Consider the following 143,190-nt stretch of genomic DNA (forward strand, 5'->3'; position numbering starts at 1 on the left):
GTGTCCCCATGATTGAATAAACTTTTCTTTGTGACATGGATTTTTTTAGGATTAAACGAGCTGGTGTGTGCATCACATGACTTCCTTTTACTCCAATTTAAAGATAATAGTGTTTCGGAATGAGCAAAGAAACACTAAATATTTTCACCCCAAGTTTGTTGCGAACCGAAGCAAAGAAAACGTTTTATACTGATAAATTTTCGCAATATTGGCAGTTTTAATGTGATTCAATGGTTAGCTCCCTAAGTATGGCCAAATTAAAACCAGATTCAAAAAAAAAAAAAAAAAATCGCCAAATTTGTCGCCAAGTGTTTGCAAATTATAGCCCCACTTGAGTTTACATTGAAATTAACAATGATTTTATCCCTAAAAAAGTGTAAAAGATCCCCTTTGAAACATCCGAATGCAACCAAACGAGAAGGTGCACAACTAGACCCCACTTGGAGTCTATGTACCAAATTTCAACTTTCTAGGACATACCGTTCTTGAGTTATGCGTACAGATGAAAACAATCGGAAAAAAACCGGAAAATTTCCGAAAAAAACGGAAAAAACCGTTTTTTTTCTGAAAGAGTAGATTTTCACTTCGGAAAAATTGAAAAAAAAAATGAATTTTTTCAACTTTTTAGGGTTTTAATTGAAATTTTCAGCAAGAAGTGATTAGAAATTTCTCACGCTTAAATTCTGATGCAATTTCCTCCCCCCCCCCGTTTTATGTTAAAATGCTGTCTAACATTAATGCAAGTTGTTGTATGACAATATAATTTGATATATAGATCAAAAAATGTTTACTAAGACTTAAACCAATAGCCTTAGTGAAAAATTTATTTTCCTTCTTCATAAAACAAACAAGCATAACTTTAATCACAAAACTATGTTTCTGTTGACTGTGCGAACCAAATGTACAGGGTGCGGCAAAAAAAAAATGGGAAAGCAATTTCCCAAAAAACTCTTTTTAAAAACAAATAAATTAACATAGCACAAAAAATAATAATATGAGAAGACATTTAGCAATCAATAAATTTAATTGGTTTCAAACTAGCAGCCTTTTACAATAACACAGAGATGCAACTACTAATTGAAATTTTCATTCAAAGGCAGCAAGTCCTTTAATCAATCCTATTCCCTGTAAAGCAATTGGTTTAGAGAGTTCAATTTTATGTGTGTTTAGAGTAGACCTTTGACTCCAAAATAGTCCATACAGTGTAATAAATGAGATTGAGCTCGAGCGAGTAGAGCGTCCACTCTAAAGATGATATCTTGTCAAAAACAATGCGCCTTGCACCACTCTCGTCTTTTTGGCCATATGAATCGGTGTGTAGTTAAAGGAAAATGTCCAGTCTACAATGCTGAAGTACTCTTAGGCCCACAGAAGTGCAATAACTTCTAAAATGTCCTTCTGGTTCACTTTTTGATTTATTTTACAGCCCTCATCCACAAAAAACTAGAGATTTTTTGTCGCTTGTGCTGATTCCATCTCAGACCAAGCCAGACTTCGGATTTTGGCGATATCTAACACTTTCTAAGGTGCTTGGAGTGTCTACAGACCAAATCCTATGGTTCTGGGGGATGTGAGTCGGTTGAACGGTAAGTCAGTGAAAGGTATCTCTTCCAGCGTGGACTTGCGGCCCGTTTCAAACGTTTCTAGCATCTTTAGAGTCATACGAATGCCTGAACTTTTTGGAACTCGTAAAACTTCTGTTAGAGCTGTTTTTGCACTTAGTCCCACTTATCGGTCACAAATTTCCATCTTACGAACGACTTCTCTCATGGAAACCCAAGGATTTCATTGAACTCACTTTTGGATGACCTGACGATTAACTGAAATGTTCATTGTTCGTTTTTGTACACATTCCCGACTATCATTTCCAAGCCACTTGAAACGGCATGCCGTTTCAAATACTGTTTGTCGAGGGACAACAAGCAAACGAACTGTCGTTCTACTTGATTAAACAACTTAAAATAGAAGGTATTTTGCTTAAAATTGTAAGAAAACCGAAAAACAATACATAAACTAGGTAATATATCGTAAATTATTTTCTAATAAAGTGGGAGACAAAAATAAATTAGGCACTAATTAAAATGAAATTACCTTTCTTCCATTCGATGCTACAATTTTTGTCCGTTTTTTTTTTTTTTTTTTTTTTTTTTGCTGCATCCGGTATACTGCCGTGCTAAGCAAAAAAGGGTAATTTTTTGCAGTTAGGCTCAAGCTGAGATATTGTATTTTAAAGCGTGGCTCTTCCATATATTTCATTCCGATGTCTTTTTTTTTTTTAAAAGAATTTTTCAAAACAATAGTTCTTGATCAAATGACCCTAAAACATTTCATTTATTAAATAAAATACGAAACAGAGAACACCTTAGTTTAATAACTCAAATTTGTTCAAAAGTGCTGGTATGACTACTTTTACTACTGTGCTTAGCACGGCCGTATAAAGAAACTGAAACTGTAGTTTAAGTTTTGGTTCAGCTTAAGAAACACCAATTTAGTTTTGATTTGATCTGAGACTGGATTGGAAAAAATCAAAACTCAATAGCTTTCATTTTCAGACAGTAAAGTTACATTGTATTATTTTTCTAAAAAAAAAAAAAAATCAATCATGTTTGAAAGTCGAAAATTTCAATTAATACTTCAAGTTTCAAAGGCAATCTAAAATAGAAAATGTAATTGTTGCGATTAGACACACATTACCCAATATTATTGGTTGAATGATGACTTGACTTATTTCTGGTGTTTGATCATGAAAGCTCTGAGTTATAAAACAAAAATTTTTTTTTTGTTCTAATTAATCTTACCTTTATGTGTATTTCTGTCAAGCAGATGTGTGGTTAGCATATATTTCTTAATGCTTAACCCTTTATATGTTGCAAGAAACACTGAGCTATGAAGAAACCCAAATTTTAATCATAAAAAAATTAAATTTTCCATTTTTTCCAGAAAAAGCCGGTTTTTTTCACCATTTCAAAATTTCCGAAAATTTAACATCTCTAGTTATGCGAGATACATACACACATACGCACATACATACGTACGTCACGAGAAAACTCGTTGTAATTAACTCGGGGATCGTCAAAATGGATTCTTCAGGTGTCTATACGTTCTTAGGCATGTATTCACGTGTGGTCGAGTTGAAAAAAAATCAATACTCATTCGGGGGAGAGCAAAACGGAAATTAAGGCCGATTTTTGAGTGAAAATTTTTTCGCGAATACATTACTTCCTTTTTTGTGAAAGGAAGTAAAAAAAAATCTTTACTTTATTGTACTTTCAAAAAACGTCAGCAGTTGTTCATACAGTGGCTTCCAAAAGTCTTCGTACACTTTGAAATTTTTTAGTAAAACCAAAATAACGCGAAACTGAATTCGAATATGAAGTCCAATATTTTTTCACATCATTCCTATGTCATTCTAAATAAAACCCTGTAGTTTTTTCGAAATATTGACGGATTTTCTTTTTGAAATGGGTCAAAAAACGAAGAGACGGAGAAATAATACGCCACAAAAGTCATCGTACACTCAAATATTTTCGAATAAATTTATAATTAAAATTATCATATGTCCTTTTTATATTATTTTTGCATTGTGTGGACCCTTAAAAGTCATTTCGCTTTAATTTTTTGTTAATTTATTCCCTAATTTTGTGCTTATTACTTTAAAATGGCTGGTATTCGTAAAAAACCACAAACACCATTCGAAATTTGAATTTTTTCCTCGCAGTAGCGGTAAATTAGTTTCAAATGTCTATAAATTAGTTAATTTATTCCATTCTATAGTAAAGTACTTGATGAAATGCTTCAAATATAAGAATTGGACCGAAAACAAGGTAAGAAAAGGTCAACCGGTAAAGTTGACAAAGCGTGATCGGAGATTTACAGTTAAAAAAACTATGAAAAATACACATTTGAGTGCTGTAAAGGTTTCTGCAGAGTTAAATGAAACTTTTTACATTTAATTTTCACCTAAAATTGTTCGCCAAGTTTTCTGATTAGCTAGATTAAATGGGACCTCTTCCCGCAGAAATTTTCTTGGTCGTGCGAAAAACAGAAAACTTACAGATGAAGAAAAATTTAACATTTTTGGTTACATTGTTGTATAATTGTGAATAGAAGAAAATATTAGGAATTTAATCTTAAGAACTGAGTTTGACCAGTTAATCAGGACTGTGGAGGTGTTCTAGTATCAGGGTGCATATCAGCAGCAGGACTTGGTAGTTTGGAATTTTTTGATGAAATAATGAATAATGCTGCTCATTTAAATATTTAAAAAACCAATTTTAAACTATTAGCCAAAAATTTGGGTTATCGGAAACAACTTTGTTTTTTATCAAGATAACGATAAGAAGCACACGGTTTTTAACGTTTATGTCTAGTGCTTCAAAAATTGTCCTAAAGTTTGGAAAATATCCCTTCAATCTCCAGATTTAAACTTAATGTAACATATTTAGAGATATATGGAGGCTAGATTACGAAAATACGGCTTTGAAACGAAAATAGAGCTAGAAACAGAAAGACTCGAAGTGTAGTTGAGCACTTACTCAGAAATTACGCAAAAAAAAGAAAGAAAAAAGAATGAAATATATTCCCAGACGTTTAAAAGGTGTTGTTGATACTGTATGATATTGTACTAAATAATAACTTAATAAAAAGTTAGATTATTCAATAATATGTAGACATTTTTTAAAGTGTACGAAGACTTTTGTGAGATAAAATTTCCGGCACATTTTGGTTTTTGATTTTTAAAAAATTAGGTTTTAATATTTTTTTTAAAAATTTCATCTAGTTTTGTTGAAAAATGATCATAGATCTTGTAATTAAATACCTATTCCAAAATATTAATTCTAACCAATGGATAGAGTCCTATTTCATTGAAAGTCGTAGGTGTACGAACACTTTTGGGAGCCACTGTATGTGCCCCTATAGAGGAGGGCACATGTGAACAGGCCTGAGGCACATATGAACACGGGTAAAAAATGCAGGAGAAGCATCATATTTAAAAGGAAAATTCTTCAATACAAAACATATACCTAAATAACAAATACGTTGAAGGGTTTGTAACCTAGCAGATTTTCCCAAACTGTGGTCCGCGGATCCCCGGGGGGTCCGCGAGTACATGCCAGGTTGTCCGCGGTGCTATCCAGCTAAAACGTGAAATATGATTGAGATTGGAGGAAGAGTAACAATATTCCGATTCGAAAAGAAAGCACATTTATGAGGAATAAAAAAGTTCTTGCTTAAGTACATGTAGGACGCAGTATCCCCCCCCCCGGAACTCTAGGAAGTAAACACAATAAATATAAAATAAATTTTGTGTAATGACGAAGTTGATATTGTCACAAAATTGTATTAAGTAAAATGCAAAAAGTGAGGCACATTTTACAACTGAGATATTATACTTTAAATAAAACTTTTGCTCCAAAATTTTCAAGACTGATCCATTACACAGCATTACGACGCTGCTATGGTAGGTTTGCCCGAACCATATAGTTAATGTTTAAAATTCCTAATACGCCATAAAGATATAACTCATATGAAAAATTAACACACTTAAACTTGGCTAACAGTAACGAATAAATACCTTTGTGATTGTAAATTAAATCAAGGAATAACCAGCGTTTTGACGCACACAAAAATTGTAATTTTTGTGCCTCAAAACTTTGGTTATTCATTAATAGGTTAACAATGTTTTGTTCACTAACTTCCAAAGTTAACTTTTATTAGTAAACTTGTTGTAGAAACTTGGTGATAACATTTTTAATCCTAATTGAATTTAAGATAGAGTTTTACTTCCATGACTCAAAATAATAATGTAAGAAGTGGAAACCGCTCCGAAAAATATACAGAACAATGAATAAATAAGTTGAAAGGGAAAAAACCGCAAAAATATATTAGGGAAAAAAATAGATTTAACTGTGTTAAATCTTTTTTTTTTTTTCTTTATTACGCGCGCCGGTGGGGGAGGGGAGAGTCTACGAAGTTTGAAAATTTTCCGGTGGGGGTCCGCGGAGGTCTGAAGTTTCGGAACCTCTGCTATACTGCATCAGTTTGAATTATATTGTTCCACTAAGAAAATATTTTTTCTCGAATATACCTGCTCACTGTCAAATTCTAAAATCTCGTGGGCTGTTCTGACCACTGAATAGACTAGAAAAAAACTTACATGACTACATGATACTAAGAACTTTTTTCTATGTATGGGTTATTCTATATGTATTTTGCTTTTCAGCTTCATTCACAAAACACCTCAATTAGAAATTGATGAAACAAAGCACTAACATTTTGAAAGAATAAACATTTCCACTCCAGGTAATATTTTTCATTTGATTAACTAACGAATTTTTAACTAATAAAAATATAAAAAACATCCACAACATCCAGCGTTCACTTGAATTTTGACGTCAGGAATTCAAATTATATATTTTGCAGTCACGAATTGCGATAGAACTCTACTCGTTGAGTAAATGTAACGGAATGGGAATGGCCAAGAAATTTGCAGCCGTCGTATTATGACTGGTGATTTTCTAGTAATACAATGAATATCCATAAAAGAAGAAATGGTGATTGGGATACGGTAATAAGAACAAAGATTTTATGGCTGATTTCCACCAGTAAGCTTATCATAAAGATTATTTACAGCGTATATCTTTATGTACTTTTATTTCTTATCAATCTTAAATGATGGGAATTAATTTGAAAATTTTGTATAGATAAAGTTTTGCTGTTTAAGTTCATCTATGTAGGTGTTTTTTTTTTTTTTTTCCAAAAAAACGTTTATTTTACACAAAGAAAAAACTGCTTGAGTTACACAAAAACAAAAAAAACTGAAAAAAATATGAAAAAAACATCAAACTACTGACAATTCGTGGCTATGACAACGCAAATTTCGCTCTCTAAATAAATATTAACTAGAAGTTCCGTCCAGAACTAAACAAGCCTACTTTCCCGTATAACAATACCGACTTTCTAGTATCTGATCAATATTCTTAAAAATAGCAAAAATCGGAAATTATTTCAAAGTAACTTATTAACATTAAAACCTGATTTCTAGAAGTAAAATACTCCTCCCTAATCTGCAAAAACAAATGTTTAAAAAATAAATAAACGAGTAATTAAAGTAGTATAGCACTTTTCCTTTTGAACAGCTAATATATTTTTTCCATTAAAAAAATATTTAATCGCTTTCAAAAAGGAAAAAAAAAAAGAAAAATTATCTCATTAAAAAATTTCATTATGTCAAAGAAAGAAAAATAGTTTACTTTTCCTATGTTGCCAAAAAAAATTAAAAAATGAATAAATGTTAATGAATAAAAAACAACAAAATATCTTCTTAAAGAAATAATTTTTCATTATCGAAAGAAAAGGAAATCGCGGGGGCATATCTTTATGTAGAAACATCAAGGACTCCGATTTTCTCCGTCAAACACTGAATACATAAATTAAAACTTAAGCGTGAAAATAAAAACAAATCACATCAATAATAATTATTTCAAAGTAAAAATCATGGCTGCGGTGTCGGAGTCAATCTCATTTTGGGGTAAAAGAGTTAGAATTAAAAACCTTCGACTACCGAATCTAAGACTCGGAGTCGGTCATTTTCCTTAAAGTCCATAACTTTGCCAATGTTTGCGGAGTCGAAGTCGCAGACTTGAAATTTCCAAGAGTCGGAGTCAGCCAATTCCCCTCAGTTTCTAAGTTTTTTCCAAAGCTAAGGAGTCAAAGTCGGAATCTTAATTAAACTAATTTTTGGTTACTGGAGTCGGATTCGGAGTCGACCGCCCTAAAATTCTAGGATTCGGAGTTGAGAGTTGGTCATCGAAAGCTATTTCCGACAAAATTTGTTTAAAGTAAATCCGCCTTTAAGTTCGGAATCTGTATTGACTTTTAGTTTCGCCGTGGGCGCTATGTTAAGGAACTTAAACTGTTCAAAACTGAACGGAAAATTGTTCATATTAAAAATATATTTTCTACAGAGGCTCTTCTTCAAAAACTTTTTCCTACAAAGTTTGTTTGAAGCGAATTCGAATCTCAGTTCGGGATTTATATTTGCCTTGAATTTCCCCGCAGGCGCTAATGTTAAGTTTTTTTGAACTGTTCAAAATTGAACAAAAAATTGTTCAAATCAAGAATTGAAATATGGGAATGAAGAGTCCTCGCCGTGATCTTTTGAACGAAAAGAATTTTGTTCGATTCGGTCTGTTCACTCAAAAGTTATTGAGGGGAAGGAGGGGAGACAGACAAACCTACATTTTTCCCCATCTCAATACCCTACTTTCCCATTTTTAATTTTCGATATTTATTTAATTATTTTATTTAACTTTGCCTTTCTTTTTCGCGTTATTTTTAAGATGCATTAAGCCTTCTTTTGTGCTTTCTTTCTCTGACTTTTACTTGGAAAGTAGGCTAATAACCGTTGTCATGGCAATCTGAAAAATCAGAGCAACATCATCTTTGGTCGAATGAGAATAATATTCGTGATTGCTCAATAGAAATTTAAAACTTCCCAATACATTCCAATACAAAGTTCATAAAACTATTTTTCTCTGCAAAGAAAGATGCATTTTCGTTAAAGCAACAGTAAACTTTCTGAGGACAGTTCCTAGAAATATGTAATAAATGATAAGTAAACTTGCTGAGGACTGTCCCTAGAAACAGTGCCGGCCTTAAGCTGATTAGAGAAAAGAGTCAAATCGGGCACCGCGTTAGCAAGGGCTCCGCGCTAAAAGTTTTTTTTTATTTTTATTTATTTTTTTTTAAGATAAACAAGAGAAAAATGTATGAAAAGGTGAAAAAAATGTCCAAATTTAATATTTAAATGACGTTTAATCTGGCAGTACGGAGCTTCTTAGCTAATTTTAAATTCACTAAACGCATCAGGAGTTAGCAAAATATCTTTCCAAAACTACTTGTACGAAATAAATTTCCGGAAAAAAGTTAAACTATTAGTCCAATTGGTCATCTGAAATCAATGGCCATACCGACTATAACTTATCCCTATACTAACCGGTCAGGAGAAAGGGAACTATGTAATAAGTCATGTGGCTGGCGCCTCAAAGAACAAATTTGCAATGATTATTGTCTATTAGTACGATGAGTAGTAAAATTAAGGCCTCATCTCAGGTCCTAAAACTATCGCATGAGGAAATCGAAAAACGTCCCGAAGCACCAAAATTTTGGGAGCCCCAAAGCTGTTTTTTAAATTCAGTGTGTATATTTGTTTTATTTGTTTTGGCGGAAAACGTGCAAAGATTCAATAACGATGAAATTTTATGTCATATACAATTTACAATGATGTACTGTATCAATGAATATAATCTTGAATACCACTTGCTCCAAATATCATATGTAATCTTATTATTGTGCAATTGTGAAAGAAAAGTCTCAACATTTAGCATGAAATTTGTTTTTAAAACCTCAATGTCAAAAAATTGTAAAGGGACGTCTCCAAACTCTACTCTTTCTTCTAACGTGATCGCTAGCAATTCTCCAAAGATTGCCTCAAACTATGCCTAAAGTTTTCAATTTCAAAACATTCTCAAGGGATTTTCCCAACGTGGGAGATTCCTCTCTCCAGAGGTAGCATCAAGTTGTGATTTTAAAACTCCAACTTCGATAAATTTCAGGGAAGCGGCCCCGCGAACCCCTTTTATCTTTTTACTTACGATCACCACTGATAGCTTTAAATTTAGCTTAAAGACAATTTCACGGAACAGTTCTCAACTTTCTTTAAAATAGACTTAAATTGACGTCAGTTTCGAAAAACATACTTGAAACTGCCATCTCCTTTTTCCACTGTCGTTATCAAAAGACTAAAATTGTGTTTTCACACTTTAATATTGAAAAAATTCCAGAGGATCATCCGATCCCCTAACGTTATCAAACTTAGCTTAAATTTGACTTCAGTTTTGAAATAATTCAGTCGAGAGTTTGTATTATCTTTCCCTTAATTTGCTCTTTGCATAAATTTGCTATTTTGGGGTCAGTTTTAAAGGTTTTTCCGGGTGAAGAATTTGAACCCCTCTCCCTTCTCGAACTTCTTCTGACTAAAACTGAGTTTTAGTCTTCAATTCAGTCTTCAATTCATAAACTTTTCCACGGGAGGTCGCCCGACTCCCCACCTTTGTCCTATTGCTGATGTCACCAAAGACAGTCTAGAATTTCATTTTTAAGTTTCAGCATTGGTACATAACTTGTCTGTCAAAGCACTAAATTGCGCATCAAGATTTTCTCTGTGTTTTTTTTTAAATACGCTCTCATTCTGTCTTTTTTTTTTTTTTTTGGCTTAAATTAAATGCAATCATTCATAAAGGGCACCTCCAAGATTCTCCGATCGGGCCCCGAGTTCGTTAAGGCCGGCTCTGCCTAGCAATATATAATAAAGGGTAAGAAAATCTAAAAATAGAATATTCATTCGTCACACTTATTTATAGCTTTGATTATAACTGACATTTATACGCAAACTGCTAAAGATACTATCTCATCAACCGCTAAACACACAGGGGTCAGGTCATGTAGACACCAGATCAGGCTATTAAATGTGGCACGACAAAATATTTTAAAAGGCTATAAAAATATCAGGTCATTCTATTTACTGATTGACTGATGGACCACGCTTTTAGAGAAAACATTCACGCTGAAAAACCGTGGTAAGAAAAACAAAATAAAGGCTTGTCCTTAAATATACCGATTTACTTCTGTGCGTGGAATAGCTTAATGAGCATCTTTCGTCATACCTTAAGCACCGCCTCCAATCTTTCAAGTGAACAGGAAATTTTTATCTTGAAATTCGAGTTCCCCTATCTGATTTTTCTCCTCATTATCCTCAAGAGGTTATGGTGATTTAGTTGAGCTAGTCAAAGTCATCTTGGTATTCAAGCAGCAAGCTTCTACCTTTTATTCCATTGCGAACTATTGATTCACAATATAGGAAGCACTGCATCGGAAGAGCTGTTCATCCTCAAAATATAATGCACGGCAACTCTTTCTGAAAATTTCAATGTATTTCAATGCAATACAATTACTTGTTTAACTGTTGTAAAAAGAATATATTCCGAGATTTTCTGGCTTGAAGCTAGATACAAGGCTCAATTCCTATTAAATTTATAAAGCAGTAGAGGAATCGTTTGTCTAGAACTCAACAGCTTAATCGATTTGTGTCAAAATATTTATCGTTAAGTTTTCTACTTCTAGAACTTCAGTTACCATCTGCATCTTACGTACTTGATATTTTATTTGAAGGAAAAAATATTGGTTACTTTTTAAAATTGCTGTTCTTCAAAAATCTCTCCAAAAATGAAGATGGACGATGAAATAAAACAGAATGGATTCGGGAACGATGTCAAGCACAAAAGAGACTACGTGTTCCATGCCACCCGGGAACAGAAAGCTCGTTCCAGACTTGGCAGCCTTGACGAGTTCTGGAGAATGCATCGGAAATCTCTGGAGGAACCCGATGTCTTCTGGACAGAAGCTGCGGCCCCCTTTCATTGGGAGACCCCACTTCCCGAGAAGAATATCGCCAATTACAACATCGATGTCAACAAAGGGAAAGTGTTCATCGAATGGATGAAGGGGGCCACGACCAACATTTGCTACAACGCTTTGGACAGAAATGTGAAGCTGGGTCATGGCGACAAAATTGCTTTTTACTGGTAAGGTTGCATGTTTGTTGATTTCCCTCAGCATTCAGTATTTTATGATAAACCTCTCATTTCATCAAATATAATTGTTATAAAAACACTATGTGTATCGTACGTGATTCGCTTAGGATTTGGAAGGTTACCAAGAGTGGTTCCCATAGTGAAATGGTTGAGAACCACTGTTTTAATATAAACTGTATGAAATGTTGTATAGTTTTCTTTTGGGATGTTTTTATGTGATCAGCTCTTTCATTCAGAGTTATGTATTTCAAATGCGTAAGCGTTCCCGAGAAAAGAGGCTTTATTTCTTTCTCCACGTTGGCAACTATCTGTATTTAATCTTTTGTTTTTTTAACAGCAGGAAAAATATCGAGGTAAGCTATGCAAATTTACATGGCACTCTTTATTTGCAAAACGTTTTGTCGCAATGATCTATTCAGTTTCAAACCAAAACCGCTAATTTGGTTTTGGGGGAAAATATTTGGCTATTTTTTTGATGACAATCAATTGGGATCCGAATGCTGCTCACAATAAATGTAGGAGCGAACAGCATGCAAATAATACTTGGAGACTCCATGATGGAGGGAAATGATTCTAAGTAAGGTCAGTTATGTAAAGGGAAACATAAATTCAATGTTTCAAATCCATTCCTTTCTTTAGGATAAATTGAGACATAAAATGTTGTGCAATGAAAATTACTCACTGAGAGAAACTGGATATCAAAATTTCGACTTTATTACTCTTTCTTACCGAATAAAATTATTTTTCCTTTTAGTCCAGAGACTACGGGGTAAATGGAATCTCTCATTTATCCTCCCCCATGAGGTCGATGTATAGAGATAATAGCACTATACACAATCCAGGGGTGCCCACCTAGGGGGAGGGTCACGGCGCAGATTGTAATTTTTAGGGAGGGTGTTGGAAGGGGTATTTTCCTCTTTTTCTGAGAGGAGCGCTCCTAATTGGAGGGAGAGTGGTATTGGGGTGCGGTCTTGCTCTTAGGGGAAGGGCACCCCTTGCGCACTCAGTTTAGAAGCTTGAGAAGTACTGCACCAGCAATACTCAATCTGTGGCCGGTAGGTCACATGCGATCCCTGAATCCTCCAAACATAATCTGTAGTTTTCCTCAAATATATAATAGCCAAAATCACTGATCGAATAACGCTCTGACGTCACCAACAATGGAACTCGCGCCACAGCATGCGTGACGGAATCATTACATTGTTGAAGCCCCCAAATTTCTGAAAGTTACTTATAATTTGATAATATATTTTGGTAATGTTTGACATGCAGGGAAATGCTTTATTTTGACAAGGTTGAACTGGATCCGGTAACTTAACTGCTTCACTGGTAAAACTGTCATTTTAGGAGAGAAGATGGTCAACAATTAACGCTATCTATTGGAGTTTAGGGTCAATCCACTGGAGTTAGGGTTAAAATTTCAATTAGTAAACTATCAACAACCAGGCAATTGCTCCATTCAAATTTGAAATAAATTTTCACCCGTCATACCTTGACGGGCGATATTCTAGTTTAAAAGGAAAAGTCATGCAAGAAAGTTAAATTATGATCTGAGTTTGTGTAAAACACAAAAGTGTAATTCAAAATCTTCCAAAAAAAATAGGAAGAATGAAAAAACTTGGTTGTTTCTATTTACCTCGGAGTACAATAATGATGGGGTGAATGGAAACTGCACATCAAAAATAGCTTGGAAGGTAAACTTCATACCCAAATGTTTTGAGTAACCTTCCACATTACAATTAAAACTAGTTGAAGTCAGTTACTTCGTAATGGGGTTGTTTCCATCAGTCAAAAATACTACTATTAGTCACTGAAGTAGTTAGCTGATAGAATGAACAACTAAAATGATACAATGAGCAAAATAAATAAATAAATAAATAATAATAATTTGGACCGAGGAAAAACTTTTATTTTCAGAACGTTTAACTTTTAATTTTCAAATTTCAAAAAGCTTTTTGCTCACCAAGCAACCACTTCACTTTGAAACGCTTCCCGCCAAACAAGATAAACAATTTAAAAGATCTATCCATATTTCTGAGGATTTGGAGGTGGGAAGAGGTTCTAATGGAAGTAGCTGTGATGAAAAAGGAGAAGAGGGAGGATGATAGTTTGGCAGATACTTGGCGGGCAAACTAGATATCATAACTTTTTATGGCTGAGGGTTTTTGAGTTTAGGATGCAGGTTTTCTTTTTTGTGCGGAAGAGTTGAAGGTTTTCTTGGCGGGGAATTTTTTACAACAAGGTTGTTTTTGATGAGATATCGCATCTTTTTGCATTGATATTATTACTTTGTCTGTATTTTTAGAATTGAGAACTTCATGTCAGAAAATTTTCAATTGAAACAACGCTCTTTTGTGTTTTTAAGAAACAATAATGGCTAGCCTAATTTTACGTCAAGTTATTTTCTGATTATTAAGATTCTATGTTCATTTTGCGAGAATTGGGCGGTTTAAATTTTATTGCAATCCTTGTATCCTCTCTGTTGCAAAGAAAACTTCTTGGATAATAAAATACTATATTTTAAATAATATAATTGTTTTCGAGCATTTTACAACTTCGCAATAAATTCTATTACAGTTTCTGTATTTGACAGATTATTCAACATTTTCATGAAGGATTCTTTAAATGTTTTACAGCTTGAGGGCTATTTTAATCTAGCTTTTCACTTTTTGTTTAATTACATTTTTCCTTAAATCGTGGATTATTTTAAGTTTTATATGATAATTTTAATTGTTTGGTGATTTATCTTTTTCTTGATAGAAGTCTTTGTCTTGTTTAATACCTAGTTTTGTTTAAAAGTTCATTTAAAAACGAAATAACGCATGTTATCACCAAGCAAAAAAAAAAAAACTAAGCCATTAAATAATTTAAATTTGAATGTGTCAGAAGAACTATACAACTTTACTCGATGTCAAATCGCGGATATCCCAAATTTCCTATAGCGAATGCGCATGTTGCGCGCGGACTAAGCTCATTAAAAGTCTTGCTTAAATTAATTGCAAAATTTTTTTCAGTTAACAAATTACTGCAAAGTACGGATATCTACACACGTATTTCATATATTTTCAATTCATTATGTTTGTGAAAAATCCATTAATTTAGAAAATAAGCAAACCAATAAAAAAGTGCTATTTTTCGCTGTCAATTAAAAATTTATATGTGCCGTATTCATATGCGTACAGTTTCATATAATTTGTGACGTAAAATATTGTAATAGTTTAACCCCAGTTTCGCGCCGACATTTAAAATTTCTTCCCTCCATAAATATATCAAAACTGAAAAACAGGTGGAAGGAAATTTCGTATCGGCAAAACTTTGGGGGGGGGGGGGGGGGGACAGCATTCTAATCTCATTCATTAATTTGTTTCTCTGCTTAAAGATAAACAAACAACATACAATCTGAAAACAGAAAGCCCAATGAGCTAAGTCTGCGCGCATGCGCAGCCGCTGTGGCAAATTTGTGATATCCGCGATTTAACGTCTAGTTGCAACTGTTGCATATGTTTTAGTCTTGATTGAATTTCATTTCCTAAGACACCTTTGGAATAACTGTTAGATCTGTTCTAACCTTGCAATTGCAGTCCGAGATAAACAAACCCTATGAGCCGAGAGTAAGTACATAAGAATTTAGGGAAAATTAGTGATTTTCAAACTTTAATTACTCCGGCCCATGATGTCCCTGGGGGTTGAATTTTTGTATATGTACTCAATGGCCCCCAAGAATATGTATACAAAAAATCATTACCGTAGCCCCCGGGGGTGGGGCTGTGATAGAACCCCGGGAAGGTACAATTTGGGGAGTAAAAACGAGGGGGAAGGGGAGGGGGTCAAATGGCACAAAAGGCACATCAGTAGGGCACAAGGAATGTGTGTGCGAAATTTCAGCTTGATTCCTTTTTTCGTCTGGGCTGTAGCCCTGTCAAAGAAAGCGAAAACTTTTTTGAACAGCGATTTTATAACTTAAATACCTCCTCCCCCTGATGGTCCAGCGGATTGTATTTTGGCTTACGGCGTCAGGGGCCACTAGAGATTGAGTGTACCAAAAATCAACTCCGGGGGCCTTCATGGGGCTGACATACAGAGCGATGAAAAACCCAAAAAACTCCAACTTGTTCTGTCGTGTAATCTTGTTCTTGGTCGCTTTTATTTTCTTTCGTCTTTGGCGGTGGATTTGCTTCTGTTGGCTGCTGACGTTCGGTTTCCTTGGCGGGGCGGGACGCGGGAGCGTCCCGTGATCCATCTTTAGTAAGGGCATCTGTAAACTCCTTACCCGCAACACCACACTGACTAGGAATCTACTGCATGGTAACTTTGTGTCCTCCATTTTTCAATGAATCTACAGCTGACATTCCAGAACAACTCTATTTTTAGAAGTTTAAACTGAAGAAATAAAACTAACCTGTGAGTCACTGAAAATCACAATGTTCTGTTTATTGCTTTTAGCAACTTCTATCATAATCATGTGCACAGCTGCCTCTTCCCCATCAAAATTTGTACATTTTGCACCAACAGTTCTATTAAGGCTAAAGTAAGATAAATGAATACCTTTGTGCTGAATTAGTCCAGTCAATAGGTAGAAAAAAACGGGTTTGCCTTACAAAAAATGGGGTCAAAGATTTTATTTTTTAAATTTGTGTATACTAGTACCAATATGAAAAAACCAAGTTATCCAACAAGAAAGACCTCGGGAGAAGTTTTGGGGGCCGAAAACCCCCCAAAATATGTGACTTTTTGTGGTATTTCCAAAATATCTCAAAAATGGTTAAAATTACAAAAAAACTTCCAGTACAAATGTTAAAGAGGATTAAATTTCCTTCAACTTTTGTCCTTACAACATTTTTGTAGCATGAAAAGCAAGCGAGTTACTACTTCTTGAAAGTCACACTTTTTTTGAACCCCTCAGCAAAGTGCGTGAAAGCGCATCGGATAACGGAGGAAAAAGGGAGAAACGCCGGCAGTCTGACCTTGGAAATGATTTGTGAGCTGAAGGTAAATGCCTCCGTTCCCTTTAACTTAGACAAAACACCCCATTCTATCCCCTCCCCCCCCCCTTTTTTTCTCTCCAAATGAGATGAATTGACTCAATAGCTACTCACGTTGGTCACTTCAGAGTTCGAACCGAGTATGTTTTATTAATCTGTGTGTTCTGTATTACAATTTTTTTTTCTAGAAATGATTACGCCTGACAAAGGTGCTTTTATTTTTTTTATTATTTACGAAATCAGTTTGAATGAATGCGAAATAAAGATTGTGAAGGAGAAGGGAATAGAAAATCTTCAAAGATGCAGCGCAAAACGTCAAAATGAAGAACATCAGCGTTTTTTGAAGGACTTAAAAGAAGTGACAATTCACACTGCCTGTCACAAATGCTATATCAATGAGCAATCAATCTCTTCCCTTGAAGTAATGGTTGAACCTAACATGTTGACTAAATTCCTCAAGAAAGATTTCTGGCAAATTTTAACAAGAATCGTCTAATTCAACTTTTTGAGACATATTTCGAAGAGTGTGACATTGAAGTTAGGCAGACTCAAGAAGATGCCAATTTACTTACTGCTCTTTCAAAGGCGAAGGAAATTGAAAAGGTTGTAATAGTGAGCGAGAGGATATAGATCTGTTGGTGCTGATGACAGCTTTAGAACAGCCTTTCAGCAACTTGTTCTTTTTAAAACCTGGAAGAGGGAATGCTTGTGATTTGTTTTTTTCTCCACTAAATCTTTTAAGTTTGATCCCAGCAATATTCTTTTCATCCATGCGTTTAGTGGGAGTGATACGACTTCGGCAATCTTTGGCCAAGGCAAAATTAAGTTGTACAAAATAGTCAAAAAAAAAAAAAAACCTCCTGAAATTAAGGAGTAAAATGAAGTATTTATGGACCCAATCAGTCATCATGATGCCGTAGCTGCAGCTGGAGAAAACATTTTGAAAATATTATGCACAGGTGACGTAAAATATTTGAACCTATCTTTGGATACTTTGCGATTTAATCTTTTTATAAAACTAGTATACAGGGCTAAAATAAATCTTCCAGGGCTACCTCCAACGTGCGGGGGGGGGGGGGGTGCTGGACGTTATCACTCATATCGGTGCTACCACCAAATTCAAAGTTGTGACGGCAACATAATTGATCTAGAGAAATGGGGTTGGGAACGCAGAACGCAAGGTCTAATGCCTGTTGACACAAAAAGAAATTCAGTTACTCAGAATATTTTGAAGATTGTTCCTTGTACCTGCAAGAAAAATTGTACTGGAACCTGTCGCAAGGCGGGTTTAAAATGCCCCAGCACGTGCAAACACTGCAGTGGCACAAATTGTGAAAATGTTGCAGAAATATCATCTTTGGATGAAACTGCTGAAGATGATTTGTTCCAGGAGCTTTTGGAATTACCGCAACAAGGAGATGAAGAACTAAAGGACCACAGCTTCTTTCTACCCCCTACAGATTCTGAACCGGGAGAACCTGGGCCTTCAAAACGGCTTCGAAGAAGATAAACAGCGTATTTTGTTGTCCTTTCTCTATTTGCTTTAAGGTCAAATGAATCTCCTTGTAATTTAGATGTATGTATTAAGCTTCTACAGTTGGATTTTCATTTTGAAAGGTAATTCTTTTGGAGGTTTTATGCCTCAAAAAGTCAGTTTCTGCAGAATTTTTTCTAAGTGTTCATTACGTATTACTATTGTACCTTCATTTATGCATTATTATGTCTATTGTTTGCTTATTATCACCCTAATATTTATTCATTCACATTTATATTCAAATATCGCATTTTCGCTAATAGATGGTACGAATAATGTGCTTTAAATGAATGAGAAGATTGTGTAATTCAATTACAAACTGCAATATAAATCATATGTTATTGGGGTCTGATGAAGACTACCTCTGTCAGACCAGAAATATTAGTTCGTGAGCGGTGGGAGAGGGTTTATTATTATTATTGTATCAGAGCAAAGGATGCATGATTGTGTTGGTTGTTTGCTTATTAGCTGCCTAATATTCATTCCTTTACATCAATATTTAAAAATCGCATCTTTGTTTGCAATAATTAGACTGGAATGTACGAATTATGTGCCTCAAATGAATGTATATATTGTGTAATCCAGTTACAAACTGCAATATATCATCTGTTATTGGAGTCTGATGAAGACTACCTCTGTCAGACCAAAAATGTCAGACCGTGAGCAGCGGGGGAAGGGTTTTCTTTTATTAATGCATCGTCGTATGTGCTTTAAATGAATGTGTATATATGTATTTCAGTTTCATAATACATCGTCTGTTTTTGGAGTCTTGTGGGAACTAATCTGTCAGCCAGAATTGCTACTCTGTGTCCAGCGGGGGGGGGGGGGAGAAACTCAAACTACTCTAACTGTCGATAAACTCTCTGAAACTAAAGTTTCTATTCAAGTTCTAATAATTATGACGCCTTGCGTTCGGTGTGAAAGCTTTTTTTTTCGGAGTGGAGGAAAACTGCCTATTTTCAAAGAGCTATAGCAAGCTTGCTATTTGTGCTACAAAAAAGTTGTAAATACAAAAATTGCAGGAAATTTTATGTTCTTTAAACTTTATATTTAATACTTTTTTCTAAGTTGAACCATTTCGGAGATATTTTGGAAAAAACAAAAAAAAGTCCTAAATTTTTGTGGTTTTTCGGCCCCCAAAAGTTCTCCCGGGGTCTTTCGTGTTGGATAACTTGGTTTTTCCATGTCGGCACCAATGTGTACAGATTTAAAAAAAAAATCTTTGACCCCATTTTTTGTAAGATAAAATGTATCTATTGACTGGACTAAATAGCAAGTAAGAAATAACAACTTCAGAATGCACAAATTACAGATTACTGCAGACACGTGTTTCGGTGCTACAAAGAACGCCTTTTTCAATGCAAAAAGTAATGAGTTTATGGATGAAAAGACATCCGACAAAAGCCAAGAGCTAGATAAACAAACAGCGTAAAAGATAAAAATAGCGGATTAACCAAACACCAATTAGAAAATTATAAACCAATAAAGAACCAATAGAAATGCAAACAAAGGATAGGAACTCTCTCAGAGGCACAGTTGGAAAGAAACTCTAAGGAACCCGAAAGAAAGAATTCAATTGAACAAAGATTAAGCCAAAGCTAAAACAAAAAGAAAATGCCAATAACTGTGAACCACAAGAACGGAAAACCTGAATGGAAGAGAAAACATCAAGAAATGAACTAAACAAAATAAAAAAATTTTGGAAAAGAAAAAAATAAAGATAAATAGAAGAAAAGGGGGGAATGTCAACCCATGACAAAAAAGTAAAAAATAAACAAAGCAAGGTAGATAAAAAAAGTATGCAAAATAAAAAAAAATGGCTGGGGAAAGGACAGTGTTAAAGATATGGGAACCAGACATTTTAAAAATCCGGAAAAAAATAAAGATAAATAGAAGAAAAGGGGGGAATGTCAACCCATGACAAAAAAGTAAAAAATAAACAAAGCAAGGTAGATAAAAAAAGTATGCAAAATAAAAAAAAATGGCTGGGGAAAGGACAGTGTTAAAGATATGGGAACCAGACATTTTAAAAATCCGGAAAAAAATAAAGATAAATAGAAGAAAAGGGGGGAATGTCAACCCATGACAAAAAAGTAAAAAATAAGCAAAGCAAGGTAGATAAACAAGAAGTTCTGTCTAGAACTAGACGAGCCTACTTTCCCGTATACCCATACTACTTTCTAGTACCTGATCAATATTCTCAAAAATAGCTAAAATCGCAAATTTTTTCAAACATATTTTTTTAATATTTTAAGCTGATTTCTAGGAATAAAATATCCCTTACTTTTCTTTTTAAAAAAATGAACAAATAAAATAGCAGCACCTTTTAAACAAAGCAGCTAATTCACTTCTTTCCATTAAATATATATATATATATATATATATATATATATATATTTAACAGCTTTCAAAACGAAAAAAAAATAATTAAAAAAAAATAATTTGAATTCTGAAATTTTTAATCCAAATTATGTTTTTCGCAATCACAAACTGAGACAGGACCCTACTCATTGTCGTTATTGTTTCTAGAAACGACCCCCCCCCCCAAGCCTGCCTCTCCTCCTGGGCGGTTACGTGTGCATAGTTGTGTGTGTGCGTAGACTTGTGTGTATGCACGTAGGCGTATGTGAGTGTATGTGTGTGAAGTCGTGTGTGTGTATGTGTGTGAACGTGCGTGTGTGTAGGACATGGACGCCTCCGATCAGGAGATCCGATAGCTAAAAACCGGAGCAACCGCGCCGCGCCACGCCGCCAGCAGAGGACGGTGGGCGGTGGTGCTGCAAAGGCTTCTGGTCCAAGTTGAAAAAGGCACGGACACCAAAAACGGTCAAATGAGAACAATGAGCAATCGTGATTGCTCAATAAGTTCATTAAAATAAATACATCATATTAAAAAAAATCGTTTCTTTTTCCCCTGTTGCCAAAAATAATTTTTTAAACGAATTAATGCACTTACCAAAATAAATAAAAACAATAAAATGTCAACTTAAGGAAATAATTTTCATTGTCAAAAAAAAAAAAAGATCGTCTGCGCATATCTTTAACATAAATGACTTCGAGTTTATTCGCCGAAAACTGTATACCTAAATTAAAACTTTAGCGTGAAAATAAAAACAAGTCATATCAACAATAATTATTTCACAGTTAAAACCACAGCAGCCGAGTCGGAGTCAATCTCATTTTGGGATAAAAGAGTCGGAGCCGAATATCCAAGAATTGGAGTCGGTCATTTGTCCTCCGTGTATAAATGTTTGCCAAAGACGAAGTCAGAGTCGAAGTCGGGGAGTCGGAGTCCGATTAATTGTTGGACACAGGAGTCAGAGTCAGGTGCCCCTAAATTCTCGGAGTCGGAGTCGGGAGTAGGTCGTCAAGAGCTATTTCCAACAAAGTTTGTTTGAAGTAAATCCGCCTTTAAGTTCGGAATCTATATTGACTTTCAGTTTCCCCTTAGGAGCGCAAATGTTAAGAGATTTAAACTGTTCAAAATTGAACGAAAACTTGTTCAAATTAAAAAGATATTTTCGATACATGTTTTTCATCAAAAGCTTTTCCCTACAAAGTTTGTTTGGAGCCACTTCGCTTCTAAGTTCAAGATTTATTTTTGATTTGAATTTCCCCGTAGGCGCTAATGTTAAGTTTTCTTGAACTGTTCAAAATTGAACGAAAAATTGTTCAAATCAAAAAATGAATTATGGGAATGAGATGTCCTCTTCGAGATCTTTCTAACAAAAAAAAATTTGTTCGAATCGGACTAGTCATTCAAAAGTTATTAGGGGGGGGGGGACAGACAGACAGACCGACAGACAGACCGACAGACATTTTTCCCCATATCAATACCTTACTTTCTAATTTTTAATTTTTCAATATTTATCTAACTATTTTATTTATTTTTGACTTTTTTTTGTTTTTCAGGATATTTTTGAGATGTATTAAGCCTTCTTTCATGCTTTTTTTTCTTCTTTCTCTTATTTTTACTGGGAAAGTAGGCTAAAAGTATGCAAAATAAAAAAAAAATGGCTGGGGAAAGGACAGTGTTAAAGATATGGGAACCAGACATTTTAAAAATTAAGATCATTAACTCAGTTAGAACCAGTGTTGCCAGATTGGGAGAAATTTCCCCATTTTGGGGAAATCTTGTGCTCTCTGGGGAAATTTTCGGGAAATGGGTTTTGAGGGGAATTCTTTGGGAAAAATTTTTTATCTTGGGGAAAACCTGGGAAAAAAATTTTTTTTTTCGTATTTAAATTCGTGTCTTGACATATGGTAGTTACATTGCTTGTATCAAACATTGTTGGTTTAGCTTTGCTCCATTTTATGGAATTCGCATTAATAGTTCTGCGTGAGTAACTAGTTGATACGTGAAACAGGCAAAAATAAGTGTGATGAAGGATGTTCTTGGATAAATATATACAAAAATCATGGTTTAAATGTACATACAAAAGCAGAGTAGTAAATGCGAGTAGAAAAAAAAATTTGGTTATTTCTTATCTTTCGGTCAGGCACTTGTATTTATGACTAATGGCACCCGCACGGCTTTGCCTATAGAAGAAAATTAAAAGGTATTTTGGTTCCCCTGTATATTTACAAATAATGCATGATGAATTTCTCGCCAATTCTTTTGCCTACGTTACGGTTCCACATTATGATAACTTGGTAATTTAGTCGTCCATCTTATAATAATTTTGCTCGGGAAAATGTTCTTAAAATTGGAATAGAAAAAGAACAAAATCGAATTTTTAAAAAAAAAACGCTTAAAGTTGCACACACCCATGCTACAAACTAATTTGTTGCCAAATTTCATGAAAATCGGTGGAACGGTCTAGGTGCTATGCGCGCCACAGAGATCCTGACAGAGAGAGATCCGGACAGAGAGACTTTCAGCTTTATTATTAGTAAAGACAAAAAAAGATAAAGAAGACAAAAAAAAGGGGAAAATGGGAAGAAAAAAAAAAGTTGATGAATTTTATAAGAAAATTTGGTTATTTGGGGGGGAAAAAAATTTCAAGAGACAGAAATATCAGAGAAAGTCGATTCATTTTATGAAAATATTAGTGGAAAAATAATTTTTGAATTTGAGGAAATTTGATAGAAAACATCGCATTTTGGGGGAAAGTTGGAAGGGAATCGGGGAAATCTGGATTTGACCATCTGGCAACACTGGTTAGAACTGTTCCTCAAAATATGGAAAGATTCCCAAAAGTCAAGATCTGATGAATTGGGCATTTTTGGATAATCTGATAAGAGTTAAAATCAAAAGAGTGATTTGAATCCGAACAATGTTGAGCATTGAGCAATACTAGACTTATTTAATTGTTGTTTCTTCACATAATTTTGATGCTCTTTCAAGCGAAATTTTAAAGCACGCCGAGTCTGTCCAATATAGGCAAGTTTACAACTACAATTAGTTTTATAAATTCCACAATAACTAAGAGGGTGAATAGGATCTTTAACAGAAGAGAATGAAAGTTTATTAATAGGAGAGAACACCACCTGGAATTGGAAACGTTTTAGAATCTTAGCAACCTGATAGCTTACAGATGGGAAGAATGGCAAAACAAGGAAATTCTTTCTGATGAAGGTTTGGTTAAGAACATTAGTTTAAGATTTATTTGAAAGTTTTTTTAAAATGTAATCAATCAAAGTTGGCAGATAGTCTATCAATTGCCACAGCTTTAAGATAATTAAGTTCCACATTAAGATGTTCCGATGAAGAACAAATATTAATAGCGTGACAAACAAAAGAATTTAAAGCAGAACTTTTTTGATTTTTAGGATGTGACGATAGTCAAAAAGGAGGTAAAGAAACAGCAAAAGGTTTGTGATAAACAGTAGTTTCTAAATCAATTTCAGTGCGAGAAACAAGTACATCAAGAAATGAAAAGCAATTATCCCATTCTTTCTCACGAAATATATATATATTTATTCTTTCTTTCACAAGCGTTTTTAAATACTAATTGTTTAAGCATGGTTATTCATTAATATTTCGTTTTAGTTCGTATTAGTAGGATAAAGAATTACGTCACACAATGCATTCTCATCTCCATTACCCAAACCCAAAATGTCATTTCTCGTTAACAGATGTCATAAATGAGATCATATTTTATTTCCTGTGATATAAGGGTCAGCCATAAAGAAGTACTAAGATTTTTGTTGGAAAACAAGATAGATTTGGTTTTAAAAACCAAATGTGGCTATTGGAAATTCTCACCTCTGTGCGAACCTGAATTTCAAGGATATAAATTAATGTAAAAAGAGAAGTGCACAAATTTGCATATGCTTTACTTGGGTAGATAGTAGCAACGAAGCAAAAATTTCTTTCCCTGAAAAATGTATCCATTAGGCCTGTATTAATGGAAAATTCCTCAACTCCGTGAACCTCACCGCCGTGAGAGAACATATCAATGTCGTTATTTCTTAGGTGAGAATAAATGATGGAAGGGAAATACATCAATTTTAAACAGTGTATCAGAATTATAAATTACCAGCATGTTTTCAAATTTAGTAATTTGGAAAGATATTAATACTATACAATTTTTAGCTCAAATTTAAATTAAAAGGATAGCTAAAATTTAAGCCGTACTTTGTTCAAGAAGGCGTAATATTAGATCCACACTAATCATTGAAGTAGCTCATTGTTTGCACAATTTACAAAATTGCTTCTTTGATATTAAATTGGCCTCTATTTTCAAACACTCTTTTTTTTTCCTTTTCTTTTTTTTTTCCCCCTTTTCTTTTTTTTTTTTTTTTTTTTTTGTTAACGAAGTATTTTTTTTCAATTTATGAGTAAAATAATTGTAATTTAGCTATACCATTAATTATGGTTACTTCTAGTAGTTAACACTTTCATGTATTGTCATTGTATTACAAAATATACAGTATTAGTCTTTAACAAATGGTAACTCAGAGACAAAAAGAATCACGTAATGTAACACTTAAGTAAGCCTAATCATGGATCAAATTTATCCCAGCTCAAAAAACTCCTTGTAATAAATAGAGACTCTTAAGTTCATTCTCGCCTTTCTATAGAGATCTATTCTCTAAATAACGCACTTCCAGTTTGTATAAAAAATTAGATATTGCACTTGCTAATAATGATTTTAGAAAGAAGTTTATCAATTCGCAACTCCAACAAACTATAGGGGGCACTGCAGCCACCGTGTAATGGCGGATGAAAAAGGTAAAACAAACGTATGCCGTAACTTATAACTTTCTTTGACACTTAGTGAATGACAGTAATTTTTAATCGTGTTTGTGGGAAGCTTTCTTTTCTATTCTTCTGAAATTACATTACACCACAAACTGTCTGAAGCCTGTAATTTACCCCAAAGAAAACACGTGGAATGGAATGTTTTACCGTTTTCTTTAGCATTATTAATCACCGCAAGGTAGAGTGATCGAGTTCTGGAGTTGCGAATAGCATAAAATTCCGTTCCACGTAGAACGAACTAAACAAGTATTTTTCTATCGTTTCACTTGCTGCCAGGATTTAAAACTAAAACAAAAATAACTGCTTAAATCTCAATATATGTTTCCACATAATAATTAACCAAATATCTTAAGTAAAAATGAGAAAATATGTGTTTTTCAATATAGTCCCACTTTACCCCCACACACCCATTTTTCTCCACCTGACTCTATTCGCAACTCCAATAAACTATAGAGGGCGCTGCAACCACTGTCTAATAGCGGATGAAAAGGTAAAACAAAGAAATGCCGCAACTTATAACTAGCATCTACGCTTCGTCAATGGCAGTAATTTTTCATCGTGCTTGTGGGAAGCTTTCATTTCTATTCTTCTGAAATTACATTACACCGCAAACTATCTGAAGCCTGTAATTTACTCCAAAGAAAACACGTGGAATAGAATGTTTCACCTTTTTCTTTAGTATTGTTAACCACCGCAAGGTAACGTATTCGAGCTCTGGAGTTAGGAATTAGAAAAAGAAAGAACTGGTGTTGAAAAGCACTGATTAAAGTACTCAAAGCTTTCAGGAAATTCTGTAAAGTATAAACTAAATTAACATAAACAATTTTAATTATGAAAGCAGTATTTGCGGTCATTTTTGTCGTAAATTGTTGGCAGCCATGAAAAAATAAAAGTTTGACCGCTTAGAGTTTAGAGTTAGTAAAAATGGAGTGTTATGCTGCCATACAAACAATTCAATTACTGCATGATGCATTTCCTTGTCGTGTGTACTCTTTTTTCGGTCATCGGAATTGACACCCTAGATCGTGTCATTTAACATCATTAGATTTCTTCTTATGGGGTTATTTGAAGTCGAAGGCAACAAGCCCACAACCACCCGTGCATTTCCGTGTTGGGATATCGACAGTAGCTCTAATTGCTTTCATTATTCTTGAAATAATTGTTCAACAACGAAAACGCGTCATCGTGTCGTATAACGCTCCGTTTTTAACAACCCTAAACTCTCAGCTGCCGAATTTGTCTTTTCTTCCGGGTTGCTAACAATTTACTGCAAAAATGGCAACAAATTCAAATCTTGCGTTAATTTTGGGACACCCTTTATGTAATAATTGATTTGAAATGAACAATTTAATGAATGCATTACAATACTAGCTCATACAAGAGAGTTTGAACATAGAAATTATTTATCATGTCCCATCTCCCACAAAATCCATACTGATGTCTCTTGGATCTATATTGAAGGAAATATAGATTTGAAGAAATGAAAACATGTTTGCACCATTTTTGGAACAGTGTCCAAAACACAGAAAAAACGAGCTAAAGTGTGCATCACATGACTTCTTTTTACTGTAATTTAATGTCATTTTCCCATTATTGGCAATTTTAATGTGATTCAATAGTTTACTCTAAAAATATCACCAACAATGGCCAAATTGAAAAAAGATTTTAAAAGAAATCGCCAAATTTGTCGCCAAGTTGACGACAAAACTTGACGACCAAAAGACTGGCGATAAATCGCCAACTGTCCGCCAAAGTGTAACACCGCTTGAGTTTACATCGAAATTAACAATGATTTCCCCCCAAAAAGGGGCAAAAGACCCTTTTAGAAACACCCGGATGCAACCAAAAGAGAAGGTGCACAACTAGACCCCACTAGGAGTCTACGTACCAAATTTCAACTTTCTAGGACATACCGTTCTTGCGTTATGCGACATACATATGCACATGCAGGGTTTGTCCGGAAAGTAATAGGACAGATTTTTTTCCGCCGTGACTGTACTTCGGAGCGTGCACGCGCCGGCTGGATTCGGCAGAGGACGTTCCTTACTAACGAACGAGCGACTAGTCGATTGTCTCCGAGCACCTGGAGAGTCAGGACAGGCATTTTTGCGCGACGTGTTTCTGTGAGTGGTGCAAGCCGAAAATGCAGCGGTCGTTAGAGCAGAGGTGCGCGATTGAATTCTGTGTCAAACTCGGTAAATCTGCGACAGAGACGTTTGATGTGATCAAGCAGGCTTACCCAGATGTTGCTTTAGCAAGAAGTGGTGTGTTTCGGTGGCACCAGGTCTTTTTGGCAGGCCGGGAAGAGGTCGCCGATGAAGACCGTGCTGGAAGACTCTCGACTTCGACAAACACCGACAATGTGACTCGTGTGCGCAAAGTTTTGAACTGAGACCGTCGACTAAGCATTCGTTTAATTGCCCAAATGTTAAATTTACCAAAATCTGAGGTTCATGGTTTTGTGACGGTGCATTTGAACATGCTCAAGGTGTGCGCGAAGTTGGTCCCAAAAGTGCTCACTGACGACGAACAGCTACCTGGCCAAGACCGGCATCCCAACGCTTCCGTAGCTGTCCTACATCCCAGATGTGGTCCCCCGGACTTTTTTTTTTTTTTTTGTTTGTTTGTTTCCTCGCCTGAAAAGGCCGATAAAAGGCAAGCATTTTGAGACGACAGAGTTTATCAAAGCAGCATACACCGCGGTTCTCAAGGCTATTCCGGAGAATGCCTACCGTGAAGCCTTTAATGCTTGGAAATCACGCTGGCAGCGCTGCATCCGCGCAGAAGGAGCCTATTTTGAAAGTTTTTAAAGAATTGTAACAATTGCCTCACTAATTTTTTTTAATCGACTGAGTCCTATTACTTTCCGGACAAACCCTGTATATACGTACATACAGACGTCACAAGAAAACCCGTTGTAATTAACTCGGGAATCGTCAAACTGATTATTTCGCGTGTCTATACGTTCTTAGGCACGTATCGACATGTGGTCGAGTCGAAAAAAAAACTCAACGTTCATTCGGGGGTGAGCAAAATGGAAATTAAGGACTATTTTTGAGTGAAAAATTTTTTGCGAATACAGTACTTCCTTTTTTGTAAAAGGAAGTAAAAATCGACCTTAATTTTTGCTTTACCTTCAACGATACGCTTATAAATGACTTATCAGAATATTCGTAATGAGTTGATCTCAACAAACGCCTCTTCGACGATGGATTTGTGCATAGCTCTATCTATATTATAATCTCACGACGACGGACACTTGTTTTTAGAAAACGAACGCCCAAGTTTTCATCTCCTAACGTAAAGAGATAGAGAGAAAATTTCAACGCTCAGCAAGTCTGATATTTATTGAAAATTTTTCAGATAAGACAGTATTCTTTGTTTAGAAAAAGATTAAAATGAGGTCGAATTAAAATTTACTTCGCGTATTAATCACGGGGAAAAAACTATTCCGCAAGGTAGCGTATTCGAGCGCTGGAGTTGCGAATTGTTCCTCGATAAGTTCACATTGTGCAGCATTTTAAGGGCTTTAACATGCTGCCAAAACCGAAACAATATAACCTTTTTTCGATGAAATACTGTCAAATGTCTACTTTTCTTTACAATTGGAATAAAAATATTAGAATACTTTTTTCTAAGCGAAATGTACCCTATGTTCACTAGAATGGTTCAAAAAAAAAAAAAAAAAAAAAACATTTTTTCAGCTCGAGTTTCCCTCTCCCCCATTTTAAGATTTACTAATAGCATTATGCTGAAAAGTTTTAGCTTCATACTCAAATTTTAAGAGGGTGCTCAATGACCCCTTAAGGCGTAGTATACATAAGCAGTAGCATAGAAAATGCCACAAATTTAGAAACATTTAATTTTCCCAGCCTTTTTTTTTTCTAAGTAATTATTTTACTGCAATGTATATGCATATTACTAGTATGCATATACAATATAATGTATATTATAATATGTAGCATTGTTTTTTCACTTCAATGTATTTTTTTAATCCCTCCCCTTCCCCATACTTATGAAGTTTGGGGGAGGGGGTTGAGCACCCTCTTTCAGTTGAAATAGGAAGCTAAAATTCTTCGCGTACATTACTATCCACAAGTCTAAAATATTGAGGGGTGTCCTGTTATCTAGGAGAACCTTTTTTACGTGTATTTTTGAACCATCCTAATGTAATGCACCACACGAAATTTCACGATGATCGGTTGAGTAGTTAAGGCATGAAAAGGAAACAAACAAACAAAATTACTTACGCATTTATAATATTAATAAGGATAAAGATTGAAAAGAGAGAGAGATTTTGGTTCTGCTTCTGGGTTTTTTTTTTTTTTTTTTTTTTTTTTTTTTGTTTAACTAAAAAATAGTGTGGCAGTTCAGTAAATGAACAATTGAACATACGATATAACCAATGAACAAAAACAAAATTTTCTAGTCGATGAACATGAAAGATTTTTATTTAAACCAAAATTTAAATGACTCTTCATATTCGGCATTCTATCATCGTCTTAAAGGAGCCCGGGGTTCAACAGGATATAGTTGTACGACGAAGAACGAGCAAAAAGACGAACTGGGAGCGGAAATAGAACATTTCATTTTGTAAAAGGTAGAATAAGCGAGAACGCGCAAGCAGTTAAGATTTTAAAATCAATTTTAAACTTAACATCCTCTCCTACCTCGGATTCTCCAATCTTTTATTTTATACTTTCTAACTATTGCACTTTTCCTATTACATTGCTTTCTGGTTAATTGCTTTTATCTTCTTTTTTACTTCCTTAAGATAGTATTGACTTATGAAAATTTTCGAATTTCCAAGGATGTGCACGTTTTGAGATGGGTCTTGCTGAATCCATTTTGACCAATTTTGGAAAACGAAGGTCTGCATGTGTGTGGTGACCGGTTTTTTGTGGTCGCTCAATTGCAAAAACTAATGCTTGAAATTGAACGAAATTTGGTACATATAATATGGGGTCCCCATTTGGCATGGTGTCCATTGGTTTTTGGCATCAATTCCACCAACGCGGAGGGAGGAATCGAACGTTTTTTCCATTAGGCGTGACTGGTATGTGTCAGAAAGTAAAGGATGGAATCAAACGAATTTCTCCATATGTAGGACCTGGAGGGAACAGTTTATGATTCAATTTTGATGCCTATGTCTCAAAACAGGCTTGATCAATCGAACGTTTTTTTCTCGTTGCTTGGGACTGCTATATCTCCAGAAATAATGAACTGATTTAAACAAATATTGATTGGTTGGTATTATATAATGGTTTTGACTTTTGAGTTCTGGTCAGTGGAGCACACAGGAATTTTGAATTTTTCAAAGTGCGTGTGGGGGGGGGGTGTCCAAGATCGACCCTATCGACCCCTCGAAGTCCTACATTCTCATATTATATTCCAACCCACCGCCAAATATATTCTTTTGACTTTATCGATAGGAGGAAAAAACAGTAAAAAATAAATTACTTAATTATACTTAACCATTAGTTAATAAAATAAATTATTAATAATAAATACTAAATTAAAATACCAGAAAAGACAAGAATGTATGTATTTACTTCTTTGTTGTTGTTGTCGTGTGCCAGCGATGCTGGCAATTTGGGGTGCGCTGCTTCACTTTTCCAACTGTACTGTAATTTGGTGTGAAGTTCGACTTCTACAGTACACGCATGCCATAAGGACCCTTTTATAGGGTATGCAACCATTCACAGCCTAACAACACATTCACACAAAGAAAGGACATGAACAGGAGAGAGAAAGTACGTCCATGCCCGAGCCGGGATTCGAACCCGGACCTTCCTGTCACAGTCAGACTTCACTGACCACTAGACAAGACAGGCGGCATTTACTTCTCTCACAATTAAAAATAAATACAGCGAAGCAAAATCTTCATTATAGAACAATTTATGTTCGTATACATTTTGATTTCGCAGGGAAAGAAAGTGAGCAAATATATGTGTTTGCATTTATTAAATCAGAAATTGTTTATTTTTTATAAATTATTTTACCCAGTGCGTACATAGGATTATCTTTCATCAAAAAAACTCAAAGGCGATAGGAGGGGTCAGGACACCCTGGACCCTCCTCTTATGTGCGCCACTGGTTCTGGTTGTACACTGTAAAAAATCTCGGAAAACTCTCTGAATATACAAAAAAGTTTTCCGTAATACACAGATTCCTACGCCCTCCGCAGTTTTCTGCTATAATCAAAAACGTTTCCCGTTTAGCAAGAAAGTAAGAGTCGACGCATGCGCAGCTCTCACGGCAATTTTATAGTCCAGCAGCAAAACTAAACTGAAACTTTCGAAAGCACGCAATGAAAACAAGTGCTGACTCATGTATGCGAAGTAACACTCATCAAGGGGATTAGTAGAAGTTTTGTTCCTCGCATGAATTCACTGAAGATAATTTTAAAGTCTTATATTTTCTTGCATATGTATCGTCATGAGATTGAATTTGAAGCTATGTCACTTATTTTTAAGTACGAAGTGCAAATTCTCGACGCATGCTCGCGGAAGGAATACAAACTGAAATTAAAAACCAAATAACTGCCGAGAGGACGCCATCTAAATTCATTGCGTCGCATAACTTGTGTAGGTAATTCACTTTTTTCTTGGATACTTTTCTTCTTTCTATACCAAATGGGTAATTTTTGTTGGCAGAATTTTATTCTGTCATAAAAATCACCTTTTTGGTGACCAAAGCCTGCAAAAGACCACCACCGACGAATAGGTAAGTCGCTTTGCAACTCTATTACTTTAAAGAGATTTAGTTCATATAAATCTCGTTAAAAAAAAACTATTTTCTTCAGTATTATTTTTTTGTTGTGAACTATTGCAATTTGAAAATATTTTACATTATATAGAACACATATTTAAAGTGCAAGTGTGTCTAGTTTTATTCTGTAAAATTTATGAATTGAAGATTATAAAAAAATTTAAATAAGTGTTATTGTGTACTTTGTTTTTATGTGTCAATCTCAGTTAATATTTGGCTGAACATTTATGTATCAAGCATTATGAATTAAATGTTATAATATGCAAATTGTCAGGTTTGATAGTTCGCCTTTAAGGTTGCATGTTTTCATTCTCTTGTAAACAGTGTAGCTAGATTGTATGAGGGGCATTCCACGGTATTTTGGACATTATGTAGAGTCCGTAACGTGACCTTTTTTTGCCATAACTTTTTAATTTACCGTTAGATTTGCAAATTATTTTAATTTGAGCTGGTGTGCTGGTAGGAAAAGATCAAAATAAAATAATATGCTAATCAAACAGTAAATTAAAAAGTTATGGCAAAAAAGGTCACGTTACGGACTCTACATAAATGTCAAAAATACCTTGGAATGCCCCATGAAGTAAAAAAAAAAACTGTAATTAGGAACATAGTGCTTCAGTATTATCTAAATGACGATATCTCTTTAAATATTTGCATTAGCGAAACGCTTTAAATTAGTTAAATGTGTATTAATTTATTTAACAAATAGATACATATATGTATTTAAAAGTGTCTTAATTTTTTTCGTTTTACGAGCCTCAATTTTACCAAAAGCAAAAAAAAAAAAAATAATAAAAATAAAAAAAAAGACTTAATAAAATAATTTTGTATTTTTACACCATATTAAAGTATTTGACTTATAATTTATATGATACTTTGATTTATAATGTATATGATACTTTGATTTATAATGTATATGATACTTTGATTTATAATGTATATGATGTTGCTTTTTCAAGGGGGGGGGGTGGGCGCTTCATAGCATTTTATGGGTGCACCATCACTCTTATGGTGGGGGGGGGGGGATATTCTTGTATATATGAAATGGAATAATCATGTAATAGAGTTCAATGTTTTAATAAATAAAATATATAATGCATTTTGCGCACACTGTAAAAATAAAATCAGTAACCTATTTTGAATAAGTATTTATATTTGTGATGAGATGGAAAAGGGCAAGAACAGAAGAATCAACCCGAATGGTTCCAGCAGGGGGACTTGGTGTCATATTTAAATTCATCAATTTCTCTGTTGGTACTTATCGGTACACTTTGTTCGTCAGAGAAATTGACTTGAGGTGAACGAATTTAGGAACGCGAAGGGTAGGTAAGTCCTGTCAAATTTTATCCGAAGATAAAAGCTATCAAGTTTGATACAAGATATGTTTTTAAGTTCTGCATTAAAAATACAATATGTTGATAGTTCTGTCTTGAAAATATTGAGAGAAAAACTGAAGTTTAAGATTGTTTAACAAACAATCCCCACTTTTCAGAAGGTACCCCCACTCCAATTCCCCGACGATTTTGTGATTAGGAATGAAACTACTAGATTATTTCATAATTTTTCAAAAATTTATAACTGTGCATATGTTATGCTGTTAACCATGCTATTTGTCATTAGAAATTCCAAAAAAAAAAAAAAAAAAAAATCCACGAATGATTCTAAAATTGCTTGTATTATTGCTCTTAGATACGTAAGAATTGAAACTGATATGGTATGCAATACTATAATAAAGAATTATATTTTAGAAAAAATCACGGAAAAAGGATTCCGAAATTCTCGGAAACGTTTTTGAAAATTGTTTGGAGAATTCCGAAATACTCGGAAACGTTTTCGAAACTTTCACCACAGCTGCACAGAATACTCAGAAACATTTCTGGAAATTACGGAAAGAGGATTCCGAAATACTCAGAAACGTTTCTGAAAATTACAGAAAGAGGATTCCGAAATACTCAGACACGTTCTGGACATTACAGAAAGAGGATTCCGAAATACTCAGAAACGTTTCTGAAAATTACAGAAAGAGGATTCCGAAATACTCAGACACGTTTCTGGACATTACAGAAAGAGGATTCCGAAATACTCAGAAACGTTTTTGAAACTTTCATGAACCACAGCTGCACGATATACTCAGAAACGTTTCCGGATTTTTTTTACAGTGTAACCATAGCCTCCTAGGGGAGGTTTCTCCATAACACCACTAACTCGTAGCCCAATAAAGGTCCTTTTTTTCATTTGATCTATTATGAAAAGTCACTGTCAAATATGATGTGGAACATTTGCATCTGATACCAAATTTTGCCATTTATAGATAACACAACATACATTCTTTGAATGTCAGGAATCGCTTTTACACTTTTTCAAATGTTAACTTGTGTAATTTCGAATCAGTATCAATTGATTGAATAAAAATATTTTAGTTGAAGGTGTAGGAAAGAAAAAATCAGTTTATAATTGAACTGTTATGTTTTCCAATTTGCTCGTACTTTTTTGCCGAACCGAAGATTTTCTCTTTCTCCTATTCAGTCACCGATCTCTTTTCTACATAAGTTTGTAGATGAAAAATATTTAATTTTAAATTTTATTTAGGTATGGAAATAAATAATTCTTCCTTTATTTTTATTTTCTTTTTTCAAGTACGTATTAATGCATCGAACAGCATTCCATATTTTCCAATCATGTATAGGTTTAGGATTCGCACACAATACTTTCAGATTAATCATTTAGAAGAGCCACTCCCCTTACTTTTAAATGTAACCGTCCAGCACTTAAAGAAAACATTTGTTATATGTGTGAAATCTTTTTTAATGCTCTTAAATATTTTTTACTAAATGTATAAAGATAGAAGTTAAGGTATATGACCTAAATATAATCAACTTAATTTATAATATGCGACATTTTTCTTTTAGTCCTCCTCTAATTTAACTTCAGAGAAAAACTTTGCTACTTTATGAGTTGGTGGTGTGACAGAAAAAAGTTTTCAGAGTGTTTTCTAGGTTCTAAAACTTGTTATAGTCTTTCTTAGAAATTTATTTATAGTTATAGTATAACAGAATTTGTTTTAATGGTATTTCGTAGTTTTTTTGAAAAATATTTAATGATAAAAAATTACATGGATTTTGAATTTACCTTACTAACAATGCTTTCTTTTTTTTTTTTTTTTTTTTTTTTTTTTGTCTATGTGCTATGAAATAAGGCCAAAATCTGATGAAAAAAATGCTTTCATTTCAAAACTAATACTGCCTATGAAAATACAGACCTTTTTTAATCCAAAAATAATGTTTCACTTTATGTGAAAAATATATATAGTGTCCCCCAAAAGTGTTTGTACACCTACGACTTTCAATGAAATAGGACCCAATCCATTGGTTAGAATTAATATATCGGAATAGGTATTTCATTATATGATCTATGATCAGTTTTCAACAAAACTACATGAAGTTTGTTTAAAAAATATTAAAACTTTTTTTTTTTAAATCAAAAACCAAATAGTACCGAAAATTTTATCTCACAAAAGTCTTCGTACACTTTAAAAAAATGTCTATATATTATTGAATAATCTAACTTTTTATTAAGTTATTATTTAGTAGAATATCATGCAGTATCAACAATACTTAAATGTCTGGGAATAGATTTCATTCTTTTTTTACTTCCTTTTACAAAAAAGGAAGTATTGTATTCGCAAAAAAATTTTCACTCAAAAATCGACCTTAATTTCCATTTTACTCACTCCCGAATGAATATTGAGTTTTTTTTTTTTTTTTTTTTTTTCGTATCGACCAAACGTGGATAAATGCCTAAGAACATATAGACACTCCGAAATATCCATAATGACGATTCCCGAGTTAATTACAACGAATTTTCTCGTGACGTCTGTATGTACGTATGTATGTATGTGCGGATATGCGGATGTATGTATGTCGAATAACTCAAGAACGGTAAGTCCTAGAAAGTTGAAATTTGGTATGTAGACTCCTAGTGAGGTCTAGTTGTGCACCTAACCTTTTGATTGCATTCGGGTGTTTCTAAAGGAGTCTTTTGTCCCCCTTTTGAGGGGATATCATTGTTAATTTCGATGTAAACTCAAGTGGTGTTTAATTTGGCAGACACTTGGCGATATATATCGCCATTTTGGTCGCCAAGTTTTGTCGTCAACTTGGCGACAATGTTGGCGATTTTTTTAAATCTGTTTTAATTCGGCCACTGTTGGTGATATTTAGAGAGTAAACTATTGAATCACAATAAAATTGCCAGTAATGGGGAAATGACATTAAATTGGAGTAAAAGGAAGTATGTGATGCACACATCAGCTCGTTTTGTGTAATTTCCGAGTAAGTGTTCAACCACCACTTCAAGTCTTAATGTTTCTAACTATATTTTCGTTTCAAAGCCTTATTTTCGTAATCTAGACTCCAGATATCTCTAAATATGTTACATTAGATTCAAATATGGAAATTGAAGGGTATTTTCTAAACTTTAGGACAATTTTTGAGGCACTCGACGCAAACGTTAAAAACCGTGTGCCTCTTATCGTTATCTTGATAAAACACAAAGTTGTTTCCGATAACCAAATTTTTGACTAGAAGTTTAAAAATTGGTTTTTTAAATATTTAAATGAACAGCATGATTTATTATTTCATTAAAAAATTCGAAACTAACAAGTCCTGATGCTGATATTGCACCCTCACACACAAGAACACCTTTACCGTCCTAATTCGCAACTCCAATAAACTATAGGGGGCGCTGCAGCCACTGTCTAATGGCGGATGAAAAAGGTAAAACAAACAAATGCCGTAACTTATAACTTGCTTTGACGCTTAGTGAATGACAGTAATTTTTCATCATGTTTGTGGGAAACTTTCTTTTCTATTCCTCTGAAATTACATTACACCATAAACTGTCTGAAGCCCATAATTTACCCCAAACAAAACACGTGGAATGGAATGTTTTACCTTTTTCTTTAGAATTATTAATCACCGCAAGGTAACGTATTCGAGCTCTGGAGTAGCGAATTAACTGATCCAACTAAGTTCTTAAGATTAAGTTCCTAATTTTTTCTTCTGTTTACAATTATTCAACAATTTAACAAAAATGTTGAATTCATTTTTATCTGAAAGTAAGACGTAATTCCAAAACGTTTTGAGCTTATTTATCATTGATTTAGCGACGAAAAACGTACGCTTTCTGTTTTTCGCACGGCCAAGAAACCATTCTATCATTGTGCCAGGACCACTTTTCGTGGAATCGCGCAACTACATTATGGTTCTTAATACCAGGGGAATTCTCATCTTCCAGTTCCTGAACATTGAATCCAAGTCAATCGGTGGTTAAAAGGCTCACAAAGCAAACATCTGTCGTTGCAAGCATTACTTGATATCGCTTGTGTGTCAAAATGCTTTTATTTATAGCAGCGGCCGCGGTTTTTGCCACTATCAGTATTAAATCTGCTAAAAGTGCAGTCACTTTCCTTGTGCCTTCTTTTGTAAACAATGCGTGGATGTGCTCATTAAAAAAGTTTATGAAAGAAGTCGCTTTCCTTCGATTAGAACTCTTGATATCGATTCGGCCTCTCGTTACGGTCACGGTCAAGGTTCAAAAATTATCTTCACATGGCTCGACACTTGGAATCGAGAGCATCAGACGATTTTCGCGTTCAGTTTCAGAGGACATTAAATTTGTATCTAACACTGGGGAACACTTAATAATCTACCAACACAAGAGGAGCATTTTTTGTCCCAAAAATGTCCTTCCTAATCGTTTTTTAAATTTGATTTTTAAAAAAAGTTACTAAAAAAAATTCTTGACTTCGGCTTTTTTAGCAACTTACCATGATGTGTATAAAAGTCTATGCATCAGTTTTTGAAATGTATTTTGATAAGCTCACAGACAGAAATGCATCGATTTTTTTGTAAAAACTCTCCTTCCGTTACCGCTAGAATTCACCAATTATTCCATAGTACCAATGAGAACAGAAAAAAAACGCAACACTTGTGGGGGGGGGGGAACTATAGAATAATAATCTTTATTAAAAATTTCTTTATATTGAATGCAAAATAAGCGACTTGAAAGTCGCCAAGATAAAAATTAAACCAAATCAATATGGATGGTAGTTAATAGGAGGAATGTTATAGAATAGAAGACAAAAGGATCGCCAGAAAACTGATAAAAGGTATTTTTAGAAATAATTTTGGCGACAGAAAGCGCGAGAAGGATTTTAGCAGCTGTGTGAACAGGAAGTGGAAAGATCAGCCCAAACAAGTTATGCAAAACATCACTAATGGAGACATTGGGAATTCACAAATGAACTGCAATGGTTAAAGAAAAGTAGAATAAAGCAGAATGTAAAACGGTTCGAAATGAATATATTGTACTGCATTGAGGCAAAAGAAATTTGAGATTGATTAAAAGAGTTAAACATGTGAAGCTGAATGTAATTTTTAAAAAATGTAATTTTTTCACAAGTGCATCCCCCCCCCCCCCCCAATACAGTGTTCCAAACTATTCCCCGATCAAAAGAACGGCCGTTCATTTTTTAAGTGAACGATCATTTTAAGGATTCGGTTTTTTTTTTTTTTTTCATCCGTTTGTTCATGAACGACACTTTCATTTGACAAACATATCAAGTATATTAAAAGGCTTCATAAAAAGAGCTACATCTTTACTACAAGATGAACTGTTAAGTGGCTAGTTTCCACGATATTCTTAAGCCATCACGATATACCACGATTTTAAATATTAACTGGCACCATGTTTTCGAATTTTTAGTATTTGAATCTTAGGGCAAATTCCATTTGTTCCATTCTACCCCCGTGTGATCCCCTCGCCCCTGCACTTTGCCAGTAGCTATATAATCTTTCTTTTCTTTATTTTCATTTCCTGTCCTGACGTTGAAGCTTGGTTTCTTATTTAAACTATTTTTAATTGTTTTTTTTTTAACAACATTTGTTGAATAGAAAACAAAAACATTTCAACGTTACTTTCCTACTAGGATCGAAGAAACTCTAGGAAAAATGAACTTTTCTAAATTGCATTATAATTTGTTGTCATCTCCCACCATTCTTTCAAAGAGCATAAGTTACAATGACACTTAACGTCACCAACGCCCCACCTTGTTGGTATATTCTAGTAAGTTGCTTACTTCCTGTATTCGATCGCGGCTTTGTTTTCAGAATCCATTGATTTCTTCGGGTTACGCCTTTTTCATATTTTTCCTCAATTTGTACTTTGCACGGTTTGTAATTATCCCAATGTGACGCGATTTTCCCCATGTCTGTTCTTTGAAACATTACAGTACATTTCACCCCCCTTCCCCCACCCCTCGGAGTTGTCGTATAAAAATTCCCTGAACTCCACAGGAGAGTACTCAATTGCACCACTGAATTCTACTTGATTTTCTGTAACTGATTAATTAAATATGAAATGACGTCCATGAAAAAAATTACATTTTTTTTGATTAAAAGTGATATGTATGGACTGTTTACGAACATTTTTGATTGATCTTTACTAATAATAAAGCTGAATGTCCGGATGTCTGTGACGGGCATAGCGCCTAAACCGTTCGACCAATTTTCATGAAATTTGGCACAAAATTCGTTTGTAGCATGGGGGTGTGCACCTCGAAGCGATTTTTTCGTAAATACGATTTCGTTCTTTTTCTATACCAAATTTAAGAACATTTTACCGAGCAAATTATCACAACATGGACAAGTAAATTGTCATAACGTGGACGAATAAATTACCATAACATGGACGAACAAATTACAAGTGCGAGCAAATTGCAAGAAAATCATCATGGATTAGTTTTTTTTTAATATACTGGCGAACCAAATGACCTTTTAATTTTTCTACCACGTGCAAAGCCGCGCGGGTACCGCTGGTAGTAAATAAAATCTAAGTGACATATACGTTAACTATGCACATTTAAAAGTTAACTATTCTTATTTTTAACCTTGATTGAAAAACTTTTCACCATCCGAGCCAGTGTACACTCTATAACTGAAAGCATTGGGACATTTTTTTTAAAATGCACATTATTGCAAATTTTTTTAAACGAATTCTGTAACCTGAAGTGCGACCTTATATCAATATCCTATTGTACTTATCCCTCGCAATCAATTTCATTTCTTCAAAAGTCACTTAACTAAACTCTTCAGTTGATTCGCAATTCCAATAAACTATAGGGGGCGCTGCAGGCAGTCTAATGGCGGATGAAAAAGGTAAAACAAACAAATGCCGTATCTTAACTTGCTTTGACGCCGAGTGAATGACAATAATGTTTCATCGCGTTTGTGGGAAGCTTTCTTTTCTATTTTTCTGAAATTACACTACACCACAAACTGTCTGAAGCCTGTAATTTACCCCAAAGAAAACACGTGGAATGCAATGTCTTACCTTTTTCGGTAGTATGGTTAATCACCGCAAGGTAGCGCATTCGAGCTCTGGAGTTGCGAACTCTTGATCTGCTGAGCTTGCTTTTATTTAACAAACGATTAAGTAAATATATTTGTACGTAATAAGTCTTACCAATAGACAAAAAAATTTCAGAAGAAGTCGTAAAATAACAACCGACAAACGTCCAACTTATGAAAAGTCATTCAGAAATTCGACATTCTCCTCTTAAGTTTCATTATTTAGGAAGTACGAGTAACGGTTCCATTATCAAGCATTTATTTTTCTCTCTCCTTTTACTATTCATCAGGGCTGTAAAGTTGACAGTATGGGGGAGAGTGTTGTACCTTGGGACACTGCTAATTTCTAAGAATCTATTTTTAGCAGCCATGTTTTTGTAACCTTCACCATTAAATGCTGCCATAGTAAAAATCAGCATCAAATGAGTAAAATTGACAATCTTGTGAGGGAAAGAAAATTTCTTGACTCCAAAAGTAAATATTTTCTTCATTTTTATTTCATTTTCTGTCTTTGTATTTGTAAATATAATCAACTGGATTTTATTTTGTTATAAAAGAAAATATTTTAAATAATTTGCTTATGAGCAAATAATGATAGTGCGTCTAGAATGACCACCATTTTGTTTTTTCTTAAACCACGTAGTATCTTGAGACAGCTAGACATTTGGTACTTTAGTATACGTTCCAAGGTACAACATATGCAGGCCGGATTACCCAATAGGCCAACCTAAGCCCTGCCCTAGGCGCACACGCCGAAAAGGGTGCACGTCGCAGAAAAAAAATTAATAATCAGCTTGCTGAAGGGGGGGGGGAGAATGTGGCCTATACAAGCATGGAGAAGCAAAATTCAACTAGAATAGATTGCAAACAGCCTTTTAGGCAGAAAAAAAGCAATTGGAGGAGAGGAAAGGGGGCGTAATGCTTGAGTCGAGGTTCTTTTCCGGTCAAAGCAGATAATTTTCGATATCTTTGATTTGAACAATAATTTCTTCAAAATATAGCTTTGCTCAGAGGCAGACTGGGTCCTCCCGAAGAGCTCACAGGTTCGAGGGCGCAAAGAAAAAGAAAAAAGAAGTCGCAAGGTTGGAGGGCGAAAAAAAAACACGAAATCGTGCACGTGAGAGGGAGAATAAAAAAAATCCCCCCCCCCCAAGTCGCACAGCCTCGAGGGTGCGCAAAAAAAGTCACACAGGTTCGATGGCGCCAAAAGAAGGGGGAGGGGGACCTGGAGTCGTACAGAATTGAGTGCGAAAAAAAAAACACGAAGTCGCACGGGTTTGAGGGCGGGAAAAACCAAAGGCGCACAGGTTCGAGGGCGCATCGGTCCGCGGGCCGATAGGAGGCTAGTTCACTCCTGGCTTTGTCAAAGTAAAAACTTATTAGAAGTAAGTCGCACACAGGAAAATTATTAAAAACCAAATTCCAAATTAATAATAAATTATACAAAATTTTATGTATTTTTGTTAAAATTATATCGGTTATCGGGGTTTGCTTCTAACATATTATTTTTATTCAGAATTTCATCACGAAGATCACAACAAAGTGGATAAAAAAAACATGGGATGCCCCGAAATATGTTTTAAATAGAAGAAAATTAAAATAGAGAGAGAGAGAAAGAGTGATTTATAGAACATTGTAAGTAAGACCACTAGCAGTTCTAAATTTTCCTAAGGTAAAAAAATGAATGAAAAACAAAAGTGTGTATCAAGAAATTCAAGAGCCATGACATTTAATTATTATTCGTATAGTTATTATTTGTGTATTAAAGTAAACGAAAAAATTACATAAGATACCATTGTTAAACATCACCTCAGCCCAAAGCGTCTCAATACTTTTTTTTTCTCTTTTTTTTTCTTTTTTTTGATGGGGGGACAAACATATTACGGACAAGCAAAATAGGAACAGGGAGGCGTTTTCTGAGCCTAACCCCATGTTTTTACGTCACCAAAGGTAGTCAAAAATTGCGTTTCTATACCTTTGATTTCATACAATTTTAGAGGAAATTCATGAACCCACTTCCATCATCATCTTCAAAGATTATCTAAACTTATTTTTTAATGAAACACTAATTTCAAAAAGTTTCCGAGTGAAACTCAATGAACCACATCCCTAAATCGCCCCCTATTAAAATATCGGAAAATTTCTGAGTATGGTCCCAAACACTTGTTCTCTCCCTAACATTATCGAAGATGGAAAACAATTTCGCTTTTGAACCTCAACTTCTGAACATTTATGCAGGAGCGCTCTCGCCCCCCGTCCCCCAACATTTAGAAGATGATCTAAAATTTCAAAAAAATTTCCGGAGGAGAGTTCTTAAACCCCATCCCGTCACCCAGCAATATCAGATGCGTCAGAGGTACAACATATTTAGAGCTTTCTTTCAAATTTTTTTCAGGGGAAAGATCTCTAATGCTTCACTTTCGCATCACTACAGATCGTCTAACATTTCACTTTTAGGACATTAAGTTTGAATATTTTCCTGAGGAGTGACACTGTTTTCAGATCTGCTCCCAAAATCGTCTAAAATTTCGTTTTCAGGTCCTCAATTTTAAAATTTTTTCCTCAGAGCGCCTCCGACTTCAGCCCTTCTTCAACATTATTAAAATCATCCAAAAAAATTTTATTACAGCTTCCATTTCGAAATACCTACGGAAGAAAGTTACCGAACCCTATCCCTTCCGGCAATGTCATCAAAGATGGTCTCCAATTGTGTATTTAAGTCTTCAATATTGAAACCATTCTGGGGAAAAACGGCTAAACCCCATCCATTTCCCGGACGTCATAAAAGATGCCCTACAATTTTTTCGTCTCCAATTTCGAAAAGTTTCCTCGCTAAAGTCACCAATCACCCCCACATTAAAAAAAAGAAAAAAGGTCGTCTAGAGTAGCGCTTTCGAACATCAGTTTCAAAAAGAATCCAGGAGAGCTGTTCCGATTCCCACCGTTACCCAGCATCATAAGTTAAGATCGTCGAAAATTCCGTTTTTAACATATTTCGACCGGGTGAGTGAGAGTCCCCGAACGCATCCCGTTTTTTAACAACATCAAAGAAAACATACAATTACGTGTAGGACTTCAGTTTCGAAAACTTTCCCGGGGTGAAATCCAAATGCCATTACTTCCCGTTAAATCTCCTTAGATGGCCTAAAATTGCATTTCTAACGCTTCAATTCTAAAAAATTCCCGGCGGAGCACCTCTGAACTCTCCTATGTTCTAATCATATGTAGTCTTTTAAAGGCATTTAATGTTAGATAATAATTCATATTTCGTTACTCATAATTCGTAATTAATTATTCCTGATTTAATTCAATATCATGAAAAAGCATTTTTTTTTTCTCTGACAAAATTGTTTCAAGTATATGGTTGGTGCCTGAATCATGAAGACTCTCCCATAGTACAACAGGATGTGTCCCAAGGTACAGTAGGATTTTGTACATTGGGACAGCTTGGAACTTTTACTTTAAATGGCTAGCAACATTTTATTTTGAAACTGTCTGAATTTTGAAAAATATATTGCATAGAAGTATGTTGGGGTATTTTGATGTGAATTTTAGATTTTAAATTTGGTTCAAATAATTGAAATTAAAATAAAAATGTGAAAAGTGTCCCAAGGTACAACACTCTCCTCTACACTGAAAACCTATGTAAATACAGCCAAAAATATTTATTGGGGTATGTTTTTATATATTTTTAAATAATATTTTTACACGACAATTTTTTTCTTCACGATAATCAGACCGTGTGAAGCTTAATTTTATTTTATTTACCTATATTTTATTGTGAAGAAAATTTCAGATGACCTAAATTTAGAAACATAAATGAAATATTAGCAAAGGAACAAACTGTGATTGAAACGGCAAACTAACGTAAATAAAGCAAAAACTCTCAAAAAATGCTGAAAGTACTATTTCCAGGTTGCACCGAAGCAAAAGTGCTCAATACTCAGCAAAAAAAAAAAAAGTTGCAATTGAACACACCTCATCCAAAATAAGGCCCCTGTATATGAGGGGCTGATTCATCCAACATTTTGAATCCAAAACTGCCGTGGGACAAAATTAATATTTGTACAAAAAGCCTCTTTGAGGAAAACTGGTGCCCAAGCATTGGATGTGTTGCCTGATTAATGTTTGATTATTTTATTCTATAAATGAAAAAAATATTTAATTAATTCAAAGTGAAAACAAGTGAGGTGTGAAAATGAGGTTCATTACAGTAAACATTTCCCGATACATTTTTGTTGAATTTGTGAACTAAGTTATCTTTCTAGATTTACTTTAAGTGATATTTTACTCAACTTTTCATCCATTGTTTTACAACCTAGCAACCAGCGAAAAGCAAAAAAAAAAAAAAAAAAGAGAGAGAGAGAGAGAGAGAGAGAGAGACAGCTTTAATAATTTCTCTCTGTTAACAATTTAACAAAGCATTTCCGCTAAAAGTATTAATATTGATGATCATCTGCCTTCTTTTGGGTGGAGCGATTTTTCGCCAAACCGTCGCTTACACAATAAAGACAGAGCGATACACAAAAAAAAAAAAAAAAAAAAAACATATTTTCGAAACGCCAAACGAAAATTATAGAAATTGAGGTACTTCTTCGAAAGAAACAAATATAACAAAGTGGTCTTAAACGTTTTGCAAAACTGTAGTATACATTTGAATCATCCGAAAAACCTCCTGGGATTCACCAAATGAGATGACTGGTTTTCGAATTAATCGATTCATTTCCAACGCAAAAAAATAGTACTTTCTCTCACTACTTCCATAAATTACATAAATTTATCGATTGAAATTCAAAGGGTTAGTTTACATTACATTCATAAGATTAGATTACATAACAGAACATTAGACCATAGTTGCACTATGATTCATCAAAGAGTAGCTAGCTTACTGTACGTGAAAAAGAATTCTGCAATCGTTTCTACAAACAAGCAAAATTTCATTCAAAATAATAAGCTGCGGCGTCGCTACGGGGAGGAGGTCGGTCCACCCCGGATGGGCATCTGGGGGGTGACACCCGAAGTGGAATTTCAAGTTTTTGAAAAATATGAATCTAAAATGTATTTTTAAGACTACAAATTTGAACTTTTTTTTGAGGGGGGGAGAGCACAACTCCCGGAACCCCTCTCTCTCTCTCTCTCTCTTCGACCCCACATCATGGAGTGTATACTATACTCTACTTTTAAAATTGTATGAGTTTCGTGTTTACATAGATTATTAAATTTTTTTTTTTTTTGGTGCTTTGGGGGGGGGGGGGGGAGAGAGGTGAAACCACAAATTACCGCCCCTGATGGCTCCCATGATAAGTACGCCACTGTAATAAGTAATTGAATGTCTTACCTTTCAGCTTCACGAAATTTTTATCAGCTATCTTTCAAATGTATCACCAAGAAATCCAGTGCTATAGTTGACTTCGAGCTCATGAAAACATCATTTGTACGAAATGGTTGTATTTTGCGTCCTGTCTTTCTTTTTTTCGGAACTTCTGCTAGGTTATGATGAGGATTACGATTAATGTCTCTTGCCTCACGTTACGTACACATAAAACAGATTTTAAACAGGATTATTAGTGTTTGCTTCAGTTCTTCGGATGGTACAAGATATAGACGGTATAGAATAGAATTCACAACAGAAAAAAAATGAAGAAACCTCGTTTAGGGCAGGATTTGAACCTCATCGCCTTTATTGCATCAAATGTAACATCGTCTAGCAAATCTAATCAAGGCCCTGAATATTTCATTCATTTCGTTTCATTTCATTAAGCGCCAAGGCGCAGTGTTCAGCTGAGAGGTATGGAAGCTGAGTCCCTACTCGCCAGTACGCAAAATTAGTACATTTGATGCAAATCTTAATTCGTAACACATTTCATTATTAACAAGGATTTCGAATATTGAAAAACAAATGGTGGAATGAATATTCCATTCCCGTGTTTTTTAAGCAAGAATAAGCATGACTGCTGCCATCTATGCAACGAAGTTTTTGAGTCAAAAATGTCCTATTCCTATTCAGAGTCACAACTGACTACAACTGTATTTATGTCGAGGACTGCATACTAAATGCCTTGCCTCCATTATTTTATATACCGATAGATGGCAGCGCCATCACCGGATCGAACAGTTAATGAGAATTTAGAACTAGTCCAGGAGCTAATAGCTACCTAGTGCTAGCACCCCCAGAGGTATCGTTTCACTTGGAGGACATTGAGACCACGAGCTTATTTAACGTCGCCCAGTCCCCTTTAATGACGACGGTGGGTCTTCGACCATCGAGGTTCGAACCCAGGACCCTCCGGCCCCGAATCCGACACTCTACCGATCGGGCTACCACGGCCCCAGTCAAAAATGTAAAATACATTTTTTTAACAAGAAAAAGAGCGGTATGTATTCAAATTGCTATTAGCTTTTGGATTCTTCGAAATGGATATGAATTCAATTTACAAAAATAAAATTAGGAATCAGTTCAACTGGGATGTTGAACTGGGATTAATAGTTTAAACCATAGACTAATAATAAGAGTAGACCGAGCTTTCCCAGACTCGCTGATGAAAAAATTGGTTCATGGATACATCATGTGACTGGTGGGAGGCTTGGCGAAAACTTTGCAGCATGGTTGCTAGATGGCAGGATTATCTATAGTTTGGCACTCGACATGTATTTTAAGATGTAATGTGTTTTCATTACAATTTTTTTCCAGGTGCAGAGATTGAACTGTTTTTCTTTTAGTTATGCATTACTTTGACATTAGTAATTAGTTTTTGATCACAGTTTTCAGTAACATTTATTTTATTTGAAACTGCTACGTCAACGTTGACGTGAACGTAATGGCGTAAACGTTTTGCGTTAACGCAAAAATGTACTAATCGGTATCTTAAATTGAAATTATAGGTAAAAATCTTACCGTTGGTAAGATTTTGCGGGCGTTGATCGCCTGCTACGATCAACGCCCGCTGTTGCTAGGATATACAACAGTCACATGGTTTGGTTTATGAGCAGCAAAAGGGTTGCCATAGCTCGGTCTATTCTTATTATTAGTCTATGGTTTAAACTTATAGATAAAGCAATTGTGAAAAGAAGTAAATTGCAAGGCATTAAGGGCTTTTCGCAACAGTCGTTAGAATACAGAATAATGTTTGAAATCGGAAGGAGTAATAACGCTGATGGACTGTACAGTAAAAGTAGTGTTGGATCTTGTTATTCGCAACTCCAATAAACTATAGGAGGCACTGCAGCCACTGTCTAATGGCGGATGAAAAAGGTAAAACAAACAAATGCCGTATCTTAACTTGCTTTGACGCCGAGTGAATGACAATAATGTTTCATCGTGTTTGTGGGAAACTTTCTTTTCTATTCTTCTGAAATTACATTGCATCATAAACTTTCTGAAGCCTGTAATTTACCCCAAAGAAAACACGTGGAATGGAATGTTTTACCTTTTTCTTTAGTATTGTTAATCACCACAAGGTAGCGTATTCGAGCACTGGAGTTGCGAATACATTAACATAACATTTTCTAGTCCTGATTCCCGGGATCCTATGGGGACCGCAAAAGCTTGAAAGTCACGATTAAAACCAGGATTAAATGCAAATGCAGATTTGCATATGCCGCTGCATATTTTGATTTCGTCGTTAATACATATAATTGCATAAAATTGGTAAATTTTCACCATAAATGCATATTACTACGCTTTGACTTCCCTCAAAAACTGTTTTCTTCCCCATGTAAGAACGCTTAAGAGCAACTATTTTGTTCTTCATAAAAAACAAAAAATCTTTCCGCAGGTCGACCGATTTTTGGGGGTAACTTAGCTTTACCTCCAAAAACATAAATAACGTAGAAATAGAAAAGGTCAGGATGGTTATAATATGCCAATATACTGATGACATTTCATCAATTAGGGAACGACGGCCAAATCTCATGAATTAAACACACCCCTTTGGATTAGTTATCACTATAGAATACTGCTTCTTGTGTCTTGGGCTGGGCCGTGGGGCCCTGATCGGTAAGGCATCGGACTTGTGACCGGAGGGTCCCGGGTTCGATCCTAGCCAGTCGAAGATCCACTGTCTTCATTAATGGTGACAGGGGGACGTTATAAGCAGTCATTAGGATCCCATCCAATTGCTTAAAACCACAAGCAGCGGTAGGAACGGGGGACCCTGGAGTGAGAAGTGTCTTGCTGTTTGAAGATGGCTTGCTGTTTTCTAAACGCTTCCAAGAAGACAGCAGCAGCTTTTTGAAAATCTATTAAACCTTTGTCTCCCGTATATTTTCGTAGTAAATAATTATTTTGTGATAGCTAATGATGTTGATATTTTTCAGGGAAGGCAATGACCCGGAAGACTTTGACAAGATTACATATAAGGAACTGCTACGACGAGTATGCAAATTCGCCAACGTCCTTAAAAGCAAAGGTAAACTCATTTAAGTACAATCGTTGAGGATAACTTTGAAACATATGGCACCGTCCCCCATTGTTTATCACTATGTCAAGAAATTATAAACAATAGGGGCAGGGGTGCATCCCCAGAAATATAAGTATGTTTTAATCCCATATTATAAGCATACTTAACTTCATTTTTAATCTAAATTGTATCTGTGAATGTAACTTGAATAAGTTTAAATAGAACGGGAAGTTACTTTACTGAAGATCTGCTTTGCCACTCGTATGCAGCGTGTAGTGTTTCAAAGATTTTTTCAAAACATGATTTGTTTCTTTTTTTGGATAGGGGGGGGGGGACACGGAGCTCATAGAAGTTCTATACTCTGGTTTTACATCGAAAAATAAGTGAAAAAGTTGCGAAACAAACACTTAGGTAAAATAGATCGTTTTTTATTTATTTATTTATTTTTTTAAGAAGGAAGGAATATCCCATGAGTCTTAAAAACAGCTACAAATATTCATGGTTTTGAAAATTTTCACTTTCTATTTCATCAGTTGAATGTCGACAGTTAATATAACGCTCTAAAAATAAACAAAATGGCTACGGAACTGTCCAAATCTCAAAAACATTGGGGGGGGGGGGGGCGCAATTTCTGAAAGGTGGAACGCAGTAATTTTTGATTCATTTTTGAATTGTTCGTATAAACTTACGCCTTGAGTCTATGAGCAATTTGAATCATATATTGTATAAGTCCTCATTTAATAGTAAGGTTTGCTTCAAACTAACTTTGTCGAAAATATCTTCTGACGAAGAACTTGGGATAAAATGGGGGTCTGTCATTTCCAAAAATTTTAAAGTATTTTTTTCTGAAAGAGCATGCTTAAAAACATAAGATCTGAAAATTTTTTTAAATAATTTAACAAAGTTTAATATTTTAAAAAATATATTCTAATCGGTGCGCTTTCATTGTTTACGCTCCTGCTGATGACATCACAAATGATGAAATGCCATTCACTGTTGTCATTCGCAGAGCATAATATTTAATCTGCTTCTTTACTCACGTGTGCTGGCAACGATATGCTTGATAGCAAGCGTAGAGAGCAACATTTAATTTGCTTCTTGATTATCATTACGCGGAAACGCGGCAGGCAGATGCGCCAAAGTGCATCATTTGTGACGTCATAAAGACCACGCTTTATTTTCAAAATCAGACATTTAAAAAAATTAATTAAAAATTAAGCGTTGGGAAAACAAAAGTTTTTTTTTTTTTTCTCAATCCTTTTTTTTTTTTTTTTTTTTGCTTATTCCATCAATTTCAGTGACTAAAAGTAGTATTTTTGACTGAAGGAATGTTGTGGCTGAAAACTAAAAACTGAAAATTTAAAGCAAGAATACATTAAAAAAATACTAAGGGGATGAGAATTTTTGAACATCCACTTAACGGTTTTAACATACAGCTTTTTAAACTAGTTTATGATGTAAACCAAGTTTTGACATAGGCTTGCTTGAATTTCTTCAAGACATTCAATAGGAAGAAATGGGCATGTGATATGCATTTGTTCTTTTCGAATATTACTTACTTCGTTCGTTCCTAGGTGTGAAAAAGGGAGACATGGTGGCTCTATACATGCCCATGATCCTGGAATTAGCCATTGCCATGTTTGCTTGCGCAAGAATTGGAGCCGTTCATTCTGTTGTGGTAAGTAGTACTAAATATCTCTGTTTGACACAGCCCAATAACGACCTGCAGTAGCATTATTACGGGGGGCGAGGGGTGGGGTCGGCTCCGGGTAACTATTTTCTGGCGGGGGTACATCCAAAATAAATTTATGTATGAAAATATGAATACTTAAATTCTGAAAGGTTTTCCCCAATATTTTTTAAACTAACGGTACCCGCCCGACTTTGCCCGTAGTAGAAAATTAAAAGGTCATTTGGTTCGCCTGTATATTTACAAATAATGGATGATGAATTTCTCGCCAATTTGCTGTGTTCATTTGCTCGCCCATGTTACGGTTCCACGTTTTGATAATTTGGTAATTTACTCGTCCACGTTATGATAATTTGCTCGGTAAAATATTCTTAAAATTGGAATAGAAAAGGAAAAAAATCGAATTTTCGAAAAATCGCTTCAAGGTGCACACTTCCATGCGACAAACTAATTCTGTGCCAAACTTCGTGAAAATCGGCCGAACGATTTAGGCGCTATTTGCGTCACAGAGAGACATCCGGACAGATATCCCAACAGATATCCAGACAAACTTTGAGCTTTATTATTAGTAAAGAAAAGAGAAAGATTATATTTATTCTATCAACCAATTGTTAAGGGTAAGATCATAGTACAATTCGTTCATAATTTATATTTTGTCTTTTAATGCTATTGGTCAACAAAAACATTCGTTACACCACGTAATTAAGAAGGAATTGTTTCCTAGAATTGTATAAACTTCATGTTTACAAAGAACTTTTTTTGTGTGTGGGGGGGGGGGAGGAGACATTAAAAATTACCGCCTCGTGTCACACTTGTGCTAGGTACGCCACTGCAACTTGTACTGACTCAGCATAAAAAATGTCAGCACGTTACCGAGAGTCATACTACTGCAGAGATGACGACTGTCGAGTAGGGTGGTTCGAAAAAATCGATTTTTTTATTTCGGAATCGCGTTACCTCTCAAAAGTTGTAGTTTGGTATCCTCAACTGGGCAAAAATATTTTTAAAAAAATCGAAGTTGGCAGCTTCAGTTTGCGCATGAGGATGAAAGTTTGGAAATATGCTAAAACTTGAATTTTTCAAAAAATAATAAAATTAGATTTTTTTTTTTTTTTTTTTGTATTTTTCCATAATGCAACAGCCATAAATTCGCAGTATATAGCATAGTTTGAACTAAAAAAAATATCTTATGGCTTTTTCATAAGATCTTTCGTTTGCGCATACGCCTAAAATTGAGCTAAAATCTCCTGAAGTTTGAAGCCCGATTTAAACGAGACCCACGTGATAACAGGCCAGACAACTCCTCTCCCCCCCGCTTCGTTACGCCACCAGTCGTCGATCTTTGAACTTGGCGCGAAATTTGAAAGCAGTGCAGTTTGCAGGCACACAGTAGTGTTGCTTTCTCTGGTTGAAATAGATGAAATAGGAAATATGTAACTTCGGATGCACATTCTTGAACACAATACTGTTGGATTTATCTCATCCTTTAAACGTACCGGAATGTAGAGGCAATTAAAATATATATAATAAGTCTTGTAAGTGTCTGAGTGTCTGCTAAGTGAAAGGGAGTTAGCGATTTGCGCTACCGAACAACCTGCATGAGAAGAAAAAAATCGGGCGCCTCATGGAATAAATTTTAAAGTTCGGAGGTAAGTACTTTTCTCAGATAAATAAATTAACATTTTATGCTTCATGCAGTTAAGGTTACTTAACTTTTCCTCCATTACACAAACAATTGTCAGTTTCCTTTCTGATATCTTTGTCTGTAATTTGTAATTTCAGCATACTGCTTTAATATTTGAAACGGTTAACTTGCAACTTTTTATTTCTTTATTTTTTCAACCTTGTACACGCATTTATTCGAAATTGATTTTCCAAGCTGACAATATACATGTGTCAAAATTTTCCGCGAATATACTTGTTGCTATCAGAAGCAACGTAACTTGGTGTTGATATTCAGTTAATATGTAAACAAGTTTATTGAAACAGGCTTTTAACTGAACTAATCTTATATTTTCGATTTCGATTAAATTGTTTCATACGCTAGCATGTGTTATTTTGATCAAAAAACATTCCTTGATGGACTTCCGTAGTTCTGAGGTAAGAAGATTGAGTATCGAACCCACCACCTCCGGCGTTCAAAGCTAAACATTTTCCCCCAACTACGCCCCTGCAATGTTATTCAAACAAGCTGGTTCTGTGCGCAAATTAAAAAAAATATATTTTTTGGCACTGTTGTCTTTAAGTTTTATGATATTTATGTACAAATTGTGGTTGAGTTAACGGTATTCATGATTTCTGGGCTTGCGAAAGATTACTTTTTAGCAGTGGATACAACGTGTTTTTGCCAAATGCTCTTGCTTGTGGTTATGCTTGTGGTTTTATGCTTGTTTGTTATGCTTAAAAAAGGCAAAATGTGTTGAACTATATAATTTTTGAACTCCTTGGGGTTTTCTATTAAAAAGCTTTCAGGAACTCTGAAACTGTAACATAAATTGAATTAAGGGGTTGTCCATAAAGGATGTTGCAAAATTTTGAACAAATCCCCCCCCCCCTCCTTGTTACATGTAACGCTGTTCAACATGAGCATATTGTTATAAACAACGCATGATGTCACGCTTCTTGTTATCCTCTCCCTTCCCCCTGTCACAAAAATGTCACACTGAATTCCTAAAAGAGCCTACTCAGCAAAATGTTGATCTAAATTTAACATATATGAAGTTTTAAGTATTGAAGAAAGTTGATAAAATGGTCATTCTATGAGAAGTTTTTTGAAAAAGGTTACTTTGTCATCAATTAATGCTCTTTAAAATAATTTTTCAAAAGCCTAAAATGATGAACTATTAAAGTCCCCCCCCCCCCCCCCACAGAAGAATCATTAGCAGCAGAAAAAACTGAAAATGGAAAAGTAGCCAAATTCCAATTAAAAAAAAAAAAAAGGCTGCTTTGATATTGAATACATTTTTTTTTTTGATGTACAACATACAGTATTCATGATGTTGTATAATGCATTCTTTAATTAACGTTTTTCAAGTTGAATTCCTGTGTAACTTTTCGAGAGTGCCCATCAAAGGGGGGAGGGGTAGGAATCATAGTCTCATAATAATGATAGCTTTTCAACGGCTATAGTTATAAGTAACTGTGCCCTTGAAATTTTAAGGGAGATGGGGGAGATGTTTATGAGGTATTTTTCTTGAAGTTTTCATAATTGAAGGAGGTAGGGCACCGTTTACTTTGGGGGATGGCACCCAAACAGTCATGTCTTTTTAAAAGCATAAATTTGCTAAGCTAAGTTGACATTAATAATCTGGTATTATGTATTTTAATTTGATGTTATGTCTTTGAAACATATTGCAGTTATGTTTCTCGTTTACTTTATTAAAAATGTTTATTTATATTTTAAAATTTCATTTTATTCTTATTCAAAATACAATGGTAAAATTATTTTTTGTTTTGATGTAATTGTAAAATGAAAGTTTATTTATTTATTTGAATACTTCTTAAGACTCAATGTTTCAATACAATATACGAGTAGTTAAAATGCGATTAGTGTTAAAAAAAATTTCAAATAAAAAATAAAACTGTGTTTATTTATCACTTTGTTTTTACAAAATTGTAAAATAAAATCGTGTTTAGTTATTTGAATAATTTGTGAGACTTATAAATGTTTTTATGTGAAATACTATAAATTAAGCTCAGTGTATTTTTTAATGTATGATTATTGGTTCCTTTTTATGTTTTCAAATGAAAAAGTAGAAGTTTTAATACTACTAAAATAGTAGAAGACAATAATAAATAAACCAAATAGTTTAATTAAACCAAAATACTAATCAAAGCGCTCACTTCCCAATATCATTGTGGATCGACGAACGATGACGTCATTTGTTAGTTGGATGGCCTTCCTATCTCGAAGGTCTCGATTTAAAGCGCATGCGCGAACTAAAAATCATATTTAAAAGCTTTAAAATATTTTTTAGCTTCAAACTACGCTATATACTGACACTTCATAACTGTTTCGTTATAAAAAAAATGTAAAAAAAAACTAATTTTATTATTTTCTGAAACTTTTAATTTTTAACATATTTTTTCAAACTTTCAGCCTCATGAGCGAATTAAAGATGTCAAATTAGAATTTTTTTAATTTTTCCCAATTGAGGATACCAAACTACAACTTTTCAAAGGTAACGCAATTCCGAAACAAAAAAATTGATTTTTTTCGAACCACCCTACTGTCGGGTCGTGGATGAGGGTTTAGATTTCGACCAGGATATGGATGTTTTTGATCGGTGTAATACTTCTTCCGATTATGGCCTAATGGCTTGGGTCCCATTTAGATGTAGATATTCCAACAATGTGTAGGGGACACTCAGGACTAGTTTTATTTAGTCAAACATACGTTCACGATAATGGAGATTCGTTAGGGTTATGACAAAAGGAAAAAGTTTATTATAAAATTTATTTATTCTTGTTTTGTAATTGTTTGTTACAAAATACTGAATGAAAAGAAAACATTGTATTTGCAGGATTTTTTAGCAATAGCGTAGACAGAGGCGGATCCGGCTGCAGTTTTTGAAAAGAGTCATAATCCTCATATTAATAATAGCCGATGATCGAGGAACCCACGCGTTTCAACAATGAAACTCATGATAATTTGAGAATGCGTTTTGGTAATGTTTGTCATGCAGGGAAAGGCTTTATTGTGACAAGGTTGAACTCGATCCGGTAACTTAACTGTTTTACTGGTAAGATTCATTTCAGGGGAATGAAGAAACGAAAAAATGGTCAACAATGAACGCTACCTATTGGAGTTTAGGCTTAATCCACTGGAATTAGGGTAACAATTTCAACTTTCAAAATATGACCCAGCAGGCAAAGGAAGTAGAAGCAATTTTCACCCGTCATACCTTGACGGACGATTTTTAACCAACTTCAAAAAAGTAGATTATGATTTCGTCATGCGGTTTTTTATGTAGTATGTATCGGAAGAGACGCGGTGGTCTATTTCTTTTTTTATCATTCTCATCTTAGTTGTTTTCAGACTCATGTGCTCGACTTTTTCTTACTCGACATGCGCGAAAGAAAGGCCTCAACGTCATGTACCACATACTCTATCCTACGACCTTACTTTATGTTTACATCACTAAAAAGCAAAAAATAAATTACTTTTAAATTTAAATTAAAAAAAACATTTTCAAAAAACACCAAGGAACTAAAAAGCAAAAAATAACCGATTACACTTACATTCTATTTTCTACCTGAAACTAGAAATGAAATTTATTTTACAATTCAAGTACAAAAATCAACTAAACTAAACACCCAGTTATAAAATAAACATTGATTTTAATTACTATACGATGAATTATTTTAAACACCTAGCTATACGATCTCTTAATTTTTAATAACCTTTTGAAGTCGGGGCCTCCTATAAACTACTACCTAACGTAACTGAGTAGGTTTAATTTTAAAGACTAATTTCGTGTTAAGATAAATTAGTCAAAAAATCAGTAATCCAACGTCAGAAAGCACAAATATTTGCAAAATATTGCAGACACGTGTTTCGGTGTTACAAGGAACACCTTTTTCAATGCAAAGAAATGTGAGCTTCTGGATGAAAAGTCATCCTTTTCTCGGATGACTTTTCATCCAGAAGCTCACATTTCTTTGCATTGAAAAAGGTGTTCCTTGTAACACCGAAACACGTGTCTGCAATATTTTGCAAATATTTGTGCTTTCTGACGTTGGATTACTGATTTTTTGAATTTTCAGCACAAAGGTATTTATTCGTTATAAGATAAATTAGTGTTTAATTCAGGATTCGGTGGGTTGTTAGTTACGTTAGATAGTAGTTTATAGGAGGCCCCGACTTCAAAAGGTTATTAAAAATTAAGAGATCGAATATAATTAGTTAGATATTTAAAATAATTCATCGTATAGTAATTTAAATCAGTGTTTATTTTATAATTCGGTGTTTAGTTTGGTTGATTTTTGTGTTGGAATTGTAAAATAAATTTCATTTCTATGTTTGGGTAGGAAATAGAATGTAAGTGTAATCAGTTTTTTTTTTTGCTTTTTAGTTCCTTGCTGTTCTTTGAAGGCCGTTTTTTTTTTTTTTTTTTTTTTTTTTTTTTTTTTTTTTTAATTTAAGACTATCTAGTTAAAATGCAATTACACAAATCAGAAGATGGTCGTAAGTGTAATATTCGAAAATAGAGTACGTCTCTCGGCAAGTTCTCAAAATATTTTTAGTTTTCCTGATGGGGATCATGATCCTCACGGTTCAACCCTTGAACTCATGCTTACGTGAATCAAATCCAGTTAAACTACGTGAGTAACACATTTCATCACATATTCCGCTGCTTTAAAATTTTTAATGTATTGTACTTTCTTATGTTTTGAATTTTTTTAATCGAACAGTTTGAATATGACTTTTTCTTCCTTCCAGTTCGGGGGCTATTCCGCAGAATCTCTTGCAGAAAGAATTCTGGACGGAAATTGTCGAGTATTAATCACCGCAGGTAAGATTATCCGATTGTCATAAATTATCGATTGCCGTCAAAACTGTATTTTTTCTGAGCATCAGGCAGTGTTCCATTCAAAATGCTTTTGTGCAAAAAAAAAAAAAAAAGATATCTCTCAGACTTTTTTGCGACGCAAATGGCTTCAAGACCATTTCTGGTTAATCTTCAGCTGCAGGCACTCATCTCCGATTTCACGGTATTGCTGCTTGTTGGCTGACCCTATTTGGTCTTAATAGAATATCTTATTTCGGAATTCAGAAGCTTTGGAATCAATAATTTTGCAACCTTAAAAATTGATTTTCTTTTTCTGCTGAGGTTATCTGAATTTCTACAGATTCTCAGTGGAGAAGAGGACAGTAATGAAGAGTTGAAAAAAGTGTTTGAGTTTCTTCACACAGGGGCTAATATTCTGTAGCAATATAATTGATTCTCAGTAATGACTTCTGGGAAGGTTTCAGACTGAAAATCTCAGACATGAAATCAAAAACTCATCATCTTCGTAAGACACTCAACCACTTTATATACATACACAACTCTTCAGTATTTTTCCAGTCTTCACAAAAAACATGCAGAAATCATTCAAATAACGAGAACAAAAAATAATAGAAACTAAAAATTATGAGCTCCAAAGCTTCAGAATTCAACAATCAGAGGCCGGTTGGAGACCAAGGAACGTTATATATTTAGAAGCAGTCTCATGAAGATTGAGATTATTGCTTTGTCCAAAAAGGGTTAAGATCACGAACTATCGAGAAATTTTAAAAAATACTTGATTTTTTAAAAATTAATTTATGCTCTCATAGAACTTGAGATATGTCAGTAGAAACGTTAGTTTCAAACATTTTTAACGAATGTGAGTAGAATCGCTCTAACTCAACAGATTTTTAATGACTACCGAACAATTGCCAAATTAGCTATGTCTAATCTTTGTCAGAGCTGCTGGGGTAAAATTGCATTGATATGATAAGCAATTATTGCCTTACGAACATTGTTTTTGAATTAATCCATGTCCTGTTGCATTCATCCAACTTCATAGGAGTAGAATCGCTCAGTCTTGTTAGGCACTGGCATTTACTACCTTAGCGAACAGATGTTGGGAATGATCGAGTTGCTGATTTTGCCCGAACGGCAGCAAACGATTCTCAGCATGACCTACCTCCGCCTCTTTTCTTTCCAAAATCAATCTTCTATCTATCTATCTATACATATAATAAAACAAGATGTTTGTGTGTGTATGTGTGTGTGTTTGTGGCGCGCATCCTGGGAAAACGGTAAGGCCTGGAAAGATGAAATTTGGTACACAGGTGCAGTTTTTGCTGAAAATGTGCACCTCGGGCTTCGATTTTTGATATTTTAATTAGAAAAAAAGTTATTTAATGTTTTATGTTATTTTTAGCACTTTTTAGTACTCTTGACCTCACAGATCCCGAACCAATCGCGCCAGACGGATATTTTTTGTACTATTGTGTAGGAAATTTAATTTTAACTATGATGAATGAAAAAATTTTGAAGATAGAGCAATTTTTGTATTTTTTATAGATTTTTAAAAAAACCTTTATTTTACATTTATTTCTGTTTTTAGTTTTTTTCGGAACCCATCCTGCGACAAGTATTGAACCCTCAATTCTAAAATTTTAGTTGGTAATAGTAAAAACATTCCGTCCCCTTCAGAAGAAAAAAGTTTTGAAAAATACGCAATAGTTTTTTTTTTACAATTTTTTTAATGGCAGAACACAACGCGAGCTGTTCGCTTGCCGGCTGAGTTCCGAGCTTACCTCATCACGTGATCCAACTGAAATCATTTGCCTTCTCTTCACCTTTTTTTTTTTTTTTTTTTTTTTTTTGCAAGCGTTACTTTTTGAACACTACGGGGAACATAGAGCCTTTATTTTTGAGGCTATTTTGATTCAATAAATAAAGCCTGCGATTTTTTGCATGATCTTCGTTTCTGTTACGAATTGGCGGTTAGGTTAGGTAGATACAGAGATAGATAGAGGTTGAGTGGACAAAAAATGTTTTTGTTTTCGAATTAATACTTATATAAATAAAAAAAGATTGTACTGTCAGGAGGTAGATATGCGCAGATCGTATAGATTGATAGATAGACAAATATAGAGTTCGATATAGCAGATGGACAGCAAGAAAGAGGCATGCCCGTCATTTAAGGAATTTCAACGGGGTGTCAGTGCCCCCCCCCCCACACACACACACACCATGACTTTGAAAAAACAATGCTTTCACAAAAAAGTGGAAGTGCCTTTTGTTATTTTTCGACAAAATTTGCATGAAGAGTACGTAGTTTGTGTCTCCCCCTCCTTTAAAAATATTCCAAACGACGGAACTGGAGATAGATCTAGAAAATATTTTATTCAAACCACCAATGATATACATAGATAAAGATTGATTGATACCGCCACGAAATTTGTTTAAGCAGCCGCCGAAAGCGGCAACATCGGTGTAAAAAGGCGAATGATAATATTGAGATAAAAGAGAAAAACATTGATTAATACTGTCGCTAAATTGTCTAAGCAGACGCCGAAGGCGGCAACTCTGGCGCGAATAGCGTAAAAAGGCGGACTAGCTGGTCGCCGCAGGCGGCTAGTTTTAAATAATTATCTTCGCCGTCTACTACTGGAAGACTGGTAGAGCTATGGAATGAAGGAGAAAAAAAAAATAATTAATTTGAATTTTGACATCTTGAATTCAAATTATATTTTTCGAAATCACGAGTGTATGTATGTAGGCGTGTGTGTTTGTGTGTGGGGTATGTGCGTTTGTGTGTAGGGGTATGTGTATGTGTGTGTAGACATGTGTGTTTGTCTGTGTGCTGGCATAAGTGTGTGGGTAGTTGTGTATATGAATGTGTGTGGGGGGGGTATGTGTATGTGTGTGTAGGCATATGTGTTTGTGTCAGTGTGCAGGCATGAATGTGTGGGTAATTGTGTGTATGTGTGTGTGTGTGTGCGTGCGTGTGTGTAGGACATGGATGCAACCTGGAGACGGCTTTCGCTATAGGAGCAGCATCGTGAGGAGCCGGTCGACGGTGACAGGGTGCGGAGGGTGGCGGTGGGAAAATAGAAAGATAGGACATTAAAACAGTCAAATGAGAACAATAAACAATCGTGATTGCTCAACAAGTCGTCGAGTTTTTGAGTATTTCTCTCGGGTTTTTTGAGTATTTCCCTCGAATTTTTAAATATTTCTCTCGAGTTCTTTATACTCCGAGAATTAAGAACAGATCTGAATATAAGGTCAATTATTATTTGATTATTAAATATTGTCTTTGAGTGGCAACACTCAGTTGTTTATGAATTAATAAGAATATTCGCATTGATGTCGCTACGCTAGATTTCCGAATTGTTATCTAAATATCGCTGTGTTAATATTTCGTTATTGTTCACTGTTAATTGAATGTTTTTATTAAATATAAACTTCCCTTCATCATTCTGAGCTTTATCATCATCTACATGAAACTATTTTCATCTCTAGTGATGGCACTTTCCCTCAATATTTTAATCACTTTTATAATGAGAGGTTGATTCTCCTCTTTATTCTTGTAAAGAACTAAATTATCCCGAACATTTTCTTTTTCCATATACATTAACATCACTGTTCCACCTACGCAGGGATTTTTCTCAGACGTTCAGTCAGTACATTTTAAGAGACCTATCTGAAAATTCTGTTCGGTCTTTGATAAACAAAATGTATTTGAAACCATCAAATTATTGCTTCTTTTTTTTATTCACATGATAAAATCCATTAGCTATCCACTATAATATTAAAATCTGTTCGCGTCCGTATATCTGTCTGTCCGTCTGAAGATCGATGTTCTCTGAACCGCTGCGAATCGGGAGTCAAACGAGATACCGATCAATTTCAAATTTTCCAAAGAAAACAATAGGACCAATCTCGAAATTGTGAGACTTTAATTAGCGAAGATATTAATTAAAACGTTAATTAACATAACGTCATTCAGGAATTTTTATTTCTTTCCTGCTGCCATTTTGCATATGGGTGAGCAAGTAAAATTCTAATAATTATTTCAAAAGAGATTTTTTTGGCTACTGTCCAAATCTTAAAACAACGTTTCCATCTAGAATTTCATTTTAAATTAGTTTAAAATGGGTTGCTCTATTCGGACATAGCCTTTATTTTATCGTTTGTTCTTTTTTTTATTTTTTACATTCAACGTTCTTAACTCTTTTCAGCATATGAAAGTTGTTTCTTTCGCTATGTTTATTGATTGTAGTGTAAGTTTATCATTCACCGGCCACATATTTTGGTACATTTAGGATGTGCGACTAATTATGTTTATTTTGTTGGACTTTTTCCCATCACACGGGTGAGTTTTCGTATTGTAATAACTCTCTTTTTCCTTCCTGTTTCTATTTTTGAAATATAGTTTGTATCGTTAAAAGAACATGTTAAATTAAGATTGTTTGGATTCTATAAGTGAAACAGAGGTGAACAAAAAAGATTGTTTTTTAAGGATTTTAACTAAAGCTAAATTGGAATCTGATGACTTGGTATTAAATTAAGGCTTATTGGTATTTATTTAGCCTTGGTCCTTTAGTTTCACGTAATCAACCAAAAAGTGCGTGTCATTTTATCTAAAAAGCTGTATGTAATTGTCCATAAATATTTCAGATATAGTCTATCAGATATAATTCATTTTAACGTGAGCACTGATTATAGTTGATAATGCATATATTTTCATCTTTTGTGCTAATTGAAAATACTCATAACTTGTATCATTGATAACTATGATTAACGTTAAAGAGATTTTTGCCAAAAAATATGCTCTACTGGTGTTTTATTTACTCCTTAGCGCTTTAGAAACTGATGTCAGAATAATACAAAAACATCAGTTGGACATCTCTTTCATTTTTTAAGTAGCCCGTGCAACGCCGGGCACGCAGCTAGTAATACTATTAATTTCTGTGTTCGTCTGTCTGTCTGTAACCCTATGCCCTCCAGACTGGCAATGTCTGCAATACTGGTACTGTTGGATACAGGACATCGAGAGGAAGACATTCCACCCTGTCTCACAGTCTAAACTTTAAGGGACCGTAGATAAGGAGCCGGACATTCAGGAAGTCCTACAGGGGTAAAAGGATTAAAATCATAAAGTGTTACCTGCCACAAGCGACATTGAGCCACCTCGGGGATGGACAAGCGAAACGACTTCAGCACAGCGACAGGTTTTCAGCAACGTTAATATTTCAAAATAATAATAATAATAATGAGTTTCCTTTCTTTTCGTTGTCTTTAGATGGTGTCTGGCGAGGAACAAAGTTGGTTCATCTGAAAAACATCGTCGATAAAACAGTACAGATTTGCAAAAACAAGTATGTCTAATGATCTATTCACACTGTCGCTTCGGTTTTGTCCATGGAGCAAAAGTTGATCCACACTGTGCCGCACAAAACCATTTAGAGTGACAAAAACAAAAAATCTCACTAGATGTCTGTATTTCCATAATCCTCTCGACCAAATTGCAGTAGGAGCGCGAATGTGAATAGGTTATTTGAAGGCCGCTTTTCTTCATGTGACCTAAAAAACTACTTGCTGTAAAATAAAAAGGTTTAAAACACATAAAACATCAAACAAATTTCTTTCACAAATCATACTTAAATATCTAATTCGGCTCTGTTTTACGTTTGCAATATGATACTTTAAACCTAAAGAAAGCTTTTCCAAGAATTTTATTTTGTACAACTCTACAAAGGACACAGCTTTGGTTCCTATTAATTAGTATGGCAAAGTCCGTACAAAGCTACAATACTATTTTAGTATGTAAGTCTTTTTTAAATAGCAAATAACAGCTATATACTAGTATCACAAGATATGAAATCATATTAATCTAGCTTTTTGCTTGATATCTGAGACTTCATTTTCTAATTTGAATAAAACTTTTGAACTGATATTGTTGGATGTTCAGAATGATTAAAACAGAAACCATTTAAAACATTTCTTTTGCCATGTCACTGCTTGAAATAACAGAATCTGTTTTGATTAACTAATTTTGAGATTAAGTTTGTTTTATGATAGCTAAAACTAGAAAATTGTTTCTTGGTCTGCTGAAATATTTCATTTTATTCGTCACGTCGTCTTGATTCTTTTATATTTCCTGTGGCGATGTTTATAGACTAGTAACTTGTTAAAAAAAAAAATCTAGGACTTGATTTTCTTTATTTACTAGTATAAATTAAACGCTTTTAGCGATTTTCATAAAAGAGAAACATTGGCATCAGATCCAACCAAATGAAGACATGTCCGAATTTTAAAATTTAACTACAGGTTTATTTGGTCTCCCTATATTTGAAAGCGTTTTCTTAAGAATATTAGTGAAAAAAGTTTCCATAAAAGATTATTTAGAAACACGTTTTTCGGTAATTCCCAAAAATCGTTGAGAAAGGACTTGTGTGGTTTGCTCAGTACCTTGGCCATTCAACGGGAAAACGGTCATTTTGTCCCGCACGTGACGCCTCATACATGTTATAAAAATAATACTTTAAAATATTAATGAACAACTTTTTTCTGCTTAACAAATTACAAATTTAAATGTGATATCTTAAGCAAAAAATTTCGTCATTACCCTTTAAAATCAGTACTTTCTAATGAAATATGTGAATCGTTACTTGCAGAACAAGCGGACCATTCATGTTCCTTTCTCTTTCGTGGTCAAAAAAAAAAAGTTTCCCTTAGGATGACGCTATTTCCCCGGTCTCCTCGACAAAGTTGAATAAAAATGACTATTGTCCGTTTTCCACAAGAAGGCACTTGACTCCTCCTTCATCACGTGGTATCCGAAGATTCTATCTCGCTGTTTTCGGCAGAAGGTATATTCGGATCATAGCATTTTGTTGTAAAAGCTTCAGTTTTTAAAATGTAAGAATAACTAAAGTGACAACAGACAAGTGAAGCAAGTGATGTAAAGGACAGTAAGACGTTTGTGTACATTAAAATGCACGCCCAAGTTAAGGCTGCCTGGTTGTCTCATTTAGAAGCGCGTGGATTGCTTACAGATCACCCCCGCGTAAAATGGAACTTTGCGTTCGAGGAGGCGGGGCGAAGTGCCTTCTCTCGAAAAACGGACAATAGACTCGATCGACAAAAGACTCAAAGTTGCTTATTTTATTTCAATTTAGAAATCATTCCTTGAATGCTGTGATCGTAGTGCAACACCAGATGAATCTGAAATCCACGAAGAAAATGCTGGGCCGACAGACAAATGGCAACAGGAAGATCATCAATGGATTTGATATCGAGGTATTACTTCTTCATTACAACAATCTTTGTCATTGCTTTACATAACAGAATTCATTATGGAAGTATAAGAAATCCGATAGTATCTTCTCCACGTGTGGGAATATGTGACAGAAAATTGCTAAAGGAAATCATTATATGTATGCATAAAAATGGCTGTTTGTACACTGGTGTGCAAAAATTAAGGACGAAGTCGAAAAATTGGCATATCGGCTGAACAAAGAGGCAGAGCGGACAGAAAGACCAATCAGGAGATTGAGTAAGGTGATGTACGGTAGCACATGCGCAGATATGCAGGCAGACGTAATGAGGGAGTGTCTGAGTAGTATAAAGCATGTTATCGGTGTAAGATCAGTATTTCTGGCAAAGAGATTGCACGCCGTATAGCAGTTAAAATCACACCGAGTTGCTGCCTCAGCGAGAAATGGCGAATAATCAATCTGTTAGACGACATCTGGATGCTTTTATCCAAAGTCGAATCATTGGGAAGTTGGAGGAAGGCGCAGTGTGACAAGTGTGGCATCGTTTCACGACTTTGGACACAATTTCAAACTACAGGAACAGCTATCCGGGGGTTCAGTAGTGGTCATCCACGAGGAATCACACCCGCAGATGACCGGTATATTGTCTTACTGGCCAGAAGAAACAGGCGGCAGACAGCGGGAGAAATCGCTAGACACACGACACAGACGACTGGACGACCGATATCGCGTTTTACCGTGGCCAGAAGACTGCACGGTGGGGGTCTGTTTGCACGACGCCCTATACGGTGTGTACCTCTAACGCCTGCCCATCAGAGAAGGCGTTCTCTGTGGAGCCGGGAACACCGGAATTGGAGAGACAATGAATGAGGACGAGTACTCTTTACAGATGAGAGCAGATTCAGTCTGAGTAGCGATTTTTATCGCATACTCATCTGGAGAGAGCGGGGAAGCCGCAATCATCCTTCGAACATCATTGAAAGGGACAGGTATGGAGGTCGCGGTGTTCTCGTTTGGGGAGGCATCATGCTTGGTAGTCGTACGTACAGACCTTCACATCTTCGACGCACGTTCAGTCAACGGGACCCGTTAATGTAACGAGATTCTTCTTCCATATGTGCGTCTTTTTAGAGGCGCTATTTGTCCGCAGTTCCTTTTCATGGACGACAATGCCCCATGTCATCGCAAAGTAGCTGGCGAACAGCTCTTAGAGAGTGAGGATATTGAACGTATGGATTGGCCGGCACGATCTCCGGATCTCAATCCCATCGAGCATGTATGGGATTTTCTAGGCAGACGCTTAGCAGTTCGTACCTTACCACCAGTAACGATTCGGGAGCTTCGATTGGCGCTGCAAGACGAATGGGCAGCAATGCCTCAACAACTCAATGACACCCTCATTCTCAGCATGGGCAGACGCTGTGAAACCTGCCTAGCAGTCCGGGAGATCATATCCCCTACTAAAGATCGGATGTTTCTTGCTGGACAGTGGACACCCATCACAGGAATGTTTCGGCCTTCAGTCGCATTGCGCTCCATGCTACTTTTTCAATAAAGCTTCTTTTTATCCCTCTGATTTCTCTTTTAGTAAGTGTTGCTTACATTACACATGTCCTTACGTATTGGGGATCTTACGGTATTAAATGTGTTGATTTGGAAAGCTTTTGTATAAAGTTATATTGAAAAAACCGTCTCGTCCTTAATTTTTGCACACCAGTGTATATAAGTTTTTATTATTTTTCTTCTTGTTGAAGTTGTTGTTATTGCGGACTGTTTACCTCATTTACATGCAATATACCGACAGCCTGGTTACCCAATCTAGATACTGCAGTTTCATCCCTGCTATGGCTGGGTTGTCGGTACATCACATGTAGTTCTGTCTTTGACCTGGCTTAGAGGCGGTAACTTACTAATTATGTACCTTACTTTCTCTCAACTCAATGACACCCTCATTCTCAACTCAATGACACCCTCATTAATGCAAACAAAGTAATTCGTTTACCAAATTGCAAAAAAGGGAAACATCATGCTTTACCATTCATGCGGTAATCTCTCTTCTCTCTTTGAATTGTTTTTCTGCGTTGTCCCTATCAGGCCGACAAGAGGTCATGTGAGCCTAGTCGGAAACTAGGGGCTCGGGCCTTGAAGGGGAACGGTGACACTAATGTAAAAAAAAAGAAAGAAAGAAAAGAAGGAAAGTATAGAAGAAAGAAAAGGAGGAGGACTCCGAATAAGAGCGAACGTAAAGATTATGTAAAATTTACTCTTTTGGTATTTGCTGTTGTGGCAATTAAAATGGAGTTAATTGTTTTCCAGTGAGCAGTTTAGATTTTTTTTCTCTCCCCCCCCCTTTTTTTGTTTTCTTTTTCCCCCTTTTTTCTTCTTTTCCCCTTTTCTTCTTTTCTCCTTTTCATCTCCCTTTTATCTCCCCCTTTTTATCTTCATTTTCCCCTCTTCTCTTTCGTCTATTTTTCTTTTTTTAAGTGGCGGAAGGGACCCGGCGATATAACTGACAAGGGGCCAGCCTTGGCTCTCTGCGGCCCTGGTCCCTATTTCCCGTAAAAAAAAAAATTTAAAAAAGTATGAGTGGATTTACAAATACGAAAATTCAATAATTTATGCACTTGCTCCCAATATTACGACCTCAGAGGTTCAAAATTATATCTCTAAGAAAGTAGATATGAAAAACAAGGAAGGTGGTTCGACCTGTGGCATAGTCGTATTTATTCGCTTCCTCTATTCTGCTGCCTTCACGAAATAGAAGCAGTGAAATCCCGTTACAACGAATATCAATACAACGAAATTTCCGTTTCAACGAAATAAATTTTCAGTCCTCATGTAATTGCCGTTACATTTCTTGAATTCTCTTACAACGAAGTTCCCGTTACAGAGAACAAAATGTGTGGTCCCTTGAAGTTCGTTGTAACAGGATTCCACTGTGTAGATGATATATGTCTAAAGCGTCTAAACCTGTAGGTATCATGGAATGCAGAGACGGATTTGTGGTGGCATCAGGAAATGGAAAAGGCGACCGAAGTCTGTGATCCTGTATGGGTGGACGCAGAAGACATTCTTTTCACTCTCTATACCAGGTAAGATCTACATTTCGTCGTGGTGCTTTGTGCATTTGTATAAATTGTTCAGGAAATAGAAAAAACGTTACCGCTATGAGTTTTCTTTATTCAAGACTTCGGTTCAACCTTTAATTTCGTAGTATTTAACGTAATGAATAAGCTTTGGCATATTTATCATTTTCGCACATATTTCACCCATTTATGAGTTCATTAGTTCAGTCTTCATGCTACTATTACACGTCGATGGATTTATTGCACATAGCGAACTTTGGAGGCGGATTCGCTTTTCCTTGTGACGTTAATTTTATTCAATTTGTGGATACAGTAAAATTGTATTTTAGCAAATCGATTGATTTTCAAAATAGCATGTTTCTGTATAAGGCAGAATTGAAAGCTCTTGATTTATATCTTTCTTTGTAAGAGACGCTATAAGAACATCTAATAATCAAATCACCTCTATTATAGAGCAAATATTTCTTCACAAATTGTATACATGTGTTTTAAGTTTCGTGTTTTAGTAACGTCGGTTTTTATCATTTATGCTTCCATTTCAAAGGTAAATCCTTTACTTCTCATACTGTCTAGTTTCGAAATTTCTGCTAAATTTCCATTGATAATCATGTCCATGACACTAAGCTTCAATTTTGCCGCATGATAATCTTGACCCATGGAAATCTTTTACAGTAATTTGAATCATTTTAAGTTACAGTATAACAAGTATAGAATAAGGATTTCTGACAAGTTAAAAGAAAGAGAGGGTGAAAAATAAGGAGGTTATGTATGTGTAGGGGAAAAGGATTCTTTGATTACTGACAGAGAGCAATATTTGGTCATGAGAGTTAAAAAAAGGGGGGGGGGGGGGGACTTAACTTTCTGAAAGTTTAAACATTTCCATTTCAACTTTTTTCTTCGTTCTTTTATTTAATTTCTCTTTGCGCAGTTTGTCTAAAGTTATCATTACTAACTAATTTTTGGGTTAAACATATTTTTTATGTACATAAACATAATTCATGCGCAATATAAAAAAAATCGCTAAAATGGTTCTTGTTATCTCGGCATTGAGCAATTGGAAACGACACCGTATCATTTTGAACCCATCTTTAAATATACTCGTAAACTTTCCGTAATGAATTTGGTTGGATTACCCCCCACCCCTCCCATCCCCCACTCTATCTTTCATTAAAATTCTGCACTTATAAGATTAAATACCACGTCAAATCAGTTTCTGAAGAAGAAATGCTGCAAGGAAATTAAAATTTCCTGGAAAATGGGAAAAAACGAATTAGCTGTACGCACTAAAATATTTTTTGACTTCTCACGCCTATAACCGCTAATCGTTATGCTACAAAATTTAGTTTTATTTGTGCTTTTGGGTTAACCCATGAAGGGAGCGGGAGGAGACACTTCCAGGGGTAGAAGTGGTCAGTTTGTAATATATAGGACATTTTCCACAAAAAATATAGGACAAATATAGGACATGTTTTTATGAATGATTTTGATGTGAAAAAATAAACAATACATACCGTAGGTGCCGCTTAATTTGATCACTTTGGGACAAATGTAGTTTGATAACAATAACTGATTGATAACAATATCCGAATATAATCCAGGACGTACAAAATGATTTTTTCTTTCAATTAAGAAGCATTGATTTTTACAGCTGCAAATTAAAAGTACAATGACTCAACTAAATGCAGTTTTAAATTTTAAATTACTAAATTAGCAGAATGGAATAGCTCTTTTTTCCACCGATTAAACCATCCGTCCGATGCTACAGAGTTAGTCTTTTTTGTCCATTTTAAAAGCAAGATCTTCTGCTTTTTGTCGCATTAACAGACCGTGTACTTGCGTATCCTTTTCCCTGACATTCGCACACCACAGTTTCAAAGCAGATTCAACTTCACCATCTTTTCCGGCACGGTTTCACTTTTTGTTTAAATTTTAATTTGGCTTCACTTTGTTTTAAATCTCGTCACTCATCAGTTCTTCTGTAGCACTTCCGTGACTCATCACGGTGAAATTGTTAAAGTGTTTTAAAATGTAATTTTTTTCCTTGACAGTTAAATCATTGCACCTTTTCTAAATCTTGGAAATGTTTGGCCGTTTAGAGTGAAGGTTTCAGTTTAAGCAGGGAGAAAAATCTTCTGCTTTACTGGTAAAAGGGGAACTTGTTTTCTTGGAAGCTACGTGTCAGGATTTGCCTTTGTATTTCTGTTGATTGGGGAGAAAAAAAGGGGGGAAAATTGAAATTTGATGGAAAGATGATAACAATAAACCAAGGCACTGATTACAATATCCGACTTTTTTAACACATAGTAATAAAAAGTGTTTCGGGACTTCGTAATTTTGATAATATTAAGCGAATGACAACATTAACCGTGATCACATTAAGCGGCGCCTGCTGTAGTTTATTTTTTCTAATTATTTTTGCTCCAATTATTATCAGTGATTTCAATGAATCATACTGCATACAGTTTAAAAACCTAAATAAAAATATTAGCGTTTCCTGTTCTTGAAAGAATAATGTAGTAAGAAAATAAGTTTTTACTTATATACAAAAAATATTTTAAAACAAATTTAAACAATCTGAAATCTATTTACCAGTTAATACAACTATTTACAATCATTGATTATTTATATTTTGGAAAAACTTTTGCCTAACATTTATCAGCATTTCATCTTCTGCCAAGTACATCAAATCCCCATTAATCAAAAAAAATTCTATATTAATCTCTCTCTTTTTTTTTCTTGCATAATTACCTACATTTAAATACTTAAATAGATTTTTTTTGTATTAATAATGGCTGATCCTTCACCACATTTTGTTGTTAGTGAGGATTCATTAACAAAGTGCTTTATCAAAAGTTTGGAGAGCTTGTCACAAAATATGGATAACTGAAGCTTCCTCTTAAAACAATTTTTAAATTTTGTAAAAATACTCTACACTTACAACACAATTTAAAAAGACGGGTGCCGGCAGACATTCAAAAAAAAAAAAAATTATTATACTTATGTATCTCATTTTTAAGCAGTCTTGAATTATCTTTTGTCAAGTTGTGAGATAAAGATCAAATCAAGTAACCTAAAGACTTTTCAATAGTCATTTTCTATAAATCTTTATAACAAACTATGAGAATATAGGAAATATAGGACAATTCGCAAAAATATAGGAAATAAAGGACACCTTTGATGATTTTTTTGAAAATATAGGAAATATAGGATATATAGGACTACTTCTACCCCTGCACTTCTCACTCTTAATCTCACTCTACTTTTACACTTTTGTACACATTATAGGTTTGTGGCTGAAAAGAGGTTTAATGCCTCGTAAAACTACCTCTAAGAACAAACAAAAATTTATTAATTAACTTTTATTTTTCTTTTCGAAAAATTAAGACTTTGAAAACAGCTTTATGTGATGGAAAAAATTTTTGTTGTCGGTCTGCCTCTCCTCCCTCCCTTCTCCACAAACTGTTGAGGGAACAATAATATTCGAACAAAACGAAACGTATTAAATTTTTTGATTGATATTTTACTTATCTTGTGTCTTGTCTTTCAGCGGATCTACTGGTAAGCCAAAAGGCTGCGTTCACACAACAGGTGCCTATATGGTGTACGGGGCTCTTTCCTTCAAATACGTCTTCGACTTCTGGCCCGGGGACATTTTCTTTTGCACTGGAGACATCGGATGGCTCACAGGACACACTTACATCGTGTACGGTTCTCTGCTCAACGCCGCTACATGCATCATAGTAAGTTAGATTTATCTTCCGAATTGTAATATTTCAAGTGCTACCTACTTTAAGAAAAAATTTCACATTTCCATATCACAGTCATGCCACAAGAAGCATTCAGCTATACAGCCTTAGCTATGAAACAACTGGAAAAGTACTGGTTAAAACAGAAGATGAGCATGAAAAACACAAATTAATCTTTGACTTAGAAGATATAACTGTAAAAAAAACGCTAAAGACGACAGAAAACTTCAGTCATCTTGCTTCGGAAAACATAAAGAGGAAATAAAAGCAGTTTTTAGAGATAATTGTTGGATATAGCAAAAGTCTGTTGGCAACAGCCGGACTGCTGTGTGAAGTCGAGAACATGGCGATTGCATCCGTCGGTGTAAAGTAACAGCTCATAATTTATGTCTTGTAAATAAACCCATTTTTCGTATTTGTTGCATCCGTGTTAATTAAACACACTCGGCACACCTCAGGCACGGATATTACAAAAGTGGCGACGAGGATTTTCACGAATTATGGACTATTAAATTGAATAGAATTCTGCAAGCATAAAAAAAATGGCTAACACTGATGAATTACTGAAGCAACTAACACAGCTGGCATTTACAACAAATCAACGGCTGGAACTTTTGGAAGAAGCATTTCGCCAACATCAAGGCCCATCAGCAACTACAGCGTCCAATGGACCTGATAACGTTGAATTTTTAATGGAAACATTGGCGAAAGGTATTAGTGACTTTATTTACGACGCAGATCGCGGACTAACATTCGATAAATGGTACACACGGTACGAAGAAACTTTCAATACCGATGCAGCTAAATTGGATGACGCCGCTAAAGTTAGATTACTTTTAAGGAAATTGGATCTACCGTCGTATAATAAATATGTCAACTACATTCTTCCAAAGAAAGTCAAAGATGTAACATTTGCCGATACAGTGAGTCAATTGAAATCTATTCTTAGTCTTAAACAGTCAGTATTTCACAAAAGATACAACTGTCTTCAAATAAAAAAATCAGACTTCGATGATTTCGCCTCATATGCAGGCATTGTAAATAAAAATTGCGAGGATATTGAATATAATCAACTGGACATCGAACAGTTCAAATGCCTAATTTTCATAAGTGGACTAAACGCACCAAAGTATTATGAAATTCGTGCTAGACTGTTACAATTAATGGATAAACAATCCCCTAATTCACCAGTTGATATTCGCAAACTCGTAGAAGAATGCCAAACTTTCACTTCATTAAAAGAAGATGCAGCCATGATACAACAGTGCAGTTCAGCAAAATCATCAATTAATAAAGTTTCGAACGATAAATTAGCAAAATTTGGCGAGGAAAAATTTCAAGAAACCCGCAACAAAAGATCGTCTGCTTCCAAGTTTGACAAAAAGAAAAGCGCAAAGCTTGGTGAATCATCGCCAAATCCACGTAATGATAATCAAATTATGCCAAAATATCCTTGTTGGTTTTGTGGTGAAATGCATTTTGCAAAGAATTGTAATTATTCAAAACATCATTGCCAAAAATGTCACAGAATCGGGCATAAAGATGGATATTGTAACAGCGGACGCCAAGCTACTGCGGCTGGACGGAAGAAGAAAGGGAAGTATTTTTCGCCTAATACAGAAGCAGTTTTTGCCATAAATGAAATTTCGGTTGAAGATAAAAGAAAATACATTTCCGTGCAAATAAATAATGAAATGGTCAAACTTCAATTCGATACAGCTTCTGACATTACTATTATTTCCGAAGATACGTGGAAACAAATAGGAAAACCGACGGCGAACAAAACAAAATTTTCCGCCAACAGTGCATCTGGAAATCTTGTAAAGTTAACCCATAAATTTGACTGTCAAATAACAATAAATGACACTACGAAGACTGGGACTTGTTTCGTAACAGAAGTACAAAATCTTAATTTATTTGGAATTCAGTGGATCGAACTGTTTGATTTGTGGGACGTTCCGATTTCAAGTATATGTTGCAGTGTTCGCTCAGTTCCGGACATTAATTTTACCCCGCAACTTATGAAGGAATTTCCTGCAGTATTTTCAACAGAATTAGGTCGCTGTACAAAAACAAAGGTGACACTAGAATTAAAGAAAAGTGTTCGACCAGTATTCAGAAACAAGAGACCAGTGTCCTATGCCGCACTTCCCAAAATTGAAGAAGAGTTAGATCGATTGGAAAAGTTAGGAATAATTTCACCAATTGATTATTCAGCATGGGCAGCTCCTATCGTAGTCGTCAAGAAGCCAAATGGGAAAATACGAATATGTGCTGATTATTCAACAGGACTGAATGATGCACTGGAAACGAACAAGCACCCGTTACCCGTTCCAGATGATATTTTTGCAAACTTAGCTGGAAATTGCATTTTCAGTGTGATAGATTTATCTGAAGCATATTTTCAAATTGAAGTAGATGAAGATTCGGGTAAATTGCTCACTATAAACACTCATAGAGGACTTTATAAGTTTAACAGATTACCCCTAGGAGTGAAACAAGCACCTGGAGAATTTCAGAAAATTATTGATGCAATGATTTCTGGACTTAAAAACACAAGTGCTTATCTTGATGACATAATGGTTGCAAGCAAATCTGTTTCTGAGCATAAAAAGCAATTAAATGAACTTTTTGGAAGGCTTCAAGATTACGGTTTTGTCGTTCGTCCAGAAAAATGTCAACTATTTTTACCGAAAATTGAATTTTTGGGTCACATAATTGATGGCAACGGTCTCCATCCAAATCCAAAGAAAATTCAAGCTATTAAGGAAATGCCTCCCCCAAAGAACATTTCGGAATTGAGATCTGTATTGGGAGCTATAAATTATTATGGAAAATTCGTGCCCAGACTACAGAAAATCAGACAACCATTAGATAATCTGCTTCGAAAAGATGTTGAGTGGAAATGGACAAACAAATGCGAGCGAGTTTTTGAAGATATAAAGAAAATTTTGCTAAGTAACCTTCTTTTAACACACTACAACCCAGAATTTCCAATCATTGTTGCAGCTGACGCTTCATACACTGGAATAGGAGCTACTATTTATCATGAATTTCCAGACGGTTCCAGAAAAGCTGTTTTCCACGCTTCAAGAACTTTGTCGGCTACAGAACAAAAATACAGTCAGATAGAAAAAGAAGGACTTGCATTAATATTTGCAGTAACAAAATTCCATAAGATGATATACGGGAGAGAATTTACCCTAGAAACTGACCACCAACCTCTCTTACGCATCTTTGGATCACCAAAAGGCATTCCAACTCATACTGCAAACAGACTTCAAAGATGGGTTTGCACATTATTGGCCTACAATTTCAAAATTAGATATATTTCCACGGATTCTTTCGGCTACGCGGACATTTTATCAAGACTAATTAATTCACAAATTCAACCCGAGGAAGAAATTGTCATCGCTTCAGTTCATTTGGAAACAACAGTAAATCAAATTTTGGATAACTCAGTTGAAGCAGTGAACATAACACACAAGCTTATTCAGGCTCAAATTAAAAAAGATAAAATAGCTCAACGAGTAATAGAATTTCTTGAACATGGTTGGCCTTCTCAGAAAAATAAAATTCCAGAAGAAATGAAACCATATTTTAACAGAAGAGAGACCCTCTCAGTTGTAAAAGGATGCCTAATGTTAGGTGAACGCGTCTTTATTCCAGAGAAATTCCGATGCAGAATTCTAAAAGAGCTGCATAATGGACATCCTGGAATGGAACGCATGAAATCATATGCTAGAAGTTATGTATTTTGGCCTTCTTTGGATAAAGACATCGAAAATTACGTTAAGAGATGTCATCCATGCCAAATTTCTAGAAAGTCACCCACCAAAACATTACTGCATTCTTGGCCATTAGCAAAAGAACCATTTGAAAGAGTACACGTCGATTATGCAGGGCCTATAGAAGGTTATTATTTCCTGCTTATTATCGATGCACATAGCAAATGGCCAGAAATTTTCACGACAAAATCTATTTCTGCACCGGCAACTGTAAAATTTATGGAAGAAACTTGTGCCAGATATGGAGTACCGAAAACAATAGTCTCTGACAACGGTAAACAGTTCACCAGTCATCTTTTTGATCATTTTTGTAAACAAAATGGTATCCAGCAAAGTACAACACCTCCTTATCATCCTCAATCAAATGGACAAGCAGAGAGATTTGTAGACACTTTCAAAAGAGGAATTAAGAAAATTCAACAAGGAGGAGACCTTCAATCAGCTGTAAATACATTTTTGTTCACTTACCGGTATACACCAAATAAATACATTGGAAACAAATCACCGGCCGAGTTGATGCTGGGAAGAAAATTAAGAACTGTCCTGGACTTGGTTCGTCCATCTGAAAATACAGCTGCCAGGATCAATGAAAAGCAAAATTCTCAATTTAACAGGCACCATGGAGCAGAAAATAGAAACTTCAAGGAAGGCGATTTAGTGTATGCTAAAGTGTAACTAAATAATACCTGGAAATGGGAACCAGGGAAAATAATCGAACGTAAAGGGAATGTACTTTACAACGTATTTCTCGAATTAAATGACAGAGTACGACTCATCCGTTCCCATGCTAATCAGCTACGCCTCCGGTATGACGACACAGTAACACGTTCTAACTCCAAGGTCTTAACTGAAGAGTTCAGAACAACCGAACGGCCTGATCAGGAAACGTGGTTCAATTTCGTTACTGCCGACCGATCAGAAATCGATGAATCTCTCCTGAATGAGTTTTCTTCCTCATCTGATGCCGGGAGAGCTGATCCATCTGTAGCGGCAGTACCGAACAGAGTCAGACCACAAAGAGCCAGAAAACTGCCTCAAAAATACAAGGACTTCGTCATGTCCTAAAAGAGGGAGATGTTGGATATAGCAAAAGTCTGTTGGCAACAGCCGGACTGCTGTGTGAAGTCGAGAACATGGCGATTGCATCCGTCGGTGTAAAGTAACAGCTCATAATTTATGTCTTGTAAATAAACCCATTTTTCGTATTTGTTGCATCCGTGTTAATTAAACACACTCGGCACACCTCAGGCACGGATATAACAATAATCACAAAATAAAGACGATTTTTATTAAATTCACTTATTTATTTCAACTTTTAAAATTATCAAAACAGGTATTTCACTGCTTTAATATCTTAAAAAGTTTAGTTTATCCAACAGCATAATTATCTTCGACATTGTTCACTATTGATTGCGTTCATTATGAAAACGTGATCCTTCATTTCCAAAACAAAATGTTTCAGTCGTTAACGTCGAGAACTAAAGCGCACAATCGATTGCTAGGTGCTACGTCATCAACTTGAGGTGACTTTCTTTAAACTGTGGTCCATCGTAAAGCTTCATCTTTTACATGCTCGAGATAATCTTGAGGAATGTATTTAAGATGGAATTTACTCCGTTTCAGTTCATTTGAGACAATAAAAGTTAAGTTGGGCTTTCTTTGATGTACAGTAAAATTTTGTAATCACAAAAGTAGCTTTTCTAAACTACTAACTGAAACTGCAAACTTTCGACGGTAACGGTTCGGTTCAGCACTTAACAATGCTTTTCTTTGCTCAAATGCCATCACATATTAAAAACACTGTCCTCAAAATGCGACATCTGTGATTCTGCGAAGACCCCCCATCACCATTGTAGAGCAGCCATTTGCTCTGATAAATGAACGATTAGGCTATTAGATGATTGAAGCCTGCAGTTCAGTTCTCAGCAAATGTCTGCTCTACATTGATGATGCTGATCCTAGCAGAATCACAAGTGTCTCATTTTGATGACACTGAGTTTAATATGTGATGGTACTTGAGCAAAGAAAAGCATTGTTAAGTAATAAACTGAACCGTTACCGTCTAAAATTTGTAAGTTTCAGTTAGTAGTTTAGAAAAGCCACAAATGGCAATCAAACGTTGTTGATTGCCATTTAAGGAAATGAACACCTGACCAATTTTTACATTCTGGCAATTAGAAGCAAATGGATGTAAATGAACTCATTCAAGTCTTGAGTAAAGCGCGCACTAATTTCGAACCTTAAATAGACTGTCATTCAAAAGTTTATCGTGCTGTATAGCAGTACCTGCCAGAGCTACTGGTGTAATTTTTTGCCCAAAAACAAATCGATGGCCTAGAATAATAACCACCTAACTCATAACATGCAAACTTTACAAGAGAAGCAAAAAACGTGAGAGATACGAGATCATCCATGTAATAACATGCAAAAAATATTACTTTTTTTATTTTAATTCCAGGCCACCGTGTTGACAGGTTCTCCTGCCATATAAACTACAGTTACCACCAATTTTTAGAAAAAAGTTTAGAATTAACGTACTTGGGACACAAAAAAAAAAAATACTTGAGAGGACTATTGAGGAATTTGACATAAATTAAACTATCTATCTTCCAGTGCTCTTACTGGAGCATTGATTTTCAATTCATAGCAACGGGAATAGAAATTATTATTTGAAGGCATATAGAAACCTATTGTTACGCTTTTTTCAAGTGACTTCCTTTTTAACTGTTGTCTAGTACGAAGGCATCCCAACGCATCCAAACGCAGGCCGGTACTGGTCCATCGTGGAGAAGTACAAAGTCACCCAGTTCTACACAGCACCGACGGCAATCAGGACTCTGATGCGATACGACGATGCACAGGTCACCAGGTAAAGACAAAGTAGCTGGACACTCTCAATATTAAGCATTTTTCAAATTTCTAAGTAATTGACGAATTATTCTATGTAGTTTAGATCACATAAAGATCATGCTTGAGTTAACTCTTTCCAGTAAACATTCGTACAAAAGCATGCATTTATCACTGTTAATGGCTAATTGAAGAGAAGAAAAAGATATTTTGGATCATCCTGGGGGTATTAGGAAAAACTATAAATAAAATGTATTCAGTTTATTTAGCATGTTTTTGGTTTATAACATGCAAATTTTACCATAATATTTCACCAAATTGACAAGAAATATGGCAGTATAGCAAAAAATACTTTGTATTGAAATTTAGAATAAAATCACTGAACCCACAATAGTTTTTTTTTTTTTTTTTTTTTGCTTCGCATGTGCAAAAGATAGAAGTTTTATCTTTCATAATTTCGTAGGTTAATGTTACAAAGCAAATTATTAAGAAAAATTTCAGTTGAATATCCTGAAAACTCAGAATTTTACAGATGATCTAATAAATTGTATTTAATGACTCTTGAAATTTTGACTTATGGCTGTAAAGAAATCTCTTCTATCCTCCTTCACGGTTTATTGTGCATTAGTTAACCTTTTAAACAAAATTACAGCTATAAACGAAATTTCCATTAAGTCCTTTCGACTTCGCTGAAAAACAGGCGAGACTGTATCATTAAATTGAGCCGCTTTGCTGAGGAAAAAACTTAAGAGCCTTTCCCTTTTTATCTTCTTTGTTTTTATTTATTTCTTTATTTGTTTAGTTATTTATTTATTGTTTTTGTTAATTACATGAACTAAGTACAAAATTGTAATTCGCTTCTGGAGATGCAAATTTCCGGCTGTAAAGTGACGTCACACATGTAGTGACCATCGCAGAGTTTCCCAAACTGTGGTCCGCAGACCCCCGGGTGTCTGCGAGTCCATGCCAGGGGGTCCGCGGTGCTATCCAGCTAAAGCGTTAAATATAATTGAGATTGAAGGACGAGTAACGATATTTTAATTTTTAAAAAAAGCACATTTATGAGAAACAAAAAATTTTTTTTGCTTAAGTACATGCAGGTTAAGTACAGCCCACCCCCTCCCCTCGGAACTCTCGGAAGTAAACACACGTCACATTAAATGATTTTGTATGTATCATGAAGTTCATATTGTTACAAAACTATATTAAGCAAAATGCAAACATAGAGGCACATTTTTACAGCTGCGATATTATACTTCAAGTAAAACTTTTGCTCCAAAGTTTTCAAGACTAAATTAAAGTCAACATTCAAAATTTCAAGCTAAGTCGGAAATAGATCAAATGCTATAATTAGCAGACGATTTTAATAATTACGGAGTACTACTGTTTTATAAATTTAGTGCATAATATGCTTGCGTTTATTCAGCAAAATCATTTGCAGTGAAAATAAACGTTTAACGCTTGAGATTTTCATACAATCACCAAATTTGGGCAATCATCCTTTCATTCTGGCCAACTCGTTAATTCGCGAAGTTCGTAATTTTTCTGGAGGGGGTTCGCAGAGGTCTGAAGTATCGAAACCTCTGGACTATCGGTATCGTGGACTAACGAAGCGTGCAGACTACCCAGAACATGAATCCAAAGTGTTGCTTGTAGTATAGCGTTCGTAAAATCATCTGAGATGGTGTAACACAGAAATGAAGCGCAGGTGAGACCCATTGTATGTGTTCTGCATAAGCGATGCTGATTGTACAGCATTCCATTGAATGTATTTACGCTAACTTTATGGGGTTGACGGCAATTGACGGGCATTGAGTATTTGAGTGCAGCACACGAACCTATGGTTTTGGAAAATCAAGGTACGAAACTTGCTCGAAACAGGGCAGCGGGGGAGGGGGGCGACGTTATTTAGTTGGGAATATATTCCGATTTAATTCATTTGTTGCGTCGGTCATTTTTTACGCGAATTAAAACTCGCTCGGACGACGAAGAAAAAAAGTCAAGGCGAGATTGCATAAAAAATTATAATTTGTGCTTAAAATTCGTTTTTCGAATTTTGGGAAAAGCACTTCGAGGTGCATCAGAATTGAATCCAGAGAACTTGTAACCGAAATTTTGTTCTTCTGTATCTTTGCATTTTGCCAGAACGCGGTCGACAAACACACAGATACACCAAATTCTGTATTATTTTTTTAGATAGACTAAAGGTTAGTACATGTAATTAAATACAGGTAATAGATTTGTGTCACAATTTTTTAACAGGTACAACAGGAGTTCCTTGCGGGTCCTAGCTTCTGTCGGCGAACCTATCAACCAGGACGCTTGGTTCTGGTACCACGAATTGGTCGGAGAAGGGAGATGTCCTATAGTAGACACCTTCTGGCAGACCGAAACGGTAAGTAATTCTTAGATAATATTAAAATTAAATTTCAGCCTCTGAACACGAAAGATAAAGGAATCACAACACCGAAAATTATTGTGAATGCAGGCCAAGGCTATAGTTGAATGATGATCTACTTCACAAACAAATGTATGTAAATAGTGGTTGGTGTCTCAACGATTTTTTAAAACTCTAACATTTTCTGGGTGTTTTACAAACATTTTTAGTCGCTTTTGTGTGAGGAAAATAAGTGGGCAACTTTAACTGATTAGTATAGCATACTAGTAGAGGAGGGTGGCTCATAGCGGGTAGGTTACCGAAGAACGCTCGAAAGTTGTACTTTTTGGATTTTTATCGAAACAATTACGGTTTTATTTCGTAGCAGGGTTTTGGAACTTCAAAATAAAAAGTGATTTTTGCATTATTTCCAACCCAATACTTATTTATTATCAAACATTACAAACACTTGAAAAACCCGCTTTGCCCTACCAGGGGGCTTAAAGCGGTTAAGCCGTTCGAGTAAAACGGGTAAACTCAACTAATTGTGATTTGGTACATTTGTCAATCAAAGATGAAGTTATAAATGATTAATTTAATTAACTAGACAACTGCCATTATAAAAAAATAATAAGGTTATACTTATTCAATTTAAATTGAAAATCTAAGTCAACACATTTGTTTATAAAACATAAAGAAATAACTCATTAAATCAATCTACTAACTAATTACCATCACAAAAAAATAATTTTCTAAAGTTATACTGATCCTATTGAAATAGAAAATCTAAGTCAGCACATGTGCCAAGAAATTATAAATAAATATATGATTAACTCTTATACCCGCTCTTTCCCTACCCACTTTGTCTGAAGGCACGTTTTTTATATCAATAAATATAACCTTAAATTTAAAAAAGATACAAACGAAATTACTATCGTAGTTTGTAAGTGGATAGTGTCAGAATAACATAATATTATTGCTATTTTAAAAAACAAACTGGTCTTCGACTAATCACAAGTTACATACCTTTAGTTGTTGTTTTTTTTTTATTTTTTTTTTTTTTTAAAGATATGTATCACTTTTCTTATTTTAAGCCTGGTTACGCCATGCCACCTCACAGCTGCTTCGCTGTGACTGTTTGAAACTCGGGGGTGTTCGGGTAAATATGACATACTCACACATCGCCGCTTGCACACCATGCGGCGGCATACGAATGCCTACCCGCTTTGGGCCACCCTCCCATACATTATATAGTAGCATATAGTCTGGTTCTGATGTCGAGACCTGACCTTCAAAAAGTTCATCTTTCACAAGAGCAAGTTAATAGGAGGAGAAATTGCTACACTTTCAGAGTTGCGTTACCATTGCAGTGCGTTATTAGGAAAAGAATACTACATCGCTTACACTTTCGCAATTGAATCTTTTTTTTTTCCCCCCCTTTCGAGTGTGCTCTATTTTTTCAAATAAAACTTTTTTTTTCGATTCATCATGTCCAAAAACGGAAACGTATTCGATTCCAAAGAGTGTAGGGTAATTTTGAACGCTTGAATGTTTTTGTAAAGGAAGCGATTTTTAATGAGTGTATTCCAAAGGAAGCGATTTTTAATGAGTGTATTCCAATCAAACGCACGCACAACCAAGAGAACGAGCTTAACTTGACTGAGTGTTTGGGCTATCGCGAACTTGTCTTTTGTGCACTGATAAAGAGGTTTGTTTGATAGTCTCGAAACAGCTGTTTACTGAATTTTTAACTCTATTTTATTTTGGCTCTGATAAGTTGACTTCTAATCAGCTGAAGCTTATACGATTCCATTTGTGAAAAAAGGGATGAAGAAAGCCGGTTTGCGTTGCGATAACGATTGTCGGCATTGTGCCAATTTAAGAGAAGTTCTTCTCTTTCAACTCAAACATTAATAATCTCAGTCTAACATCAAGTTACCAGAGCCCTACTATATCACTTTTATTTGTTATTTGCGCTATCTCATTTTAATCATTGGTCTTATGAGTTACCAAAAACTTAAAACTCAGCTTTACTTTCTTTTATTTCCAGGGAGGACACTTGTTGACGCCCATGCCATTCTGCACTCCACTCAGGCCGGGATGTGCGGTAAATATGCATGCTGACATTTTCATTTATATCTATGCAGAAAAAAAAATAGTTTTGCACATTTTGCTCATCTCTCCAGGGAGGTAGGCGTAAGAGAACATTTCGTATCTACTCCCATTGTAGTGTTTGAAGTGACTGTGAGAGAGCCGCGGTCATGTTGGGTGGTGAGGAAGGGGGGAAAGACTCGTACTACTCGGGCGAAAATTTTGCGTGTTTTACTTTTCTCCCTCAAATTGTTAATGAAAGTATTTTTTGCCTGCCTAAGAAATAAAAAAATAATACCCAATACATTCATATTTTAAGCTTTAAATTTACAAAGAATAAACTAGTTGCATAATTAACGTCTTTATTTAATTAAAAATAATTTAGTGACAAATGAATGATCAACTGGTTTTAAAATACTATTTTTATTAATAAAACACAATGACTTTCCTATAGATAAGAATACTACAGAATTATCAAAACTTTGCAGCCTATGTTCAGATTATAAAATTAGAATACGGCACAATGAAAAAAAGCAGCAGAAATCAACAAAGATAAATACAGGAATAACATTAATGAAAAACTAATTTTGATAAAGTTGCCAGAATGATGATGAAACTAAAATAAAACTAACAAAATTTAGATAGTTTTTTTAAAAAGGAATCCCATGTAAATAAATGTTAAATAGCATAAAATTCTAAACAACTTCTTGAAAACCTACCCATCCGGTTCTTTGATATTTGATGATTCATTCTTTCTTTATTTATTTTTTTAGACATGCACGGAATACTTGGTTAGTATTCGGTATACTGTATATCGGAAGACAAACCGAATATTTGGTTTGGCAGAGTACTTCAATATTCGGCAACCAAATAGTAAACAAATTTAAAACTTCAAAAAATCCCAAAGAAACATATTTTTATGCACTGAATGAAAGTATCAATATAATTGTACCACGTCAAAATATTAATTAAAATTCTTACTTACTAATATTATTACATCTAAATTAATTTTAATGTTTGAAAAAACGCTCAGACCTTTGCTCTTCAATGTTTATTAAACCTTCTGACACTTTACATTAGCTTTACTTATTGTAAACAAATATGACACAATAACCAGAAAAAATCCATAAGGATACCGAATACATTGCATTTTTGGTCCAGCATTGCAATCCCTAGTAGCAACGTAACATGTTAAGGTTTGTTTGTTTTTTAAATTAAATGTAAGAAAAATTATAAGTAAACATAAAATGCTACAAAAAGGTCTGCAATCCCAAGTGTTGTATAAGCGTTTGCCCATATGTCGGACTACGAATAAACATAGGTTTTCTAACCGTCTGCTTTATCAACTTAATTGTCTGAAGTGTAAAGAATAAATGATATTGAACAGTTCATAATGTAATAGCTTTCTGGTTCATGTTTTGATCTAGAGTCTACCCTTCTTCGGAGTGGAACCTGCCATATTGGACGACAATGGGCAAGAAATAGAAGGTCCGGGAAAAGGGTATCTGGTAAGTACGAAAATATTTCCATTAACTGACTCAGGATCAAATATAGTTTTCAGAACTATGGGAATTGGAATCGATTTTTGTGTGCAAAAACGTAGTGGCGAAACATAAACGATTACAGATTATTTTTTGAGGAATCAATTTGAATGCGCCAATAAACAAATTGGCCGGTTACCGATAAATCGGCTGTTGATTATCAGCCGATTAATGATCATTATGTTCATTTTTTTCCAATTTCCCTATCATTTTTTTTTTCTTTTATAATTTCAACTGTTGAAATAGTTAGTAAAAAAAAAAAGTTGCTTGTCATAAAGCCCATAAAACCGTGGCTTTATTGTGATACCAATTCGGTGAACAGCTCCTTTCATGCTCCGGACCAGTGAACTCGCCACCTCTATCGGGTGACACACCTATAGACTTATTCCGGGGAGGGTCAAAGGGTCAGTTGACCCCCCTGTGACAAGAATTTTATTATGGTTAGTATTAAACTTCAATTTTTTAGATCGGAAGAAAAAATAGTACATGAAATCAATGTTAACCTTTTTATTTGCTTGGTTATGTAAGGTATTTCTTCTCAGCTCGCCATAATTCAATGGGTAGACTGGGTTTGTTTACTGGGCTTGTGCTGGTTTTAGTTTTTTGTTCATTTTCAAAACAACAATCATCTCTAATGAACTTAACGTTTGCGCAAGCTGGGCCTTTGCGCCGGACGGCAACGTCTGAGAGGCTTCAAAAACCAGGACTGCGGAGTCGGAGGAAAAGTGAACGACTCCGACTTCGACTCCTTCACCCCAAAATCAGTTTGACTCCGACTCCGCAAGCACTGGAAGAGTTGTTGTGGACTTTGAGGGAAAATGACTGACTCCGGCTCTTGCAACTTTAAACCTTCGACTCCCGATTCAGACTCCTTTACCCCAAAGTCACAACTCCAACTCCGCAGCCCTTGCAAAAACGCTAAATCTGTGTTTTTTCGTTGAAAATTGATAAAAAAAAAAAACTTGATGGAAGATGGATAAGGGCGACATTTTCAAGTTTTTGCCCCAGTTCGGAAAAGTCGTAGATCCAGCACTGACTGGGAGAGAGTTTTGGTCATAACAGAGCGAGAGAGAGACCTTACGCACGAGAATACTAAGATTGGCATCACGGTTTACAACCAATGGCTCCCCTCATTGCACCGCAGGCCCCCATACATTTCGCAGTCCAAATAGTGGTCAAAGAATTAGATATAACTGGAAAAAACCAAAGTAGTTATAGCACAAATATACAGATTACTGCATACATATGTTTCGAGGTTTCAAGGAACACCTTTTTAAAAGCACAAGTTGTGAGCTTTTGGATGTACAGACATCCGGTAAAAGCATGTCCGGTAGTTCTCAATTCAACTTCCTCAACAATGCAGTTTATTGATGTAGTGGGTATTAATATCAAAACGTCCATTTATACCATTGCTTAAAGGTGTTTTACATAATTTATTTCAATTTTCTTTGCTTTACCTTTCTTTTTTTAAGTTCATTTACCTATTTCTATGTTTATTATTACATGTATTTATTTATTTTATCCATTAATTAATAAATTTTTCTGCAGGTAATCAAGAGGCCGTGGCCCGCCATCATGCGAACAGTATACGGAAATCAAGAAAGATTCGAAAACACTTACTTCAGACAATTCCCCGGTTATTACTTCACAGGAGATGGTAAGAAAATCCAATTCTGTTAATGCTTATTCTGTAAATATCGTTTATATCAGCGATTCCCAGACTGTAAAGTGCGACCCATTTGTGAATCGTAATATTCTAATGATCTATAGTTTCACTCATAGAAAAATGTTTTGTAACTTTCTGTGATTTATAAAAGTTTTTGAAAGAAATAAAATGATTATGAAATAAGATGAACTTTGAAATAATTGTAGAATATTTCGATATGCGAACAAACTGAAAAAAAATTTGAAAAATGTCATAAGGTAAGGCAGTTTCAGTTTATGTTGGATTGACAAATTTCGGAAGAAAAAACCTTTTAAGGGAACTTTAAGAACTGATAAACTTGACACGTCACTTAAAAAATTATGAATAACACAAAGCCGGCAATACACGATAAAAAGTCACTTTTACTCAAATGAAGTATATAAATCATATCACTGACTGTCGCATCCACCGGCCAACTCGAACCTCCTTCACACACTCGGAACGGCAGGCTGAATCTTAGAGCAGGAATTAAAATGGAGGGAGCAAGCTAAAGCATTATCTAAGCAAAAGCTGGGACAAACAGCTCAAGTCATGTGACTCAACAACGACGAATGGCTGACACGTTTCGCGTAAAACTTGTCAGTCAATAGAAAAATGATGCCAAAAAGGGAAATTTTATGGAGAGAAAAGGACACAAAACCTCTAGAATTTTCAAAAGTTTAGCCGAAATAAACACATAAGCGAAGTTTTAAATTTTGAATAGCAAACCAAAACGTAAAACAGAAAAATAATTTCGAGCAACAATAAAACCCCATTTAAAACAGAACAAAGACCAGATTAAAACAAGGACAAATAGACGTGCACTAATTAACAGAAAGAAATCCAATCTCCTGAAGGAAGGGGAACAATCTAGGATGACTTTTCTTTAAAATATATCTTTAAAATCTGTCTGGTTTTAAAGATATCTGCTTCTCTTTAAAATCTATTCCGTGACGTAGGGTTGTTCCTTCACGCGAATGTAAGTCTTCACTCCCTCTCATCTTATCTCTTCTCAATGCGCTGAATACCAACCTCTGGTGATCTCCTAACAAACAACTGTTCCAGGCTGTCGCAGAGACGAGGACGGCTTCTACTGGGTGACCGGCAGAATGGACGACATGTTGAACGTGTCCGGCCATCTTCTGTCCACCATGGAGGTGGAGGCGGCCCTCCTGCATCACCCCAGCGTCGCGGAGGCTGCCGTCGTCCCTCATCCACATCCTGTCAAAGGAGAATGTCTCTACTGCTTCGTCGTGCTCAAAGACGTGAGTAAAATCACTGCCAGACAGTGCCGATTACCGGACAGTGCCAACTGGGCCACGGCCTCTGACTTTTAGATACCCTCAAATAACTGAAATTGTTTAAGTTCTAGCCCGTGAATTGAGAAAAAATTAAGTTTCTACTTAATCTAAATTCTATGTTTCTCTGCTTACTGAAAGTGTGGGATGCTCTGCACCCCCGTGGCGCAGCGAAGGGAGGGTTTGAGGGTGAAAACACCCCCCAGAGCCGTTGATTTTAACATGAATGCAAATTCTAATACAGTAGTTTATGCATAGGAAAGGGCTTTTTTGACAAAAAAAATAAAAATAAAAAACACTTAAGAAGGTATTTTTGATTTAAAAAAAAATCTCCTTCAGAAGGTATTTTTGACGAAAGAAATCCCCTTCAGAAGGTTTTTTTTATCAAAACCCTCCTCCAGAAGGTATTTTTTGTCAAAAAAAAAAAACCTCCAGAAGGTATTTCTGGCTGCGCTATTGCTGCACTCCAACAAATATTTTAAGCGAGTTATTGAGCACCACAGTACCCATGCAAGCCGTCACTCTTGGCTCTCCGTTACTGTTTGTGCTAGTACGGTTTGACTACACAGAAGGACTCGACAAATTGTTTGGCCTCAGGCCCCCAAAATCTCAATCGGGCCCTGATGCAAAGGAAAGCTCCGGCAGAGAAATGTTCCCTATTTAGTTAGTGTTAATGGATGTTCCATCAATCTGTTATTTACAATAAATTATGCAAACGGCAAAGTTCTTTTATCCTATCAGAAGTTTGAATGCGCTACAATATTCTTGCGGATGATATACTTTTTGCATCAGACATGAACACATTTGTGAGCAGTGAGGGAATCGAAACGTCGCATTCTGTCACTGATTTGTGGTGAAAGTTGATTTTGGAATATCCATATATTTTTCATCGTATTGAAACTGATAAAAAAAAAGGAATAAACGAGTTGATGTGTGCATCACATGACTTCCTTTTACGCTAATTTAATGATAATAGTGCCTTGGATTTGGACTAAGCTAAAAAACACTATATATATTTTCATCCCAAGTTTGTTGTGAACCGAAGCAGAAAAAAAAGTTTTATTCCCCATATTGGCAATTTTAATGTGATTCAGCGGTTAACTCTCTAAATATCGCTAACAGTGGCCAAATTTAAACCAAATTTAAAAATTTAAAAAACGCCAAATTTGTCGCTAAATTGGCGACAAAACTTGGTGGCCAAAAGCTTGGCGATATATCGCCAAGTGTTTGCCAAATTATAACACCACCTGAGTTTGAATTCAAACTAACATTAATTTCCCCCCAAAAAGGTGTAAAAGACCCCTTTGGAATATCTGAATGCAACCAAAAAGGGAGGTGCACAACTAAACTCCACTAGGAGTCTACGTACCAAATTTCAACTTTCTAGGGCATACCGTTCTTGAGTTATGCGACATACATACGCATATACATACATGCGTATATACGGACGTCACGAGAAAACTCGTTGTAATTCACTCAGTAATCGTCAAAATGGATATTTCGGGTGTCTATACGTTCTTAAGCATGTATCCACGTGTGGTCGGGTGGAAAAAAACCTCAATATTAATTCGAGTGCGAGCAAAGTGGAAATTAAGGCCGATTTTTGAGTTAAAATTTTTTTTCTCAAATACAATACTTCCTTTTTTGTAAAAGGAAGTAAAAATGGTCATGGTAACTTTCGTCAGAAAAGAAACAGATTTGATTCCTGTAAGCAGCTTTAAATACCTTGGAATCGAAGTAAATACTCAGAATGATTTAGGTCTAGAAATAAGTAAAAGATTGTTTGCTGCAAACCGAGTCTATTATGGCTTGAAAAAATACTTTAAATCTAAACTTATTACGACGAAAACAAAACTTTATACTCCATAAAACCATCATTAGGCCAAATCTGACTTATGGTTCAGAGGCATGGGCAATGAACAAAAAGCGCAGGTCTCTTTTGTCAATTTTCGAAAGAAAATTCCTACGTGGGATGTTTGGGAGAGTAGAAAGAAACTTAGTATGGAGAAAACAGGTATAACTTTGAACTGTACAGATACCGTCGAGATATGGACATAGTAAAATACATTAAATTGCAAAGAATGAGATGGGCAGGACATGTTATCTGCATGTCCCCTGAGTCCATCCCACTTAAGATCCTAAGTGCAAGACCAACAGGCAAACGTCCGTGAGGAAGACCAACTAGTATGTTGTGGCCATCACGAAACTTTCTTCTATATTTTTCTTTTTTTTTTCCTGATCCCTCCCCATGCTTGACGAGGAATCAATATTCCCAACAAAACAAAATTACACATGCAAAAACTTGACGACCATCCCAATGTCTGAATTATTGCAAAAGCAAAGCAAAGAGCGAAAATTGAAAGTTATTTTAAAAGCCTCGCTTGAATTAATTACAAATATTTTATTTGTTAACGAACATAAGATGGCAACAGTTAAAAATTTTAAATCATTGAGATAATATTTCCGATCATTTCCATACAATTAAAATCACGAGAAATACGCAGACGACAATCTATTACGATTTATCTTTCTTATTGTTGCATTAATAAAGCTATTTTTATTTGCAAAAAAAAAAAAAAAAAATCAACACCTCTTGGAGCGATTGGCGTCAAAATTGAACCAAAGCCTGTTTACATATGGATTCACATATATTCCAAATTTCAACCAGAACGTAGCATTACTTCTTGAGATAGGGTACTCACAATGGAAAAAAAGAACGAGCGATTGCGCTACCCCCTTTTTAGCTGTTGACACCAAAATAAAATCAGCTCTTATACCCACTAAGGGCTACTTGCCGTTAAATTTTTCTTTCATTCTGTTCATTATTTCTTGAGATACAGCTTTCACAATTGAAGACAAAAAACGTTCTATAGCTCAACTCCCGTTTGGGTTATTGACACCAAAATTGAATCAGTACCTATTCCTGTTAATGGCAACATATGGACCAAATTTTGTTTGATTCCGCCAGTTACTTCCTGAAAAATAGCAAGCACGCGTAACTCAAAAAACGTCCTATTTATCCACCCCCCTTGGAGAAATTCGCACCAAAAATCAATGGGCACAAGTTCACATAGGGGCACATATGTGTACCAAATTTCGTCCGATTTCATGCGGTAGTTTTTGCTGTAGAGCGGTCACAAAAAACTGGTCACACACAGACGTGACACACACACACACACAGACATTTTCCAAAAATAGTCGAAATGGACTCAACACATCTCAAAACGTTCGAATCCGTCAAAATTCAAAATTCGAAAATTTGCACGAATCCAATACTTTTTTCTATATATTAGATATAGAAGAAAGTAAAAATTAGATGGCTGTGGATTGTTTGGAGGGAAACTTCAAAACTATCGAACCTCAAACTGGAGAAGTCAGGCAAAAAATAGATACAACTGGAGAAAACTTATGGAAAAGGTCATGACCAGTAATGGGTTATCGAGTCATTGATGATGATGATGGTGGTAATTTTCGTATTAAATTAGATGCTAAATACGTAGTATAGCGAAACTTGAGTAAGTTGACAACTTGCGGTGCATTATTTTAGTGACCAACTTCAACAGGTGATCAACTTATAGAGCTTGAATTACATGGTATAGACCTAATTATTACTTGAAAATAGCGGTCAACTTTACAAGTGTTGTCAACTTTACAAGTTTTACTGTACTTGATAAAATGTAACATGTTACTCGGTGATTTAACCACCGCAATCCGAGTTTTGAAACCGAAATTTCACTGCAACCGGACTCCATACGCAGGGCCGACGAGAGGTCTTGACAGGGCTGTCGGGCCCATGAGGGTCCGGCTTGGAATCGGAGTAGTTAATCAAGTTTTATGGCAGAAGGGGTCCCGGCGTGGCGGCCAGACTGACAAGAGTCTTTGGCTCTGGGCGGCCGCCAATCTGTTGTTAGGTTTCTTATGAAGCTACGGAAAACAGTCTTTTTGGCTTTCTCTTAATTTCTTAGTGTAATGTTCATTTGAACATGAAGATGATTAATGCCATTCCGATTTGAGGGTATTTTTTTGGGCAGTGACGAACTGCTTCCGTTTTTTATGCTCCTATGATTTTTCAGATTACCCTGACGAGATTACCTTGCCGAGAATAAGTTCAGCCGATTGTTTCAAATATTTGTTTAGAGAGACTTAATTTTTGTCGTCATGGTTACAAATCTTCGTCGCTCATTCAATGCTTAACTCAAGCAGATTTTACATTTAAAAAACGGGAGATTTTTTCTTTTTTTCCCCCAGGAAATACACCTAAATAATGAAACTCTAATAGCAAAACTTCATCTAAATACAAAATTTCTATATTACTAATTCCCATCATTTAAGGTTGATAAAAAATAAAAATGCTCTCACTGTATACAATGCAAATATAATTTTTATGATATGTGTACGGATGCAAACTAGCCATAATAGCTGTATCTTTATTACCGCATCCATATCACCATTCCTTTCATATGGATATGCCTCGTGTTACCTAATATAGAAAATTACCAGTCATAATAATAAGACTGGTGTTAATTTCTTCTACATTTCCATTCTATTTGTAGAAAAAAGAAACTCAACGAGTAGGGTCATATCGCAATATGCGGTTGCGAAAAACATAATTTGAATTCAAGAAGTCAAAATTCAAATGAATGCTAAAACATCCATGATGGAATAATTCTTTTTTTTATGAGTCTTTTAAAATTTAAAAGCAGTGTTACTCTTCATTAAAATATTTTTTCTGCGCAATTTTATGCAGCAAAAATTAACAAAACTCAAAATATCAAAACGATGGCAAAACATGTTACAATTATTGGCGATAAATTTAGCATTGAGTTCATAAGATAAGGTGAAAGAAAGTTTTTTCCTATAATGAAGCAGTAACTCACGTCACAATAAAATAAAAATTCGAAATTAAATTTCATTGGAAAATTTTTCTATGACTTTTTATAGCATAAAATATTCATACATAAGCATCATTCATGTCTCAATTGATATTGATTTTTTTTAGGGAAATGCCTTTGACGAAAAAATTATCGAGGACTTGAGACAGCAAGGTACGCATATAAATTTAAAATATGAAATTATTCATCTTTAATGAAATTTCTTTTATTTATTTTATTAATTAAAAATGTTGATGTTACATATGTCTTTTATTCGTATGAAAGCAAAATGAAGCTATTTGATTTTCAGAGGAAAAAATGTGAAATTGGTCTCACAAAATCTTTAAGATTTGTCTTTTGTACTGTTTTGTGTATTCATATTTAGTTAAACGTATATTTTCAATCCAAAACAGATCTGCATAAGTGTAACCATTTAAAGTTACTCCAACTGAAGATTTTTAGTGTCGCCATCTATTGTGGGGGGGGGCTTTGTGTAAAGATTAATTTAGCGTTCATCGTGTTCGGAATTCTTTTTTAAATACAAAAGGGCAAAAAGAATGTGTAATCAGTCCCGTCATTTCGAATTTTTCCAGGAAAGGAAGGACAAAGGAGAGATATTCGCTGCAAATTATTGGAAAAACAACAAAAAGCACGCCCCACATATGTGAATACATTAACTTCTCAAAGCCATTGGGAGGGTCAATTACCCTTTCTGACCCTCTGAATGACGGGCCTGTATATAAAACAGACAAGACTCGACATTTAGGTGTATTTAAATGCGACAGTTGCCAGGACCAGATTACTGAACAGGCCAACAGGGCCGCAGCCTATTGCCGCCGATTTTTATGGGTCTTCAACTGAAGTGGCCAGTTGTTGATCCATGTGGTTCGTTGTTATGTTCAATGTTATGAATTAAAAATTACATACTGGAACCTTTTTTCCGAAATAACCGATCGCCCTTGAGTGTAAAACGTCATCATTTCTTCATAAGCTTGACAATGGGGTTGCTTCCCATTTTTCAAAAATATTTTTTTTTTTTTTTTTTTGAAATAGCATGGTCGAAAACATGAGGTGAGTTGCCTTTTTTTTCTTAATTTTGACTTATTTTCTCTCTTTAAAGAAAAATCTTAAATAATATTTAGCCGTTGTTTTCTTTTTTGGCTGCTGATGTCACAAGTGAGCAAACCGCTACGGTTACCAGAATAAAGTTTAAGGACACTGCCAAACTTCGTCAAAAGAATATTTTATTTAACTAACAATGGGGTTGTTTCCTTTAGTCAAAAGTAGTACTTTTAGTCACTGAAATTGATAGAATAAGCAAAAAAATATTTAAAAAATAACATGGATCCAGAAAATTCCTTCATTTTCCCAACAGTTATTTTTTAATTAATTTTTTTAAGTGTCCGATCTTGCAAACAAGGCGTGGTCTTGATGACGTCACAAATGATGTTCTTTGCCACATTTTGTACCGCGTTTTCACGTTATGATAATCAAGAAGCGAATTAAAATTGCGTTCTACGCTTGCTATCAACCATATCGTTGCCAATACACGTGAGTCAAGATGCGAATTAAATATTTTGCTCTGTGAATGGCAACACAGAATGCCATTTCATCATAAGTGATGTCATCGGCAAGAAATGTAAACAATGAAAGCGCACCGATTTAAGTATTTTTTTTAAATATTAAACTTAAACAAATTATTTAAAAAATGGTTAGATCCTATGTTTTTAAGCATGTTCTTTCAGAAAAAAGACTTTTAAAATTTTGGAAACGACCCCATTCTCGTTCCGCGAATAAATCGCTCGCGGTGAAAAAAAATCCATTAAAAGGCGATATCTTGCCAGAAAAGACAACCACGCGCTCCGATTCATGGTGACTTTCATCACTTGTCACACGATGAAACATTTCGTTTTAGAAGTTTGACATTTTTAAAAATTAATTAAAAATTAAATGTTGGGAAAATGTTGGCTTTTTTTTTATTTATTATTTATTTATTTATTTATTTTTTTTTTTTTTTTTGTGCTTGTCTACCAATTTTAGTGATTAATAGAAGTAGATAGAAGTAGTACTTTTGACTGAAGGAAACAACCCCATAAAAATTTCGAAAACAATATTTTTTGCGTTTTTTGATTCTACGGAAAGTTGCTTCTCCTTTTGGGCGGAGGAGGGCGGCAAGTTTCAAATCTGTCTAGGGGCGGCGTGGAGCTAAATTCGGCTCTGATTGAAACTATGGAATCCAAAATGAATTTCGTTAAATGTCTCGAAACCTCATTTATGCAGGCACTGCGCTTAGCCATCCCACGTCAGTGTGTAGTCGCTCGCTGAACCTTTACTTGCATTTTCGGTTGCAGCAAAAGGAAGCATACATTTCCACTAATAGTAGTGTTAAAATAGGGGTTTGTGGTTCCGTAGATTAAAAAAAAAAACTTTATTCCAGTGATGACTAATTGTATAATAAGTTTAATGTGTACTTATATCGATTTATAGGCATAACATACATAAAGAAAACATAAATTGATTTCGTGTTCTGTTTATAGAGGAGCTGACAATGATAATCTTTTCGCAGTCATTAAGAATTTTTCTCTGTAATTCTTTGCAGAGCATTAAACGCATCCATGACCACTTGCGTCATTTCCACGATATAATCTTCCTTCACTAATAAACCAGAAAGATCATTTCCATTGTCTAGGAATGGCTCAAAATTTTCAATGTGAACGTTTTTGGTTGCGTTCACCGATGTCGGTATTCTCGTTGGTTTTGGCCTCTTTTGTCACTTCTAAAAGATCTTTTACCAGTGAGTTCTGAACTGTGTCAGTTTAATAACTTTACTTCTGGAAAGAGCTCTGAAACCAAACGCATAAAATGTCTCCAGTGGCCCAAGCTCGATGAATAGCACGCCAAAATGCAGCTGATTACGCATAATCAACAATCTTTGGGAGTTTGGATTTTGAAAGAGGGGAAAATTTTATCTGTTTGCATTGCCGCATCTGCGTAAAACCGAAACTCATCCGCGTAAAATAAAATAAAGGTGTCAAATCTTAAACCGAGTATAATCGAAATAATTAGCAGCCTAAGTCAACTGAGACATCAGTTATTTATCTGATATCAGTAAATCGATTTTATAATATGGGAAAGTAGGTTTGTTTATTTCTGAACGAATTTCGCGTTTATTTATTTTTATTTTTTTTAACTGTGTCAATCATGAAATATTCTGCATTACATATGCATAATAATTTCAATAATAATTGAACAGATGTTCACTAATCTTTTTGATTTATGCGTGGTAATTCTATAAACAATATTTTCTCAGGAACTCCCGATAGCAAATCTGTAAAACGAGACAAAACATCACTACTTTTTTTCTATCCCCATTTTATCAACTATTTCCTTCTAATTGTTTTTGCGATGTCAGTGAAATCGTACCTCTTCAATGCAATACAGTGACTGTTATTTGAATCGTGTAAGGACAGTTACATCATCATTACATTTTTTTTTCTAGTGTATGTTTCATTGCTTTTACTCTACAAAAAAGTTTGCAGTCTCTTTTTATCAGGGGAAAAGGTGTTGAAAAGACAAAATAAATGCATACATTTACCACAATGTGTATAAAACTGAGAAAGATATTTGGGGAAATCAAAGAAAAAAACGGCTGTGTTTTTTGGAGCGCGACGAGTTTTAAGGAAGTCTGAGCAACCAGACATCCCTATTTTTGAAAGCAGAAAAAAAAGTAGACATTTATTATCTTTCCGTCGGAGAAAATCTCGCCCAACCGAACATGGAATCATTGGACCAAGTTTTAGAATAATAATAATAATAAGCATTTGGACTAAGGAACGGCTAGGTAAATGTGCTTAGCAATAGCATCAAAAGAGGCGTAACTAAATTAAAAATTCACTTCCATGGACAAAAATTAGATTCTTGAATTTTAGTAACTGAAATGAGTCTCATATTAAATCAATATAAAACATTTAACGCAGAGTTAATTATAAGCGATTTTTATATCTTGCTTTTTTTTCTTTGGAAAAAAAGTCAACAAATGCAGAACATATTTCTCCATCATGAATTTTCCCTAGAACAAGACCCCCCCCCCCCTCGTCAAATGAGATCAAATCCCCTCTAAAAAAAGTACCCCCCTTTCATTGTGGGCACCCCGAATTCATAAAATACAAACCATCAAATATTTTTAGTGAATCGTTTTATGCATGGTTATCTATGGAAATCCAAAGTTTGATATCCCTTAACAATATTCTTTTCTTCTTGTGGTGGGTAACCACAGGTTTCTTCTTAGTGCTGCAGTTGAGGTTATTCTATAACATTTTTTTCCTACCTTATTGCTCTTATTTTACTGTTTCGTTTAAGTTCATAGCCATCATTACGTTCATCCTTTATCTGTTTTATACCTTACGTAAGAGATTAATGGAAGAACACTCGTAAATGCTCCAAAATAAATAAAGGTTAAAAAAATTCTGACATTAACGTACGGAGTGACCGTGGAACTCGTGTTTGCGTTCGTATTTGTGCAAGAGCGAGACAGCAGAACAAACACGACGCTTGGTACACAAGTCTGGTAATTGTAAAAAAGCACGTCAAAGCAATAGGAATGAAACCATAAGCAATCTTTAAATGACCAGAACACTATAGTGGAGCAGAAATTTATTTTCCTTCTACTACTATCATTTTGCGGTTTCATAACAGAAATGGTGCTCGGACTCCTTGGTTTGATTATAATATAAGGGGTCATCCACAAATGATCACGCTTAGAATGGGGGGGGGGGGGGAGTTCGTAATTTTATGTCTAATATACTTAAATGTACATGTAATCATTTAATTTTAAAAACATATTTCATATTCCTATCACGAGCCAATTGCCATTCTGTGTCATAACAACATTATAAATTTTGGGAAACGAAATAAGCTTTTCGTCTCCTCTTTATTTGATCTTTCATATCTGAGAGAATGGTGTTATTTCCATCAGTCAAAAGTACTACTTTTAGTCACTGAAGTTGACAGAATAAGCCAAAAAAAAAAAGACATAGAGCGAAAAAAATTTTTTATCCTCAAGCGTTGAATTTTTCGTTAACTTTTTAAAGCCTCCGATTTTTCAAACAAGGCGTGGTCTTCATGACGTCACAAGTGATGAAGTTTGGCGCGCTACTCCACTCGCGCGCTGAATGATGACGCTTGCTGTCTACCGCGTTTCCTGGTTATGATAATTCAGAAGCGAATTCAATATTGCGCTCTACGCTTGCTATCAACCACATCGTTGCCAGTACATGTGAGTAAAGATGCGAATTAAAGATTGCGCTCTGCGCTAATGGCATCAGTGAATGGCCTTTCATCATTTTTGATGTCATCAGCAGAAGCGTAAGTAATGAAAGCGCACCGATTAAAATATTTTTTTTTCTTAAGATTAAATTTAATCAAATTATTTAAAAAAAAAATGTCAGATCCTATGTTTTTAATCATGCTCTTTCAGAAAACAATGCTTTTAAAATTTCGGAAACGAGCCCATTGCCCCGTCAATAGAAATCAACAAAGTTAGATAAATAGGAACTTTTCCCAATTTTAGGGAGGGGAAAACGACGTTTAACAGATATTCGCAACGAAAAAACCGATGCATTTTTGCATTAAAATGAATAGGAATAATTCGGGGTTTCAAGAAACGACGTATAAATATAAAAGACTTATAAATGAGAGACTTATACAACCTTAGATCAGAAATTAAAATGGAGGGAGCAAGTAAAATCATTGGCTTAACAAAGCTGAGGCCCAAGAACAAAAGTCACGTGACTCAACAACGACGAATGGTTGGCTCGTTTCGCATGAAACAAGCGAAAGAAACCTGATTTCTTCCAATGCTATGCTTTAAAATCTATCACATGACTTGGGGGTCTTGGTTTCATGAATGTATTCACTCTCCCCATTTTATTTCTTCTCAATGTATACAACCATGTTTTACTGTGTAGCATTGTTTCTATTAGTTCGGCGGAGAATTGATATATTGACAGCTTCTTCTCTATCTGCAGTGGTGCAACGAATCGGCCCCTTCGCCAGCCCAGAATATCTACATCCGGCCGGCGCCCTGCCAAAGACCAGGTCCGGCAAGACGGTGAGACGGATGCTCCGGAAGATCGCCACCGGGGACAGGGACATCGGGGACTTGAGCGCCCTCATCGACGAAAGCGTCATCCGGGACTTGTTCGAGTCCAAGAAGTCGGCCAAGAGGATCCCCCCGCGCACTGCGGCGCCCAACGGACGCTAAATTTATTGGGATTGCCGCCTGAAACTTGAATGAACTAAAGAGTGAATAATGGTGAAAGGAGGGCGATTGTTATTAGTAATGAATAACTTGCATCATTAAAAAACGGAATCATGTCTTTCTGTTTCACAGAAAAAGTAATTGGCATTTATCAGTTAAACTGAATTATTTGATTGTTAAATGACACCAAATGAAATGGACTTTCCTTTTACTGTTATCCATTTATGAACAAGCTCCCGAATAAAAATAGAGCATCCAGTTTTGGAAATAGTCGAACATAATTTTTTTTTTCTACTGAAATGAAACATCAGTAAGATTCATAGGCGGCTCGTACGGAGAGGCAAGGGGGCAAATGCTCCCTCAATTTCAAGAGTAAAGCGGCTTTGCCCCTCCACTTTTCTAAGTTTAAAATTAACACTCGATCGAAAAAAGATAAAATGAATCAATCAACGTATTTAAAAAAGAATTGACTGAACAAGTGCGTATTTTATACTTGTCTCATGTCATTATTTCACAAAAATTGAAATGTAGCTTTGAATTTGAAGGTGGGAGTATAATGTGGTCATCTGTCCCGATTTTTCAGGCCGTGCCCCGAATTTTCAGGGAAGGTAATTTAATCAATGACGTTAAAATTCAAATGCCTTTTTTTTTTAGAGGCACCGCCTACGTAGCCTGCTCCCCCCCCCCCCCTTTAAAAAAACACACACACATACACACTTTCTTTGACCCCTCACTTCTTTGGTGCACCAGCCGCCTACGGTAAGATAACAATCAGAAATATGATTCTGCGAGTTATTTCTATTATGAAAAGTCTCTTCTTCCTCCCTTTCTTCTCATATCGTCTGCATTAAGATGGTCGACTTCTATCTCCGCAATTTGAATCGCTTGTAATGTGTTATTTTTTCGTATGGAATAAAATTAGTACAGAGCGTGTTTAATATATCTTCATGACGTAAAATACTTCACATACTTAGAACTTTTGCATCAATTCTTGTGATAATTGAAAAAGAAAAATACACAATTACTAGATCATTTTAATTAATAAAATCTCAAAAAATAAATTTTAACTAAGGGAGGAAAAAAAACTGCATTCTCTGTTCAAAATAAATAAATGTTTAAAATAATTTGAAAATACCGATACTAAAATGGCTTGAAAAGTTATGACATCTGTCTTTGAAAAAAAATAATAATAAGATGTTGGTCTTGTTTATGTTATGTTGATCAAAGTACGATACGTACTACAGACGACTGCATGGGGTTAACGTTGGAGGGTATGCTTGAGCCAACCATACGAATACTTCCAATATCTGAAATTCATATGCGAAACAAGTCTATATGTTGCATTTAAGTTATTAAAATACACGGTAAAGCATTAAAATATTCAGTTCAAATTTTATTTCGTAAATCACAAAAAAAAATTAAAATTTTATATCATTGAGAACCACTTTGTACTCGGAAGACAGTAATTTAAATTCCTTTAACAAATAACTTGAATAAAGTTCGTGTACATCAATGTACATCACTTCTGATTTTATTTATTCATGAATTAAAACATTATGAACAAGGTTCACAATATTTGAAAAAAATGTTAAATAAGACACACCAACAATAATGAGTATATTGAAAAAAGCATTGAAAATCAGAGATGTTTGTTCTTTCTTAAAATATGTCATCAATATTATTAAATGTGTACATACAAACAATCGAAATACAGCAAAGTTTCATTTAGGCTTTTAAGGTATGAGCTAAGCAGGCATGTTAAATAGAATTCAAATTTAAAATTCAAGAAACTAGCTTTGAACTTCGTCTTTCTTCGCATTTTCTTTCTCGTAAGTAATTTTCTAATTTTCATCAAAAATTAGAAATTTGCACACAGGGCATTACGTGAAACTGCATTTGGAAACAAGAAATCAATAATTTTGTACCCCAGAGGTAAACTATCGAAACTAAGCAAGTGTTGAATTTTACAGCACCTCGATTTAAATTTTTGTTAACATGGTTTTATTTTTGCCAGTCAAAACTACAAATTGCTCGTTTGGAAAAAGAGTGCCACAATACGAAATTTTTATTTTATTTATTTATTTACTTAAAGGGCTTTAAATGACGTTATCTTCTTTGGGAAATAATGACAGATTTTTTTATCTTAAAATTAACACCGGAGAGCATAGCAAATTTTCTTTTCTTACAGCAAATTTCCTGAAGAGGAGATTTTTTCCTGAAGACTTAAAAAGCTTCACCTGTAAAATTTCCTTTCTTCGTATTATGGCATTCTTCTTCCAAATGAGAGAAATATTGTTTACAAACAATGAATAAGTATCTTACACAAAACTTTATTAGTTCTATACTGGTGAAAGTAAAATCTCTAAAACAGGATTTAGATCGAGATCCTCATCAAATCTGTGGATGCTAGTTGAGACACTTTCTCACTGGAGTACGAATTTTATTTTGAAAATCGTTTACACAAAGTATATTTCTTCTTAGATTCCTTTCTAGACTAGAGATTGGCAACCTTTTACGGAGCAAGAAAGAATAAATTTATATTTGTTTAACATAGTTTTATTTTTGCCAGTCAAAAACTGCAAAGGTATGTAAATAATGTATAAGTATCTTACACATAGCGATCTGCGATCGGATCACCTATCTGCGAATCGGATATTTTGGACTCTTACACCGAGCGCCAACAATGAGCACTTTAAAGCCATGAGCAGACTTCGAAAATATCTTTGCGATTAGAAGAAAGAAGAATAGGATTTCACGAACGCATTACAAATTGCAGGATATGGATGGAAAAGAGATCAAGGTCACTCAAAAAGAAGAGATTGAAGATGATAGACCTGCAATATCATTAAAGGATGAACGATTGGTGTTAGTCAAACAAAATTGCATGGTTCTCTCAGTCAGGGGTGCCTCTCCCCCATAAGGGTGAGGGCTCACCCCACTAAATATCGTAAAGAGTCCCCCCCCCCCAAAAAAAAACAGCAAGAATACCCTTACGTGTTAACGTAAGAGTGTGAAAAAAAATACGAAATATGAAAAAATATGTTTGCACAAATATAAGCCAATGCAATCAAGCTAAATAATGGAGAAAAAAAAAGGTACTGGGCAGGTGGAATCACGGACTTGGTCATGGATCAACACGTACGAAGTAACAATACCACGAAACATTTGTGATATCAACAACTTTTCTCGAAATATTCTTCAATGCGATCTTTGCCAACTTTTGGTTATTTAAAACAACTTGATATGTATAAAAACGCCTGTATTTCTATGTCAGGTAAATAAGGAAGAAGTAACAAAATTTTCAAAAAAAGAAAGAAAAAAGAATCCATTTAATGCAATTACTTTAAAGGAAAAAATAGCAACAAATCTGTTTATTTAACAGAATATTGTTTAATGAATTTCAATATAAATAACTAAAATATAATACAAAAGAAAGAAAAAGAAGACAACATTGCTTTCCATAATACACAAAAGAATCGTCGCAATAAAAAGTAAACAAACTTCAAAGCATAAGACTACCAACTTGGAAATCAAACTATTAATTAGTATTAAGTACGTAAGTCATTTACGTAAGCTAGATTTTTCTAAACTTGACACATTGACCTGGTTCATACGTTAATAAGCAAAAAAAAAAAATACTTCAATTTATTAACAAATTAAAAGTGATCATTAGCACTTACAATTTTTGAAGGGGTGTGTCAGACTCAATTCAAAAACAGGTCCTTTTCTTGTATTAACTTGGCGTTGCAAAAGCAAAGGGTAGCCGCTAGAAGAAGTTTTCTGCAGAGACTGCAAGGTTTAATGGAATAAAAGATAATCATAACACAATAACACCAGTACAAGACAACTGCCCCATTATTCATGCACGTCGACAAGGTAAAGTATTCGAGTCCAGTTTAGCGGTTACAAAAGTTATAGACCGCAACTTAAAAGTAGCGACACGTCCACCATCTTAGGGCTAAACGCCGCTTTTTCCCTATGTCTGCTTTGGTGAAGTAGCGTGTTTTGTTTCATGATTGTAATAACTCCATGTCATTCTACTGTCAAGAATCACCACAATCAAGAAGCAAATACGTCGTCGTCATACAGACATAGGAAGAATGCGGGATTTAGCCTTAAGACTGCGAACGTATAGGTCCTAAAGCCACAATTTTTTTTAGGGCTTTGGCGGTTACCTAAAAATATGCAGCTCCATGTTCTATTAGTAAAATCTGTTGTTTTGTACGATTGATGATTGATCAAACTTTAATGTTTGTCAATGTATTTTGAATCTGCGTACCTACAAGTTCTTTAGAAAGTTTTCTTGAGGAAATAATCCGGCATTACTAATGTTTAGAACTTAACTGCTCCAAAAAAAAAAAAATAAATAAATAAATAACGTGTTCGTGTTATGCAAGAAAAATAATTTTAGCTAGGTAATCTAAGACTTTTTTTTTTTTTTCAAAAAAGAAAAAAAGAAAGAAAAAAGATAAATAACAAAAAAAAAAAACTGAGAAGTGCATTTTATTAATAGTAATTTTTTTCAATAAATAAAACTATATCTTTCTTCGATGTTTAAAGATGGCAACGGGACCAGAATTTCACTCTTTTATCTTGAAATCCAAAACTTGTAAAGATTGGTCCAGAAGATATAAGAAAATACCAAGTTTTGCAAAAATACTTTTAAAAATCATTAACTTTTAACCATTCATTTAGACAATATTTAAAAAATATTCCTAATCATTCGTTATATACGAAATATTTAAGACATATTTAAAAAATATATTATGAGAATTTTCTACAGAATGAAAACTTTATTTATACTGGCAATTTTAAATCAGATTTTACATGCCACTCTAAAAAGTAATGCGCAGTAAGGTAAAACACCAGTATTGGCAACTTCTTCAGTTGTGGCCACTTCAAGGTTTGAAACGCACTAGTAGTAGCCACAGTGAAGTATATTTTTTAAGCTGTAGGTCTACAATCTTAATTACCCCTCTTGAAACTCAATGAGCGTTTTTAGCCCACGCTTTCTAAAAATGTCGAATTTATAAAAATGCCAGAATTTTAATTTGTTCATTTTTTTCTTAAACCTCAAATTTGATCCAGTAGTGGCTACTCCAAAATCGGATCATTTCAGTAGTGGCCATCTGACATACTTCAAATTCAAATAACTAATGAATAAAATTGATTCGATAAGATAGTTACATCAAGTACCAAAGAAAATCCATTATTATTGTTCATTTCGTTCTTCAAAGTACAAAAGTAAACTTGAAGTGGACCATTACTGAAGCACTGACCACTACTGGTGTTTTACCCAACTCTTATATCAACAACATAAAAATATTAAGAGTAATGAAATTTTCCCAAATTTGTGGAAAAAATTACCTTAAAATAATGCTTTTTTTAAATTTATAATAAAACTACCTTTGTTAACCTTTTTGGAGATAGGCAGATTTGATATTGTTTTCTAACATAATCCACCAACTTTTTTTCAAACGGTTAAGTTAAAATCGGGAAAAAATATTCGAACTTTGTTTTCAGAGAAGTTCTTGAGCTCATTAATGTTTACACCTAAATAACAATCATGACTGCTAGCTTCTTTTTCGAATATCTTTGGCAACAGACCGAAATGTTTCGTTGGCGTGGCTGCTGGGATACACACCATGGTGATGGTCCTGAGTAGACCGCATATACATGAACAAGGCCACTGCAGCTGGTATGACAATCACAATGACAATTGTACACAGAATCAAAAAGTTCCACTGAATGCCACAATCCGCAGTGTTATAGGGATCTTTGACAAGTGGTTGGATCTGTGGCCTCGTGAGAGCAGCCGCGGCGGCTTCCAAAGATTCCTTCTGAGAATTGGTACTGAGCATTATCTTCACTAGGTCCTCATCCATCCTTTTGAAGAAAGCTGCCGTTTCTTGGGGAGAAGGACATCTTGAGCCAGGTCCAATCCCCACATTAATAGTCCGTACATTGTTCCCATATTCTTCGCAGGTTGTGGAGCTCTGATTCTCTGTTATAGCAGATGGCAGTATTTCAGTCAGCAAGCTATATTTCTTTACCGGAATTTTGAGGGATTTTCGAGCGTAGAAGTCTTGACTATTGATAAAATTGTTGGCTCTTTTAATATCTGATACCTGCAAAAATATGCACAAAAAAAATTAAAGCCATGCATTGGACAGCAAAATACAGGGCGTTTCATATTTTCTATTCTATTTTCTATTCAAGAGTCACAACTGACTACAACTGTATTTATGTCGAGGACTGCATACTAAGTGCCTTGCCTCCATTATTTTTCGTTTCATATTTAACGGGACAAAACGAATAGCATAATGAAAATTCTGCAATTACTTTATTTAGCCGAAACAATGATTTTAAGCTGCAATTTTTTAAATGTTATACAGCAAAGGCTAAAAAACCTCCCGGTGACAAAACCGCCGCTAAAGGTAATGTTAATCAAAATGGCGCTATCCACGTCGGACAAGCGTGCCGCGTGTTGGAATATACAGTAGAACCTCGATAACTCGACACCCCAAGGGAACATGAAAACATGTCAACTTAAGCGGTTACCAACTTACTGAGGTTCCAAAATTTTAGTTCCTAAAGAGTTTCTGTATCAACAACTTACTAATGTTAACCTTCACTTTACAAAAATTAAATCCAGTAAATAAATTTTCTTTCCGTTTTCATTTTTTGAAAAGAACGTAACAAAATTACTAATATTATTTGAATACCTCTTGAGGAATAAAACCATAATTTTTGAAAAGTGGTGAAAAGTTTCTTGTCAGTCAGGTCTGTTAAATATACAAGACATATTCAGTGCATTCAGTAAAAGGGTTAGCACATTGATGATTACTCTAATCTGTGAATAAATAACTTAACAGTTCGCTGCTGCTTATCCTAGAAAAATCCCTATCAGACAACATGTCTTGGTGCCTTGATTCCCTAGAGAATTGTTAATGTTACCTTAGAGGACAGTTAAATGTACCCTTGGGTACATTTATCCTACCCTTCCCTAGCCTTTAACAATTGCAGTAACTGCACTGAGTGTGTACTCCCTTGGATAAAAGATGGGATTCTCTAAAAGAGCTTTGCAGAAAATTATTGACTGACCAACCGCAGCGTAAAATTCTGAGAAAAGGTCAATATGAAAGAATGTTGGTAGCAAAAATTGGACCACAATAGCAATTGGATGTCGACCTATAATTGTTTCTGCAAATGTGTGTCAAGTTTGACAGATTTTCGCCCATTGAAATTAGCACTAGGCGAACCATAAGAAAAATTAATGTCGAGTTACTGGGGTAGTCGAGTTATCCGCGTGTCGAGTTCCCGAAGTTCAACTGTACTCCAAAACATCGTCACTTCTCCCCGTTCTATAGACATTTTCGGACTGAAATTTGATGAAGAACCACTGCATAGCCCAAGCATCGAACGTTGGGTTTACTGGTTCACTGTACTATATTGCTAACTTTATCGTGCTGAGTCAAGGTGGCATTGGCTGGGTCAAACAATATTCCATTTCCGCGTCTACCAAGATTCTCAGTCTAATTTCCTGATTTTTTTCTGCTGGATTTTCTTGAGGACAAAATGTTTGTGCCTTTGTGCCTTCAGTTGTCTAGGAATTATCCTGCTAATTCTCGGAAAATGGACCCAACAGCCAGAAATATCAGAAACGATTGGTAAAAAGAACTTTTATTTTTGTAATTAGCACATTTTAATAGAATTGCACGTAAAACGAAAAACGAAGGGGACAAAACAAAATTATTTTCAAACAAATGCTTCAAACAGCACCCTTCGCCTAGAATCCAAACTAACTTATACTAAATTTCACAGCGTAAAGTCCTCCGGAACATAGCAAAACAGCAGTTTTGTACATTTGAAAAGTCGTTTTTAAATTTGTGGTCTTAAAAAATATATTTTGCTCTTTTGCTCCAGGCTTGAATTGAGTTGAGCCTAGGACTTTCGCAAAAATAGAAACCCCTATATCTGCTGTTCTAATTAATTGAGAAAATAGGAACAAGCTCTATTGGATGAAGAAAAAATCTCTTTCGAACGACATAGAATGTAATTTACGTGAAATTTTAGATTAAAAAGTTACGTACAAAAATAACTTGAAATTAAGAAAAATAAAACTAGAGGTGCAAACCCCTGGGACTCAAAGTAATTTTGTACAAAATTTCAAGGCTGCAAGAGCTATAGGGTCTCCTGGACGCAGACCAGCCACAGACAGAATTTCACAATTTCTTTGACGTTACTTTTAATTTGAGATAAGGACCTTCATTTTCTAGGATAAGCAGCAGCGAACTGTTAAGTTATTTATTCACAGATTAGAGTGATCATCAATGTGCTAACCCTTTTACTGAATGCACTGAACGAATTCTTTAACTGGAAGCTATAAATGAAAAAATCAAAACTAAACCAAACTCATTAAATAATACTTTTTTTTTCGTATGCAGATAATGACGAGGCAAAAAAACACTTAACCAAAGTTAACAACAAGATAAGCGAATGTCTAATTTTGTTTCTTTTCCTATAAAATGCATTGAGTACATACCCCATTGCCCCCCTCCTCTCCTCACCTGAAAGACTATGAAATGACAGTCAGTGGCGGCTCTAGCCTATCATTTTGGGAGGGGCCATCCGAAATTTTTGAACTAACTCCCCAGTAAAGGTCAAGATTCACGGTCGCCACTCGCCACGTGGCGACCTAGTTTGAAAAAGTGGCGACCTAAAATAGCGTCATCAGTCGCCATTCCCCCCCCCCCCCCCCCCCCCCCCCCCCCCCCCGTTGTTCCTAAGAAAAAAAAATCTTGGTATGAACAGGAATTATGCACTAACTCAAGAGGGTGGTAGAAAATAAATCGCTTTGGAAGCATATGCCCGAGGATAAACACATCAAGGAAGATCGTTTTTTGACCAGAACGGCAATTCTTTTCAGTTACGTGTAAAACATAGACGCCATGTTTGGTCACTCACAAGATGGAAGTAGGCAAAGTACTTAAGTGCTTAAGTTTGCAAAAACAAAGCAGAGTTTGATGTTTATTCAAATTCAAACTAATGAAAATAATATAAAATGTGCTTTAAAGCATTTTGTTTATTTATTTATTATTATTTGAAGCAGTTTTCTCAAGAAATGAAAAATTTTGTATTTAAAATTTCATCTTATTCTTATTGCATTGCATGCTAATGTGCTAAAAGCTATAACAGTTATATTAAATTGATGTTTAATGAGGATTTTAAATTTTATTATTATTTTTATGCTACAAATTCAAAAACCTAAATCTTAATTTTTAGTGCAGTCGCCATATTTGGTCACTTCCAAGATGGAAGTAGACGAGATTCTTTAAGTGCCTAAGTTTCCAAAAATAGAATTGGATGTCTACTGCAATACAATGCAAACTATTGAACATTCTGCAAAATGTGCCATATTCCCCCCCCCCTGGATAATTAATTATTTTCTTGAAAAACGCAAAATTTTTCCTTCAAATTTTATCTTCAGAATATTATTTTATCCGTATTGCTTTAGACGCTAATGTGCTAAAAACTGACTCTTTCATGTAAATAATTGTTTTTTGAGGGTTTTTAACTATCAAAATTACTTTCAAACCTTAAATTTTTCGAGTAGTCGCCATGTTTGGTCATTCGCATGATGGAAGCAGACAAGACTATTTAATTGCCTAAGTTTCCAAAAACAGAATTGGATGCCTGTCTCAATTCAAACTACTGAAAATTAACGTAAAAAGGACCAGAAATTACTTTTTTTTTAAATTAGTTTCTGGAGAAGTGAAATTTAATCAACAAAATTGTATTTTTTGTAAATGTTATCTAAAATGCAGTTTCCTGCTGACTTTTCATTGATTTACATTTATTGATCCATTTATTTTGAAAAAAAAAAAGCATGTTTATAGTTTTTAAAATTTAATTCTGTAAAGTTCCGTTTGTTTTTTCATGAAAGTAGTAAAAAAACGCCTCTCCCATTTTGTACTTCAACACTCTGTGACAGTGGTCGCCACCAAGTCTTTGGGGTCTAGTGGCCACTGGCCACTAAGAAATTTTCTGAATCTTGACCTTTACTCCCCAGAAATTTTTATTAAAATGAAGCTTTAAAACCCCACAATTTTAGGTTATCTTCAGACGTTAAGTGAGGAAGATGGATTTATGAATCTCCCACGTAAATGTTTCGAAATTGAAATTTCCCCATAATGTTTTTAATTAGGGTCCTAAAAACGCATTTTCGAATATTTTTGATGATTTAAGAAGAATGGTCAGGGTTCGGGTGCTGACTCCAAAATGCTTTTTGAAAACGAAGCTTAGAAACCGAAATATTCTGCCATTATGCATTGAGAAATCAAGAGGAGGGTGGGGGCTCTGCTGCTGCCGATGTTAAAAAATGCACCTTTAGGCAATGTATTACTGATATTAAAGGGCGAGTGAGGGTGCTTGAAATTTCCCCTTCCTGGAAATATTTTGCTTTTGAGGCTCTAAAAATCTAATTTTATGCTACTTTTGAACGTATACTAGAGAAAGATTGGAAGATTCATAAGCTCCCCCGCCCTCCCTCCGAAAAATTCATTTTAAAAACATCATCACAATATTAACTGGGATTAGGGGGGAGGTCCTATCAGAATTCATTTGTAATTGAAGCCACAAAAAAGGCTATTTAAGTCACTTTCAGAAAAGTTAAGGGATAAGGGCTGGGTAAGCTAATCTCTGTTGAAAAATTTTCCAAATTGAAGTCCTAAAATGCAATATTTGGTTACCTTTCGTGGCATTTGTGGAGAAGAAGGGGAAAAAGAGGGATCTCCCCCAGAAAAGTTTCAAACTTAAAGCCATAAAAATGCAAATTTAGGCTCTCATTCGGCTCGTGAACAATTGGTGTACTCCAAGGACAGCACTATTTAGAAATCGTTCAAGTGTCTGAAGTTGGAATCAAGAAATGATATACACGATGGAGCGAAATTTTGGAAATAATAGTTCTGTTTCGAGGAGAGGGATATAATTTCTTTTCCAATTAAGACTTAATTTTTTTTTTAAGTAAAACATATGTGGCAAATTTTGTTATACAAATACAAAAAAATGACGACCAGCAACAGGCTCTGGGCCCAGCTAGACTGGTCCTAGTCAATTTGCAATCCCCAGTGAAGATCAATGGCCCTCTTAAAACTATCTGCTACTCGCTTGCTCATTACCACCTCTTCCGGTAAGCTGTTCCAAAGTTCCACTACCCTGCTAAAAAATTAATTATTCCTAAAATCCATGTTAGCCTGAGATTTAAATAGCTTAAAACAATGACCCCTTGTTATGTTTTCAGTGCTAAACTTCAGCCCCGTAACATCTTTCATTTTAATAAATTTAAACAACTGAATCATGTCCCCTCGGTCTCTTCTTTGCTCAAGATTGTACATTTTTAGCCTTCTAAGCCTGGAATCATAGTCTAAATGAGAAAGTCCATTTATTAGCTTTGTAGCCGCCTTTGAACCCTTTCCAATACATTAATGTCTTTCTTAAGATAAGGAGACCAAAACTGAACAGAAAAGCGCACTCCAAATGAGGTCTTACCAAACTTCTATATGAGGGCAGAAGAACTTCTTGAAATTTGTTTGAAATAGATCTATTGATAAACCCAAGCATCTTATTGGCTTTGTTACTAGCTATGCTGCACTGTTGGCTAAACTTTAAATCCTGACTTATTAATACGCCCAGATCAGTAACTTTTTCTGCCTGATTAATGACTGAACCTTGCAAATAATAACTTGTCCACTTATTTCCATGCCCTAAATGTAGCACTTGATATTTCCCAACATTAACAGCCATATCCCATTTATCAGCCCACTCCGTAATATGATCGAGATCCTCTTGCAGCTGATTTGCATGTTCTTCATTTTCTACACTCCCCATAACTTTGACATCATCAGCAAAACAATTCATGTTCCCAGAAATATTTTTATGAATATCGTTCATAAAAACAATGAACAAAACAGGCCCAAACATTGATCCTTGAGGAACCCCGCTTAAAACCTCACTCCAATTAGAATAATTCCCTCTTACAACTACCCTTTGTTTCCTTCCGGTCAGCCAGTTTTTTACTCAAATGAAAATTTTCCCTCCTATTCCTATATCAGCTAATTTGCTAAGTAGAGCAACATGCGGTACCTTATCAAAAGCTTTTTGAAAATCAATGTAAACAACATTTACAGGCTTCTTATTGTCCAAAGCCATGGTAACTTTGTCCTAGAAATGTAATGAATTAGCTGCACAGGATTTACCCTTACGTACTGAAAACTAGTCAATAGATTATTAGTCTCTAAAAAATTTACTAACTTAATTTTTATCAATGTTTCAAAAATTTTGCAAACCACCGAAGTTAGACTCACCGGTCTATAATTTCCCGCACTCCATTTAGACCCTTTCTTGACGAGCGGTGTAATGTTAGCCAGCTTCCAGTCCTCTGGCACTGTCCCCGAGTTATAAAAAGCATTGAAAATATTTACAATTACATCTGATAATTCCTCTGCACATTCAACTAAAATTTTTGGATAAATATTATCTGGTCCCGGATCCTTAGTCTCTTTAAATTTTTTCAAATGAAGTAAAATGTCATCCCTGGAAAATACTAAGTCCTCAAGCTGTACTGTAGCTTATGTCTTGTTGGTGTCAACTGTTGAGATACAGTTATCGTTGAAAACACTCAAAAAAAAGTTATTAAGAACATTAGCAATATCACTATCGTCCTGAATTAAAATTCCGTGCTCATCAACCAGTGGCCCAATGTAACTATTTCGAACTTTCCCCGAATTAACGTATGCAAAAAACCTCTTGGGATTCCTGTTTATGTTATCTGCCAGTCTTTGCTCCAACTCTCTTTTCTGAATACGTACCAAATACTTAAATTTACGCCTTGCCCTACAATATTGAAGCTTATCTGCACTGTGACCAGTTTCTTTATACCTATGAAAAGCGGCTTGCTTGTAATTTAGAGCGCCTTTAGTTTCCCTGGAGAACCACATCGGCCAAATTTTAGTGTTGACACCCTTTCTCCTAAAAGGAACATGATCCCCAACCGTTTTTGCTAGATTTTCCTTAAACTCTGCTCAGAATCTCTTTATTATCCAGAATCTATTATGATATTATCTTTTCATATTTTCTTTCTTTTTTTTTCCTCTTGAAAAAATTCCTACAATCACAAGGTTTTGGGAAGGGCCATGGCCCCCTCTAGATTCGTTTTTGATAAAAGACCTATGGGAGGTACTTTTTTTTTTTTTAATAATGTAAAAGTTTTTCACGGTGTATGGGGAGGGAGTCGAGTGTAATAACACACTTTTGCAAAAGAAAGAACATTTTTTGTAAGGAGTTTGTGAAAAAGGGAAATGTTTCTGTCACTGTATTACCTCGCCTTACCTTTATAAGGATATTTTTCCCTATTTCGTGAGCTCCCATAGAAGAAATATACTTTCAAAATCAGGCACTAAGTTACTAGAGCTGAATTCATCGATAAGTTTAGAAATTAAAGCAATCGTCAACAGATCTTTTTTTTTTGAAAGGGAGGCAGTTGCCCTCCCTTGCTCCCCTCAGGCTGTGCCAATGCCCCTGTACCCCATCCCTCGCACTTTTAAGTGACCAAAAATGGCCTGAAGAATGCATTTTGGGAACTTACCTTTTTTTTTTCTCAAAAAATTCGCCCCAGACCCACTTATGCCCAAAAATAACACTCATGAGCCTCCCCTTCCAGAAATGAAAACCAAAAGTTGGACCTGCGCTTGACTCTAAGCACTTCATAGTAAACTTCAACAATATAAAAAGTTTTTACACTATACAGCTTTACACTGAAATTATCAAAGAAGTTTTGCTTCTTTCCTATAGTTCAAAAAAATACACACATGAAGTATAACAAACAAATAATGTATTTTTATGCAATATACCGACAGCCCGGTTATCACACTCAAAGACTGCAGTTTCATCCTTGTTATAAACTCATTAGTTTGAAATTGTAAATAACCGAGCTGTGGAGGCTGATTTTATCTCATCAAAGCTTAGAGTGCCAACACCAGGCTTAAGGGCGGTAACTTACCGCTTTATACCTAAGCTTTGCCTTAAGTTTACTAGTTGAACTGCACCATGGCTGTGGACTCTTGCTGGTGTGCTAAATTTACTTTCCATCTGTTTGTTGGCACTCTCAGCTTCAATGCAATAACATCTGCCTACAGTTTAATTATTCACTACTCCAGACTGATGAGTCCATAACAAGGACGAAACTGCAGCATCTGGATGTGATAGCCGGGCAGTTGGTATATTGCGTGTAGTTTTGCATTACCTCTGACATAAGGGTGGTAACTTACTGCTTAAAACTTAACTTACGTAACTTACTCGCATCAGTCAGCATGCCACAAAATTTGTGGTTCACCAGGTTTTCAAAAACCTTTGAATAACACTTTTGGGCATGCCGGTAAAAATGAGGACAGAAATATAATTTGAGTTCAAAACAGTAAATGTAAAAATAAAAATATTAGTTCAGTATACTATCTTATAAATAGTAATAAATGGTTTAATTTTGCTAAAGTATAAGTTAAGTGTTCTTATTATTCTAAAAAGTAAAATCTAAGTAGTTGGGAATAAATTTTTCAAAAATTAAATCAAAACTAAGTAAATAGTCCTAAAATTATAGTACTTTACAATTACATAAAAAAATTAACTCGGTTATTCAATGAACAACAATAAACTTACCTCTATAACTGGAATTTAAAATAATTCAAAAAAAAAAGTGATTAATGAATTACAATTTTAGGGATTGCTTCTGCATCAATCATTTTATTGCCATTTAAATCCATAATGAACGATAACACTCATACAACAAACACAAATTAATTTTATCTTGCTTTTTATTTAATTTTAAATATTTGTATTCTTGACTAAGTAAACAAATTTCTTCAGTCTACATATATTTTTTTCTTTTTTTGAAAAATGAATCCTGAATTATACTCTGCTGGGGAGAAGGTAAAGGGCAGCTCTGGGACATTCCACAGATACGTGCCGGACAATTAGACGCAATAATCTCACCAGCATTTTGCTATAAATCTTAATGTTTTAATTAAACAGAAGTGAGCACATTTTTTAATATGGGGGACATCAACCTTTTGTAATTTGCGATGTATGAATTAGTTGATATTTTTGCTCTATTATCAGGAGCGGATACAGAAAACTTTTAGGGGAGGGGGTCATGCAGAAGAATGACCCCCCAACCCCACTCACCCTTCCCCCGCACGAATGAACCTACATTTTTGAGTACGAAAAATTTCTAAATCTGCTATGAGTCAATAAAAAGCGCCACATCGGCCAGTAATAAGGCATCTAATTCAGGATAAATGTGGCAAATTAATTTCTAAAGCAATGAAACAAAGTAGTTGTTTGAATATTTACTTTCAAAAATAATTGATGAACTGAAATGATACTGTAATCGTTTAGATTCTATGCATAAAAAATTTGAACACATTGTGGATGGATATTTTTGTCGACAGTTTAGGGTGGGTCATAACCCTCCTAAGATCTGCCACTAATTACAATAGCAATGAGAAAACAAATAGTAGGTTTTGAAAGCTACAGTTCCAAAGTGAAAGAAACAGATCTTATTTGTTAAGAAATAATACTTTAACCGGTTGAAAAAAAAATTTGTATGGGGTTAGTCCACGAAAAAATAGCCACTTTTCCTTCATGTGAGTTTATATATTTTACTAAAAAATAAAACTTTTATAAGGTGATGACGAAATGTTTTGCTTAAGAAATCACACATACATTTGCAATCAACAAATTTTTTTTTCATTACTATTTTAAAGTATTACTTTTAATAAAATATATGAGGTGTCATGAGCAGAACAAAATTTCTGTAGAATGGCCCATCTGCACTCTTGCATGCTGGCTGATGTGGGATAATATGATAACATTACAATATTAATTTGATTTATAGTTAATTGCATCATTTCTGAGTAGCTCTGTATCTAAAAGTTTGAAAATGTATTTTGATTATAAGACGCAGTGTTTTGATTAGTACATGCCAGGTGGATAAAAGTCATGTTTAAAATTCTAATCTTTGATATTGTGATAATGCAAACAATAAACCAAAACACAATACTTAGTTATTTATGTCTAACTCCCTTCTGTTACATGAGTAATAAAGTTCAAAGATATGTATTCGTTTGTAATTGAATAAATCAGTTGAGTTCCCAACATCATTTTATCACACAAAATTGAAGTGTTCCTAATTTCAAATTATTTCATTGTTCAAGATGGATATGTTTTATATTAGTTATTTTTTTTTTCCTAATTCAATTAATTTATTATCTGATAGTCAAACAATATTAAAAAAAATTTCACAGATGAACGAAGGATTTTTTGCCTGTTTGAAAACTTTCAAGTGATGGCAATGACTTGTACCCATTTATACCCGGGCTAAATTTTATGCATATAGTAGCTACCTACAGCTTTCCCATTCACAATGAGACATATTATAGTCAGCACACTCGAGTACAACATATTTTTTTTATCCAAAGCTTTGGGTGTTTCAATAATTCTTCAAAGAAATCCCTACTCAAAAGAAAGTACTCTAGAGAAAAAAAATATGCTGTACTAGTGTGTGTTGACTATAATACGCCTTATTAATAATGGGATAAGTGCAGCTATTATGCAGAAAATTTGGCTCAGATACAAACAGGTATAATCATTACCATCACTTGAAAGGTTTTAAACAAGCAAAAACTCCTACATTTATCTTTAAAATTTTTATATTTTTCTTTAATTATTAGATAGAGTATTTAAATTAGGGGAAAAAAGCACTTACCAGTGTAAATGACATCCATCTTGAACAGTTAATACATGTGAATTTAGGACACTTTAATTTTGTGTGATGAAATGATGAATTCTGAACTTGACTTTTGTCCAGCTAGCTTGTATTAATCAAAACACTGTGAGACGGTGATAACATCTTTTAGATATATGTACTGTTGGCCCTTTTTAAACGAATACTGTCGATTCTAAGAAATATTATTAGACTAAGCAGGGAAATTTTCTTTAGCTTTCCCAATTCACAACATTTGTTTGAAAAGATTAATAAATCAATAGCTATATATAAAAGAAGTAATTAATGTTATTTGATCAAGCAGGGATCTCTAACATTGCACCAATGGGAAAATATTCGCTCTTGGAAGGTTTTATTCATATATGATTGGGAATTTGTTTATCCGTTATCCGATTAAGCAAGGTTGACAGTATCAACTTTATTTTTATTACCATTCTATTTTTTTATTTTTTTTTTCAATCAAGAAGGGACCACGGCTAGGTGATTATTATGCAACATAATTGGGTTTTCCAGTGTAAGACACAGGGTTCTCAAACATGAAAACTGCTCTGACATATTTAAAAAAAGATGGTTAAACAGAAAAGAAGCCTTATAATAGTAGTCCAAAAGTAGGCGTACCCTCTTGATTTTCAACGTTAGTTAGGGCTGAATGTTTGTTATACAGTTACTTTAGAGTTTAAGTGTTATGAAAATTAGCAGAACACATCCATGTTGTAACACACCCGCATTCTGCACCATGTTTTCGTAGATGTTTTGTAGAGTTCAGCGGTGTAGTCAGGTCTTAAGATAAAAATGCCCCTTCCAGAACTCTTGATTTTTAACATATATTGCCAATCGTAATATCCAGGCCCAGATTTGGGTACCTACAGATCCCGCAGAGAGGGAGGGGGGGTTGCTCACGTCCTTAAAGGGCCCAAGAAATTGAAAAACAACTTGCATCAAGACTTGTTAACATAACAAATATTCACAGCTCGCCTTTGGAGAGGAGCACTACAGATTTTGTTGCAGGTTTGCTTGAATTTATAGATCTGGTCCTGATAATAACGAACGTAATATGATGCATATAAGGGTGGTTAAGACCAAAAATTCAAACCAGAAGGTAGTTATATGTTGCTCGACTGGTAGAGTTTTTAGGATTTGGAGACACTCTGCCGCGAAACATATGCGAGAGCATGGTACAGAATTCAACTATGTTATATTATAGATTCAATTCTGCCGATGTTAATGACTCTAAAGACTTTATAGTAACTGTGCATAACAAACATTTAACCATAATTAACATATTAAAAATGGGGAGGGGGCATCCACTTTCGGATTACTCTGAGCAAGTGAGTCAATAATTTCTAAGGGGCGGAGAATTCAAATAGAAACAAACAGTGTATAATTAAATAAAATAGGAAAGAAAGAAAAAACTTACGGCACACTGGTATTTTATTGATATGCTTTGTAAAGTATCACCTTCTTGGATAGTTAAGTGCAAAAACTCACAGTTTGTAAACGGATCTACTGAACTCCCAGAAAATGTTCCATTACTGTTCGAGCTGTCGTTTTTTGTTATTTTTCTCAAGGAGGAAGTAAAACTATTTTCATGGGAGTTTTGCTTCTTTAAATCACGGATATCATGAAGTGTAATTTCATCGTCTGAGCAATTTTCTGCATCAGCAGAAATCAGTGGTATTGCTTCAAACTTAGTTCCTCGTAATTTACGTTTATTAGAAACAAATCGTCTGTCACTCATTAAAGAACGGTGCTTGTTCGGACGAAAATCAAAATTTTCGACCATAATACTGTTCATTGTAATAGTAACCTACTCATTAACCAGTGACACAAATATCGATGAACTGAAACATTTCGGAATCTAGCATTCATCATATCACAAACAAGATCACAACCAAAACATTTGCTCCGTGGTGCAACAGCTGATGCCAATTTCATTATTTACCTTTTTGCGAAAGATCTTTACGGTTGCCTTTATTCGAATTATCACTGTTTGCTTAACTGAAAATACCCCCCCCCCCCCCTGTGGGGGGGTGACCCCACAATTTCTTGAACTTTTAAAAGTTTTCTTAAAATGTAATACTTTTTGTCCCAAAGGCTAAATTGATCCTCATTTTCTTCCTAACAGTAAAAAGTTTCCCCTGAATACGAAGTCGTGGGGAAAATATATCTCAGCGTCGGTGCAAATGCAATGTGTAAACCAAGCCCTTGGCTTTAAAAAAAAAAAGTAACTTCAGCATACCGTGTTCTAAGTTTACTTTAGCTGCTTGCTTGTTGGCACTTTCCCAGCGTTCCAGCAGCTCAACAGAAGTGGTCAATGTCGGGCAAGAAACAATCACTGACCTGTATACTAGCTGGACCGCGCATCGCAGTTTCCGAGCTGAAGTGATTTGAACGCCATCTTGCTCACCCCCAAGTCAGTGTTGATCGAGCGTTCTGCTACTGTTATCGCTTTGCATTTTTTCTCAAATTCACTTTTAAATCAAGATTTTCTTTTGCCATTGTTATTTTATGTTGATTTTATTAAGTTTTTTGTTGCTTGTTGTTTCATTTCTGACACAGATTTATATTTGCTTGTTGCTTTTTCTCATTAAAGTATGCCTACCTGCAGTGCAATAAATTGCAGTTACAAACATTGCAGGGAAAAAACTCCAGGAAAATCTATTCATAGGTGAATGATATAGAAGAAAATTATAATTTTACACTTTTAATTGCAGTAGCTAGGAGTTTTCAAGCTATTTCATTGATTCACTCTTATTTTTATTTAAACGTGCTCGGGCATTTAAATCAAGCTCAAATAAATACAAGTTCAGCATTATTTCCAAAAACAATGCTTTAAATATTTTTAACCACTATATTTTTTAGATTATATATTTTTTAAAAATCACGTGGGTGACCCACTTACCCCATCATTTTTTTAAAAAGTCATTATTTGACAAAAGGAAACACTTGGATAGTTAAATTTTGCAGTATTTTAATTTTCAAAGTTTTACTCCGTAAGGCAGGGGAGGGGGGAGGGCTGCGATCCGAAGTTTCTGCAAACTTTAGGCTGACAACACATTCTAATGCAGAAAAATTATTTTTTAAAAATATTAACTTCTAAAATGTGTTTTTTTTTAAATGATTTTTGTGTATGTTTGAAGAACTTCCTCATAGTTTCAAAAAATTTTACTCGAGTTCACCCCTGACCATATGCAATATTAAAAATTGTTTAAAAACAAATTGACTTTTTTGAATAAATTGTAACGATATTTCAAGCAATATCAATTTGTTCAGAATTGCTGATAAACATATTTTATTTTTTATTAATTATATTTAATATAGACAAATTTAGGAGTTCTATGGAAATACATTTTTAGTGTATAAAACATTCTTTATTTAAAATTGGACAGAGGCAAAAATTGTACTGTTAAATTTTTTTTTAATCAAATATTCGGTAAGCGGGCGTATCTCTTACTTATATTTTTAAAAAATAGGAACCTTTTCTTAAATTAAACAATTCTTTTCTAATCCGGCCTTTAGTTAAAAAATAAAAATACTTTAAAAACAAAATAAGACGATGTTTCGGTTTTAAAATGGTGGGGGCGGGGGGGGGGAGGTCTGAATCGGTATAATATTGCACTGACGAATCTCATCACGGTTTTAACACCCATTTTTCGACAGGTTTCTATTTCATTAAAATTAAAAACTGAATGTTTTTAACGTCTGTTCCAGACGAAACGATGCTAGACTTTATATGATGTTAGTTTTTCAACATGAAACGGTTTTTTCGCTTATATTTAGTAAAATAACTAAATTTAAAGCGCGCAGCTCAATACACCAATCATTAGTTTCACTTCGAGTTGGGGGTGAGCATGGCGGATCCCAAGAGCTTCTATTCGCTTCTACTTCTCTGCGCGTCAGAACTTGCGATGCGCGGTCCAGCTAGTATACAGGTCAGTGGAAACAATCGAAGATGGGCCAATATTGGGTAAAGTTGGGTTGGCCGGCGTCAAACAACATATCTGCAATATTGGGTTGTACCACCACCACACTAGAGTCAATGCCTGTGGACTGGCAACGAAATATTTTATGACGTCAGCACAGCTTGGTACAACTAAAATCAAGATGGTCTGTAAGTGTTGTACCACTTTGCAATGGAAATTATAGAAAAGGGCCAAAAGTCTCCACTTTTGCGTTTCCAAAGGACGCAAATTTGAAGGACGCATGGATAAGAGCTATTCATCGTAAAGATTTTACACCTACAAAGCAATCTAGGGTAAGTAATTCATAATTGTTCCTCAAGTCCTAAAATTAAAGTACTTGTCTATGTTAAATTTACGCATGAAACACCATGTTAGTATAATGCTTGCAGTGATTGTGTGAAAATATTGCAGTCAAGAGCGCCCATATGGGGAAGTGGGGGGGGGCAAGGGGGGGCTCAAGCCCCCATCCCTTAGAATTTAGAACTTCCTTGCTTTTAGTACTTTTTTCTTTGAAAAAATGTAAAAACATTTCTTCTCCGGTCGAATTAATGAATAAGTTATTAAAAATGTCAAATTTGTAATACATTAAATAATTTTTAATAACTCTAATCTGCACTAAAATCAGTTTCCAGGGGAAAATATTCTGCTAAACCACGGGGAAAATATCGGAGTCCCTTACAATTTTGCATATGGGCACCCTTGATTGCAGTGTAATATTTAAATATGCTTTACCTGTATACACTTTCCTACTCCTATAAGTTAACTATGCTGAATATCGGAAATAGTTCTTTGAAGATCAAGGAAATTTCATGTTTTTGTTGGCGTCTCAAATCTGAAATTGCGATGACAATACAATACTAAATGAAACTTGAAAAAGCGTCAAAAATGCCATGCAAAAGGACCTTACAGAGAACAGAAGATCATTTTAAATAATATTTACATCCTCTAGGTTGTTATAATCTATGCACAAAACACAGTTTCAATCTGATTCATGTGAGAAATTTGGTACTTTCCCATTATAGGTACCACGGTTGGTGCATTTTGGCGATTATTATATTTAATTTTATTGTTTGACGCCAATTTGGTCAAAGTTGCATAGAAACAGCTTGTTTGACGATACCGTACGTTATTTTGTTTTTTCAGTGGGCTTTTAAACAAAACAAGCTTTTAAACAAGACGAAAAGTTACGTTAAAATTAAAAATAATCCGCTAAATTAAGCAGTTAATAAGTAAACTACTTTGCCAAATAGAAAAATAAATCATCAAATAACTTGAAAAGTTAAACAAAAATGATCCTTCAACTGAACAAAACATTAAAAAATTTATTAAAATAAAAAATAATTCACAAAATAAAAGAATGAAATATTAAAAATGAACATGTTTTATTATATTGTAAAATTAAAACATGAGGAGTTAACATTGTGGCAACTTAAACAATATTTTTCGGTTTATTCTGATTCAAAAAGTAAACAAGTCGCCAAGCACCAGCAAAACTATTGTAATACCCAGAGACATTTTAAAATTTTCACGAATTAAAAATTGCAATTACATCACTTTCGGGCTTCGTTTTTTAATCAAAAATTAGTATTGTGGAAAATGGTTGGGAAAGAAATTGGGATGTTTATAACATTACATATGAATGGTTTGCTATTTTTAAATATATTTTAAATTTTATTGAAAGACCTTCGATACGTCTTTGGCAGTAGTTGTAGCTGAGTAGTATCTGGAGTTTTCGACAATGAGCACCCGTTTAACATTAACTCGCTAAATATCGCCAATTCTGTTACTGAATTCGACGTTTCATTTTTGGCGCCTATTCCTCTCCCCAGTTCAATTTCGGCGCCAATTCTCATTTGGCGGTGTATAGTCAAATTAGCAACAAAAAAGTTACCTTATGGTCGCCAATTTACGACTTCAACTTAGCTGCTTTGAAACTAATATTAATTTTGCACCATTATGATTTAACTACAATTTCTCAGTCTCATTCAATTCACTTTTCTAGGTGTGTGAGCTGCATTTTGATGCCGAAGAGATAGAAACAAAGTACTTTAATCCACCTACTGGAGTCTTACTGTCCGCACCTTTGAGTTTTCCTCGCCTAAGGTCAGGTTCAGTACCATCAAAAATACCCGGAGCACCTTCTTATTTATCAAAAGATAAAAAGTATAGAATACGTTTCGAAGACAGAAGAGAAATTCAGGAGAACCGGCAACTTTCTCTTGCTATTTCAGAAAGTTTAAAAGTGAAGAAAATTGAAGATGAAAAAGATTTTATATCAACTCTGGATGATCTTGCTATAAAAGTTCAAGTACACGTAAATGAAAATTGGTGTATCTTAAAAAACGATGGCGATGTTATCGTTGCTTTTATAAAGAAAACCCCTGCGCAATGGAAAGAAACAATGGATATGGTTAGTTTTGTTCGATGTTTTAATTTCAAAAACGACAAAATTTTTAGCTCAAGCAGCAATAACCGAAGATAAAAGTAAAATTCCCTATATAAAAATTCAATGTTGATTAATAATACTACTTCAGTATTGTTGTTTGAACCTATTGAAATGTAACATGCTAAGAAATTAATATTATTTAACGTAATGTTTTGTATTAAATGTACAGTTATTACATTATTTTGTATGACACATTAAATGAAAGAAAAAATTAGAATAAGTTTTACAGCAAATGTAAATGTTTTTATGTATTACATTCCATTCTGAAACAATGGAACTTCACTTTAATGTATGAAACTTTATTATATGTCATTTTAACTTTTGCTCATATTTTATCACTTTGTAAAAAAAATGTGTATACATTTTTCGATTTTTAATAAATTGTATATTGTATTCTATTCTGTGAATTAAGTGACAATCGTGATTTTTTCATTCAACATTATACCAATAAATTTTATCTTACAAGCTCTACAAAAGAGAATAATAATCATGTACAGTTTTAATTTATTACAGTTCTAGGATTTTTTATTACATTCTGTGGGAGGATTTTTTTTTTAGAACTTGTTTATCAAATTTTCTATTCGTAGTTTTTGTTTGACATTGTATAATTGAATTGACCTGGTAGTAGTAGTGGCATTTCTCTTCTCTTCTTGTAGTCTTACAATATAGTTCGTAGTGAAACTTGTGTAAGTTAACCACTTGCGGTTATGTGGTCAACTTATAGATTTCTAATTATATGATATAGATCAAATTCTGTTCCTGAAAATAGTGGTCAAATTAGACAGGTGATCAACTAACAAGGGTAGTCAACTTCACAGGTTTTACTGATTTTGACATTCCATAGGGGGAAATTGGTTCCCCCCCCCCCCCTTCGTTACCTACCAATGGCGAGTCTGATTGCGTCGAATAAGGTTAATAAGCGAAAGTTGCACTGAAGAAATAAATTGATTGAGTATTAACAGTATTGTTTAATTTAATTGGCGAATATAGTTTTAATCCCGTTTTTCCGTTTTGCAGATTTTTTTGCTTTTTGAAGGCTTATTTTAATTACATGGGGGTAGGAAGGGGGGCTATTTTTCAAATTTCAGAAACTTTTTATTCTCATTTAACGTTTTGTTTCTTTAAAAGTGTACTAAAAAAATACAAAAATACATGCATACCAAACACGCAGTTTCATATTTGTTAGTAACTTTTATTCAACATGGTGGCAATAAATAAAATGAAAAATGATCGCCAAGATTAAATACGGAAAAATTACTCTCCAATTAATTTATTTGGGAAATTCTTTTATATGTTAATGTAACTTTTTAATGTTATTTGATGGCTTGGTTTCTTCTTTTGGCGAATTATTTTACACTTAAATGGATTAATTTATTTATTTGAAGGAATATTTTATATTTGATGGAGCTTTCAAACTATTTAATTTGATTTTTTTTTAAATTTAGAAGTAACTTACAAAGACAAAACAAAGCTGTATTATTCGCAAAAAGGTATATTTTCTATGTAACTTGGACTAAACATAATGATAAATATTGCGGTTGCAATGCAGTCGTAAAATGTCGCCAGTGAGCAAATCCTTAACTTTCAATAGCGATAAATCCATTATACCGCCAATGTACCCTTATTACTCTACATTATAGCCATTTTCAAAAATTAACAAAATTGGCTTTTTATAATTCTGTGAAAAGTAGAGAAAGAGCATTTTTAACCTTAATTTTATTTCTAAAAAATTTAATACTTCATTTTTCAAACTGTAGAGCAACTAGGTTCATAAATGAAATGAAATTTTTAAAATGCTAGCGAGATTTCCTTACTTTACGCAATAATATGGTTGATTATCGGCCAACCCATGATGACGTCATTTTTCAGTTCACAGGCATTGACTCTAGTGTGGTGGTGGTTGTACTCAAGCTCAGCAATGCAAAATGCTGGCATACTGTGTAAATCCATTTCTGGCCAATGTCGGAAAAATTGGATCAGTCGGTATCAAACGGCTAAAGTTTCTTGCAATGCTGAGAAATACTGGTACCTAGTACTGGCTACTGCTTCCGTGCAGTGTTAACAAATATTGTAAACTATTTTTAGATAACCTTAGAGAAATGAGCCTATTGTTTCTTTTATTCTCTCTTTAGAGTCAATTGTAAGCAAAGGTGTCTCAGCTTTCAATGAATATGCAGGGGTAAAAATCAAAAATTCATTTCTGTATCAGTTATTTAATATGTATCAGCAAAAACTTATTTTGTATCAACAAACAGTTTTGTATCAGTAAAAATGCCGTTTCTGTGTCAGAATAATCAGTTTTGTATCAGGTGAGTTCACGGTGTTGGGGGGACACCATTGCACACACATACGAAAAATTATATAAAACAATAAGACATAAAAAATGTATGAGGGCTTTTTTTTTTAAGCATTCTTATCAGGTACGTTATTTGAAAAGGGGTTGGGGGAGGGGGTCAAGAGAGGGCAATTCTTCCCCTTAGAGAAATTGATGCACTCAATGTTAGACTTGGGCTTTTTATATTTGTTTAAACAATATACATTTAGCTATTGAATATGTATTATACTATACAATAGCTCAAATCAAATTTTGGATCAAATCACTTCCAAGGCGGCGGTGAAATCGAATGTTTTTCTTGTTTAGTATACCTTAACGCCACTTAGCATAAATCAATTAGTATAGAAGTGGGACTTAGTGAGAACAAGTGCTAATTAGCTTGATTGGATTATATCGCTCGACATTCAGTTGACCGGCGAAGTTGATTCTTTTTACAGTTCAACTGGCATACCTTAATAACCATTCTTTTTAGAGTTTAAGAGCTCACAATTTTGAATGTTAATTGAGCCCTCTAGTCTTTTTTTTTTTTTTTTTTTGAAATTTCATGCATACTCAAGTAAGCGTTTTTTCATAAAACAACCAAGAATAATATAGTGGCGGCACATGAATTTTTCAAAGGGAGATTATGGATCGAAAGTTCACCGTTTCTCATCATAATTTGACACACTTTTTTCTTTTTTTAATTGTTAGGAACAAAAAACATTTTTAAAAAATTACATAATTGCTTAGTATTAGTTAATAAAATAAATCCTCATATAAATAATAGCCGATGATCGAGTAACCCCCGCGTTTCATCAATGAAACTCGCGCCACGTCGTGATAATTTGATAATATGGTTTGGTAACATTTGACAAGCTGGGGAAATGCTTTATTTTGACAGGACTGAACTCGATCCACGGTAACTTAACTGTTTTATTGGTAAGACAGTTATTTTAGGGGAATGAAGAATCAAAAAAGTGTTTGAAATAAACACTATCCACTGGAGTTTAGGGTTAATCTACTGGAATTAATGTTAAAATTTCAAGTATCAAAATATCACCAAACAGGCAATTGCTTCGTTCAAATGTAGCAGAAGGAGCAATTTTCACCCGTCATACCTTGACGGGCGACTTTCTAGTTTATCAATAACAAACACTTCATTAAAACACCAGAAAGCAGAATAATTAGTGTATTTGAGTCTCTCATAATCTCTACATAGTATAAAATGAAGTCTCCAAAAAGCGTATGTGTGTTTGAACTCGCAAAACTCAAGAACTACCCGGCCGATTTCGCTGAAATTTTCACATTTTGTTCCTTTAAGTCCTGAGAAGGTTTGCAGACCAGTTCGAAAACAATTCGATGAATAGTTCTTTTTTTATTCCAATTTAGGCCCAATTTTCGCATAAATTCCCGAATATGGGAGTGAAAAATTACTCGCAAATAGTAATATTATATATCGTTGGAAAGGGAAGAATTTCCCGCGTTCTACGCAATTTATTCCAATGCTCTAACTTAATTGCGGCGGCAGTTTTTTACGGTTTTAGCTTGAATTTTTTTAGGCTTAGCTGAAATTTAGGCACTACTTTCTTCATTAAATCCATCAATAAAAAGTGAAGGAATTGTCCCGCAGTTTTCCTTTTGACAGCATTGGAAAGAGCTGTTTTTTTTACTCCAGATCTAACTCGACCTAAGGTCGAAAGTTTAACCCCCTATCTCGCCCATTAGAAAAAAAAATTACAAGCGAATTAAATGAAGTTCAAAAATCTGTTCTCTATTCAAGTTTTTAACCATTTTATTTTGCGTTTCCACGGTAACGCTTTTTGAATCCATTGTTTATTTCCATCTTTTTTATTTTCAATTCTTAAACTTACTTTAATTTGTGTTTCCATGGTTACACCTTTTAAATCCATCTTTCTCATTTTATTTTAATTTTTTAAAAGTATTTTAGTATCTGTCGTCATTGTTTGGCGAGAAAATTTTGCATGATGGTTTTTTTTTTTTTTTCTTTCATTTAATCCTGGTTACTGAAGATACTTCACTTGACGCAATGATTTTTTTCAAGGTAGACCGGGCAAAGCCGGACAATGCAGCTAGTCCTTACTAATATCATAAATATGAAAGTGACTTTGTTTGTTTGTTTATTTATTTGTTTGTTTGTTACCTTTTCACGCCTTAGCTACCCACAACCAATCATCATGAAATTTTGTGGACACGTTGTCATGGGGTGCCGGGGGTGAACATTGGGTACGTTTCATTTTGAAAAAAAAGATTCCATAATTTGTATTCATATTTTAAAGAAAATCATAAAGTTGCGAATATTTGATCATAAAAACTCATATTTGTTCGATTTTTGAAGCATGAAAAGCCCTTGAAAAACTGCATGAGGTGATCCTCACCCGAAGTACGAGAGATAATTGGAACACCCCCTAATTCGTCATTTTAAGTTGATTTCGTAATCCAAAACGAGGCTTATCTTGTTTTTTGGAGTTATATTGTGAAGTGTTTTCGCCAAGACAGGAAGAAATATTTTCATACTAGCTTTTACCCACGGCTACGCTGACTTTGATGTGGATTTTGTCAATCGATTCAGGCTAACATAGGCAGAGATCAAATACAAATTAAGATTTGTAATGGTTGCTGACTGTATTTTGGGACTGTTGCCTTTGCAATTTTAAGCGCATTTCTTCTTTATTCAGGAAAAACATGCGTTGCGTGATTTCCGTTCCTTTCTCTGGCTAAAAAGTTCTGCAACAATTAACATAGTCGGCGTTGTGTCGGGTACTATCTGACAGAGATCGCGATTGAAGAGAAATGTTGACTTCATTTAAGAACTGTTAACTTTATTTGAATGGGAGTTTTTAAGAATTGCCCATGGCTAACCTCTTTTCTACTCTTATACACTTTCCTGATTTATATTAAGCAGGGTTTTTTTTTTTTTTTTTGTAAGTATTTGACTTTTACTTATGTTGGCCTGAATCGATTGAAAAAATCTACTTCAACGCGAGCGAAGCCTTGGGTAAAATGTAGTTAAAAATCAAAACAGCGTAGCAAAATCATCATCATAGAATAATTTATGTTCGTTACAGTTCGATTTTGCAAGGGAAGAAAGGAGAGACTAAAATTAACTTTTTCATTTATTAAATCTGAAATTTTTGTTTTATTTGCTTAGAATTATTTTACGTGCTGCATACATAGGATTATAAAATCAATAATAATAATATAAAAAAAACTCAAGGGCGATTTAGTTGAAACAAATAATCATGAATGCATTAATCAATTGAAGTAATATATTTTCAATAATTTAGTTCATATTAAGTTGCATTTTGATTTTGGTGGAAAAGATTTTACCAATTTCCAAATCTCTTTTGAAAAACACACCTAAAGGTGATTACTTCGCTTTTGGGAGCGGCCCCCGATGGACAATGACTTTTTAACCACCTTTTTTTTTCTTTGGAGCAATCCCGAATATGCTTATTGTTTTCACTTGACCGTTGAATGACGTCTAAGTCCTTTGATTTTTGCCCCCAGATCCTCTACGAGCACCACCGTCTTCAGGTGCCACTCCTCTGATCCTGGGTCTCCACCAGCAGCACTGTCCACCGGAATCCACTCCTCCTCGGTGTTTGCGTCTATGTCCTACAAACATACAAGGCCGTATCCAGAAATTTTTTTCGGGAGGGGCCCAGATTAGTACATTGCCCTAACACACACACACATATAGTATATATAGACACATAGACACACCAAACGCATACAAATGTTAACATAGAAGACTTTTTGTCTCGATTTTTAATGATTCCACTGTTTGGACTGTTGTTATTTTAATTTCTTATTCACCTTGTAGTGGTAAGGATAACAGGAGAGTGTCCCTTTAAGTCGGATGTAGAACATCCATAATTTCAGGGGGTCCGGGAATCGTCCCCCGAAAAATTTTTGAAAAAAAAAAATCTGTATTTTAAGGCCTTACGTTAGGTAATTGAGACTACAAAAATATGAAAAAAAAATATGCAAACAAAGTCTTTTAAAAGTTATACATTCTTTTGCAAATCAGTCAAACAAAATAAAAATAGCTTGCTCAACAAATCGTGGAACTTAATGGACAGAGAGGAAAAACGACAGAGGAGAAAAGAGAAGCACCCCGCCATCTGCTCATATCGGCTTTTAGTGAAGTTTGTTTTTGATCACTCCCCTACCCCCATTTCTTTTTTTTTTTTTTTCATAAATGCCCTACAGTATGAAAATTGTACAAAACAGTTTAAAAGAAATGGTGTAGACATTCAGAAAATAAGAACGGAAGAGTAATATTCTGGCCATTTGGACAATTCATACTTGATTTTCTTGATAAGATCCAAAATTGAAGAACTTTTCAAGGAATTTCAAAAACTTAAATAATTTTCAAAGACTCTCGAACATTTGAAATTATTTGAAGCTCTTTATTTACACTTTTCAGCAGTTGATTGCAAAGTCTTACAAAATGATTATAACTTTGTAGGACACACCCGTTTTAAGTTAAAAATAAATGCAGCGAAATATTTCTCGAAACAAACTTTTTTTCAATCACAAGTAGTGCAGAAAATGAAAGAGAATAGACTAAGTGTTATTTTTTTCTCATACTTAAGGTATTAACAGTATGCAGTAGAAGTAAGAAAAAAAATACAAGCAATAACAAAAAACTTCCATGATACTGAATTCGGCATTAAATAAATGCAAGACAAGAAACATATCAGTCACAAAAATGATCTTGAAAATTATGCTACAAAAACGCGCGAATCGTGATTTTTGCATTTTTTACTCAGGATGTATCGAGGAGCTGAATTTGGCACATCTTGGTAACAAGATACTCGCCTAATCAGAAACTAGGGGCCCAGCCTTTGGGGAGTCCCCGGCTCGAAATCAGTACAGTGTAAGTTTTATAAGGGTTTTAGGGGGAGGTGGGCAGGGTCGTTCACAGAGGGGAGAAGGGATACCTGTTGGCACGGGCCCGAGCTTAAATTGGGCCCAATATTTTTTAACCTAGGGTTGAAAATATGGGTAAACAATATGGAGGGAGCCCAAAAAAAGCATTTGTGACATCCCCAAAATTTTTGTGCACGCCTCTGGAGGAGGAAGTGCACAGAAGTCAGTTTGGTAGACTTAAAAGTCTACCGAACTGACAAAGGGCCTGCCTTGACCCTGGACTGCCCTGAATTGAATTGGGAAAGAGAGCAGGAAGTCCTAATTAAAGGTCTAAATTTCAAGTATGCCTTGCAGCTAATGAGAACTAGAACTCCTTTTTCTGTATTTCTTCAAAATATTATAAATTTTGAACAGTAGCAAAATTAAGAATAAAAAAAAATTGTTATTTTCCTTTTCTGACATTAGGAATTTAAAAAAAAGGAAAAAAAAAACCTTCTTCTGTTTTACGGTACAAAACATTTCGGGTTTCGGGGGGGGGGGGCGGGCCCGTCAGGCCCCCCCTCTGGATACGGCCTTGCAAACATATACACACGCACACACTCATATACACTTACACACACAGAGACACACTCGTGGTTGCGAAAAACCTAATTTGAATTCAGTTTCAAAAATTCAAACTTTTTCTTTCTTTTTATTTCATTTTTGGAGCCTTGTGGGGAGTGACGACCGCTTGTTCTGCCCTTCATCTTATATCCGCCAGATCTTATGCCTATCGGGGACCTTATAACCGTGTGAGGAATTACATGGGTTAAAAGATTCTGCCAGGAGCCAGAATAAAATAAAATAAAAAAAGAAGAAGAAGAAATACCACTCAGATCCCGTTTTGTTATTAAAAAAATATTATCTGACTAAAAGGCTACTTACCATTTTCTTTTCCAAATATTACAATATGATATTGCTTATCAGATGCCAGATAATTGTCGTCATTTTTCGGATTCTTAAAACATACTTCCTTTGACATAAGCCAAGGATAGATACCTGACACATTGTTAAGGAAAGATACATTCGAAAAAAGATACTGAACTCGGGTCACTTATTCTGAATAAGCAGATTTTGATGGAACAATTATAAAGTCACAGCTCAGTAATTATTAAAGAACTGAATCAAGGCGTTCATTTCACATTTAGTAGCTACAACATTTGAAACGAACTGAGATAATTCTGAATTGTTCTAAAACAGAGGTCGAAAAGTAGTTTTATGTGGGGTTCGGATACTTTAAAAAATATTTGCCGAGGTCCAGAAAAAAACAACATTTGCCTAGCAATCAATTTTTACTTCCTTTTACAAAAAAGGAAGTATTGTATTCGCGAAAAAATTTTCACTCAAAAATCGACCTTAATTTCCATTTTATTCACCCCCGAATGAATACTGAGTTTTTTTCCGACTCGACCTGGCGTGGATAAGTGCCTAAGAACGTATAGACACGCGAAATATCCGTGATGACGATTCTCCAGTTAATTACAACGAATTTTCTCGTGACGTCTGTATGTACGTATGTATGTATGTATGTGTGGATATGCATATGTGCGGATGTGTATATGTGCGTATGTCCGTATGTATGTCGCATAACTCAAGAACGGCATGTCCTAGAAAGTTGAAATTTGGTACCTAGACTCCTAGTGGAGTAATAGGGAAGTTTTCGATTTTTCAATTTTATTTTTATATGATACAGTAACATGTATGAACATCATAGGTGAAAAAAATTTTGCGATACGATAAGTAGTTTTTTTTTAATTAATTTTTAAAGTTCAAGCGCTTATGACGTCAAATGGCATAGGAAGTGACGTCATGCGCTCTTCAGATACGGGAGAAGCCGAAGGACATGCAGTTGGCTTCAAAGACGAAACGTAAAAGGCTTATCTCCTCGCATTTAACTCCTCACGTTTCTGGAACATTAAATCTCTCATCCTCTCGGAAATATTCGAATATCATCATTGATGTTACTTGAGGAAGATTATTTAGATTGTGCTTTAACGAATCCGGCTACATAGTGTGTTCAAAAGGATTATTGAATTTCTAAAAAATAAAAATATCAGCGCGCTCAAAATGTCCGTACGAAAACAAGGGATCTTCGGCGGAAGGCTGCCCTAGAGCCCCTATAACTGGAGAGGCCGACACATCCGCTATTTTGGAGCAAACGTATAACAGGGAAAGCTGCCTTTATTGGCAATCCTTCGCCAAACAGAGAACGAGAGAGTCGGAGAGCGAAGGTGAACATTGGCGAAATTTTGGAAACAGTTGGCGTCGTTTGCAAGCTGCCAGTCACTTCGCGTGCCATTATTTATCCATTTCTTTTTTCTTTCTGCATCTACTGGAAATCTGACGAGCCGAAATCCTTTTTTGGAGCTGTTTACACAATTAACAGCGGAACAACCACCCATCTGACTCAATTTAACACATGCTAAAGAAACGTAAACATCAGCAGCAATGCTAACGCTACGAAGTACTGGATCAAGTTTGCTCCAAAATGGCGGATGCGTCGGCTCCTCCACTATAGGGGCCTTAGGCTGCCCATTAGTGCCCTGTGACGTAAGCTCGTGACGTTTCAGAAAAGCGCACTTTTGCGCGTGGATTTTTAAAAATTCATTAAAAATCAATCACGGTGTTTTAAAATTCGGCAATGGTGAATTTTTTAGTTTTGAGGGTCAATTAACAAAATCCAATAGTCAAAATACAAAAACATTTAATAGGTTGCAACTGGTTGCATTCGGGTGATTCTAAAGGGGTCTTTTGCCCCTTTTTGGAGGGAAATCATTGTTAATTTCGATGTAAACTCAAGTGGTGTTATAATTTGTCGGACACTTGGCAATATATCGCCAGTCTTTTGGTCGCCAAGTTTTGTCGCCAACTTGGAGATAAATTTTCTCGATTTTTTTTAAAAATATGTTTTAATTTGGCCACTGTTGGTGATATTTAGAGAGTAAACTATTGAATCACATTAAAATTGCCAGTATGGGGAAATGACACTAAATTGGAGTAAAAGGAAGTCATATAATGCACACATCAGCTCGTTTTCAGTTAAATTTTCACTCACAAAATGACATTAAATACACTAGATATGCATGTTTGTATACAAAAAGTAAATCGAAGAATTTATATTGAGGCAGTGAGAAGCACAGTAACGTAAGTATCAGACTTCTTAAAGTCTCGAGTAAAACACGTTTAAAATTCTGATCCTAGGTAGGCATTCATTGATTTTTTTTTTTTTTTTCAAAATCATGTTGTATAGCAACACACAACAGAGCTACTAATATCATCTCTTGCCATGACCGACTCTAGTAGTTCTGCCGTGCTAGACGATAGTGACAAGTGCCCCCCCCCCCCCCCCATTGAATAATATAAAGATATAAAGTAATAATATATTAATAAAATCGAAATAATAGTAAAGTGCTTAAAATTAAAGTGAGTTTCTAGTTAAATTCCAAACTGGTTTTTGCATATCCAAGCACTGGTATACAATACACCTTGATTATTTAGACACACGGCAGTGTGTCAGCCAAGTTCGGAAATCAGGCGACACATCTGCCAGTGTGTATCTTACACGAACCATTTCAAGCTACTTTTGACTCCCTCATTTCTCAAAAACTATTAAATCGACGTGCTTGAAATTTTGTATGGCTAATAGAGCTGCTTAGCAGACCTAGAATCCTTAATTTCATGAATGTACCTCTGATAGTTACGGAATTATTACTATCTGAAAAGTGTCATTTTTTACACTGACTCACTCACTCACCCATCAAAATGTTTACGAACTTCCAAGTGTTTCACATACTTGAAATTTGGCATAAAGATAGATTTCCATGCATATGTAAAGAGAAAATTCTAAAAAGTCAAAAAACTACATTAAAATAGCAAAAAACTATGCTATTTTTTTATGAACATCACGGCGTAATCACTTCACTGCGCGATTGCAAAATATTTCGCCAAATAAATCAAAACAAATGGGCTCGTCAAACGTTGCCAAAACATGGTTGTTGAAGTTCTAAATTAACACTTCAATTTCTAACCGAAATGGGGCTTGAAACAATACTTTAAGTTCCGCTAAAATGAAAAATGATCCATCAAATAATTAAAATTGCAAATCTAGAGCTAAGCCTTTAAAATCAAAATAACCGGCTTTAAAATTTTATAAAAACTTTAGATCTCAACTAAATGCAAAATTTTACAGGAGGAGCAGAAATGGCAGTAATGATTTCAACAATTGAGAAATATTTTCGCCAATTCTGCATATTTTACGATCTACGTTATGATAATCTCCCCGATCAATAAAGAAATTAACTCCAGACACATTTTGAAATGAGTCTTAGCAATTTTCCTAATTGTCGACGAATATGAGGAAGCCAAAGACCAAGAGCTAATGTACGTTGGCCTTGCTGATAAATGGGAAAACAGATGATTATTGCCCAAAATTGGCGATTGCGCCAAGTCCCCAGTTATCGAAATATCTTCATAACTTCTTATAAAAAGAAACTGCAAACCAGTGCACCGTAACAGCAGGAAAAAAAAAGAAATTATATATTTGCAATATACGCTTTTGCATTTATAACTGTCTAAATTAGAACATAACCTTTGATTTAGCTTTTCAAAAAGTAATGATATCCCAACAAAACATAAATATGAAAAAGAAACCAAGTTCGGTTGAAATGAGGTGCGGGAAAGACGGTGCCACCGACAAAAAAAGTTTAGATCTAAACAGTTACCAAGTTCCATAGCAGTTCCTTATAGAAGTTGGATTTTCCCATGTTCTTCACTTCATTTAGAAAATAATTTTTTACTTGCTTTGATACTGGATTTAAAACTTGGCAAGTTTGAAAAAAAAAAAAAAATAGTGATGACTAAAACTTGCCGCAAGTTTAAAATCCATTATCAAAGCAAGTAAAATTGTTTTCTAAATGAATTGAAGAACGTGGGAAAATCCGACTTCTATGAGGAACTGCTATGGAACTTGGTAACTGTTTAGATCTAAACTTTTTTTGTCGGTGGCACCGTCTTTCCCGCACCTCATTTCAACCGAACTTGGCTTCTTTTTCACATTTATGTTTTGTTGGGATCTTTTTTAACATTAAAGTAGTGCATCTTATGACACTGAAACAAATATTAATATTTTCAAAAGACTTTTTTAAATCCGCAATTTGCTGCCTCCGAAATTGAATTCCAAACTATGCTTTGCTTGTTACTTTAAAAAAAATGTTTCAACTTCGAAATTTGCCGCCCCTAAAATCTGCCGCCCTAGGCGGACGCCTAGGTCGCCTACCCCTAAGGCCGGGCCTGTCTGTTGCCCTAAAACAGAAGAGAGGTTCTCCTACTGTTTGTACTGTTTATCTCCAAATTTTTAATTTTGCCAGTTACATCCCTTTGTTTAGTACAGTAAAATTAGGACAAAAAATGGACGAACCCAAACATTCAAAAAAAAAAAAAAAAAGTTGAAACCTGTTGCAAATTACTTCTTACCCTGCTAGCAAGAAGAGATAAAATTCCTAGCATTTTGCGTGTCGGGTTGGGGGAAAAGGGAGGGGGGCGAAATAATCCTCTTTAATTTTTTTTCTTGGAAAAATTACTCAAAAATCGCAGAAACTACACTCTATAATAGTAAAATAGTTCACTCTAACAGACAGAAATGCTAATTATCGGGGGTGCACAGGCCCCAACATGTGGGTCCATGGCGCTGAGTGCGTCATTGGAATTCTTAAGGCAGTTTTTTCAATGGGTATTTCTGTCTTTTTTGAAGGTTTTTATTCTAGATGAGCACTCCGTAACACTTGAGGGGAGCGCTATCGCTTTGGGGGGGGGGGGGGGTGACCCTATAATTTGCATTCTAAAATCAACGATTGCAGGGAAGTTCACGAAAAAATGTCACACAATGATGTAGTAATGTTAGAAGGCTCTTTTTAAAATGATCTAAACGAGCTCAGTACCCAATTTAGTTGCAACTGAAGTTATTTAACTGTTTAGAGCTCTAGAGTGATATCTAAAACTAAAACCCTATGCAGTCTCAAAAAAAAAAAAATAAATAAAAAATTAATTTGAATTTTGACATCTTGAATTCAAATTATGTTTTTCGCAATCACGAGTGTGTGTGTGTGTTTATGTGTGTGTAGGGGGTATGTGTATGTGTGTAGACATGTGTGTTTGTGTCTGCGTGCAGGTATGAGTGTGTGGGTAGTTGTGTGTATGAGTGTTTGTGTGGGGGCGGGAATGTATATGTGTGTGTAGGCATATGTGTTTGTGTCTGTGTGCAGGCATGAGTGTGTGGGTAGTTGTTTGTAGGCGTGTGTGCATGTGTAGGTGTCTGTATGTATGCGTGTGTGTGTATGTGTTTGAGTGTGTGGTTGTGTATGTGTGTGTTAGTGTATGTATGTATGTGTGTAGGTGTTTGCACGTGCGTGTATGTATGCGTGTAAGTGAAGGATATGGACGCAACCTGGAGACGGTTTTCGCTATAGGAGCAGCATCGTGAGCAGCCGGTCGACGGTGATGCTGTAGAGGGTGCTGGTGGGAAAATAAAATCATAGGAACGCCAAAAACAGTCAAGTGAGAACAATAAGCAATCGTGAATTCTCAAAAGAAAATTCAAATTGACTGATTCTTCCCTCCTTCTTCTTAGTTAATTTACTTCAGCTTTTTTTCAATCTTTTAAAATCACCGTTAGGGTGGATAAACCGAAATCGCCAATAGTAAGGCAGCAATACTGCAATTCTGCACCCTCTAAGTCGATGGGGGTTCTCGTTCTGTTGGATCTGTTTTATTCGCAACTCCAATAAACTATAGAGGGCGCTGCAGCCACTGTATAATGGCGGATGAAAAAGGTAAAACAAACACACGCCGTAACTTATAACTTGCTTTGACGCTTAGTGAATGACAGTAATTTTTCATCGTGTTTGTGGGAAACTTTCTTTTCTGTTCTTCTGAAATTACATTACATCATAAATTGTCTGAAGCCTGTAATTTACCCCAAAGAAAACACGTGGAATGGAATGTTTTACCTTTTTCTTTAGTATTGTTAGCTACCGCAAGGTAGCGTATTCGAGCTCTGGAGTTGCGAATTAGTCTTGATTGAATTTCAGTTTCTAAGACAACGTTTGCATAACTGTTAGATCGTAGATCTGTTCTAGCCTTGCAATTTCGGTCAGAGATTAACAAACCCTATGAGCTGAGAGTAAGTACATATGAATTTAGAGGAAATTAGTGATTTTCAAACTTTAATTACTCCGGCCCATGATGCCCCTGGGGGTTGAATTTTTGTTTATGTCCTCAATGGTGACCCAAGAATATGTATACGAAATATCATTACCATAGCCCCCCAGGATAGGCTGCTACAGAACCCCGGGAAGGTACTATTTGGAGGATAAAAACAAGGGGGAGGGGGAGGGCGTTAAATAGCACAAAAGGCACATCAGTAGGACACAAGGAATGTGTGTGCGGAATTTCAGCTCGATTCCTCTTCTCTTCTGAGCTGCAGCCCTGTCAAAAAAAGCAAAAAACTTTTTTGCACAGCGATTTCCGAACTTGAATTCCTCCTCCCCCTGAGGGGGGAGTGGCATTGTACTTTGGTTTATGTCGTCAAGGATTACTAGAACTCGGGGGTCTTCATGGGGCTGAGATACGGAGGGGTGAAAAACCCAGAAAACCCCAACTTGTTCTTTCGTGTAAACTGTTCTTAGCCGCATTTATTTTCTTTCGTCTTTCTTGGCGGTATGATTAATGATGATGTTACAAATTTGGATCCAAACATTCAGAAATTTGTTTTTGAAAAACAGATTTATTTAATAAAACCATAGTAATGATAATAACAATTATTGGTTTTTAATTTTCTTTTCCTTTCCATATTTTTCCATGCTATTTAGAAAAAAAAAATTAGTATTTTGAAATTGAATATGTGTTCTGGCCCAGGTGAATCATTTCAATATGAGGTGCGGCAGTCGGACTGAAAAATGTTGGGCACTACTGTTTAAATACTTTATTTGGGTAAATCATTTTTCAAAATAGTTCTGTCACAGAATGTGCAAAACATTCATCATGTGCGTTCTTATCCTTTCTGAGCCTTTATGGTTGTAGGGGCTCCTCGCAATTGCGACATGGCAAATCCGCCACTAACTTCTGATACACAATTATACATTTCAAGCCGAGGATATATAACAAAAAAGAAAGGATACGTAACTTTAGAAACATTGAAGTAGTAACAACGAAATATTTTCCTGGGACTAATGTTGAATTCCGGAATAAGTGACGTAAAGTTTCCTAAAATTAGAAAATGGAGTAAGTATTTTGTATTTTACCTAAATAAATTTCTAAACTTTCGATAGGAAGCACGAAAAACAACAACTTTGCAACAACAAACAACCTCTAACAATAGTGTAGCTCTGATAAGCTGAGCAATGACTTTGACAAGGTTTACGTCTTTTTGGGGAGTTCAATGAAAAAGAGAAGTGCTATTGCCGCGAATTTGCGACGGAATCCTTTTTGCAAAACAACAAGTTGTAAGTAACCCAACTCAGCCCCCGTGTCAATTTCCTTCTCTATTAACCTAAAAACATAGGCTGCTGGTGCACCAAAAACGTGAGGGATCAAAAGCAAAAGAAGTGTGTGGGAAAAGGGCCGTAGCCCTTGAAGCTGTTTTTTTTTTTTTTTTTTTTTTTTTAATAAAACCATTTTTTTAAATAATTTGACTAAGTTTTATATTTAAAAAAAAATATTTTAATCAGTGCGCTATTGTTTACGCTTCTGCCGATGACATCACAAATGATGAAATGCCATTCACTGATGCCCTTCATAGAGCACAATATTTAATTCGCTTCTTTACTCACATGCACTGGCAACGATATGGTTGATAGCAAGCGTAGAGCGCAATATTTAATTCGCTTCTTGATTATCATAACGTGGAAACGCGGTAGACAAAGTACATCATTTATGACGTCATAAAGACCAAGCTTTATTTTCAAAATCGGACATTTAAAAAAATTAACTAAAAATTAAGCTTTGGGAAAACAAAAGTTCTTTCTCGCTCCATGTTTTCTTTTTTTCTTTTTGCTTATCCTATCAATTTTAATGACTAAAAGTAGTATACTTTGACTGAAGAAAACAACCCCATTACGGGATGTAATGATGGAAACTTTGGAAACTAACTTTCTCTGGCGTATTTCAGCTCTCAATCCTCCTGATCATCATAACTGAACATGAAAATGAAGAAACAACTAAAAGCATTTCCATTCCTTCAAAAATTAACGTTGTAAAACCGAAGCTTATCCTAATGTAACTAAATTTCTCAGACTAATCGACGTTTTTCATTTCCCGATCTTCTATATCTGTATAACCGAACGAAATAATATGATTCTAAATACACTACAGAACAGTCCAAGAGTCCCCCCGCACTCATCATATACGTAGTTTAACATTTCAAAACTGGCTCTGCGAGAAAAATCGTCACACCAAAAGAAAGAAAAAAAAAACCTTTTTTTTTTCTATTCTGTTTTATCAAGTACAGTCGAGTCATGACGTTCGCAAGGGATGCGTTCCGAGACCCCTCGCGTAAGTCGAAATTTCGCGTTGTGGAAAAGGGTATGTGTACAAATTTTTATAAAAGTACCAATTATTTTAGAAACTTGTAAACACCATCTCAAACTGTTTTAAACCATTCCTTAACCATGCATTACTGTTTCTTGCACAAAAAACTGAATTTTAATTGTACTAAAAAAACAGTTCAGTTCTACATAAAATACTGTTACAATGCACAAAATCAATGATCAGTGAGAGAAATAAACATAAAATAGAACAGTTCGGTACGTACAGTACGTAGTAATAATTAAATGCAGCACTATAATAGTATGATACAGTAGATACAGTAATAACTTATATTTATAACTAAAAATGTGAAGATGATGAGGATTTATGCTGCGCAATTTGACTGTTCAGTCTCCCCCTGACACCGCATGGGCGTCAGGAAACACGCAGGAGAAGAGGAAGAACAGGAAAGAGTAATGAATTAATCTTTTTTTCTGCCGAAAATTTTCGCGTTGTGGGCGAGCAAATCGCATTAGCTATAAAATTAGTTACTCCTGAAAAACTCGCGTTATAGCCATTTCGCGTAGGTCGAATCGCGTTGTAGCGGGAGTCGACTGTACTGTTATTTTTTGTAACAGCTAGTGCTTCGAAACATATTAGTTAAATTATTTTCAACCAAAAAGATTTTAAACATGTTTTAGAGAAAAATAGGGGATGTGAGTAAAATTCTCAAGCGTGGGATCTCATGTCTCATTTCGACGCGAGCTCTGAAGGGTTGCAAACAGATGTGTTAGATGGAGTCCTAAACACGGCTTTTTTTTTTAATTATTTTTTTAAAGCCTATAAAAGGATTCAAGCAACCCCTGATTCAGCACTCCCTGTAGTATAGCTGTGGGCTGTGAGTTCGAGAACTTGGAGGACTTTTGAATAAGACAGATTTAACGCGCATCAGGTCACCATTAGCGAGCACCGGAGGACTTTCGACCTGTAAGCATCAAACTTGCGTTTCTCCGGTTACCGATGCTTACCAATTAGGCCACCACAGCCATACGATTCCAACTAAGTGGACAATATCAAGCATTGTATACTTAACATATACATGCGCTACAAATGAAGTTTCAAATCGCATGAATTCATGACCACCGTTGAATCTAATAACAAAACTTTCAAAACGAAATGGGGGGGCAGCACTAATTTTATGCCTGTACAGAGTTGATGCTTTCTTTAAAATATCAAAAGCAACTTCAATTATTTTTTAGCTAACATTATCGTCGTATTTTTTCTTAAATTACGGCTTCTAGAAATAAGTTTTTAAATAAAAAAAAACTTATAATTTTTTTTGGCCTTTTGGTAAAAATAAAATACAATTCCGCTCTATTTGAAGATAGAAATTACATGACTGTATTATATTTAAAGCGTTATAATCCTCTAGCTGTCATATTTTATGCAAAGGAATTAAAATAATTAATTATTAAGAAGTTACCTGTAACTCATGTTGTATACTATCGTCGCCATTTTCGTGAATCAACCTAGGAGAATTAAATAATCAAAACAAAATTCTTTTTGTGCAGAAACGATTCTTAAAAATTAAATTAAAAAAAATGCTGAATAATGTACTTACTGGTCGAATGTTTCACTTCTTTCAATTGTTACTTTATAAACAATATTTTCATATTGCATTAAATGAATACACTTTCGTGTGTCTTCATTAAGTATGTTACAATGACACTTTTCCATAGAGAACTAAATAATATTTTTTGATTAAAGAAGCCTTCAACGAAAATAAAGTTAATTGCAACAATTGAAACTTATTGAAAGCATTAAAGAATATCGTTCACACGTCATTAAACTTAGAACCAGGGGACATTATTCTTTGAAAATTATTTATGACTTCACATTTCACTTCTTTTAAGATTTTACACAGCTTATATTTTTTAAACTTCAAAAATAAATCCTATCTATAATCTACAATTAAAACACCTGCTAAATTTCCTATTTTTAAAGTAATATGAATTTCTAAGTCATAAAAACTTTGGAAGAATATTTCTGATAAAATATTCTAAATATATACAAATCTAAAGGATTTTCGCAATTCTAAAGCTTGAATTCGCAACTCCAGAGCGCGAATACGCTACCTTGCGGTGATTAACAATACTACTGAAAAAGGTAAAACATTCCATTCCACGTGTTTTCTTTGGGGTATATTACAGGCTTCAAACAGTTTATGGTGTAATGTAATTTCAGAAGAATAGAAAAGAATGCTTCCCACAAAAACGATGAAAAATTAATGTTATTCACTAAGCGCCAAAGCAAGTTATAAGTTACGGCATTTGTTTGCTTTACCTTTTCCATCCGCCATTAGACAGTGGCGGCAGCGCCCCTATAGTTTATTGGAGTTGCGAATACGCTACCTTGCGGAGACTTGAAAAACTACCGAAAGAGTGAAACATTCCATTCCACATTTTTCCTTTGTGGGAAAATACAGGACGTTTATGGTGTACTGTAATATCAAAAGAATAAAAAAGAAAAACCCCTTAAACAAGATGAAAAATTACTGTGATTCACTAAGCTTCAAAAGCAGGTTAAAGGTTACAGCATTTGTCTTTATCTATTTCGGTCGCCATTAGCCAGATGTTGCAGCGCCTCCTGTTGTTCATTGGAATTGCGAATCAGAACTCCTTTAAAAAATTGCGGGAAATTAAAATAAAAATTTTAAAAAATCACCTGAAATTGATTTCAGATCACATAAAATTATGAATGGAATTTCATTATTTAAAAAAATTGTGTAAACCGTAAACACGTTTAACAATTTTAAATAAAATTCTTGCTAGTCTGTTTCTTAAGATCTCTCATCACAAAATACTGTACCGTACTGAATAAAAGTTATGTTTTGTTTTTAATTTTGAATTTTAAAATAATTTGGAATAGTCCCTTCTGTAAGCATGTGACTAGAAATATTAGGGCAATTGTCTTTCATCGTCCAGTCATAAAAATTTCAAATACTTAAGACATCGTTTTTTTATTTTTAAACTCTTTTCGGATTAAAAGTTCTTGTTCTATGTTAAAGTGATACTGCACTGAATTGAAAAACAATATGAGGGAAAAGTAGACATATCTATTAAGCAGATTACTTTCTTAAATCCAACTAAGTTCGATTTTTTAAATACAACACCTGTCTCGCTTATTTTTATTCTATGGTTAGGATTAACATTTTTCCTACCGTTTCTGAGATATAATCGAAAACCACCAAAAGTTGGCTCCCCCTTCCCACCTTTAACTCCCCGCCCCCTAGGGTCGAGGACTTTTAGTATGTTTACTTATTACTTACTCCTAACAAATTTCTTACTGATGAAGTGCTAGCTTTCTGCACTTCCACTGTTCACTTACGTTAAACAATGCCATGGGTATAGACAGAGCTAATTCAAACTGCATATATGTAGTTCTGCAAATCTCCGTCCAACTTCTTGGTAAGGGGCTGTCCATAAATGATGTTACACTTTTTTTCAATATTTTTGACCCCCTCCCCCTTTGTCACATTGTTTTGTAAGCTACTTTTCACAAACATATTCGTATTAAAAAATGCTTGTTAACACACGTTTTACTCTTTCTTTCACCCTTGTCACAAAGTCACAATTTCACGACGCCCCCCACCCCCTGAACATCATTTGTATTGCACTAATCAACAAATACTTCTTTATTGTCCATCAGGATTGTCGAATTCATTGAGGAAAGAGGAATTGCGCGATTCTTTCGAGTCAGTTTGAAATTTGTGAATGGCTAGTGTTCCATTTTTCCCCATGAAAGTGCGTGTTTGAAATTCTGTAACTTTAGATTGATGGTTGAATAAAACATAACAAAATAGCATATCAAATTGAAGGAAATTTAAAGCTCTACAACTTTGCCACTGACAATTTTCCTGAATACTGATCCTGGGAGGCAATAAGAACAAATGTTTGATAAAAAGAGAATTTTTGCGAAAATCATCGATTTTTCATAACATATACCCGGAAAATTACTGTAAATTTGACAAATATATGTAGAAACAGTTTTGTAGGAAGTTTATTTAGCTTGAATTTTTATTTTAAAAGCACTTTTTCCACCGTTTCCGACATTTTCTCGAAAAACCCAAAATTTTCTTCCCCTCCTCCCTCCCACCTTTAGCTCAAGCCTCAGGGTCGGGGACTTTTAGCATGTTTACTTACTAACTACCCCTAACAATATTCTGAAGTCAAAAATTATCGCATATTCCATGCAATGTGTTCATTGACTGTACTAATTATTTTGTTTGAAATGAAAACTGAAACTGTCTCAATCTTTTATAAGAAAAAGATGAAATGCAAAGATGGTGTCTCACGCTAAATCATGCTTGACTTAAACAATACTGGGAAAAAATATTTTTCAAAAATTGAATTTTTTAAAAAATAAATGAACTTTTCGCAGTCAGAGATTACAGTCAGGTTTTGAAACTTTGGTTTTGATTTCTTTTGAAACATTCTTCTTTCTTTTCTTTTCGAATTTCTATCTTCTACAATGGGGTTGTTTCCTTCAGTCAAAAGTACTACTTTTAGCCACTGAAATTGATAGAATAAGCAAAATAATAATAATAATAATAATAATAATAATAACATGGAGCGAGAAAAAACTTTCATTTTCTCAACGCTCAATTTTTCAATTAATTTTTTAAAATGTCCGATTTTGAAAATAAGGCTGGTCTTTATGGCGTCACAAATGATGTACTTTGGCGCATCTGTCTACCGCGTTTCCACTTTATGATAATCAAGAAGCGAATTAAATATTGCTCTCTACCCTTGCTATCAACCATATCATTTCCAATACACGTGAGTAAATATGCGAATTAAATATTTTGCTCTGTGAATGGCAACACTGAATGGCATTTTATCATTTGTGATGTCATTGGCAGAAGCGTAAACAATGAAAGCGCAACGATTAAAATATTTTTTAAAAATATTAAACTTAGTCAAATTATTCAAAAGAGGGTTAAATCCTATGTTTTGTAAGCAGGGCCTGATTACCCAAAAGGCTTGGGAAGCTTGAGCCTCTCTTCAGAATTTTTAAGGGACCCAAATATAACAGTAGAACTGCTTCACAATTCCAGTTTCTGCTTCTTATTGAGTTTGTTAAAGAGATTGCAAATATTTGAACTGACTAAAAGAAA

General features: G+C 34.8%; 2 protein-coding genes across 2 annotated transcripts; one reads left to right on the forward strand and one right to left on the reverse strand.

Moving 5' to 3' along the window:
* The first annotated feature begins 10,868 nt into the window (after window positions 1–10,868).
* LOC129226604 (acetyl-coenzyme A synthetase, cytoplasmic-like) lies at window positions 10,869–98,946 on the forward strand. Its single transcript, XM_054861233.1, has 16 exons — window positions 10,869–11,645; window positions 48,873–48,964; window positions 50,530–50,633; window positions 57,088–57,160; window positions 62,436–62,511; window positions 64,315–64,435; window positions 67,390–67,505; window positions 71,047–71,239; window positions 77,769–77,902; window positions 80,143–80,275; window positions 82,308–82,364; window positions 83,776–83,856; window positions 85,438–85,546; window positions 86,639–86,838; window positions 91,871–91,916; window positions 97,769–98,946. The coding sequence occupies exons 1-16, from the start codon at window positions 11,287–11,289 to the stop codon at window positions 98,002–98,004; spliced, it is 2,130 nt and encodes a 709-aa protein (XP_054717208.1). The 5' UTR covers window positions 10,869–11,286; the 3' UTR covers window positions 98,005–98,946.
* Window positions 98,947–101,485: 2,539 nt separating this feature from the next.
* LOC129226605 (lysM and putative peptidoglycan-binding domain-containing protein 3-like) lies at window positions 101,486–116,710 on the reverse strand. Its single transcript, XM_054861234.1, has 2 exons — window positions 116,256–116,710; window positions 101,486–104,129 (listed from the first exon to the last, which is right to left on the reverse strand). Exons 1-2 carry the CDS (start codon window positions 116,631–116,633, stop codon window positions 103,575–103,577), a joined length of 933 nt encoding a protein of 310 aa, XP_054717209.1. The 5' UTR covers window positions 116,634–116,710; the 3' UTR covers window positions 101,486–103,574.
* Window positions 116,711–143,190: the final 26,480 nt, after the last annotated feature.

Source organism: Uloborus diversus, chromosome 7 (genome assembly GCF_026930045.1).
Source record: "Uloborus diversus isolate 005 chromosome 7, Udiv.v.3.1, whole genome shotgun sequence".
Lineage (NCBI taxonomy): Eukaryota > Metazoa > Arthropoda > Arachnida > Araneae > Uloboridae > Uloborus > Uloborus diversus.

Bases quoted from the DNA above. Each gene is read 5' to 3' on its own strand.
- LOC129226604 (XM_054861233.1), top strand. From the start codon at position 11,287: ATGAAGATGGACGATGAAATAAAACAGAATGGATTCGGGAACGATGTC. The intron at 50,634-57,087 runs GTAAGTAGTACT...TCTTCCTTCCAG, and splicing joins GAGCCGTTCATTCTGTTGTG to TTCGGGGGCTATTCCGCAGA. The intron at 64,436-67,389 runs GTATTACTTCTT...CTAAACCTGTAG, and splicing joins TCAATGGATTTGATATCGAG to GTATCATGGAATGCAGAGAC.
- LOC129226605 (XM_054861234.1), bottom strand. From the start codon at position 116,633: ATGAACAGTATTATGGTCGAAAATTTTGATTTTCGTCCGAACAAGCAC. The intron at 104,130-116,255 runs GTAAGTTTTTTC...ATATTTTTGCAG, and splicing joins CAATAAAATACCAGTGTGCC to GTATCAGATATTAAAAGAGC.